This window comes from Chenopodium quinoa, unplaced genomic scaffold (genome assembly GCF_001683475.1).
Source record: "Chenopodium quinoa cultivar QQ74 unplaced genomic scaffold, ASM168347v1, whole genome shotgun sequence".
Classification (NCBI taxonomy): Eukaryota; Viridiplantae; Streptophyta; class Magnoliopsida; order Caryophyllales; family Amaranthaceae; genus Chenopodium; species Chenopodium quinoa.
Window position 1 is genome coordinate 2732863 of NW_018743066.1, and position 106355 is coordinate 2839217.

The window sequence follows — 106355 nt, forward strand, 5'->3', positions numbered from 1 at the left end:
GATCGGTTGCTGACTTTTGCTTTCTTCCTTCAGCAGTAATGCACTGATGGTGGCTGGGCTAACGGCCACATACAGGTACAAAGTTTCTCCTTCTGCTGGGCTAGCCAGCGTTGGGAGTTGAGCCAGATGCTCCCGAAGCTGTTTAAAGGCGTCTTTTTGCTCTTCCTCCCAAACGAGCTCTTTTGTTTTCGGGAGTTTCAGGGCTTTGAAGAAAGGTAACCCCTTATCCGAAGCTCTGGAAATGAACCTCGAGAGGGCTGCCATTCTTCCGGTGAGCCGCTGAACATCCCGCTTGTTTTCGGCTCAGGAAGGTCGAGCGCTGCTTTGACTTTGGAGGGATTGGCATCAATCCCCCTCTTGCTGACTATGAACCCAAGGAATTTCCCTGACTTCACGCCGAAGACACACTTCTTCGGATTCAGCTTCATTTGATGCTTTCTTAAGGTGGCGAAAGTTTCAGCCAGGTCCTTAACATGGTCCTCAGATTTTTTGCTTTTGACGATCGAATCGTCGACAAAGACTTCCATGTTTCGGCCATTTTGATCGGCGAAAACTTGATCCACCAGCCTTTGATAGGTTGCCCCCGCATTTTTCAATCCGAAGGGCATCGTTTTGTAATTGTACACCCCAGCGTTCGTGACGAATGCCGTCTTTGCTCGATCGTCGGGGTGCATGAAGATCTGATGATACCCCGAGAATGCGTCCATGAAACTAAGCAAGGCATGGCCACTTGTCGAATCGACTAGCTGATCGATCCTCGGCAAGGGATAGAAATCCTTCGGACAAGCCTTATTTAGGTCCGTGAAGTCAACGCACATCCTCCAGGTACCATTGGCCTTCTGAACCATCACCACATTTGCCAGCCATTCTGGATATTGGCAAGGCTCGATGAAGCCTGCCTCCAGCAATTTTTTGACCTCGGCTGCGATGTCTCGGTTCTTATTAGCGGAGTAATTCCGCTTCTTTTGCTTAATTGGTCGACACGTTGGGTCAACATTAAGCTTATGGGAGATGAGGTCTGGACTTATCCCGGGCATATCAGCTGCCGAGAAAGCAAACACATCTCTGTTGTCCCGAAGGAGCTGAATAAGTTCACAACGGGTGTTCGGATCAAGGTCCATCCCGATTGTTACACATTTCTCAACGTCTCCTTCGGCCAACTCAACTGTTTCAGTCTGTTGGTCAATGTCCATTGCTGATGGACTGGACTCTTCATAATCTGGCCTGCTGCCTATGTCAGCAGGTGTCCCAGTCTTTTTGTTCTTCGGCTGGCTCTCTAAGTCTTGCTGTTCAGCTGAAGAGCTAGCCTTTTCCCTTTCGGGCCCTTTATCTCTGGGTACAGATCCTTGGGCCGAAGCACTTAGGCCTTTCGGCTTTTTTGTGCTTGGCTCTCTTTCTTTTTCTTTATCCTCCTCATCCTTGTCGTCATCTGGGCGACTACTGGATGGCTTGAGGTAGTTGCACCTTCGGGCGTCCTTTTGGTTGCCCTGTATCCTTTCGGGGAAGCCAGCGTCTGAGACGTAAATCATCAGCTGATGATAAGTTGAGACGACCCCTTGGATCTCATGAATTATGGGTCTCCCCAAAATCACGTTGTACACTGAAGGAGCGTCAATGACCAAAAATTCAATCATGACGTTCCTGGATGCCTCATCGCAGCCGATGGTGATAGGAAGTGTCACCTTCCCATATGGATAAGTTGAAGCCCCGTTGAACCCGGATACCGGGTAGGGTACCGGCGTAAGGTGCTTGGGCTTCAGCTTGATTTGATTGTAGGCCTTTCGGAACAGAATGTTTGCTCCGCTGCCACCGTCAACAAGGACCTTACTGACGTCGTGGTTGGCCACCGTGGCGATGATCACCAACGGATCCTCGCGAGGGAACGTTACCCCCCGGCAGTCGGCGGCTGTGAACGTCATGTTCGGCACCGGCGATTGGGGAGACTGAATGTCAGCGTTGTTCACCTGGTGAGTCAAAGCCCTAAGGTGTCGCTTGTGCTCCCTCCGAGAGCATATTCCTCCCGAGATAACATTGATCGGAGAGAATTTCCCCTATGGCTTTTTACTGTTCTTCCGGGGGAAGTCGAGGTCTTGCCGAGAGTCCTTTGCTGACTTCTCGGACTCTTTTTTCTCGCGGTGATCCGCGATGTATTTTTTCAAGTATCCCTTCCGGACCATGTCCTCTATCTGGTCCTTCAGTTGGATACACTCCTCAGTGTTGTGTCCCGGAGATTCGTGGAACTCGCACCACTGATTTTTATTTTTTCGCTGATACCACTCTGGGAGTGGTCTCGGCTTTCGGTAACTCTGCTCCTCCTTCGTCACGCTGTAAATTTTGGCGCGTGGAAGAGAGAGCGGAGTGTAGGACTCGTATCTGCCTGTGTATGAGGCAGATTTTTCCTTCTTTGGGTCGCTGGCCGAAGATTGCTCCGAGGCCTTTGACTTTCCCTTTGCCTTATGGCCTTGGCCTTCAGACAAGGGTATTTGTTTTTGTTTCCCTTCCCCAAATTGAGGTTGGGTTTTCGCTTTGTTCCATTCTTCGGCTCGGATGAACTTATCCGAGGCATTCAGAGCTTCCTCCAAGGTCTGCGGGGTATGCATGACCATGAAGTCTAGGAACTTCCCGGGCTGAAGGCCATTCTGCATTGCAAAAACGGCTAGCCCCTGGTCCAGCTGAGAGACGCTGGATGACTCGTTACTGAAACGGGTCTGATAGTCTCGGAGGCTTTCGGTTTCCCCCTGTTGCAGACTCATGAATTCTGCAGTAGTCTTCTCTCGGCGGTTTGCCGTGGAAAACTTGCTTCTAAATTTGGAGGACAGATCATCCCACCCTGTTATGGAGCCTTGCTTTACTCCCTTGGAGATCCACGCTTGCGCGACCCCCTTGAGAGTGGTTGGGAAATATTTGCACCAAGTCGCTTCGGATCTGGGGCAAAGATGCATATAAGTCTCATACGAGGCCACGTGGTCCTTCGAATCCGAGGTCCCGTCATATGTGATGTGCGACGGTATTTTAACCGTGGGCACGTGCTCTTCCAGTATCCATTGCTCGAATGGCGAACTGGCGGGTAGCATAACGGCCTTGCCCTTGTTCCTGGCCGAAGGGACCGCGCTCCGCCCTTTTAGAGAGGTAGGAGTGGTTTTCGTCCCTGGCTGGGAAGTCTGGGCCTCGGCCGCAGGGAACGAGAGGCGACTGTGCACGCTCGGTTCCTTGCCGCCGAGTCGGCCGAGGACGCTTCAGCGAACAGTCTCAGGTTGTTCTCGGTGAGTAGATTCTGGCCGAGAAGCTGAGCTGCTGCTCTTATGCGTTTCTGGTCGGGAGGTTGAGGATCCTTTGAAAAATTGAGGGTTCTTTTTCCTCTCTTTTTCAGTTTTCCAGGTATCCTCTTCCCACTCTTCCAGTTCCCGGAAGGAAGGAAGCTTCCCACCATCATGGTCTAGCTTCCTCCGTTGATGCCGGGTATGCGGAGGAGTTCGATCACGAGGTGGTGGCATATTTTGTGCCCTCATTGCCTCCATGAGCACTGCCAGCGCTCTTGCCACCTCCTCCGAGCTGGGCCCCGTCAAAGGGGTCCTCGGCCGAGTATGGGAATGAGAGCGCACAGTCGATGGTTGGCTTTGGGGCACTGAATGTGTCCTATGATCGGACTCACCCCTGCTAGACCGAGAGTGACTCGGCCTATGATGAGAGTTATGAATTACGGGAGAAAGGGAATCCTCCCTGTATGATCCTCCCCCCGAGCTGGCACCCTTGGGAGAGTTCTGGTCCGGCGAGGGTGATGGTGTAGGGGTTTTAGGCTTTTCGCTTGCTCCTTGACGGAGGCCTTTGCTCTTGCGGTTCTTAGCCATTGCTACTAAGATAATTGCAAGATGATCTTGGTTAGAAATTTGGCTTAAAGATTTTTGAAAGTCTTCCCCACAGACGGCGCCAAATTGTTTCGGGTGAAAACAATGGGACCTTGTCGAAGGTCCGATGAAGTGGAGAAGACTGGATTCGGTCCAAGTGATGTTGGGCCGAAGGTTTCCTGCACAGTAAACACACGTAAACTAGCCTCGGGGGTGTTGCCGAGGAAGGCCCCTCCGATGCTAAAGTCAGTACAGTGTGTAGAAAGAGAACACTATGCAAGAGAATTAATTGCTTGAGGCTTTGCTTGAATGAATGTACAAATGTAATATTGATGGCTTTTATACCTTTGCATATATGGAGAAGTTGGGCCTTAGCCCAATTAGCTTGCCTTGAGGACTGATCTTTGACTTTAGCACAATTGGAGAGATGGACCTTGACCTTGGGCTTTTAATTGGATCATTTAATGCCTAGGCCCAATTGGACTAAATTGGACCCAAACACATTCTATTTGCAAAGAAAATAAGAAAATTGGAGATTTTTTTTTTTTTAAAAAAAAGTAGAATAAGTGAAACCGTGATAAAACCCAAGATATGCCTTAAAATATAAAGATTTCCAATTTTAAAATTTTAATAACTTGATATTCTAAAAGTATACATTGTACAAATCTAAAAGGATCTCACTTGTCTATAACAGTTTTTATAAATTAGGGAGCTCAATACAATGAATATATATGGTACCCAAAAAAAAAAAAAAAAAAAAAATATATATATATATATATATATATATATATATATATAATTACACAAAATTTAAACCAAAATTGTATATCAACAGTTATAATGATAAGTATCATAAATTGATAAACGGAAAATAAAATAAATTAAAAAGAAAAAAAATTAATCAATCTTTTTTTTTGGACATTTTGTGAGAAACTATCTTTTAAAGCAATTTTTTTTGCGAGAAACTACCTTATAAAAAAAATGTTGTAATAAACTAACTTATAAAAGCTAAATGTTGTAAGATTCTACCCCTTGGTCGGAAAGTGAGAGTTGACTAAATTTTTCCGGCGTTGACCTAGTCATGTGCCGGTCACATGACATTTAATTCATTTAATTAAACGTCACGTGACCGGCACATGACTAGGTCAACGGCGGAAAAATTAAGTCAACTCTCACTTTCCGACCAAGGGTAGTATCTTACAACATTTAGCTTTTATAAGGTAGTTTTTTACAACATTTTTTTTATAAGGTAGTTTCTCGCAAAAAAATGCTTTAAAGGGTAGTTTCTCACAAAATGTCCTTTTTTTTTTTTTTATCCAATTATAAATGTTAAAGTAATGGCACAAGTCATTTTCCGGTCCACAAACTTGTTAATCATGAATGATAGAAAAAACTAATAAGAAAATTGTGTATTTTGTGTGTGTAGGCGGGCATAATTTTTGGACCGTCAGTTTTAGGTCGCAATAATATCTTGGGGAAGAATTTATCTTCAAAGAGCTGGTACTTTGTAATAAAAAATATCGGGATCTTAGGGTTTTCTTTTTTTATGTTTGTGACGGGGGTGAAAATGGACCTTCGACGGTTAACAAGGCTGAAAAGAAGGATTGGGTGATTGCAATTGTTAGTGTAATAATCCCTCATACCATCATGTTTATAGTAGCATTAAGCATTAAACACTACATAGACAGTCCAATGTTCCAAAAAGAATCTACCATTGCAGCTGTTACTTCAACTATGATTGTCTCATCATTTTCAAATATTTATTGCATTCTAAGAGACATGCAACTTTTAAAATCAGAAATGGGGCGTATGGTATTATCAATGGCAACCTTAATTGAACTTATGGGTATATCACATCTTGTTTCCTTCGAAGCCTCGATGCAAGCCAACGCTAGGAGGATTTATGTGTTGTATTACATGGTCACAAGTTTTTTTGTTAGTGGCTTTTTACTCTATGCTATACCACAAGTGATGCAATGGATTAATAATCATACTCCTAGAGTAAAATCTGTGGAGCAAACATATATTATTGCTATTTTGTTAGGAGTTTTTGTGTTCGGATTTATCACTGATCTATTCGGATCTTCAATTGGAATCGGATGTTTTTTTCTTGGGCTAGTAATACCAGATGGCCCCCTGATAGGAGAAAGCATTACACATCATGCTGAGGCTGTTACGGATAACATTTTAATGCCATTTGCATATGCTACTATTGGCCTTACAATGGACGTCTCTGGAATGATTAAATGTTGGTCTTTCTTAGTTCCTTGCTTTACTATGGCTGTTCTACCCTTTTTTGTTAAGTTTGCTACCATTTTTGTGTCGGCTCGATTTATGAATATCCCGCATAGAGATTCTCTTATTTTGGGTTTCGTATTCAACCTTAAAGCTCAATCAAAATTTTTTCTCTTTCTTCATTACGTGGATTATAAGGTACGTACAATTCTAAGACATTATCTCATTTGAGTTTGATGCAAACTTATAATATTGCTATAGTGTATTGATTTTTTTTCTTTCTTATCACCAAGGTCATACTTATAATGATTTATTGGTATAATTATCTTTTAAATGAATTTGTAAACATGCATCAAATTTATCTTCAATGTTATGTGTATTTACAATACCACTCAAAAGTGCATTTTTACTTTTGAGTGGTATATAAAATACCCTTTTTCTTTCTTATCTCCAAGATCTACCAGACTACCACCACCATCGGCCACCATCGTTTTTTCATGTACCCTAACGGCCTAACTACTCACTCTCACTGAAACTATGAATACTTTCACCGACATTACCAAAACCCACGTGGGAACTGTCAACATCCTCATTACATGAAAATTGGGAATATACTTGACAATAGAGAAGGAGATAATGGTGTTGTAGTGTGAATTCTATGTCGATCGATCGATGGTGGTGGTAGATTTGTGGATAGGCTGGTGCAAATAGGGTTGTGGACTGGTCCAAAACCGGACCATATCGGAACCGGAATTGACTGGAACCCGGAATCCCCTATTTTTGAGGATCGGGGACCGGACCGTAATCAACCGGCCCAGGTTTCGGTCTAGACCTGTTAATTCTGGAGCGGTTTTGGAACGGAATGGACCCGTCATACTATTTTCTTTTCTTTTTTTTGCATTTAAATATCTTCATATGCACATCATTTTTTAACGTCTTGTTTTTGTTTACGTGCTTTCCTATTTTGCACCTAGAGTTTATAAATTTCATGTTTTGTACATAAACTTTTTGGAAAATTAAACATAAAATTTAAAAGCTTAACCGATAAAATAAAAAAAATAAAAACATTTTCCAGTCCATTCAGGTTTTTACCTGGACCGGACCGGAAACCCGGAACCATCAATTTGTGTGGATTGAAGACCAACTCAGAATTCAATGGTCCGATCCCGTTCCGGTTTCCGATATCGGTCCTTTTTTGCACACCCCTAGGTGCAATTGTGTTGTTTGACAAGGATGAGATGAATTAATTGATAGGGTGAATTAGTTATTAGATTGATTATTTAATTCTTAAAACCTCTTTCAATCCAATTCAATTTGAAAACGATCAGAAAAATATTTGACTCAGATTTGGACTCACATACGTTTCACACAATAATTTAGCAAAACTTAAGTTTAAAATAGACCTAGCCCAACTCGATCACACTAAACCCGATCCAGACCATACAAATTGACACCTCTAGAAAGGAGTATTACTTTGTTTAATTAGCTCATTTAACACTTAATAAGGTTAGTACTTGTACATTGAATGTATACTTTTTGAGAGATAATAATATTCAAACTCGTGGCATTATATGCCAATTGTGCTCATTACTGATCTAGCTCATTTCACATGACAACTGTGCTGCATAGTAGTATTCTTAATATATATACAATTTTTTTTTTTTTTTGAATAGCTTTACATACATACATAGATTTTTATAATTGATTTAATTTTATATGCATGCAGATCTTAAAGACGCCATCTTTCAAATTGTTGATGACTTTGTCAATCTTAGAAACAATGATATTCTGCCCTATAATCAACTATCTTTACGATCGGACAAAACCATATATGACCAACAAGAAAAGAACCATTCAACACACAACAGATGTGTCTAAACTTCGATTGATGGCCTGCATTTACGACCAAGAAAGCATGGCTAGCCTATTTAGCCTCTTGGACTTCGTAAATCCAACAACGAATAACCCATTTACAATTTTCGTAATCCACCTTATCGAACTCTTAGGGCGAGCTACCCCTATGTTCATCGACCACATGAAGGAGATTGGCGAGTACTGGGACAACAACAATGTCGCCATCCACAAGTCCATCAAGCTATACGAGAAGGATCGTATGAATTGCATTACTATGAATTTATTTACTAGTGTTACCCCTAATCGGACCATGTACCAAGACATTTGTGAGAGTGCCTTGTTGAACAAGGTAAGATTTATTATTTTACCCTTCCACAAGAAATGCATTAAAGATGGGAATGATTTTTCGAGTGCCATACTTAGGCCTGGTGTACAATCTACTAATGCTAATACACTAATTCATGCACCTTGCTCCGTGGGAATTTACGCATGTAAGAATGCTGCTACATGGGAGACATTCTCGTGTCGTTCGAATCAATGCACTCGTCGCCAATTTGTTCTATTGTTTCTTGGAGGGCCTGATGCTCGTGAGGCTCTTGCGTTAGCAAGCCACATGGTTGAACATCCAGATGTATCATTGATTGTGGTTCGATTCTTGGCAAATGAACAAAGAGGAGATATTAAGTCGGAAAGGAAAATGGATGATGGGGTGATAACTTGGTTTTGGGTAAAAAATGAGAGGAATGAAAAAGTTGTGTATAGGGAAGTAGTTGTGAACAATGGTTTTGAAACGGTTTCGGCTATACAATCATTGAACACAAGTGCTTCGATAGATCTTTGGATTGTGGGAAGGGAAAATGGAATTAATCTTACTTTATTAGAAGAATTATCAGAATGGAGTGAAAATTCCGAACTAGGACTAATTGGTGATTTTTTAGTATTAGCTGATTTTAATACATCAGGATCTGTATTGGTAGTTCAACAACAAGTGTTGAGAAATGAACGAGTTGTTCCTTTGGCTTGCTATTAAATTAGATTTGTGATGTATCTACATTTTTTTTTTAATATGTAGAAAGAAAACTCGTAGAGGAGTTGGTACAAATCATGAGTACATACATAATATTTTATTTCAAACTTTTGTTATAATATATTTGAGGAAAATGTTATACATATCCCTTAGGCCGGACTACATATAAGAAGTTAAAAGTGGAAAAAAAAAATGAAAAAATATAACTTAACAAATACATAAAATTAAATCAAATTAGGGTTTCCTTCATCAAAGCTACGATTGTTGAAAAGATCTTGCACATTGGTACGTCTCTCGCGCACATCGCTGGAATATACAACTTTTTCAGAGAAACTGCCTAACGATTTGTTATAGCCATAAGGATGATTCGCATCTAATACGCCAGAACGCATTTGAAAACTTGACAACCGTTGCGATCCCGAACAAATCTTTGCCAAAGAAAGAACTTACAACTGGGAAAAAGATGATTACGCTTTTGATAAACACTAACATACAAACAAACCCTAAACATAAACGGACATCTAAACTAACAAAAACTAAAATTCACCATAGGGAGACAGACGAATATCTAAACTACTTGTGTAGATTTATTTTAACCTAAATTGCAAAACTAAATAAAATTAAGAGAAAATGATCGGAAATAGTCTAATTTCTACTATTTCTGACCTAAATGGCCAAGATTGTGGATAAATCCTAGAAGAAAGGAGGAGAGGAGAGGAGAGGCGAGAGACTTTATATATTATGTTGCGCTGAATAAAGTTTTAATTAATTTTACCATCTTTATTGATATATATATTGGGTAAAAAAAATGTCTTGCGTTATTTTTGTAGATATCTCAATTAATATTTTCATAATATCACATTTTTGAAATTTTCACTTTTACTGGGGCACACAATGCGCGTGCCAGAGCAATCCACGTCTGAGAGTGCTTTCGATTTGGCATTATAAATATCACAATGAATGTTGTTGCTGATAGTATTAATGAGGGAATTGAGATAAATAAATATTTTTAGGGATATAAATGTTCGCACACCATTCTAAAAATTTAAAAAAAAAATGCAGTTAACATTAACGAGAGCAAATAAGTAAATAATTATTAATGAAGGCAAACAAGTAAATAAACATTATTAATGAAGATAAATGAGTAAATAAACATTAATAAAGACAAGTTAACTCAAACTTTTCCTTAAAAAAAATAAAAGTTAACTGAAACTTTAAAAACAATTGTAGAAATATAATTAGAGATATAAAGTGTAAACGAGTTGATTTTGGGTTGGGTAAGGGTGGGTCGGGTTAACTTTAGTCGGGTCAATTCAGATTAATTCCATAACCTATAGGGGTTGGGTTTGGGTTGGGTCATGCTTGAGTCAGGTCACGTCGGGTCACGTTGCATCATACTTCTTATCGGGTTTGGGTCGGGTTAATAGCAGGTCGAGTTTCATTCGAGTCGGGTGAACAATAGGTCAGGTTTAATTCGGATTTTCACGGGTTAAAAACGGGTTAGGGTAATTCTCGGGTTCAAGACGGGTTTGGTTTAAGTCAATAATTTGCGGGTTAGAATCAGGTCGGGTCATTCTCGGGTTTGAGTCGGGTTCGGTTCAAGTCAATAATTTGCGGATTATAATAAGGTCGGGTCATTTTCAAGTCGGGTCATTCTCGGGTTCAAGTCGAGTTCGGTTCAAGTCAATAATTTGCGGGTTAAAATCAGGTTGGGTCATTTCCAAGTCGGGTCATTCTCGGATTCAAGTCGAGTTATGTTCAAGTCAATAATTTGCAGGTTACAATCAAATCGGGTCATTTCCAAGTCAGGTCATATTCAGGTTCAACTAACTATAAATAGATAACTATCATTTTTATTTTCTTTGACTATAATATATATGGCAATATACTAGAGAACTATAGTTTAGATAAATATCTTCTTTAACCATACAACAAATATATACTATATTTAACTCTTAAATTTGAGGATGATGCTACTTTCTTTTGCTGGCCTTACACACAAGGATGTGTAAATTTCTTTCCAAAGTTGAATATTACACTAATAGTAGTGTGAGTTCGTTAAATAGCCTAATAGTTTACACATTATTTTGTGTAAGTTGTTAATAAAGTTGTTATCTTACACACTAGTTTGCGTGTGAATGAATAGATGAGGTAGAAAGAAAGTATCACAAAAGTACAGCAACTAAAAATATTAAGAAAAGTTTTCGAGATTTTAATTATTTATGTGCCTTTAAACGAGTTTTTAAAGTTTTCGTACCTAAGTTTCGAGGACGAAACTTCTTTTAAGGGGGGTAGAATGTAATACCCCGTATTTTTATTGTATTTTATAAATTATTTACATATTTATAAATTATATTTTGGGGTCACCTTGTTATAATTATGGGATTTAAATAAATTGGGTTTTTAATTTGATTAATACTCACTCTACCAAATTACAATTTTATATATATATATATATATATATATATATATATATATATATATATATATATATATATATATATATATATATATATATAACAAGCCCAATCATTATTTTATTTATTTGGGCCAATTGTTTCTCCCTCCTATCATCTTTTATGAAGCCCAAATATCTTAAATCTACCCTACTCTATATATACTCCTTCAATCCCCAAAAAAATTTTCCCACACAAGAGGTTAGTCTTACTTTTCTTTTCTCTTTATTTTCTTTATCTTATTTTCCTTAAATTTTCTTTTCTTTTATTTCTTTTTCTTTTCCTTCTTTCTTTTCTTTCCCCTTCATCCTTCCCGTAAAAAAAAAGCAGCCCCACCCCCTGCTGTCCGGCCAGCCTCGTCGCCGGCGACCTGCCGCTGGTCGCCCAAACTGCACCGCCGCACCACCTTTCTTCCTCCCTTCTCTCTCCTCTTGTTTTAATTATTGTTCCAATAATTTATAATTTGGGTTTTTGATTTTAATGGTTTAAATATGATTAGTATGTTTTATAATTATGTTTTGATAATTAAAGATTGTAAATTTTAGAGTGTGAAGTGTTTTAATTTCAGATTTTATAAAGCATTGAAAGTTAGGGTTTTTATTATTAAAGTATTGATTTTTAGGGCTCTAACTTGCAATTAATTTGGGGGTTTTATATACCCATTGATTGGAAGTATTAATCAAGCTTAAAGATTGAATCTTTATGGAGTTTTGATGAGTTTTTAATTAAACTATAATGCTGGAATTTTTGCCCAAAGTACTACTTTTGATGGTTTTATGAAAAGGGTTTAATTACCCAATAAAGAAGAGTTTAATTAGGGGTTTTAAAATAAATTTTCAGATTATTTTAAGTAGTCTAAAGTGATTTTAAGTTGATGGAAATTGTGTATACAAGGGTAATTAATTTAGTATTATTGTCCCTTTATGTAGGAGACTTGATTCGGGAATTGTTGTAGTGTTTTCGGCCACTTTAAGGGCTTTATTGAGGTACGTTCGCGTACTTAGCATAGTTATGTTGATGAAGTAGCATGCTAAATGTGTTTGATTAATTAAAAATAGTATCATGCTAGGTTTGGAATGGAAATTTATAGTTTGGAATATTATTTATGAACCACATGTTTATTTATGGCTTGATAGAGAGCATGTTTAATCAAACTAATTGTTTAATTATGTTTGGAATATTGAAAAGGAATTTTATTATGGTTCATATATTTTTTATTGATGCTTTAAGCATGAGGAAGGAGCTATATAAGTGTCTATGTACACGAGGAATAAATTGTATGTGTTGGTGCCTTTGTGCACTTAAGGTGTTTTTAACACCGAGGGATAGGATTTTTGGCGCTTTATGCGTTTTAACGTGTCTTTGACACTGAGGTAGAATTAAAAAGGGTTCAACATTAAATATTATGTGGTCACTAAATATTCAAGAATTAAGTTGGTATGTTTGTTGATTGAATAATTATTGATGATTGAATAGTTGTGCTTTGAGAGTCATCACCAAGTCTAATAATATGTAAATAACGTAAAGTGAAAGAGATTACGCACCAAAACTCTTGGAACGTATATACCTTGAGTATGAACATATGGGGGGAGTTATGTGACTTTATATTTGATCATAACTTCTAACAGAGTACAGGACGATGTATATTCCTTTTTATTATTATTATGCGCTAGAATTCTGCCACCTATGTGTGGCACAGGTTTGTCGCTAGCACGGTTAGCTCCCGTGTCAGTTAACCTCAATTTATTGGGGGAGGTATAGTTGAAATCCCATTCGATGCGTAATCAACGCTAAATGAACTACTTAGTGTCTAGTTAAAGTGTCTTGTTGATTGTTGTGTGTGCTTGTAAACAGGTGCATTGAGGTAAGTGTGTGTTGATAGGTGAAAGCATGTTAGTGTGTTTAATTACGCTTATGTACTCAGCTTTGCTGATTGTGTGTGTTTGTGTGTTTGGCCATGTCTTTATCTTGGCCCTATGATGACCCATTTTTAATGGAGAGTAGTGGAGACAAGTGGAGATAATCTTTTCAGGTGTTGAAGCATATTCATGATGGGGTGAGTGAAGAGCGAATCATGCTAGTTTCTATTAGTTGTGATGCGGTTTATTGCTTTCAAATATTATATTATGTTACGCTTATGAGACTAACGCAAAGGTTTTCGTAATTTAATTGGTCTTGATAAGGGCCTTCAGTGGTTCCAAGTTGTAGGTTGATTTTATTTGACTTCGTTTGACTTTGGTTTTAACTTTACTTTCGTTTGGTTGACTTTTAAGTTGACTCGTTTTGAATGGTTTTGATATAAGTCTTCCGCTGTGTGTCTTTGATAATTGCCTTAGCTATTCTCACGGTGGCGGTAATGTCTTAGATATTCCTAAATCGTATTTTAAAGAGTAAAATAGGTATTTTTAAAGGAAATGAATTTCTAGGGTGTTACATCAGGTTAGTAACAAGTCGGGTTAAATTCGGATTTTAACGGGTTAAAACGGATTTGGGTCAATTTCGGTTCAAGTCGGGTTCGGTACAAGTTAATTAAATTGGCTGTTATAAACCGGTAAATCGGTGCAAGTTGTAAATCGATAAATTGACCGTTTAAAATCAAATTGAATTGTTCCACACACACAATTGGACTCCCGGACGGTATTAGGGACCATGGTAAAAATTTCGACAATTTTTATTTCCGGGCAAAAAAAAGTCAAAAATTCCGAAATTGAAGGCTAATATCCACGCTTTTTGAGAAATTTTGGAGGTTTCAGGGCCCGGTGTCGAAGAGTCTTGAAATACTATGTGATACATCTCGGGGTCATATAATGTCGTTTGGAACCATATATAATCATAATTTTTTGTCATAAATGTTCGTGGTAGGCTTGAAATCGGTGCAGATTGTAAACTGATAAATTGGTCATTTAAAGACAAATTGGATGGTTCCAACCACCCAATTGGACTTTTGGAGGGTATTAGGGACCATTGTAAAAATTACGACAATTTTTATTTTCGGGCGGAAAAAAAAAATCAAAATTGAAGGTTAATATTCACGCTTTTTGAGAAATTTTGGAGGTTTCGGGGGACCCAGTGTAGAAAAGTGTTAATATTTTAGGTGATACATCTCGGGGTCATATAATACAGTTTGGAACAATATATGATCATTATATATTTTCATAAATGTTCGTAGTGGGCTTGAGTTAATGAAATTTTGTGCAAGGTGTAAACCGGTAATTACATTGGACGTTTAAAGGCAAATTGGATGGTTCCACCAACCCAATTGGACTCCCGGAAGGTATTAGGGACCATGGTAAACATTTCGGCAATTTTTATTTTCGGGCGAAAAAAAGTTAAAAAATTCCAAATTGAAGGCTAATATCCACGCTTTTTGAGAAATTTTGGAGGTTTTGGAGCCCGGTGTCAAAAAGTCTTGAAATTTAAGGGGATACATATCAGGGTCAGATAATTCTGTTTGGAACAATATATAATCATTATTTGTTGTCATAAATGTTCGTGGTAGGCTTGAGTTAATGAAATCGGTGCAAATTATAAACCGGTAAATAGGCCGTTTAAAGGCAAATTAGATGGTTCCACCCACACAATTGGACTCGTGAAGGTTATTAGGGACTATGGATAACATTTCGGCAATTATTATTTTCGGACGAATAAAAGTCTAAAAATTCAAAAATTCAAGGCATCCACGCTTTTTGAGAAATTTTTGAGGTTTCGGGGCCTGATATCGAAAGTTTTGATATTTTAGGGAATACATCTCGGGGTCAAATACTTTCGTTTGAAACCATATATGATCACTATTTGTTGTCATAAATGTTCGTGGTAGGCTTGAGTTAATAAAATCGGTTCAAGTTGTATACCGGTAAACTAGTCGTTTAAATGCAAATTGGATGGTTCCACCCACCCAATTGGACTACAGGGGGGTATTAGGGACCATGTAAAAATTTCGGCAATTTTTATTTTCTGGCGAAAAAAGTCTAAAATTTCAAAATTGAAGGCTAATGTCCACGTTTTTTGAGAAATTTTGGAGGTTTCGATGGCCCAATGTTGCAAAATCTTGAGAATTTAGGGAATACATCTTGGGATCATATAATGGCGTTTGGAACCATATATGATCATTATATGTTGTCAAAGATTTTATTGGTAGGCTTGAGTTAATGAAATCGGTGCAAGTTGTAAACCGGTAAATTGGCCATTTAAAGGGAAATTGGATGGTTCCACCTACTCAATTGGACTCCCGAAGAATATTAGGGACCATGGTAAACATTTTGGAAATTTTTATTTTTTGGCGAAAAAAAGTCAAAAATAAATTTCCAAAATTGAAGGCTAATGTCCATGTTTTTTTGAGAAATTTTGGAGGTTTCGGGGTTTGATGTTGCAAAATCTTGAGAATTAAGGGAATACATCTTGGGGTCATATAATGCCGTTTGGAACCATATATGATCATTATATGTTGTCAAAGATGTTATTGGTAGGCTTGAGTTAATAAAATCGGTGCAAGTTGTAAACAGGTAAATTGGCCGTTTAAAGGCAAATTGGATTGTTCCACCCAACCAATTAAACTCCCAGAGGGTATTAGGGACCATGGTAAACATTTCGGCAATTTTTATTTCCGGGCAAAAAAAAAGTCAAAAAATTCCAAAATTAAAAGCTAATATCCATGCTTTTTGAGAAATTTTGGAGGTTTCGGGCCCCGGTATCGAAAAGTCTTGAAATTCTAGGGTATATATTTTGGGGTCTATAATGTTGTTTGGAACCATATATGATCATTATTTTTTATTTTAAATGTTCGTGGTAGGCATGAGTTAATGAAATTAATGCAAGTTGTAAACCGGTAAATTGGTCGTTTAAAGGAAAATTGGTTGGTTCGTTCCACCCACCTAATTAAACTCTCGGCAGGTATTAGGGACCGTGGTAAACATTTCGGCAATTATTATTTTCGGGCAAAAAAAGTAAAAAAATTCCAAAATTGAAATTCACGCTTTTTGAGAAATTTGGGATGTTTCGAGGCCTGGTATCGAAAAGTTTTGAGATTTTAGGGGATACATCTCGGAGTCATATAATTCCGTTTGGAACCATATATGATCATTATATGTTGTCATAATTGTTTGTAGTAAGCTTAAGTTAATTAAATTAGTGCAAGTTGTAAACCAGTAAATTGGCCGTTTAAAGGCAAATAGGATGGTTCCACCCACCCAATTGGTCTCCCAGAGGGTGTTAGGGACCATGGTAAACATTTCGGCAATTTTTATTTTCGAGCGAAAAAAACTAAAAAAATTCCAAAATTTAAGGCTAATAAATTCATGCTTTTTGAGAAATTTCAAAGGTTTCGGGAATGGTGTCAAACAGAAATGAGATTTTAAGGGATATATTTCGGGGTCATATAATGCCGTTTGGAACCATAAATGATCATTATATGTTATCAAAAATGTTCGGGGTAGGCTTGAGTTTATGAAATCGACGCAAGTTGTAAACTGGTAAATTAGTCGTTTAAAGGAAAATTGGATGGTTCCACCCACCCAATTTGACTCCCGGATGGTATTAGGTACCATGGTAAACATTTCAGCAATTTTTATTTTCGGGCGAAAAAATGTCAAAAAATTCAAAAATTGAAGGCTGTATCCACGCTTTTTGAGAATTTTTGGAGTATTTGAGGCCCGGTGTCGAAAAGTCTTGAAATTCTAGGGAATACATCTCGCGATCATATAATGTTGTTTGGAACCATATTTGATCATTATTTGTCGTCATAAATGTTTGTGGTAGGCTTGAATTAATGAAATCGGTGTAAGTTGTAAACCGGTAAATTGGTCGTTTATAGGAAAATTGGATGGTTTCACCCACCCAATTGGACTCCCAAAGGGGATCATGGTAAAAATTTCGGCAATTTTTATTTTCGGATGAAAAAAGTCAAAAAATTCCAAAATTAAAGGCTAATATCCACGCTTTTTGAGAAATTTTAGAGGTTTCGGGGCCAGGTGTCGAAAAGGCTTGAGATTTAAGGAGATACATCTCAGGGTCATATAATGTCGTTTGGAACCATATATGATCATTATATGTTGTCATAAATGTTTGTGGTAGGCTTGAATTAATTAATTGAAATTGGTGCAAGTTGTAAATCGGTAAATTGGCCATAAATGTTTATGGTAGGCTTGAACCATATATGATCATTATATGTTGTCATATAATGCCGTTTAGGTCGGGTTAGTAACATATCGGGTTACATTCGGGTCGGGTGAACAATAGGCCGGGTTTAATACGGGTTTTCACGGGTTAAAACGGATTAGGGTAATTCTCGGGTTCGGTTCAAGTCAATAATTTGCGGGTTAAAATCAAGTCGGGTCATTCTCGGGTTTAAGTCAGGTTCGGTTCAAGTCAATAATTTTGGAATATAATCAGATCGGGTCATTATCAGGTTCAAGTCGGGTTCAGTTCAAGTCAATAATTTACGGGTTATAATCAGAATGGGTCATTTCCAAGTCGGGTCATTCTCGGAGTCAAGTCGAGTTATGTTCAAGTAACTAAGTTGCCGGTTACAATCAGGTTGGGTCATTTCCAAGTCAGGTCATATTCGGGTGCTCGACCGAAGGAAGAGACAGTTCAGAAATCCAGTACAGTTCCATACCAAAATTCAGTAATCTTCTGTTCAACTAATTATAAATAGATAATCATCATTTTTATCAAGCTAATTATTTCCTTTGACTATAATATATATGTCAATATACTAGAGAACTATAGTTTATAATTTAGGAAGATAATTATCTCCTTTGATCATACAACAAATATATACTATATTTAACTATTAAATTTGAGGATGATATTGCTCCTTTCTTTTGTTGGCCTGGACGGACTTGGTCTCCCTAGACAAAATACTTTGATCAGCAATAATATGGTGGTCTAAATTGCATTTAAGGTGATTTGAAATTGGATCAGGAATAATTTGGGTTGAATTTAGGTCGGGTTAATAACAAGTCGTGTTTATTTTGAGTCAGGTTAGTAACAGATCGGGTTGAATTTTTGAGTCATGTTAGTAATAGGCCTGGTAAATTTCGGGCCGGGTCAATAATATGCCGGGTTGAATTTTGGTCAGGTCAATGACAAGTCGGGTTGATTTCGGGTCGGGTTTGTAACAGGTTGGGTTAAATTCGGGTCGGGGTAGGAACGAGTCGGGTTGAATTCAGGTGAGGTTAGTAACAAGTCGGGTTAAATTTGTGTTTTGACGGGTTAAAACGAGTTTGGGTCAATTTTGTTTCAATTCGGGTTCGGTGTAGGTCAATAATTTACGGGTTACATTCGGGTCGGGTCATCTTCAGGTCAGTTCATATTCTGGTTCGGGTCTCACATACTCGGGTCAACAAGGGTCTAGGGTTGGGTCGGGTCGGGTATGGGTCACAATTTTTTCGGGTTCAGATGGGTAGATTAATAATCGGATTTGAGTCGGTATTTTGGACCGGGTCAACTTTTGACAGCTCTACTCGTACATTGACAAGCATGATGGTATTTTTTACAACAAGCATTTTACCTGTTAAAAAAAATATTTTAGAAAATAACGGTACAATGCATATTATCATGGGTATTTTTCATAGTTTCTACCCTAATTCAGGAAATAATCAAAACTAACCAAGTTAGTTTAGCTATACGCCTATACAAGGTATGGACAACAAGTTCATGACATGCAATCATGCATACTATATTTAATTATGTGATCGATGTGATTAAGGAATATGATAGTGATGAAATTATAATTCAAGAGCTACACTAAATTTCTTCCTTCCTTTTTTTTTTTTTTTTTAATAGCACAAAATTTCTTTCTAGTTTGATAAGAACCATTGAAAAGTAAAAATATGATATCTAAAATTCGTAATATGTTTATGTCGCTATTCTTACAGCAAAAAAAAAAAAAAATTAAATAAATAAATAAATAAAATAAAAAACATTAAAGGGGATTAATCTAATTTAGGATGAATTCAAAAATAATACTTCATAATTGATTTATAAAGAGTTTTGAACCGACCAAAAACCCATTTTTTATATTTCTTGGCCCACTAAGCAGACTAGTTTCTTTAATTTTCACCAAGTTTTGAAAACCCCTATTTTGTGCTACGCACTCACCAACCCTACATGTGGGTCTTTTGACCCGTACAACTGTCATCCTAGTCAATCTATTCCTGGTTTGCAAGCCCATCCATTATAAGTTCTCTTTGTATATACTTGCTCTAATTCTCCATACCCGGAGTTTTAGGAGAAATTGGAGAAAGTAGTAAAATATGAAGGTAGACATGTTGGTGAAAGAATAAAAAATTTTAAAAAGCAAAAGTAATGCAGAGAATTAAGGAGAGAGAATATAAAATTAATAAAATATGATTTATGTTGGGTCCACTAGTTAAGGAAAATGAATTAATTATAGTCCAAGCTTTCAAAATAAGGAGATGAGACAAGTATTTAAAAACGATCGTAAAAGAATAGTGAAACAAGTATTTAAAAACGGCCAGAAAAAAAAAGTAGCGCAAATATTTTAATCTGTAGGGAGTATTAAAATTTACTGTAAGAAGATATTTCTTTTGGGTCCCTTTTAGAAGTAAATCAAAACTATCCAAAGGTGGTAAAAACTACAAATTCAACTTTATAAAAAAATGGTGAAAAAAATTTATTAAAACAAAAGAAAAACGGCGAAAAGTCGGTATTAAAAATCCATTTAATTTTACATCTATTCAATCATCTAATCCTTGAGTGACTCAATTTCATTTCCATCTTCCTTCAAGTTCAACAAACAGGAAGAAAAAATGAGTGTAATACTATTTATTTCACTCTATTTTGTGTCGATAATACATGAAACAACTTCCATGCCGCATTATCTAGACAACAATTGCCCGAATTCTACCTTTGCTACAAACAGCAAATACAAATCCAACCTTAACACTCTCTTCAAATCTCTCTCAACAAAAGCCACCACTAATCCCTTCCCTCCCGGAGGTTTTTATAGCACCTCCACCGGCAACGGCACCAGCGATGCCGTCTACGGCCTCTTTCTCTGCCGTGGTGATCAGAACATCACGGGTTGTGGCGATTGTGTCAAAACCGCTACGACGACTGACTTACAAAGGTACTGCCCCAACTCAAGAGTCGCAATAATATGGTACGACGAGTGTATGGTACGATACTCCAACGAATCCCTTTACGCTAAAATGGCCGAAGACCCCTCATCTTCCTTTATGAACGCGAAACGGTACGAGGGGAACCAAACACAATTCTTTGAGATTATGTGGAATACCATGAACCGTTTGGCAGGTGAGACTGCTAATAATCGAACCGCTAAGAAATTCACCACAAAAATGGTGAATATAACTAGATCAGTCACTTTGTATACAATGGAGCAGTGTACACCGGATTTGACTCCTAATGATTGTAGCCGATGCTTGATGAAAGCCATCGGATTATTGGAAACTATGAGAGGTGCCCGAATTTTGATGCCTAGTTGTTATGTTCGGTATGAGACATATACGTTTTACATTGGTGCCGTTAATTACTCGTTGCCATTACCGACGACATCTAATATCACCATTCATGGTGATCGAGGTAAATTACACATTTTAATACCTTAATTTTTTTCATCAAAGTAATTTTTCAGTTTCAAATTAGATGATACGTTTTAACTTTTAATTCGTCTTGTGTGCGGCTGATGATAAAAATAAAAATAGCTCTTGTAACACTGATCAAGTAACACCTATAATATTGACGAAATAAGCTCTGTAACACTGACCGAGTAACCCTGAATTATAACACTTACGAAGTAACCCCAATTATAGGTGATCACACTGTATAAGTATTTGTATTTAACTTTCGATATTATTTATAGACTTTACTTTGATAAATTTTATGATTTACAATAGGAAAAAAATAAAATAACTATGTGAGATGGGGAGATCTTGTTAGAATTCATTTAATATGTATTTTTAAAATATTAAATATTTATAATTTTTTTATCAATAATTAGAGATATTCTTTGCTTTTATGTTCTTTATGATCTTCATTGTATAGTTTTTCATGATATCCTTATGTGTTATTAGAGGTAAAAAACAAGCTATTTGCCTTGAAGATTGTTTTTTTTTTTTTTTTATATTTTGTTTTTAGAGAATAATAAGGGCAGGTGATGAGAGTCGATCTCAGGCTCTCCTGTAATCGAGAAGGAAGCTCTAACAACTTGAGCTATCCTTCACTTTTTAGAGATTATTGGATGTTAATAATCAATGCTAGGTTGACATATCAGTTAATGGTCCGGTTCAGGTTGAATCAAAATTCAGGGAAGCTTAATTTCTATACTAATACAACGTTAAAAAGATTATTTTATAAAAATTATAAATACCCGAAGCTGAGCAAAATGAGGACATAAGGAGAGAACATAACCTATTTGCAAAGTGTCAAATGTGTAGCAATCATACTACGGTACCATAAGTCTAGATTTTTGGATTATTATTACTACTAGTTGTTGGCCCGCGCGCAACACGCGCGGTCCCCCAACGGTGATTTTGCTTTGGTGATTAGTGTCTAATTAGCTGCTGTTTATCCTTTAATGTAATTCGCCGTAATTTGATTGTTGGTGGTGCTGTTTTATTAGACTATTTAACACAGATTATCATCGTATAGATGGAGCAGAATAAACGTTTTGCTAATATTGTATTAGAGTTTCGTTTGTTATATTTGTTAATATTGTATTATTGGAGAGTTTATCTTGTTTAGGAGTTCTAGGCAAGTTAGGTTTTACAATATTCTTTAGTTTAAAACTTACCATGCATTTCTATTGGAAATAACAAGAGTTATACAAACTTTATACATATTTTGCACTTTCTTGATACTCTATTTTTCATGACTTTAAGTATGAGTACGGTTTTATGAAAGAGGTAGTGAGTATGACTACATCGATATTTACAAAGCTTCAAGTTGGTCTTATGTATAAATAATATAAGCATCCTTTTTTTAAATTTTTTACTTATATATATATAATAAATAAAAGCATCTCTTTTTATGAAATTGGATATAATTTAATACAGTGATGTCTATCATACTTTAGTTCCATATCATTAAATATTAGTTGTGCACAAATAAGCAAATCTCGAATTCCTTTGTCATGGAATAAAATGAGATGTGGTTTATAATGACTTGAGTCATAATAAAGCATCTTAAAGTTCGATGAGAATTATCTAATTTTATGCGTTTTCATGTTAATTTGATCCAACTGTTTAAATAGTTACAATATCATAAATAATACATTAATAATAATGGTCACTTGCTCATGCTTTAAGGAATAATTAAAAAGAAATCAAACTTAAACAAATACATACCTACTGATGTATGCAAAGCATTACTTTAACTTTATTACAATTAATTAATTAATTAATTAGTTAATTAATTAATATACTTTGCATTTGACAATACCTTAAAAAAGGACAATTTTTGGATTAAGGTTCAATCCTAATATAGGCTATACACAAGTGTCTAGTCTAAATGGGTTAGGTCTGGTATACTCTATGGGCCGTAGGCTCATGGGCTCATTGTATTGATCATCTATGAATTGCAAACTACTGATCGAAATTAAAACCAAAAATAAAAAATCAGAATCAATACTATCTTTACCTCATTTAGTTGTCACTTTAATGTACATATAGTAGTTGAAAAATGTATGATAATTTAATTTTATTGGTGAATGTATCTACCTTGGTTATTTTTTGTAATAGTAGATCCTTTCGAATTTTTCTAGTGAGTAATTGCTTCAAATATTTCGTTTATTGGTGGAATGATCCATAAAAATAGTTTCATATTTATTATGATTTTGAACAATATTAAAAAATAATTTAAAAGTATATTAAATTACATTTATTAAGTAATAGTAATTATATTACATGGTAATATCGTGACTTTACACTATATACTTTAAGATACAATTTTTTCTAATGATATGTAAAACTTTTTTCGCTATTAGCCATCTAACGTGTAAAATTCTCCAATATGAAGTTGGTCAGTTGGTGTTGATCTTCTATTATGGAGTTTTCTATATCTACGGTTGTAATATTTAGTTAATTTGTATTATATGTATTAATGGTTTTTTTAGAAAAGTCTTGTTTACGTGAATGTTAGCTAATTAATGTGATCTTTTGAAAGCTTACTGCTCTCAATATTGTGTTAGTTATTTGATCATAATTCAAGCAGCTTTAAACAAACATCATAGTAATAAATTTCACCAAAAGCAATGTAATAAATTTTACGAAAAGCAATATACATAAACTAATATATTTTTTATAGATATATTTTAACATGCACATTAATTTAGCAGTACATTAGAATATAGTCCTAGTATGGTGTTTTCCAGGAACATTAACTATTGCTATTGTTCCTGGAAAACTCCTCAAAAGATTTCTCTCCACAGCATCTAATTCCTATATACATGAAATTCTGGAGATAAAATGAAGTTTAGTACTACACGATGCTGGAGCTTTTATAAAATTTTTCGGCAACTATCTATTGTCCTTATCATAATATGCTGATATACTGTCCCAGCGAAAGCGAAGTTCTTATAGTTGCCCATATACTTAAAGTCTAGCAAAAGATTTAATATGCAAAAGATTTTCAAGTAGTGCACCTTAAGTAGATAATCTTCAATACTTCATTAGCAGCATATATAGTTTCTTAGTAGTTCAGGGACTACTTTTCCTTGGTGGCAGATTCAACAGATGGCTTGTTAACCTTTTCAGTCTTCACAATAATTGGTGTGGTTTGCCTGTGCTCAGATCACAGAGGCTCAGCTACATCTTCAACACGATCCTTTGCCAAAGGTATTGTAGGATTTTGACCTGCAGTGTCCTTCTTCGTAGTCATTCCACCAAAGCAAAGTTTCTTTTTCGCCCCGACTTGTGATAGTGGCACTTGGGATTCGCTTTCTTCACTTTCAAATTCCATAGGACTTTTTCCTAAGGATTTCTTGCGCTTAAGTGATTCAATACTTTGCTGAGGGGTGTAAAGTGTTTCAGTGTAAGGCTCTTCTTGTGTATGCTTGTCAGAATTTTTCTTCAAGTTTGGGGTAGGAATGAACGGTTCAGAATTACCTGACTCAATAGTGTTCTCTGGAACCTTTTCACTTGCATCTTTTTCTTGGCTGAAGTAACCAGCAGATAGTTGCTCAGCTTCTTGGGTGTGAGGATAACTCCAGAACATTGTTCTGACCCAAGTGCCAAGTAGGTCCAACTTTAATATAGAACGGTGTGCTGCTGAGTAAGTCTTGAATGGTCTTGAATGCGTTGTGATCATCCTGCGTTGATTTTGTTATAACAGCAAGCATTAGAATTAACTGAAAGAGCACGTGTAGAATCGTTACTCATATAAAATAAAAATGTAATCTGTATAAGCACTGATTTCATGTAAGTAGATTGCTTTATTGGTCTTACATAATGAATTATGTAGAGAAGATTTCAAGTGTTAAATTTAACTTGATTAATCCTAAGTCTAAGCATATTGTTGCCTATAACTTTAATTTTCTGAATGCAAAGTTTTTTTAGTATTCTTTGTAAGGTTAAACTGCACATATAGGCTGAAAATTTTTTGAATGCAAAGTTTTTTTAGCATTCTTTGTAAGGTTAAACTGCACATATAAGTTGGAAAGTAAATAGAAGGTAAGAATATCGTACATTAATTTACCGATTCTTTAATGGCATAAATTTCAGCTGCAGTTTTCCTGAATAATCTTTCTGTATCATCGTTGAAAGTGGTGAATGCCATAGTTCCTGTGGTGTCGCTAGCTTCAAATTTGAACGTAATTCTGGTACAAATGTAAAGTAAGCATTGTCATCTAGAATATTAATAAATAGTAATGGATATAAAAGGAAACTTGTTTTATACCTTTTAGTGCAGATGCATTCTTTGTTCAAACAAGAAGAGCAAGAATAGCGCTTCTGCAATGGAAGGTTGGTGCGCTTGCAGCAGTTTGAGCAGCCCGTATATGCATTCACTTTTTCTAATTCAGCATCCTGAATAGTCACTTCAATCCATAAAGTTTCTTCTTGCAAGGTGTTACTTGGCTACATGTACATTATATTTATGAATATCAGTTAGAATCTGTATACTTGATTATAGTTTAGCATGAATGTCTTTAAACAGGCAGTAATTCCTTAATGTTTACCTTTTTCTGCTTTAGTTCAGCAATGGAAACAATTTTTTTGTTTTCACTTGGGTACCTTACATCTAAGACTCTTGCTTGTCTATCTACTAACCTCTGGTGGAAGAGATTAGCCCTGACACAATGTTAGTTAAAGAGTAGATCAGCACACTGTAAAGGCTATTATTTTTGTTAGTTTAGGTTTCGGAAATTACCAATCAGACACCACACGAGCTTGTTCTCCCTCAGGTTCATATATTATTCGAGTGGACATAGCAGAATTCATCGAAAAACCTAATATAACCAAGATGGGATCATTGATTCATCGCAATTAACCATTTACGTAAGTTATAGTAATATCTGTCTTACCACGACGAGTGTATGGTCTAAGAGTCGTGAATCCTATACCTTGAACGCTTCTGCCCAAGTAGGTAATTTGTCGAAGTACTTTCCTGCCGTAAGGTCATTCCACATTGAGATGGTGAGCGATCAATCACATCTGTTACATGAAATGCATATTCTTAGTGATCTTAATTTGTAATTTGTACCAAATTATATATCTGGCATATCCGAACATTTAGTTCTTTGAAAATGAACCTTTGATCAATGATGACTATTTCTCGCACCCAGCTTTCTCTCTTTCCATCTCTGGCTTCAACTTTCCTCGGCTCCTCTTCTACAAATAACACTACACCTACGACATCTGTGAATTAAGACAACTTTGTTAGCCTTTTAATTATCTAACTTTGGTGCGAGATTGTTTAGTAAGTGCATTATACCGTATTTCTCATCAGGATCTACCGCACGAGGTATACTTGCTATTGGTCGATAGTTGGGCAGAATTGGTCCAAGCTCTGGATGTACTGGCTGAATTACAGTTCTACTACCAAAAGTCATTTGGTAAGGAAACTAATCAAGTTCAGTCCTCCATTTTTCGTCAATGAATTTAATTGGCGCAGCAGAAATGTCATACTCTCCGAGGTACTGTAATGCCTCATCAAAGGCTTCAATTTGATCGCCAAATAAAGTACCGCGCATTCTATTACCCTGTGAAGCAGACATCAGTAATTAAGTTCAATGACCATAACCATTATATTATAGTTATGCATCAAAATTGTTAACTATATATACCTTGTTGTTAGGTAGGGAGAATAAGGCGTCACTGCTCTTTGATTTAAATTGCATACAATATGTGCTTTGCTTAATATAATTGTTGCTCAGACAAAGTTACTTTATCACTGATGTAATTGACTATAAATGATAAGCAGCCATTCAAAACTTTTAACAACATTAAGCTCTGTAGAGTAGCGTTATTAGAAGGTGGTTTTATTCTTATTGTAAAATAAATCTAAAAAGCTAATATTTCACTTGAATTTTTATCATTTAGACATAAGTGGAATTGCATTATAGTGTAATTTATAGTATAATTCAGGTAACTAAATGTTAATCTGAGTATGATTATTGATTACAGCATAACTAAAATTATATTAAAAGCTAAATCACAATATAAAAATAGTAAAGTAATATAATCAGTCAAGCTGTTTTTTATTATTTGTTACTATAATTATTGTACAGCCTACCATATTGCCTGATATGAATTAAACTGCACTCAAACATGATCTAAAAATAGTAGTCTTGTTTATGTGAATGTTAGCTAATCAATGCGATCTTTTGAAGGTTTTCTATTCTCAATATTTTAGTATTTTAGTATGTGAAACCTTTTTACAGTGTAGTTTTTCAATTGCATCATAAATGTAGCAAATTTAGTATGATAGTCACATATAAAGTAATAAATGCATACCTTTTCATCCTTTAGAAGTAAAGTCTGGAATCTGACCGTTTTTTTGGAAGATAGTATGTCCCTTCCTTTTTCAGCAACAACCACCCTTACTATATAAGCCTTGCTTGCTGCATTTAATTGATTCAAGTACACATATTCTGGCTTCTGTCTTGTTGTTTGGTATTTCTGATCTGTGCATGCAAATGGTTCCAGTAATATTCTGGTTAGTAACAGCTTTTTATGAAATGCATAATTTTTCATCACTTATCTAGCTAATTCTAACTAATCAAGTAACTCACAAGAAATTTCTATAGGAATAAAAATATGCACAAGTAAAATTAAACTAAAATGCAAGGAATGTTGTAAAAGAGAGAACTATACCTTCCATGGTTAATTAAGTTTCTGGTAAGTTTGCTTTGTTGTGTGGAAAAACCGAAAGGCCAAGTAGCAAATCCCTTTATATTACCTAGGACAGAATATAAGAATAGAAAATAGAGCACATGTATTGTGCTTGGTTTGAGTAACAGTGTTCTGAATAGCCATTGGTTTTTTTAAATCCTTGTCACTGTTTATACTGTTGAGCCCATACTTCTGGAAAAGAAATTTGGGCTGCTCATTGTACTTTTTAATTAGTTTTCAAACATTGGAAAAGGTAAGTCCCTTTATAAACAATATAATAATGGTAGATTTTTTATGTGACAAATCTCAAATTATGACAGCCACAATTCAGTAAAATCTTTTGGAACAATCTTCCTATTTTTAGGGGAATTGCTTTTATACACTGTCATAAGCAAAGCATAACTTTAGGAATTCTGCTAAAAAAATGTACATAAAATTTAAAATACTGAATAGCTTTTAATATTAACTTATTTTCCATGCTTCAAAACATAAGTTATACAATTTACCTTAGTGGGCTAATGTGTAACCACATAGGTCTAAAAACCAAGCAGAAGAATAATTTTTGGCCCCAAAATGTAGAGTTTTTTAGCATCTTAACATCCTAAAGTTGAACAAATATCTCCTCATTTCCTAAATACAAGCTTCCTGCAATGTAAAATAAACCAAGCTTTAATTTAAGAATATTTCCAACTTGAATTGTATCCTATACATATAAAAGGCTTTGCAATTCACCCTAGTAAGTTTATCATTAGGCACATAGCTTTTACAGGCTTGGATCATCAATAAGTTGTTGGCCCATCCTTCTCTTGAAGAGCTTTTTCCTGCAATGTAAAAATGATAAGCTATTAATTTAAGCTGCTTTGGACTGTTAACCTGATTATTGGTGTCAAAAAAAGTGCTGCATAATGAAAAATAAACTCACTTTTCTTGGTTAATGCATAGTTGGTTAGATGACTCCTGCTAACTTTAGGACAGTATAAGATACCACATTTTTAACAGAGTTCTTTGAATGCTGTAAAGAAGGAGCTACTGATATAACCTTCACTTTATCGGCAGATCGTGCCCGTGAAAGAGCCACATACAATTGACCATGTGAAAAACATGAACGGGGAAGATAAACCAACACTTGATCTAAAGTCTGCCCTTGTGACTTGTTAATGGTCATTGCAAAGCTCAGTTTGATGGGAAATTGATTCCTCTGAAATTGGAAAGGATATTTCTGAGAACTTGATGGCCTGAGCTTGATTCTGGGTATAAAACATGTTCCCCTTGATACTGCCCGACAGAAATCACGCACTCGATTAAATTGGGCAAAAACCTTTTACATATAAGGCGTGTTCCATTACATAGACCCGAAGAGGGCAAAAGGTTTCTGAGCAATATTGATGGGCAGTTTTTTTTTAGCACAAGATTGTGAGGACCCATTCCTCCCGGACATAGTTTATTTAGAAATTCTGTAGGATATACGCTGCCACTATCATCTAGAATACTGTCATAGCTTGTATAAGTTATGGCTTCCCCGGAATCTTTCAATCATGAAAGAGTTTATATTATCGACATCCTCATTAATAGTGTCAGAACAGCCTTTTAGAAAAAATTGAGGATCTAAAGTGTCTGAACAAGTTCGGAAAAGAAGATTCAAGTAATCCAACTATTAGATCATCATCAGCTGGAAAGTCTGCACTATTTGCGAAGGCAACTCAACAAAATCACTTTCCAAAGTTTGCAATTCACCGTTTCCTAGTGCAAGCAAAAATTGACAAAATGAAGGATCTTCCTTGGCTCTTAGGTTCTCAGTTAACCTGAATCTTCTTAAATGCTGCCATATATAAGAACTCACTACACTTGCTTCAACAGCTTCTCTCTGAGTCTTATTAGGGACAACAGGCAACACTTGTCGGAAATCTCCACCGAAGACAATGACATTTCCACCAAATATTACATCATTATTGCATATGTCTTGTAACAGAAGGTCTAGAGTCTCTAGATTTTGTTTGTTTTCCATTGATGCTTCATCCCATATTATAAGAGCCGTTTCTTTTATTAATGCTGCTAAACTACTTTGCTTAGAAACGCTGCAGGCTAATGAAGCATCACTATCCATTGGAATCTTGAATCTTGAGTGTGCCGTTCTACCAGACGGGATATTTGCTGCGGCTATTCCTGATGTAGCTGTTAGCAAAACAATCTTATTCATAAGGCGGATCTCAGCATAAAGTGCATTGTATAAGAATGTTTTGCCAGTCCCACCAGGACCATCTACAAAAAATGCCCCTGGTTTTCCTTCCACTATATGCTGCATGATACATGTAAATATTTCCTTTTGTGCTGGATTTAGCAAGCTTCGGCTGTCTATACAAGCCTGAGGAATCGGAGCATCTAGTGCATCTTGAATGCCTTTTGTTCTATCAATTTCAGTATCATTGTTATCCATTAAAACAGCTAGACCACAGCCACATAATGACTTCCCCATAGCCTCTAAATGTTGTTCCACTGATCTTACAGTTAGTTTCTTAATTTTGCTTTCTGCACCAGAGTACTTTTGTGCAAAATCTTCTGACAATGCAGGATAATATTTGCGCCATAGTTCTGCCGGATCACTCGGCTGGCAAAATATAAGAACAGTTGCAAACAATCGGCGCAGAGCCCCGGGGAGCTGAATTTCAGTTGCTTCAGCCAAACAAATGCTTGCAGCATCATCTTCTTCCAAAATGCCAGCTTTAAGACATGCTTCCTTGAAAGTTGCACATACATAACCTTGAACTGTGCGTAAGTCTGTAAAAGATTTTGGACTTCTGACATTCAGTAATAGTAGTCGAAGGTAAAAGCGTTCACCTTCAGAAGGAGCCACAAAAGCTAAACGGCCAACCATCGAGTTTTTATTTTGTCGGTTGGACCATTTTTTGCTGAAGCATCCCACTTATAGTGTTCTGGAAATTCTCCATATAAGTAACCAAGACCATTATCATTAGCTGCATTCATACGAAAGAACTCTGTTAATTGAGTCTTTGCATAAACACCACTTGCAATACCTATATCAAGACGTTCATACGGGCGTACACAGACAATATTCATGTCTGGAATATGAACAGACAGAGGTAAGACTGGTGGATGCATCTCAAATAAATCAAACCCGAAAATTCTCCAAGCCGCTTCACACGGTGACACCCACCTTCCTGACTGAAACTGAGCAATTTCATCTCCAGAATTTCTATCTTCTGCCGAAATATTGAAGGCCACTCGATCATGTCCTTTGTAAACATATTTATATAAATATTTCACTGCTTTTATAGTCGAACAAACCTCTACATTTAAATGACAATCAAAGAGTGCTGCGAGATAAGGGTTATAAGGTACAACCCATCGATTATCTAACTCGGCATTTCTGACCTTCACTTGTTCTCCAGTATCACTTCTCTTATAACAAGGATAACCATCTTTATTTGTCGTTGTTTGTGCGGTGAATTGTTTTGGATATCCATTTTTACAAGAAAAGACATTATCCTTCTTTCTCATACAAGGGCACTCTGGATTTAATTGGCCACATGGTCCATGCATCATATGCCTTAATACAATCTTACGCAGTTCAGGCTGAGTAACAGGAGGTATCTCTGCACAAACATACCTATCATAATCAGCAGGAGATTTCATCTTATGCTGCTGTTCTAGAATCAACAAGAAATGAACATGCGGCAATCCTCTTTTCTGAAATTCTACAACATATATCATCGCTGCCACTTTTCCAAATACCATGTCTTTCTTGATTTTTTGTTTCAGAGCAATCAACTTCGCCCGAAATATACGAGCAACTAAATCAGGTCGGTCTTGGGCAGTCTCACCGGACTCTAGTTCGGCTTTTATCTCTGGCCAATTTGCATTGCATGTCATAGTGACGAAGAGATCTGGCTTCCCGTATTTCTGCACAAGAGCCATTGCATTCAGATATCTCCTTTTCATATCACGAGGGCCTCCTATAAATGATGGTGGTAAAATGAATTTATGACCAACATTAGCTGCACTTGTCTATCCACTCTCTACTGTGTCAAGAATACCCTTATAAAGATCTGCTCTTATTGTATCTTGATTTTGCCGGAAAAAATCTAACCTTGTATTTTCAACCTTGATATACATATCTGTGATGTATTGCAGAAATGCACGGCCTGCTCTTAAGAGCATGTTTCCTGGTCTAATTTGAAGCTTATAAGCATAGTACTCCCTTGCAGAGATATTCTTATCAGCTTTCGTATGTCTTCCGGAAGCTCCTATACACATTAAAATCCAAAAAAAAATTCAAACTAAGCATATTTTAAGGGAACATAGGCGAAGAAGCAATTAACCAAAAAATCCCATAGTTTTGATAGGAACTTACGAGCAGCTTCTGCATCCAGAAAATCTGCCGGAGTGTTCACTGTACATGATTGAATAGGATCAGGTTCTGCTGCCACTTGCCTATCTCCACCATAAGAATTTTTTTTTAGACCCTGATGCCAACCACATTCACCTCTTGGAAATAGCAGGGGATACTGTAAAGGGTCATAGCACCCATAAAAATGGGCAATCCGATGGGATTTAGCAGATTTTGCTGTCACAAGAACATGTGGCCATGAACTCTGACTTGATGAAACACTATCAGGCCAGATAACCGCAACTTCATCTGAAGTGGGAGCATTATACACCCTTTGATCTGGCACAGTGTTTGAATTTATTATAATGTTAGTACTTTCATCGACATTTACTTCTCTCAAAGATCTGAAAAATCTTGCATATGGATTATCTTTAGTTATTTGCATTAATTTGTCAATAACATCTTGTCTTAATTCAGGAAAGCAATTTGTTCTGTGTTTCAATTCATTTTGGCCATCATAGAAATAAAGCTGTAGATACTTTGGACCATTCTCATCTGGTATTAAGTCTGGTACAGAATGATATATTTGGCCATGTAATTTAAAGACATATATACCTTTGTATGTTTCTCTGTCAGTTTTACCTCCAATTGAACTAAAGGCAAATAGGTTATTGTATAATCGAGCATACTTTCTAAAATGCAATCATCTTCATCTCTTGAAGTAAAAAGTCTCACTAATTCAGGGGGATATTCATTCGCAACTATTTTAATATCACCATTGCCACAGCAGAAATGCAGGGTTTCAAACGCAAACTTTTTAGCCCCGCACTCAGCACAGTAGGTAGGCGGAGATAATTCTAAGGGTTGCGTAGGTAATGGTCTTCCTATAGTGGCCGCAGGGGCTTCTGTAATAGTATAAAAGGATATCTAAGATAATTGTATTGTGCAACAGCATATAAGTGTTAACTCTATTAACTGAAATCTTTACCAAGGCTTACTTTTAGCAGCATCCCTTAGCTGCTTTGAACTCTGTGCATTTGATGGTGGAACTCTAAGAGACACGGGTCTTTCTGTAGAGGTACGAAGAGAAAATTACACCAGGTCCAATTAAATAGCACTACATATATATTCACTTTATAAACCTAAACCAAGGAAAAATACCCACTTTCAAGTACAGTATATTTTGAAGGTCTTGATTTTGCCTTTTTGGACTTTGACTGTTCTGCTTGACTGTGCAAAGCATAAAGAGTTTATGAATTTGCTTCACAAAAAATAAAATCCATTATTATAAGTCATGTACTTTACCTAGAAGAATTATGATTTGATATCAAATCACTTATTCGCTTTGATTTCCGCCCTCTACTTGATGGTCTCTTAAAGTTAACAGGTGCATCAGCTATCATATACATATTAAAAGCAATAACTCAGCATTTTAAACATTAAACAAAAACATCGTAAATGAGTATAGCAATGAGCATATATAAAAAAATCCTTCCTAAACATCATGTCAATTTTCAGACATACCCATATTACTTTGGTGCAGATCAAGCTATCTCAACAATGCGCACAGGATATTGATGATTCCTGTTTATGTCATTTACTGTAAAAAGAAAACATATTAAATTCTCCGAAGCTGCAGTTCAGAAGATGTTTTTTGGTCTGTAAAATGAGAGGCTCTGCAAATTAAATCCACAAAAATTCTATCAACTTGATACATTAACCTGCACATTTCTCTCAATGATTCTAAGTAGATGTTTACCTGTTCAATATTTGTTCTGCTTAAAATTCTGTGAATTTGACACTGATCTCAGGTTCTAATTGCTGTACAGTAATTCCTGAATTTGACACTGATCTCAGGTTCTAATTGCAATACCCCCCTATTTTCAATGCCACAAAACAAAACAAAATGAATTCTACTAATCCACTACATTGCTTTGTATCTTATTAATGGTATCTGCATATCACTAACAATATTTGCATCAATTTCCTTTTAATTAATAAATTCTCTCTATCTCTCCTACATTACATGAGCCCTCTTTATTTTTTCTCTCTATCTCTCTGTACTCCAAAAATTGCCTAGTAGTCCTTCTTGGATTATTTATTTTTTTTAAAATTGAAAATTATCAAGTTCAATTATCAACTGCAAACGTACGAACGTTTTCATACCACAACTTCTTGGATTTTTCTAATACTCCATAAGTTGTTTTTTTGACTTTTCTCGATGGATATTTTTTCCACTAATTGGAATTTTCAAATGTAGATGTCTCATATCATATGACAAAAGTGTCCGTATATCTATCTAAAATCAGACGTCCATATTATTAATGTTTTACTATTCTAATTAGGAAAATTTGCAAATTGCAACCATATAAAGTTTTTATTTTGCAAATTGCAGCCATTTAAATTTTTTTTTTTGCAAATTGCGGCTCAAAAGTTTATTCAAATTGTGAATCGCAGCCCAATTCAACTTTTTAATCGGTTTACAAGTTGAAAAATCTTCGATTAAAGTTTTAGGAGTCATTTTAGGCCTTAGAGAATCGAATTGAGCTCGGAATTAGCAAAAAAATAACGCAAGTATCTCGTTTTGCGTAACAAAAGTGTATCGATTTGTGGGAAACTGTAAATATGAGACACTTAAGTTATTTTTTGGCTAATTCCGAGCTCAATTCGGGTCCCTAAGGGCTAAAACGACCCCTGAAACTTTAACCGAAGATGTTTCAACATGTAAACTGATGAAAAAATTGAATCGGGCTGCAATTTACAATTTATACGAACTTTTGGGCTGTAATTTGCAAAAAAAAAAATTAAATGGCTGCAATTTGCAAATTTTCCTTCTAATTAATGTTTTACTATGTTAAATATATTTGTTTTGAATATCTTATACTTCGTATATTACTATTACGTATACTAAAGAACTATTAGCAATATGTACAAAAATATGTATTATTTTTCGTGAATGTTTTTTAAAAAACTTTAATACATATGAGTATTATTTTTCGTGAATGTAATATGCAATACTACTAGAGAACAAATAGCAATCTGTACAAAAATTCCGATATTATCTTATGATAGATGGAATAACCTCTACGGGTTGCACTTGAACATTACATACATACATTTCTAAGGAACAAATATTGACTCTGATCATTAGTCATTTAGTGTCATAATAAGGTTTTAATTTATGCTTAATAGTTCAATATTCTTAAATTATTACTCTCACCAATTAATTTTATTAGTATGGAGTCTCATTTGAGTTTACAAGTGGACCGAATAATAAAAATATTTTGTATGCTCTTAAATTTAACAATATTGAATATAAACTTAAAATAATGCAGGAAAAGGCAAATCATCGACAAAGGTGGCCATCGCAATTGTTATCCCAGTGGTTGTTTTAATTGCTGCATTGGTTGCTTCTGGATTATGTTTTGCAAAGAAAAGAGCTAAAAGGTTTAATGATCTAGCTGTTGGAAGTGGTAAGAGGATATAACATAATTTGCAAAATTAATTAATATAATTCATCTTATAGCATAATTCATCTTGATTGTGGTTTCATTATTAGGTGAGGATTTTGCAACTCTTGAGTCCTTGCAACATGATTTGGTTACACTTCAATCAGCAACAAATAATTTTTCGGAGGAGAATAAATTAGGTGAAGGTGGATTTGGTGGTGTATATAAGGTAAGTCATCATTCATATTTTTTTCCCAACCTTTGAAATTTACATTCACTTATGCAATATATGACTTTAACTAATCCATTGCTTACCTTTTATTATATTTAAGTCAATTAAATTGTCTAAGTGATATGACCGTTAAAGTGTAACACTTTGAAAAATTGAGAGAGTAAAGAAAAAGTGAATATTTTGTTTATATTACTATACAGTATACATTAGTACATAATAGTACATATTGTAAAAGTTATTTTATTTATTGTTTACTTCGTATTTTCTTTAACATCTATATATATATATTTTGAATAAGCCTTTAACTAATCCATGACTTACCTTTTATTTTATTTAACTCAATTAAATTGTCTGAGTAATGCGTCGGTCAAAGTGTAATACTTTGAAAAATCGAGAGAGTATAGAAAAAGTGAATATTTTGTTTATATTACTACACAGTATACACTAGTACATAATATACAACCATGCAAGTACATATTGTAAAAGTTGCAACTTGGTCATTTTTCTCAGGGTATACTATCAAATGGACAAATTATAGCGGTAAAGAGATTGTCCAAAGGCTCTGGCCAAAGTGAACAAGAGTTCCAAAACGAGGCTTTATTCGTAGCTAAGCTTCAAAACAGAAATTTGGTGAGATTAATAGGTTTTTGCTTAGCCAGAGAAGAGAAGCTACTAGTGTACGAATATCTGCCCAATAAGAGTCTTGACCGTATTCTTTTTGGTATGATACTAGTTCGATCATTCAATGCACTTTGGCTTAATTTTGATGAGACATATGGATGATTCAGTCTTATAAATTTTATTTTATTTTTTCAATAATGTGGCAACTTGATTTATAGATCCTGAAAAACAAGAAAAATTAGATTGGGGAAGGCGCTTCAAAATTATAGGAGGGATTGCTCGAGGGATTCTTTATATCTCCACCAAGATTCTAGAGTCAAAGTTATACATCGAGATCTTAAAGCAAGTAATGTCTTGTTAGACGCGGATATGAATCCAAAGGTTTCTGACTTTGGCATGGCATGGACCAGAGCCAAGATAATACAAACAGGGTTGTTGGAACTTAGTGAGTACTCTCTTTTTTTTTTTTTTTTTTTTTTTTTTTTTGTCTCATTTGTTTTCAAGATCTTTAAAACGTGTCTTAAAACGAATATATTTATATTTCCATGCGTGTAATACCTATAGTAGGTAGTAATATTTGTATGCATGTATACCATACTATTGTGTTGCAGTGGCTATATGTCTCCGGAGTATGCAATGCATGGCCAATTCTCCGTTAAATCGGATGTGTATAGCTTCGGTGTAGTAATTTTAGAAATTATCAGCGGCAAGAAGAATACTAGTTTTCATGAATCAAGCTGTGACGGCAGTGATGACCTCTTAAGCTTTGTAAGACCCTTACTCTTGATCATTCTCTTAGCGCTTTAATTTGTTCTCTTTCACCTTAAAAAATATTGTAAATTAAAAAATCTTCAATAAAATAAAGTTTTTACCAATAAACAACATAACTTCAAATAACAAATATTATCGGGATAAATAACAATAAGTGTTAATTAGTAAAAAGAAAAAAAAAAATACTTTTTAGTTCAACAAAAATAAATTAAATTCAGTAAACATTTGGAGAACTGGTTTGAAACATGCAGGCGTGGAAGCTATGGAATGACGGTAAGCCATTGGAATTTGTCGATCCAATCATAAGAGACTCGTGCTCAAGTAACGAAGTGTTGAGATGCATTCACCTTGGTTTGTTATGCGTTCAAGACAATGCTGATGATAGACCCACAATCGCTACAGCACTGCTCATGCTGGACATTGACTCAGTTAATCCTCCGGTGCCAAAAGAACCAGCTTATTATATCAGAGCCACAACGTACAATTGTGCAAACGATTTTGGTTCAGATCAATTAAACAACAAGTCCATACCCTTTTCCTTGAATGAAATAACTGTGACTGAAATCGAACCTAGATAAGGCATACTCGGCTGGTCTAGATATCGATCTGAGGTGCACTTTTTACTTACAATAATATAGATGAAGCAAAGATTCATATACAATGTATATTGATGTGTGTTCTATTGTTGTGTACTACTCGTCATATTTGCCAACTATGTAACATATTTCAAGTACATCGTTAATTGAATTTCTACTATGACGTTTATAGCTTGTAGACTGCGAATTTTGGTTGTTAAAGTTTTACGGGTAAATTATTTGTTGTAGACTGCGATTTTATTTATTTATTTATTTTTTCGGGTAAGTTTTACTATTTATTCTCTCTTCCTCCATCGCAATTTCTATATTTGTTTTCCAATCGTCTTCATCGCTCAAATTATAATCCCCTCTCGCCCATTTTTTTCACTTCTCTACTCACTCTAGCTTCTCATACATCGTCGTTGTTTGAGGTATTGTGAGACAAAAAAGTTCATTATTGATTGTGCAAATGCTCAACAAGACAATCATTCTATGGATTGTCACCTTTTTTCGCACTCATTAAAACTTTAAAACCCTATCATCTAGCTAAGCACCTACACAGGAAGAGAGGATTAGCTAACCCTTGGGTGAATCCGGAGATAACCACTCCGATGGTAAAGTTAGAAAGTGTTTGAGAGAAAAGAGAAGACGACATGAAGAGAGAGAAATAAAGAGAGAGTAATAAATGCTACCTTTTAATTTGGAGAATCCTACCTATTTATAATGATTTCAACTGCCAGGTGGTTGCATGCCATGCAAACAACTTTATGCCAAGTGTCGATTAATCAACACCATATGCTCAGTTTTAAGAGGCGCCTTCATGTCGTTATGTGACGACGTCGATATGGGTTTCATCATTATAAATTAATCCTAACCCGTTTAGACGGTAAAAGATTAGTTGTCAGCACTGTACAGGATATCGGTATCTTCCCACACAAAACCTATTCACCTTTTTTTTTTTTAATATTTTCTTAAATTATAGGAAGTAAATCTATTGTAATTGTGTGCAAGTAGAGCATAAAGAACGGCAGACATGTCTTATGGACCCTGACAAGTAGCTGAATAGAACCGGTGATTTAGAGTTGAGAAATTTTGTTTTTCACCTACTATTGTGTGCCTATTGTCATCCCTCTTGGACAAATTAAATAAAAAAAAGGACTACCGGGGTAGAGGGGGGAGACTAGTAAACATATGGCAAAACAATAAAATCTTATCGCAAATTAATATCCTTTCAAAAAATATTCAATCAAAGTAGAAATTGCATGATGCGAACCAATGAACACATTAAAAGTACTTGTTTCTATCTTCATTGAACTATGAATACGAAGCTAAAAATAATCAATGCATGAAAAGAATTAAAGAATGAAGGTCCCACAAAAGACATCGACAGCAAGAAATATTAGCCACAGTAGTCAGTGCTTATTGCATAATAGACCAATAGGTGTTGAAGATAATGTTGTCAATTCGTAGTAGTTACCTTGAGGATAGATTCTATGTTTAATTGTAGGAGTAATTGTTGAATAATGTTATTCCTGTATTTATTAGGTTAATCCTATATAAGTTCATATATATGTTTCCTTCCTAATTCATCAATGTACTACTTTTGTGATTTTAAGTTAAATTTATAAACATAATATACTTCGGATAATAAAATGAATTACGGATCGGAGTATAAAAATATTTTAGACATACGATAACTGAAAAAATTAATTACTCCCTATTACAGTTATATTTTTCACATGTACATTTGGTCAAACTGTCGCAGGAAAAAAAATACAAAGGCAGTATAGACAAGTCAATTATCAATTGCCCAAGGTTGCTACCTTTATTTATTAACCAGCCACTACCACACTGCGTTGCATCCTAACCCAGAACGCCATAAAAACCCAAGAAAAAGAAAATAAAATTAAAGAAATCATGACACATTTAGTAAGATGTTTAAGAAATCTGTTATGCATTTTACTCTATCTTCTGTCAATAATAATAGAAACAACTTCGCGGCCGCTGTACGTGTACAACAGCCGCGAAAAGTACAATTTGAACCCGAAAAGCAAATACAGAAGTAACCTTAACACCCTTCTTCAATCTCTCTCCGCAAAAGCCAAAGACTATCCCCCGGGAGGCTTTTACAGCACTTCTTTTGGCAACGACACGAATGACGTCGTGTACGGCCTTTTCCTATGCCGTGGCGATCAAAACGCTACTGGGTGTGGTGACTGCGTCACCACAGCTGCCACTGCTGATCTACCAAATGTATACTGCCCCGGGGCGATGGGCGCAGTGATTTGGTACGAACAATGCTTGTTAAGGTACTCGAACGAGTCCCTTTCGAGAATTATGACCGACCAACCAATGGCTTATAATGGGCAGTGAGAGTGACGTTGGGCGAGAACGATCACGGTTCATTGATGCCATGTACAATACGCTAAATAGTATGGTGGCTGATACAGCAAGTAATACCTCAGGGAAGAAATTCACCACGAAAGCGGTGAATGTCACTAGTTCCATCACCTTATATGCGTTGGCGCAATGTACACCTGATTTATCGCCCAATGATTGTAAACGATGCTTGACGGAGTGCATCGGAAAGCTCGATATAATGACGAGTTCTCAGACTTTGATGCCTAGTTGCTTCGTTCGGTACGAGTCATTCCCCTTTTTTATTGGTGCCGTCAACTATTCGTCATCGACACCACAGGTCTTCGGTTCCAAAGGTATTGTTTCATTTTAAGCGAGCACTCCATTTTAGATGTCTTAATATGACTCAACCCATAGTTTTAAAATTGAAAACCTATTATTGAAGTGATGGATAAAATTGAGTTGCCCCAAATAAGATTATTAGAAAATTGTAATTGTAAAATTCAATTCCGGGACGGATGGAGTATGTAAATAAATAATATTTATTTATCTCAACTAGTAAGTCATTGTTCTCTTAACTCAATCATATTATCTTAATTTGTCCAACAAAAAAAAATATTATCTAAATTAAAATTTTTCTACTATAAGTATTGTATATATTTATTCTTGGAAATTATTGATTTAATACATTGATTGACCACTTTAATTTTTGCAATATTCACATAATGTCTTTGACTTATTTTCTTTATTTTTGTAAAATATATATATATTATTAAAAAAAATACTTGTATGGTATATCATTAGATTAATCACACTTTATATTTTCATAATATAATTTTGTTACAATTTTACTTTTTGAGAATTAGAGATATTAAAAGTTTAAGTTACATATCGGTAATGTGTCGATCAAAGTGATGTATTTTTTTTATATAAAAAATAGTTAAAGTATTAAGTTTCTTTATACAAATCACCACGTAAATTTTATGATATTAACATTGATGATTAATATCATAAAAATTTATTAGATTGTTTTCGGAAAAATGCAAGCCCCTAAAAAATGAGGTATAGATCAGGATTTAATTATCATTTCTTTTTTTGAACCACTTAGGGCCTATTCACATTTACTGAACTAAGCAATATTTTGCAATCATGAGCAATATATATACAAAAGCTCCAAATATAATTAAATAGAAATTACATATAAAAGTACATTTCATTCTTCTCCGGCCCCAATAATATCTTATTACATTACATTTTATTGACCAAGTGTCCCTCCAACAAGGTCACCCTGTAATAAGTATATCAATTAACACATATAACGCAGGGAGGAAGAAAGTGTCAGCTGGAGCAATCATCGGCATTGTTTTTTCTGTGGTTGCTTTATCGGCAGTAATACTTGCTCTAGGAATCTGTTTTGTAAAGAAGAGATATAAAAAGTTTGGTGCAATACCTATTCAAAATGGTAAGAGGACTATATCAGCTACTAATACTAAGAGTTGAGTTACTGATTGGTTGTATCTCTATTTCCCTGGTTATGATCCATCGCTATGCATGGTTGTAGGGGAGGATTTCACAACCCTCGACTCGTTGCAATATGACCTAGCAACACTTCAGTTGGCAACTAATAACTTTTCCGAGGAGAGTAAAATTGCTGAAGGTGGATTTGGTGGTGTCTATAAGGTAAGATGAAAATTGAGGCTTTTATTAGAGACAAATTTTAATAATTTTGAAATAAAATGGGAAATATGTAAAAGAACTGAAGGTTCAATGGGCACTCAAGAGGGGGGGGTGAATTGAGTGTTAAGTAATCGTTGGCTAATTTTGCTTCTTTTCGGATTATGTGTGAGGAACCAGTTGTGCTGGTTCCCGTACGCAGCGGAATATAAATAAACAATAAAGAAGACAACAAATTTAACGAGGTTCAGCCAACTCAGGCCTACGTCCTCCTATCCTAAGTTCTTTATTAATCTACTCCGAAAAACAAAGACAAAGAACACTCTGCTGTTTCCCTACTCCGGGAACCAGCAAACCCCACACTCTACTCCGAGTGTGCTCTCGACTTACACTCGTAAGCCCAATGTGTTTGAACTCACAAACACTCACCCAGCCTTTAACCCCTTTGTTAAAGACTCAATACAAGAATCAAGAACTCTCCTTTGATCTCACTTCTACGAAGCTAATTAAGAGAAAAAAGTTTAAGTACTAGAATGCTCTTGTATATAACTTGATGAATGGGATTAGTGCTTAAGTATATGCTCTCAAATAATTGCTCTTTTAATTTCTGGAGAGGCACCCGAAATATGTGAAATAAGATGAGTTTATATAAGCTTAGATTCCTAAAACCTAGTTTCCTTAAATCACACAATCTTAGAGAATAAGATATATTGTAATTTTAGGAAAGTATTTATCTTATTTGATTTAATCACAAAGATAGAATCAATTAAGATAAATACTCCTAGTTTTTAGGTAACCAAGAATATTTCATCTTATTTCCAGCTGCACAAAATATTTTCAAAATAATCTTTTCGAAAAAATCTTTTTGTAAAATCTTTTTCCAAAAACGGCAGCTCGAATATTTCGTACAGTGAACCTGGTTCCCCAACCTGGTTCCCTGTATTGAGACATGTTATGAAACCTGTTCCAACTTTGTACCAGATTTCATATCATACTTCAATATACTTTTAAGCACTTATATAACCCAAACATGCAAGCATACTACGGAGCATATTACATGAAAACCTAGATAACATATTAAAGCATAAATCGTCTTTTCTTCATGTAATCTTCAAGACTTGAATCTTCCTTGAATACTTCTATTATGAGCAAACAATCTTTCTTCGAAATATCTTCGAAAGGCTTCTATGCTCCAAGTCTTGGAATCAACTCAACTACTGCACATGTAACATGGTTAATGCACAATAAAGAGTATGTGACTGCTTTTCCGCATAGCAGTCAAGGAAACGGTTCATACTGGTTCCCCACCAGTACATAGCACATTTATCATCTAACTGTTTCCTGTATATAGATAAGTTAGTTCAATAGATAACTCATATCATCAATAACTTATCTAGGAAAACAGTGTTCTATTATAGCTGGTTCCAACCAACTGTTTTCAACACTTATTAAAACCTGTTTCCCATAGCTATTTGTCATCATTCAAAACCATCATTCAAAACCTAAGGGACTCAAAAAATTCCCCCTTTTTGATGATGACAAACTTTTGAAGTTCCTGAACCTGTGGACATGCTCAAAAGGAAAACCGTCAAAAACTTCAAGGACTCAAGACTCTTTGGAACAAGTCAGTTAGGCCAACTGGTTCCCTAAACAGAAAATAGAAAATACGAAATAAAAAGACTCAAACTGACTCATGACTCAATCTAAACTAGCTAAACCTCAAACTGACTCAATCTAAACTAGCTAAACCTTAGGCTTCAACTTCAAACTACTTCCCCCTTTTGGCATCATTAAAAAGTATCCACAAGTAAAAGCAATGTGCACAAGTTAATGTGCTTATCCATACAATGGCATCAACCACCATTCAAGCATTATGCTGCAAAAAGAGATTAGTCAAACAGTTCATACCATAGCAGAGTTAGTAGTTCATACAAGCCAACAAAGTTCAACCAAAGAAGCCCAAATCCATCCAAAAAGAAAGTTCATGGAATGGAGAGAAGTAGACAGACCAACAAAATCAGTTATTTTAGAATAAACATGAGGGTGAGGAAACAAGAACAGAAACAACATCACTCCTCATCATCATTCTCGTTCCCTTCCTCCTCCTCGAACTTTGCAACATTTTCTGTATTATCATCTGATTCCTCTTCATCCTTGTCACCATGCTCTGCTTAAACCAAAATCATTATATTACTAAGCATATTCTTGTGATTCCCCAATCTGTTTCAAAACCACTTCCTGACCTGCTGGTTCCTCTATTTTTTATTTTTATTTTTATTTTTTTATTATTTTTTTTTTTTTTTTTATAAATCATGAGAGATCCGCACTTATTCATAAAGTTCTCCTTGTTGCATAACGAGTACAAGACTAGCATCACATTAATCAAGCAAAGACCTCCACCCTTTTGTGGTGTGAAAGGTTCTTGCTGGTACCCTTTTTCTCTTGGTTTCCGGAAGAGAATTAATGGACTGTTCCTCCTACACCTTCTCAGTGAACTTCTTTAATGAAGATTGAGTTACTCTACTTCGTACCATGGTCTTAACAATGAGTGTCTCCTCATTGTAACCAACAATCTCTATTTCATCCTCTTCACTCTGACTTTTCCGAATTTCCTCCAACTTCGGGCTTAAGGACATTTGAGCTTCCTTCTGATGTTCCCCCTGAGACTGAGCTGGTTCCTTGAGTGAACAGTAACCGAATGAACAATGATGAATTTAAAGCATACGAGAGAGAGAAAAAGAATTTCGAGTGATGATGATTGATGATCTGCACAAAGGGTTAGTGTATATTTTTAACAATGAAGCACAAAGAGAGAAGAAGGAAAGAAAAGAGTTAGTTGAGCCAATAAAAAGCAACTGTAAAGGATATTTTTAAATTGAAATCAAAAATTTGGTAATTATCTTTTACCATAATTATCTCAACCAACTATAAATAAGGCATATGATATGTTTGCCTTTTATATGGGATTAAATAACTGAAATAAGATAAATTCCTTCCAAAAGGAAATATCTTATAGTAATCTTCCGAAAATAAAAGATATTATCGGATGACATATCAGAGCTGGTCTGCTGTTTCCCTTTGCTGGTACCTGTATAGAACCATGTCACGCTGTTTCTGGCAATTCAGCCTGATTTCACCTGTTTCTTACAACAATGATTCTCAATCCTTTTGAGATTTTGAACCATCTACACAACACTTGAAGGATATCAACATAAGTATGTACACACACTATACAAGAGAATACCATTCTAACCAATCATTGAAGGAAGTAATTGAAGCCAATACCTAAAATCTAACTAGACCTAAAAGGACTCTTAACCTACAAAAAGACTCTCTACACAAAGGCTTTGTGAAGATATCAGCAATTTGATCTTCACTTTTACAAAACAACATCTCCACCAATCCTTTTTCCACATTGTCTCTTAAAAAATGGTGTCTTATTTCAATGTGTTTTGTCTTGGAGTGTTGCACAGGATTCTTTGAAATATTGATTGCACTAGTGTTATCACAAAAAATAGGAACACTTTTATAAATAACACCAAAATCTTTCAGCTGGTTCCTTATCCACAGTAGCTGGGAACAGCATGAAGCTGCAGCTATATATTCAGACTCTGCTGTGGATAGGGCCACTGAATTTTGCTTTTTAGAACCCCATGAAATTAGACAAGAGCCAAGAAAGTGTGCCATACCTGATGTGCTCTTTCTATCAACTAAGAAACCAGCATAATCTGCATCTGTGTATCCAATAAGATCAATGGTACTGCCTTTGGGGTACCACAATCCCAGATTTGCTGTTCCTACAAGATACCTAAGTATCCTTCTAACAACCTTCAAGTAAGATTCCTTTGGATTGCTTTGAAACCTAGCACACAAACCAACAGAAAACACAATGTCAGGTCTACTAGCTGTTAGGTAAAGTAGAGAACCTATCATTCCTCTATAAAGAGAAGCTTCAACATCTTTTCCCTTAAGATCAGCATCTAATTTTGTAGATGGGGGAACAGGTGTATCATAAGCTTTGCTGTTCTCCATGCCGAATTTTTTCAGCAACTCTTTTAAGTACTTTTGTTGATGGATCATTATTCCATCATCCATTTGCTTAATCTGCAGCCCTAGGAAGAATCCTAGTTCTCCCATCATGCTCATTTCAAATTCACTCTGCATAAGATTAGCAAATTCATCACATAAAACCTGATTAGTAGCACCAAATAAAATATCATCAACATAAATTTGTACTACAATCAAGTGTTTCCCCTGGTTCTTATGAACAAGGTCTTGTCTACTGTTCCCCTCTTGTAATCATTTGCCATCAAAAAATTGGACAATCTTTCATACCAAGCCCTCGGAGCTTGTTTCAACCCATATAATGCTTTGTCCAACTTGTACACATGTTGGGGGAACAGTGCATCTTCAAAACCAGGTGGCTGCTCCACATATACTTCTTCCTTTAAATATCCATTGAGGAAGGCAGTCTTTACATCCATCTGAAACAGCTTAAAATTCATGTGAGCAGCATAAGCAATTAAAATCCTAATAGCCTCTAGCCTAGCTACTGGTGCAAACGTCTCATCATAGTCAATTCCTTCTTGTTGATTGTACCCTTGCACCACTAGCCTTGCTTTGTTTCTGACTATAGTACCAAGGTCATCTGACTTGTTTCTAAAGACCCATCTAGTGCCAATGACTGATCTTTCCTTGGGACGGGGAACCAGGTGCCAAACCTGGTTCCTCTGAAACTGATTTAACTCATCTTGCATAGCTAGTACCCAATCAGGATCAGTCAATGCCATTTTATAGTCAGTAGGCTCTACATTAGACAGGAAAGAATAGAAAGCACAAAAGTTTTGAAAAACATTTGTTCTCGTTTGAATCCCCTTATTTATATCACTAATTATTTGATCAGTGGGATGAGAAGATTGATATCTATAACTTTTAAAATTAAGACTGTTTTGTGCTTTCTCATTAAGTTGGGAACCAGCATGTTCATGGATCTCTCCTTCTTCTGAGGAGCCAGGAGGATTCACATTCATGATGTTTCCTCTATCATTACTTACCTCAGGTTCAGGGGTGGTACCTTCTTCTGTTCCCCCTGAACTCATTACCTGTCTATTATTTGAGGAACCATCAGGACTTGGTTCCCCTTCAGAGTCCTCATTATCTTCATTTTCTTCTCTAGGCACTTCATCATTATCATCTGGTGGAGTATTTGGTAGGCCTAGATCTGCTTGCACTTCATCCGTGGGACCAGTATACTGGTTCCCCGTGAAATCCATCAATCCAATCACTTCATCAGGTTGTACCTGCGCAATCTCAGAAGACATGTTAAATTCATCAAAAATGACATGGACACTCTCCTCAACACAAAGAGTCCTTTTATTGAAGACTCTATATGCTTTGCTGTGAGAAGAGTATCCAAGAAAGATTCCCTCATCACTTCTAGGATCAAACTTATCAAGTTGATTCTTCCCATTATTATGCACATAACATTTACACCCAAAGACACGAAAGTATGTGATGTTGGGCTTTCGACCTTTAAGAAGTTCATAGGGAGTCTTATTTAACTTTGGTCTAATGAGACCTCTATTCAATATATAGCAAGCAGTGTCAACGGCTTCTCCCCAAAAACTCTTTGGGAGACCACTCTCAATGAGCATCGTCCTCGCCATCTCCTCAAGAGTTCTATTCTTCCTTTCTACAACACCATTTTGTTGAGGTGTTCTAGGGGCTGAGAAGTTGTGATTAACTCCATGTTCCCTACAATAATCAATAAAGTTAGCATTATCAAATTCAGTACCATGGTCTGATCTTACCGAGACCAGCTTGTGGGTGAGCTGGTTCTCCACTTGTTTCACCAATGTTACCCATTCTTCAAACGTTTCATCCTTTGTGTGTAACATCATTACCCAAGTGTACCTAGAATAATCGTCAACCATAACACAGACATATCTATGACCTCTTCGACTTTGTACTCTCATGGGACCACACAAATCAATGTGTACAAGTTCGAAGGGTCTGCTGGTACTCAAAACAGTTTTAGACTTAAAAGAAATTTTGACCTGTTTCCCCCTTACACATTCAGAACAAACTTTATCAGCTTCATACTTAATGTTAGGAAGGCCTACAACTAAGTCACGTGTTTTAAGTTTGTTTAGAAGTGTTAGGCTAGCATGTCCAAACCTCTTATGCCAAATCCATTGATTATTGTCAGAAACAGCTCTCAAACAGATGGACTTGTCTTGAGGGATTTTATCTAAGAAGGTGATGTAAACATCATGCTTCCTGGTTCCCTCACATACAAGTTCTCCTGTTTGTGAGTTAACTATGTGACATAGGTTGGCTTGAAACTCAACTATATTACCTTTGTCACATAATTGAAAAATACTCAAGAGATTATGTTGCAAGCCTTCAACATAATAAACATCATCTATTGCGTTAGAAAGTGTCTTACCAACCTTACCTAAACCAGTGATGGTTCCCTTGCTGTTATCCCCAAAGGTGACACTTCCTCCATCAAAGGCCACTAGTGAAAGGAATTGATCTTTATCCCCGGACATGTGTCTTGAGCAACCACTGTCCAAATACCAATAGGTGTCTCCCTTCACTCTAGCCTGCAAGAGCAAATCAAACATTAGTTTTAGGAACCCAAACATACTTGGGTCCCTTTTCAACAACATTAACATCTTGTTGATCCTTTCTTCTCCACACATATTTTACACCCTTGCTGTTCTTATTAGCACTAATTTTCTTAGCTGGACATTCATGTATCTTATGTCCATTTTTACCACAATGAAAACACACATGCATCTCTTTAGTCATGACATACTTGCCTCGTTGATATTCTTTGATCCAGGTGGTTTCTCTGGGAGACCAGTTAGTCCTGGTTCTCTGTCTAGTATAACCAAGACCAACTTTTCCTCTGTTTCCTCTTGATGAAGTCAGGTAATTTAAGGATTCTTGAGCATTCAATAATTTGTCCACATGTCTATGACTATCATTAAGTTCTTTTTCTCTGGTTTCAAGTGTTTTAGTTAACAATTCGTTTTTCTCTTTAAGAAAATCAAAGTTACTTTTTAAAGCTTCGAATTGTAGATTAAGCTTTGAAACCATAGAGTCAATAGACATGTCAACAACCACTGGTTGCTTGTCCTTTTTCAGTTGATTGATTTCCGCATGCAAATCACAAATATTACTTTCATACTTATCAATCGTATTACTGACATCTACACTGGTACCTGTAGGGGAAACAGTGAACTGTGTAGCTTTAAGTGAAGCAATTTCCTTGTGAGAGTTTTCCAGTTTGTAAGCCAATGTTTCAAAGGCCTTCAACAAGGAAGTTCTAGTACACGAATTTGCTTTACTTATAGCTACTGAAAAATCAAGAGTATCACTAGTGGTTGATAAGTCTCTAGGGAACCAGGAGGTCAGATCCTCTTCACCATCAATTGGTTCAAACGATCTTTCCTTTTCTAGTTCCACTTTACACTTGTCCAATTCAACCTCTAGTTCTGCTACTTGATTTTTTAGTTCATAACAGACTCCTTCTAGATGATCACAACTAGAAATAGCAATATTACATTCACCACGTTTTTCTTTTAATTCTCTTTTGCAAGTTATGTATGTTTCACTTAGTTTATAGCATTCATCTAGTAAGGAATCAATACAAGCAAGCATATTTTCTCTATCATATTCATGCATATCTTCTCTAATTTGCTCTAAGCTTACCTTGCGTTCATGTAGTACATCCTTCTTTGCCATAAAGCATTTGTTGAATGTACTGGTTCCTGGACCAGTGCTGTTTTCCTTGATGTTTGTAAAGGCAGTTAGGCAAACATCTGAGTTGGGTGATCCTTCTTCTTCATCTGACCCTGAGTCAGAGTCTCCCCACATGGAAGCTATCATGGCATTCTTGTATGCTTGTTTATCTCCGGATTTAGACTGTTTGTCATTCCACTTAGGACAATCTCGAATAAGATGTCCTTTTTCTCCACACTTGAAACATCCTGTAGAAGAAGAATTAGAGTTAGATTTTTTATAGTTTTTAAAATGCTTACCTTTGAAATTCTTTCTTTGATCTCGAAGAGATCTCTCAAATCTTTTTGCAATCATGCTAATTTCATCTTCATCATCTTCTACTGTTCCCTTAAGCACCATGCCTCTTGCTGGTTCCTTCTCAGACTTAGAGTCAATCAGCATCTCATGAGTCATAAGGGAACCAATCAGCTGTTCCAGAGACAAGGTAGACAGATCCTTTGCTTCATATACTGCTGTTACCTTGGCTGTCCATGCATCTGTTAAACTACGCAATAATTTTCTCGCAAGATCCTCGTCAGATAAATTTTTACCAAGAGATCTAAGATCATTTACAATAGTCATAAACCTACGAAAGCAATCATTGATTTTTTCATTTTTATTCATGGCAAACAATTCATATTTAGACATGATTAAATCAATTTTAGACCGTTTTACCTCACTGGTTCCCTCAAACGCAAGTTCAAGGGTGTCCCATATCTCCTTAGCACTACTGCAGCCAGATATACGATTTGTTTCGGTCTCACCTATTGCTTGTTGTAGTATTGACATTGCCTTAGCATTCTTCTCCAGCAACTTGTAATCAGCAGTGACCAATTCGCTATCTTTCTTGGGAACCTGGTTCCCCTCAACATCTGTCTTGAGAATGATATTAGGACCATTTTTAACTACGAGCCAGCATTCATAATCAATACCCATGATAACATTCTGGATCCTGTTCTTCCACCAAGCATAATTATTTCCATTAAACTTGGGTGACTTGTTGTCATAACCGATTGCACTTAATTCTTGAGTACTCATTCTTAACTCCTCTAGATGTTACTCTTTCGAGAAGCTTAGGCTATGATACCAATTGAAGGTTCAATGGGCACTCAAGAGGGGGGGGGGGTGAATTGAGTGTTAAGTAATCGTTGGCTAATTTTGCTTCTTTTCGGATTATGTGTGAGGAACCAGTTGTGCTGGTTCCCGTACGCAGCGGAATATAAATAAGCAATAAAGAAGACAACAAATTTAACGAGGTTCAGCCAACTCAGGCCTACGTCCTCCTATCCTAAGTTCTTTATTAATCTACTCCGAAAAACAAAGACAAAGAACACTCTGCTGTTTCCCTACTCCGGGAACCAGCAAACCCCACACTCTACTCCGAGTGTGCTCTCGACTTACACTCGTAAGCCCAATGTGTTTGAACTCACAAACACTCACCCAGCCTTTAACCCCTTTGTTAAAGACTCAATACAAGAATCAAGAACTCTCCTTTGATCTCACTTCTACGAAGCTAATTAAGAGAAAAAAGTTTAAGTACTAGAATGCTCTTGTATATAACTTGATGAATGGGATTAGTGCTTAAGTATATGCTCTCAAATAATTGCTCTTTTAATTTCTGGAGAGGCACCCGAAATATGTGAAATAAGATGAGTTTATATAAGCTTAGATTCCTAAAACCTAGTTTCCTTAAATCACACAATCTTAGAGAATAAGATATATTGTAATTTTAGGAAAGTATTTATCTTATTTGATTTAATCACAAAGATAGAATCAATTAAGATAAATACTCCTAGTTTTTAGGTAACCAAGAATATTTCATCTTATTTCCAGCTGCACAAAATATTTTCAAAATAATCTTTTCGAAAAAATCTTTTTGTAAAATCTTTTTCCAAAAACGGCAGCTCGAATATTTCGTACAGTGAACCTGGTTCCCCAACCTGGTTCCCTGTATTGAGACATGTTATGAAACCTGTTCCAACTTTGTACCAGATTTCATATCATACTTCAATATACTTTTAAGCACTTATATAACCCAAACATGCAAGCATACTACGGAGCATATTACATGAAAACCTAGATAACATATTAAAGCATAAATCGTCTTTTCTTCATGTAATCTTCAAGACTTGAATCTTCCTTGAATACTTCTATTATGAGCAAACAATCTTTCTTCGAAATATCTTCGAAAGGCTTCTATGCTCCAAGTCTTGGAATCAACTCAACTACTGCACATGTAACATGGTTAATGCACAATAAAGAGTATGTGACTGCTTTTCCGCATAGCAGTCAAGGAAACGGTTCATACTGGTTCCCCACCAGTACATAGCACATTTATCATCTAACTGTTTCCTGTATATAGATAAGTTAGTTCAATAGATAACTCATATCATCAATAACTTATCTAGGAAAACAGTGTTCTATTATAGCTGGTTCCAACCAACTGTTTTCAACACTTATTAAAACCTGTTTCCCATAGCTGTTTGTCATCATTCAAAACCATCATTCAAAACCTAAGGGACTCAACAAGAACAGTTTTAGGAATATAAATGTTCATACAGTATTTATAAGAGTTTTCTCAAACCTGTTATAAGGCAGGGATTTATGAGCGGATAAAGTGTACTAACATACGAGTAATGTACAAGTATATTGTTTTTGTAAAAGTTGCTGGTGTATCAATAATTTTTACAGGGTACATTGTCAAATGGACAAGAAATAGCAGTTAAAAGATTGTCAAAAACTTCTGGCCAAGGTGTAGCAGAATTCAAGAACGAGGTCTTGTTCATTGCTAAGCTCCAGCACAGAAATTTAGTAAAACTATTGGGATTTTGCTTGGAGGGTGAGGAGAAGCTCCTAGTGTATGAATACGTGCTGAATAAGAGCCTTGACGATTACATTTTCGGTATGACAAATTTTCTAGCATAAGTCTCCTATCCTTTTCATTTCGTTACTATATTTTTAAACGTACCTATTAAGTAAAGATTATAAATTTTAATACATTGAAATTATGCATTCAAAATAATTATCCTAGTACATGTACAAATAACATATTCTTTTTTGTACATGTAATACGGCCGGTCAAAGCTAATGAATGAATAAATGTAAAAGTCAATGCAAGATGTTGCAACTTGCAATAATTATGAAAATACAAAAAGAATTTTATCAATGATTTGGTGTTTAACCTTTTGTTATACATTTGTTTGTGAGCTAGATCCGGCAAAACAAAGGCAATTAGATTGGGCAAAGCGCTACAAAATAATAGGAGGAATAGCTCGAGGGATGTTGTATCTCCATGAAGATTCTCGACTTAGAATTGTTCATCGTGATCTTAAAGCAAGTAACGTCTTGTTAGATGCCGATATGAACCCTAAAGTTTCAGACTTTGGCATGGCAAGAATTATCGTCATGGATCTGTTAAGAAAATAATGCAAATTTTCTATTTAATCAAATTTGAGGGAGAAATAAAATACATAAACAAAATGTCTATTTATACCAAAGTGCAAAAAACACAACCTCTCTTTTCTCTGAGTTATTTTTCTTCTCTCAGATTTTCTCTTAAAATTATTACATACAAATGAAGGAAATGCTCAATTTATAGTTTTCCTAAAACAACCTAAGCCATTTAAAATTTAGCGTGCAATATTTATTACCATTAGTTATTTTTCCCTATATTTGGAAACACCTTTAATTTTCAATGGTAATGCATGGTTATTTAATAACCATTTATTTTTTTTCTTTATGTTTCTTAATTATCTGCCAACAATCTCCCACTTGAAGACTGATTTCAATCTGTCTTCACACCAAGGAGTAGAACCTCAACTAGTCTTCTGTCATTTTAAGACCAATTGATGTTGAGCACAATTTCAACTTGTCAATCGTCACTGTTTTCGTTAACATGTCTGCTGGATTCTTACTGCCAAGAATCTTTTTAAGAGTTAACACTTCATCTTCTAGAAGAGACCTGATAAAGTGATAACGAATACCGATGTGCTTTGTTCTTGAGTGAAACGCCGAATTCTTTGCTAAATGTATAGCACTCTGACTATCGCTATACAAAATATTATTCACTTGTTTGAACCCCAGCTCATCTAACAAACCTTGAAGCCATATCATCTCTTTACTAGCTTCGGCCACTGCCACAAACTCAGCTTCTATAGTGGATAAAGCAACAATCTTTTGTAGTTGGGACATCCAACTTACGGCTGTATTTCCAACTGTAAATACATAACCCGTTGTGCTCTTTCTATTATCGACTTCACCGCCAAAGTCTACATCAACGTAACCTTGTATTTTCAATTCACCTTTACAAAAGTACAAACACTTATTAATTGTACCTCGTAAATACCTCAAAATCCATTTAACAGCTTCCCAATGGACTTATCCTGGATTGGACATAAACCTGCTTACAACTCCCACTGCATGTCCAATATCTGGTCTTGTACAAACCATTGCATACATCAAACTTCCAATAGCCGAGGCATAAGGAACCTTGGCCATATATTCTTTATCTTCATCTGTCTGAGGGGACTGATTCTTTGATAGACGAAAATGACTCGCCAACGGTGTACTAACAGGCTTAGCATCACCCATATTAAATCTCTGAAGAACACGTTTGATGTACTCTGATTGTGATAACTGCAAAGTGCCTCTCTGCTTATCTCTTGTGATTTGCATTCCTAAAATCTTCTTTGCTGGACCCAAGTCCTTCATGTCAAATTCCTTTGACAATTGATGATTCAACTTTATAATATCATTCATATCAGAACCTGCTATTAACATATCATCAACATAAAGTAATAGGATGATATAACTGGATTGATATCTCTTGAAGTAGCAACAGTGGTCAGCGTTGCACTTCTGGAAATCTTCCTTGTGCATGAAGTTATCAAACTCTTTGTACCATTGTCTTGGGGCTTGTTTTAGCCCGTATAAACTTTTCTTAAGTTTGCATACCATCTGCTCTTTCCTACTTTTTATAAAACCTTCTGGCTGGTGCATGTATATTTCTTCATCAAGATCTCCATGAAGAAATGCAGTCTTCACATCTAACTGCTCGAGATAAAGATCTTCAATTGCAACAATACTCAACATTGTTCTAATGGTATTGAGTTTCACAACAGGAGCGAATATCTCATTATAATCAACTCCTTATTTCTGTTGAAAACCTTTGACAACTAGTCGAGCCTTATACCTCTTGGAATCATCGTGCTCCTTTTTTGCTCGATATATCCATTTGTTATGAAGGGCCTTCTTACCTATGGGTAACTCAATTAGTTCCCATGTCTGGTTTGAAATCAGGGATTGCATTTCATCTTTCATTGCAAGCCCCCACTTGCTAGCATCTCTGGTCTGGGATGCTTCATAATAATCTTTTGGTTCCCCATCATCAGTTAATAACAAATAATTCATATATTTTCTATTAGGCACATGTGGTCGATTACTCCTTCTTAGGGTAGGAGTTGGACAAGAAGGTTGTTGTATGTCATTTGATTGCGATGTACTGCCCTGTACAGTCTGTTCTTCTTGTTGCGGAGTACTTATGATAGTGTACTCTTGCATCGTACTGTCTGGGACATAATCTTCATCAATGAATGTAGATTCTTTTTGATTTGTTTCATAACTCTCAATTTTATGCCTATCTTTGTACATGACTCTCTCATTGAAAATTACATCTCTTGAACGAATAATCTTTTTGCCTTCATCATCCCAAATGCGGTATCCGAACTCATCTTCGCCATAACCGATAAAAGTGCAAACTTTTGATTTAGGATCAAGCTTATTTCTACCTTGATCACTAATGTGCACATAAGCTACACAACCAAATACCTTTAAGTGCGACAATTTGATCTCTTTGCCGCTCCATACCTCCTCTGGTAATTTGTACTCCAATGGGGTTGATGGTCCTCGATTGATCAAGTAAGCCGCTGTATTGACTGCTTCTGCCCAGAATTGTTTTGGTAGACCTGACTGTATACGAATGCTTTTGGCTCTTTCTGTCAATGTTCGGTTCATCCGCTCAGCTATGCCATTATGCTGAGGCGTACTTGGCACAGTTCTTTCCATCTTAATAACATGCTCGTAGCAAAACTTCTTGAATTTGGTGTCCTCATATTCTCCGCCATTGTCGGACCTGAATCTTTTGATCTTCAGACCTGTTTCATTTTCAACCCTAGCTTTCCATATCCTGAAAACTTCAAACACTTCGGACTTGTATTTTAGAAAGTAAACCCATACTTTCCTAGAGTGATCATCAATAAAAGTCACAAAGTACTGTTTTCCACCTATAGACTGGGTGGTTGTTGGTCCCCACACATCAGAATGAACAAGCTCCAATTTTTCTTTCATTGGAGTTCTTCCATATGTCTGAAAGCTTACCCTCTTCTGCTTTCCAAGTATGCATTCTTCACACATGTCTAAATTCACAGATTTTAGACTAGGGAGTTTTCCAATTGAATGCATGATCTTCATTCCTTTCTCACTCATGTGACCAAGTCTTTGGTGCCATAACTTGGAATTTTCATTCTCTGTTGCAACTGCAATCGAATAACACGCTCCAGCTGTCAAATAGGGAGTACCATTCTTTTTACCATGAGCAACTATCATTGCTCCCTTTGAAATCTTCCAATTATCACCTTGAAAGATTATAGTGTAACCTTCACGAGCCAACTGCCCAACTGAGATCAAGTTCTTTCTTAGGTCGGGAACATGTTTGACATCCTTCAGCTCCCAAGCTGACCCATTTAACTTAATTTTGACATTACCTTGACCAACAATATCACAAGGTTGGTCATCACCAAGGTATACCTGTCCAAGGTTTCTATGAACATACTTCTCAAAAAAGTTTTTATTAGAAGTAGCATGGAACGATGCTCCAGAGTCTAATACCCAAGACTCTTCTTTGCTCTCCAATGAGCATATCAACGCATCATCACCTTCTCCGGTAGAAGTGACATTTGCCTCTGCCTTCACTTCTTTGCCTTTTGGTGTTCCCTTGCACTGATTTTTATAGTGCCCAATCTTTCCACAATTCCAACACTCCATAGTCTTTGAGTTTTGGAAATTATTTGGATTCCTGGATTTTGACCTCCTATCTCTGGATTGTCCTCGATAGTTTGATCTTCCGCGTTCATTCCTTCTGATTAAATTTCTTCCTCTTGACTCTGTATGCAATACTGAAGAGGATGAAGATTCACCTGATTCTCTTCGTCGAATCTCCTCACTAAGAACCAGATCACGAACGTCATCAAACTTCAACTTGTTATTTCCCGATGAGCTACTCACAGTTGTGACTGTAGCATTCCAACTATCTGGCAGGGAAGATAAAAGTATTAACGCTAATACTTCATCATCAAATTTGATTTCAACATAACTCAATTGGGTTGTGACAGAATTGAGTTCATTAAGGTGTTGAGCTACCGATCCACCTTCCGACATCCTCAAACTAAACAACCGCCTCATCAAATGAACTTTATTGGAGGCTGATGGCTTCTCATACATATTAGAGAGAGCTTTCATGAGACCTGCCGTTGTGGTTTCCTTTGCAATGTTAAACGCCACATTGCGTGATAACGTCAATCGAATAACTCCGAGTGCTTGTCTATCTAAAAGCTTCCATTCTGCTTCTTGCATGCCATCTGGCTTTTTCTCTTCCAGAGGTTGATAGAGTTTTTTCTGGTATAAATAATCTTCAATCTGCATTTTCCAAAATCCGAAATCTTTACCATCGAATTTTTCAAGTTTAACTTCTCCTTTGTCTGCAGCCATTTCTCCCACTCAAATTTGACTTTTTCTTTTAGGATCGTTTTTATTTTTATCGTAATGTGGACTAATTGTCAACCAAGCTCTGATACCAATTGTTAAGAAAATAATGCAAATTTTCTATTTAATCAAATTTGAGGGAGAAATAAATTACATAAACAAAATGTCTATTTATACCAAAGTGCAAAAAACACAACCCCTCTTTTCTCTGAGTTATTTTTCTTCTCTCAGATTTTCTCTTAAAGTTATTACATACAAATGAAGGAAATGCTCAATTTATAGTTTTCCTAAAACAACCTAAGCCATTTAAAATTTAGCCTGCAATATTTATTACCATTAGTTATTTTTCCCTATATTTGGAAACACCTTTAATTTTCAATGGTAATGCATGGTTATTTAATAACCATTTATTTTTTTTTCTTTATGTTTCTTAATTATCTGCCAACAGGATCAAAGCCAAGGAAACACTAGTAGAGTTGTTGGGACTTAGTGAGTGCAATTTTAAATTTTGTTCTCGTTAAAAATAGAAACAAAAACAACATTTTGTTCACATATTTATACAATATTTTCCTGCAGTGGCTACATGTCTCCAGAGTATGCAATGCATGGAAAATTCTCTGTTAAATCGGACGTGTATAGTTTTGGTGTGCTAGTCTTAGAAATCATAAGTGGCAAGAAGAACAGTAGCTTCTACCAACCAGGCTATGCTCAAGACCTTCTAAGCTACGTGAGTCCTCATTATATATGCTTCTTATTTTGACTTTAACAACCAACATTTCATGGGAAATTGAAGGATATGATTTGTTATGTAATGAGAGTGCAGGCTTGGAATCAATGGAGAGATGTCAAGCCCTTAGAATTCGTGGATCCAACGATAAGAAACTCGTGTTCATTTAACGAAGTCTTGAGATGCATGCACCTTGGTTTGTTATGCGTTCAAGAGGCTGTGGATGAAAGACCAACAATGGCAAGGGCAATGCTGTTGCTGGATGTTCACTCCACAGTTACTCCTCCTGTGCCGAAAGAGTCGGCCTTCTTTATTAGGAGCACAACTGGATCGAACAGTTTTAAAAAAAGGCGTTGATTCAGATCAATCAACCAGAAAATCTGTCCCTATATCTATGAATAATGATGACTCTGTCACTGAAGTTGAACCTAGATAGACATGAGTGATTAGAGATGACGAACATATATACTTGAGCATCGATCATTATTCTACGCTTACCAAGCATCAAGGTGAGGTGAAATCTACTTTTTATCTCATAAATATTGATGTTTGTACTGTACCATTATTATATATGTCTAATTGCTTATGTTGATGTTTTTATTGTATTGTTATTGTATACAAGCATAGCTTAAGTTACAATGTAACAAACTCCCTCCATTTCGTGATAATCATAACACTAGACATTGTACACAATTTTTGGATAAAATTAGGGTGAAAACCAAAGTGGAATGTAATAATTTCATTTGCATTTTAAAAGTAAACGAACTTAGTTTGTCACTATCCTATTAGTACTCTTACACGAAGTATATGTTGTAGTAGTTGGACCATCTTAATAATTGCCAACTGAGGGTAAGATCAATGCGCATATTGTGCTTCGTATGTTATTAAGCTTTCATTCGATAATCGATAATACACCAGGCCAGGACCACCGCATCGTACATGATTATTCTTATTATAAAAAACTCCTTTATAAAATGTTAGATTTTTTTGTCAACAATTACCTTTTAAGTTACCACTTTAGCAAGCAATTACATTTTACGAACAACTACCTATTAAATTACCACTTTTACATTATATTTAAGTGAAATTTGAAATGCTCTCTGAAATGCTCTCTGCGAAACCCATCCTTGTGAGGGAAACCCCTTCTCAAGGTTCCTCCCAAAAGGAAAACGACCAAGGTTCCTCCCAAGAGGAAAATGACCAATTTGCTCGCTCCACTAAAAAATACAAACGCAAGATCACCCATCTCATATTCAATAGAGATTCACCTCAACCTCAACAGCCTGTTCATCCAATCAATCAGTCTAAGCAGCCTAATTCAATGTCATATAGGGATATGGTGAGACAAGACCAGATGCAGGGGAACCTTCTCCATCAATCTGATACCCTTAATGATGATGATGATGATTATTCTGATGATGATGAAGCACCTGAGGGGGTGATAGACGATCCTCGATGCCCGGTCATTCTACTCACTAAGGAGGAGAAAATGAGAATTAGGAAGCCCTGGAAACACACACTCATCATCAAGATGTTTAATAGAAAAATTGGCTATATGGCTTTGATGAAGAGATTGAAGAAAAAATGGGAACTCAAAGGTGGTTTGATACTAACGGATATTGGATATGATTATTTTATAGCCAGATTTTCTATTGTAGATGATTATAATCATGTGTTAACACAAGGGCCTTGGATGCTTGATGATAACTATCTCACTATTAGGAAATGGGTTCCAAATTTCATTCCTGATGATGCGCCTTTAAGGTTTCTGACTGCTTGGGTGCGTATCCCCAACCTCTCTGTGGAATACTTTGACAAAGAATTTCTTCTCAAGGTTGGTAATAAAATTGGGAAGGTTGTTAGGATTGACAACAACACAGCTATGGCTCAAAGAAGTCAATTCACAAGGCTAAGTATAGAATTGGATCTCTCTAAACCGCTTCTTTCTAAATTCTGGCTTAAAGGAAAGGTATTGAGAGTGCAATATGAAGGTCTGAGATTGATATGCTTCAACTGTGGCAAAATTGGTCACCAATCTGATAAGTGTCCTGCTGTCTGTGACAAAGAGTTAAATGGTGAAGCTGAGATGGATTTTAATCCTACTAATATCCCACTTGCTCCAAGAATTGAAGAAGAATATTATGGTTCCTGGATGATAGTGAAAAAACCACCACCAAGGAAGCGGAATCTGAGGCCGGAAAAAACAGCAGGACGGGCTCAAGCAACCCCAGCAGCCCGTCAAATTAAACCCAGGCCCAGCTAAGCCCATGGAGAGTCATAAGGCAAGTCAACAGGGATCAAGATTTGCAGCATTAGGGGAGATTAATCAGGAATAGAACAAGGAAATAGTTGATCTTGATGGATTTTTGGAGACTAATAATTCAATTCCGAGTATTTTTGAAACAGTTAACTTGGCAAAATCTTCGCAAGAAAAGATTGTTATGGGAAATTTGGAGAATAATATCCCTTTCAAGTTGGGATCCCATTCCGATAATCATGGCCAAAAGATTGATTCAACAAAAAAAGGAAAAGATACAAAAAAACAGAATATTCAAAATAAATTTATCCTAAATGATATAACTAATATTTCCTCAAAAGATTCTACCCCACCTCATATTGAAGCTATTAAAACTCCCACCCCTATGATTACTATCCAAGCAAACACAGTAGCCACCCCTAAGCCAACCCAAGCTAGCCTCGAAGACCCTCTGACTAAGTCACACAACACTCCCTCTGTAAGCCATGTCTCTGCTACACCCCTTTCCAATAATCCTACAGATCCCTCCAGACAAGATCATTCCTGTGACAGACTTGATGGAGGACCCATACTTGGTAATTGCAGACCCCCTGACTCACCAACTAGAGGTGGAGATACATTAATGATCTGTGACGAACCAAATGATGCCAGAGTTGTTGGTGACACTCAAGTTGCCAATTGACATTAAACGAACGTTGCAACTGCTTTTTGATGCACATAATGCCAGTTTCCCTAACTCAATTATGTCTATGAATAATCACAACCTTAACACTACCTCTCTCCCTATCACTTGTATGATATGGAACACACAAGGTACTGGAAGTCGAGAATTCATCAATGTATTGAAAGAAATTGTTAGAGTGAATAAACCATGTGTCCTTGCTCTTGTTGAGACACATATGGGAGGCGATCATGCTCAAAAAATAGCTTCTATTCTCAATTACAATGGCCACACGAGAGTGGATGCTCAAGGATATAGCGGAGGCATTTGGATTTACTGGAAGCCGGAATTGGTGAAAGTGGATCCAATTACCAAACATAATCAGTATATCACAATGATGATCACTAGAGTAGGTGAAATTCCGTGGTACTTCACTGCTATCTACGCTAGTCCTGACCCTTCAAAGAGGAGTGAATTATGGTATGAATTTAGGAAATTTGCTGATAATAACAACCAGCCTTGGCTACTTGCTGGTGATTTTAATGAGACAAGATACTCTTGGGAAAGAAATTCAAGCTGCCCTGAAACCTCCAGAAGGAGTGAAAGATTTAATGCGTGGGTTGATGACACCCAACTCCTCGAACTAGAATTCTCGGGCCCTTCTCACACTTGGGCTAGGGGAAATTCATATGATACATATCAAAGTGCAAGGCTTGACAGGGCTTTGTGTAACTCAGAATGGGGTTTACGGTTTGATCTGGCAAGAGTAAAACATTTTGCCAGCGCTGCAATCAGACCATACCCCTCTATTCATATCTCCCAATGGTTTCTCCCCTCTCTCGAATATTAGCAAGCCCTTTCGCTTTCAAGCAGCATGGCTGACACATGAAAAGTTCGAAGAATTTATCAAAGAAAAGTGGAGCCCCAATGATCCTTTAGTGCCTCTGCTCAAATCTTTTGCTGAAAACCTTCAAGAGTGGAATAAAAATGTTTTTCATAACATTTTCAGAGAAAAAAGATCTCTCATGGCCCGTATCAAAGGCATCCAGACTTCTCTGTCTAGACAACTCCAGCTTGATTAAAATGGAAGCAAGACTAAGACGTGACCTTGATCAAGTGCTTCAGCAAGAGGAGTTGCTTTGGTACCAGAAAGCTCGCGTGGATTGGTTAGCTGACGGGGACCGCAACACCACCTTCTTTCATTTAAGTACAGTGGTGAAAAGATGGAGGAACAAGATTGTCGCAGTTAAGGATGAAAACAACCAATGGATACATGATAAGGAAGAGGTGAAGAACCTAATTGTGAATTATTTTCGAAATCTCTTCACTGATGATGGTGTCCATGGGGAGTATAACATCCCTACAGGAATGTGTTCACCATTTTCAAGCTCGGATTTAGACAAATTGAGCAGACCTTACTCTAAATGTGATATTGATTATGTGATCCAGAATATGGGTTCCCTTAAAGCGCCGGGTTCGGATGGATTCCAAGCTTTATTTTATCAGAAAAATTGGGAATTAGTAGCCCCGAATGTCTATTCAATGGTGTTCTCTGTTCTTGAGGGTAAAGGTCTTCTAGATTCTGCAAATGACACCTTCCTAGTCTTAATTCCTAAGTCAGACAACCCTGAACTTCCCTCTCAATTTCGGCCTATAGGCCTTTGTAATGTCACATACAAGATCATTACAAAGGCTATAGTTAACCGAGTAAAAAGTCTGCTCCCTAAGGTTATCTCTTGTTCCCAAACAAGTTTTGTTCCCGGAAGGCAAATTACAGACAACATCGTGATAGTGCAGGAAGTAATCCACACCATGAAGAGAAAGCAAGGTGGGAAAGGTTACATGGCTCTGAAAATCGACTTTGAAAAAGCCTACGATAGACTCAAGTGGAGTTTCATTCGAGATACTCTGATTGTAATGAATTTCCCCCGGCTCATGACTGAAGTTATTATGGAGTGTGTGACATCACCTTCTATGAGAGTGCTTTGGAATGGCGAAAAAACCAAAGCCTTTAAACCTATAAGGGGCATACGTCAAGGAGATCCGCTCTCACCCTATCTATTTGTGCTTTGTATGGAGAGATTAAATCAAACCATTGAAGAGGCAGTTCTTTGTGATAGGTGGAAACCAATTTTCGCAAGCAGAGGAGGTCCCAGCCTTTCCAATTTATTCTTTGCGGACGACATAATGTTATTTGCGGAGGCTTCAATTGAGCAGGCAATAGTTATTCGTGACTGCCTAGATCGATTTTGTGCAGCCTCGGGAGAAAAGGTCAGTCTTCAAAAGTCTCGAGTGTATTATTCCAAGAATGTATCACAAGAAAATATTGAAGCAATTAGTGAAGCTTTGGGAATGAAGGCTACTGAAGATCTTGGCACGTATCTTGGAATGCCAACCTTTACTTCTAGAGTCACCAAGGAGACATTTGCGCACTTATGCGAGAAAATAGATAGAAGGCTCTCAGGGTGGAAGGCGAAATATCTGTCTATGGCTGGGAGAATTACATTGACAAAATCTACTGTCATAACTCTTGCAAATTATTCGATTCAAACCGCGAAAATCCCGATATCAATCTGTGACACAATTGATAAAAAAGCTCGTAGATTTTTATGGGGAGGCAACGAAGACAAAGCAAAAATTCACCTTATAGCCTGGGATACTGTTCAACTGCCAAGATGCAAGGGTGGCTTGGGAATCAGGTCTGCAAGTCAATCTAATTCAGCCTTTCTCACAAAGCTTGGTTAGAGAGTGATCGCGGAGCCAACTGCTTTATGGTCTCGTGTAATTCGTGCAAAATACTGCAAAGGTCGGTGTGATATTGATATGTTCACACCAACCTCTAGCATGTCCAACGTGTGGCGTGGTATAGTTGACAACGCGCACTTGATCAAGAAAGGATCGATGGTGGCTATTGGGAATGGTTGTCGAACATTATTTTGGGATCTCTGCTGGGTGACTGACTCACCTTTAAGGGAATTGGTAATCCTACCCATCCCAAGCTTAATTGAAGGAGCTACTGTCAGTGAGCTGTGGGACAAAAATACAGGGTGGTTGTGGGATGAATTTGCTCATTTATTATCTTCCGAGGTCCTAAAATTAATAGCTTCGCACAAGATAGCTGATAGTCCAGATGTTGAAGATGTTCGCTTCTAGAAAGGCTCAAGTTCGAGGAAGTTCTCAATCAAGCAAGCTATGGTATTATTGAAAGATGAGGATATGATTCCAAAGCACCATAAATGGGATCTAGCGTGGACTGTGAAAGCTCAGCAAAGAGTAAGGGTATTTATTTGGTTAACTCTTCACAATCGTGTTCTTTGCAACGCCAACAGACTTAGGCGTGGTCTCACTAATGATCCAAGATGTACCAGATGTGATGGGAACTTAGATGAAACCTTGTTGCACACTCTGAGAGATTGCCCTGCAGCTGCTGCTATATGGAGAAGCGTGGGAAGTTCTGCAAATCACCCTTCCTTTTGGGCTGGAAACCTTGAACAGTGGCTGATTCGTAATCTGGATGCTAGTAATATAATTTTTGATGATAAATGGTCCTCGTGTTTTGCAATAACTCTATGGTGGCAATGGAGGTGGAGAAACTCCTTGGTTTTTGGCAGAGGAACTGATATCCCACATCATACAGGGGAGTTCATTCTAGGCCAAGTAGAGGATGTTTGGAATGCATTTCATGATCCCAATCGCATTATCTCTTTGAGTTCAGGTGTGCAGCAACCTAGGAAGGAAATTTTGGTGAGATGGAAAGCTCCTAATGCTGGCTGGACAGTGTTGAACACTGATGGTGCTTCTAAGGGCACCCCTGGACTAGCAGGGGGTGGTGGCATTTTGAGAGATGATAACGGGGCAGTCGTGGGGGTTTCACAGCTAGCTTTGGTATTTGCTCTGCATACAGAGCAGAGTTACTTGTAGTTGAACTAGGACTGGAATTAGCTATGAGGAAAAGGATCAGCAAACTTGAGCTTCAAATGGACAATCAAGCCTGTATAGAAGCATTGAAGAATCCAGACATCCAAGGTGGAGAGTGTGTCCATGTTCTTAATAAATGTCGTTTCCTGTTAAATTGTTCTAGTTGGTCAGTTCGAGTCGTACATTGTTATAGGGAGGGGAATAAAGTAGCGGATAAGCTAGCTAATTTAGGGGTTATCCAAAGTGAGAAAGTGGCCTTCTTTGATGTTGCACCATCGGAGATTTGTGCTCTTCTAAATGAGGATATCATAGGAGTGGCTTTGCCACGTTTAATTTCTTAGTTTTCGTTTTTGTTTGTACGGGTTTATTACCTCTTTTGCACCAAAAAAAAAATTAAAAAAAAAAATAAAAAAAATTACCACTTTTACGGGTAGCACTAACAGTTGAGAGATTTTAAAACTAGTGTTAACTTTTTTTTTTTTTTTTTTTTGGGTGAAGTTAACTATTTGTTTATAGAATCTCTCTCTCTTTTTCCCTATGAATAATTATTTTTATATTTTTTTAACTCTCGTATTATGTGGCTTAATTAATCATTAAATAAGTCAATAATCACTTAAAAACTCAGGGAAAAAAAACGTTCTTTGTATAATCAGTTTTAATTTGAAGTCATTTTTGTTCGATCTTATTTATTTAATCACTTGCAAGTTACAAGTCATGGACTATATAAATTTCATTATATGATTTATATCTGACCAATTCTTTGATTCAAGACTATTCAACTACGAATAAGTTAACATTAAATTTGTTATATATTTTGTACAAACGTACGGTCTTCATGTCTTTTGCATCATTCTAACTGAATAACTATTTTTGTAATCACTTTGGATTCCTTACCTGCAAGTAATTGACTATCTTATTTATATAACCAGTTTTAATTTTAAGTCATTTGTTCATTCTATTCTGATCAAGTCATTTGTTCAATGTAATCTGATTTTTTTAATTAAATTACTTGCAAACTACGAGTACAAGTTATGGACTATATATAATTTATATACAGATAATGATCAATTATAAACTCTGTTTTCAAATGAAATGTCATCAGTTAACAAAAATATATGTCGATATCAATAATTAATACATGGCGTGCACAATACATTGGTTATCTTACACTACATTGCGCGTCAAAGATCATTTTCAATGATGTATCGATATGCTTGGTTGAATTCCTATCAATTCAACTATAAAGTAATTTGATCGTTTGCATCTGCTTTAGCTTGAAACCGTGCAAATCAGGAGCACAACAATGGCAACTTCTTACAATACAATACGAGTACTCGAAACCTTTATATTGTTCTGCTGTTTTTGTAGTCTTGTAAGCAGCGACAGCAGAGATTCATTCATTGCTAGACAAATCAGCAACAGTGTGGGTTGTTCGAGTACTGGAAATGCTAGCGATGCCTTCAGAAACAATGTAAATCTTCTTCTATCTGATTTCATCGAACATTCCTCTGCTAACAACTACTACAACACTAGCATCGGCGACAGCTCTGATCGAGTTTATGGCTACTACATGTGTCGAGCTGATGTTGACCTCAAAACTTGTAGCAGTTGCATACTTAACGGTACACAATCTGTTATGGAATCAACCTGTATAGAGCATGAAGACGTGATTCTCTTCTCGCAGTTGTGCATCTTTCGATACACAAACTACAGTACATATGGCATGTTCGAGGGTGCACTATCAGGGTCCGATCATATTGACGCAAATGTATCGAACTACCAGCAGTTTAATCGAACATTGTCATCGACGTTGAAAAATCTTATCAACGAGACTGCTTTTGGAAGCGAAAACAATGGATCTAGATTGCGTTTCGCTACCATAGAAGCCCGTGTAACAGAAGATGAGACAATCTATAGCTTGGCTCAATGCACACCTGATATAGCCGGCGTAAATTGTAGTCGATGTTTACAAATTGGAGTCTCTGACTTCAGCCGCTCTGCTAATCTATCTCCAGCTGCTTATACTTTAAAGAACAAATGTTACATCAGATATGATAATGTCTCTTTCTATGATTTCGGAGACTCGAATGTCAATGCAGGTGTTGTTTTAAGACCATCAAATTCTCTATTCGTCTACTCTGCTGTATTCCTGTTTGTATTGATGAACTTTCTTGTGCTTTGCTAGGCCTTGGACCGATTTATTTTTGTTGAAGTATCATGTACTATATTATTAATTTATGATACATAATTTTGTAATGTGGCTGTGTGTCTAATTTGCTATTATTTTGATACTTCAATTAAATTCTTATGGTTTGATGATAAGCTAGATTAATTTTTGCATCAAGAAAAGTTGTCAGCTGATTCAGTTCTTATACGATACAGTTTTCGATTTTAAGGTAGAGGCTTTTAGTCCTCCACTCCCTCCATATGTTACATTCAAACTCTTGTAATAGTTCATCCTATAATCACGAAAAGCAATGAGAACATTTCTTATACCGACTCATTAACCATATCAGCCTATTTCACCAGCCACGTGGAGACCTACTTCCGGCCATGTGAACATCCACCGGCCATTTGACAAGATAGCTACGTCGGCTGACACATGGCACTAGGTTGGGGGTTTATATAAATAGCCAAGCATAATGGAATATTATCAAGTATCAAGCTTGCTAAAGTCAATGATCTAGCATGTATCCTAGAACTTTCCTTTCTTGAAATATTACTTTGTTCTTCGAGTTGACTTTCTGCTTTTATAAGAATTAAAACTATTTTGATCTTAGTGCATCCATGGGATACACAATAACACTCTTTTGCATCACAATTTTATGCTTAGTTGACAAATTGGCACTGTGTTTCGATGATGAATTGAGTAATTAATTCTAGCTTTTGCTACAACTATGATACCGATCCTACCAATAAGCTCAATAATCCCACCATTTTAAACTACCAAAATAATGTTCAATCACTTCATTCTATCTGCCTTTGTAGCTAAGTCCTCCTTGTCGCACCCACCCGAGAGTTTCTTCAAGACCAATGTAGGTGAAGTTTCCGAAAGGGCTTATGGTTCGTATCTTTGTCGAGGTGATCTTAGTGCTAAAACATGTAGCAATTGCTTAGAGAAGGTAAGACAAGCTGTCTCGGATTATCGCATTGATTATGTCGCTTATGAACATTATTACTACCCATAGTGTATTGTGTACAACGTGGATTTGAAGTGCATAGTACACTATGCAAATAGCTCGAAACCGTCCATCAACACAACTATCGTCAGTGAAGAATCCTCGGATTACTTGAATAATCACCCACTTTACAACATGACATTGTCAAATAACATACAAGAACTCATCAGAGAAGCTGCCTATGGCAACTGGACCAAGTTTAATTTCGAGACCAAGACCATCGATGTAACGGGATCCGATGAGAAAATTAACATACTTGTTCAATGCACGCCTGATATATCTGCTATGAACTGCAGCAGCTGCTTAAGTGATTTGTACTATAGTCTTCGGCCTGACGGTGTAGGTGGAGGAATTTTCAGTTCTCATTGTTTGCTCAAGGACAATAATCAGCCTTTTTTTCGAACCAAAAAATAGTAATGAGACTAATAATAACGCTATCTTAAGTAATGCTTACCGTAGTTTTATGTCTAGTTATTTTCATTTGTACCTAATGTTGGTCTTGTTATTGACTATGTAAATATAACATTGTTTTCCACATTTATATATAAATCTCAATCATATTAACTTTTTTTGGCTCCACAATACCAATTGTAACGTCTTTGTTTATGAAAACAAGTTCATTATAAAAAGTGGAATCGCGTACTTAAACAATAATGAAATCAATTTTCCTTTGCTTTCTTATCTAATTTTTACGTCTTCTAATATTTTGAATAGCATTGTATCATTAGTCAGAAGATTTGGCATTAATCAATTAGTACTCTTATAATAGTTGGAGTAGTTGGACCATCTTAATCATTGCCGGCAATGGACTTGACTAACGATAAGATCAATGCCAAATTGCTAATAATAAATCTTAATTTAATCAATTTGCTATTAAGCTTTCAATAATACACCAGGACCACCGCGTTTTATATATAATAAGTTCTTTCTTTCTTAAGTACTCACATAAAAAATTGAGCATGTAAAGCAACTAGGCCAAGCAACACTATGAAACCGATAAACTCTTCCCTCGTTTTGATCTTCATCATAATGTTTTCATTCTACAATCGCGATACTAGTGCTGAAGATTTACACAGCTTTAATAGAGTATGTTACGGAATTTCCACAACCAGTAATAGTTCCACATACAACAACTTCAAAACAAATGTCTACTCACTTATCTCCATGCTTGCATCTAAGTCATCTTCATCGCCGAGCATTTTCTACAACACGTCTTCTGCTGCTGAAATTTATCCAAGGGCTTATGGATCTTACTTATGCCGTGGTGATCTAAAAGAACAAGTTTGTCAAAAATGCGTTTCTGATGTAACCGGATTCCTCTCACGAGCAGACATCACCAACTCAGATTGTTATGGCACCGGAGTCTACTATAACGATCCACAATGTATTGTACACTACGCAAACAGATCCACATTCGATGTGTACGAAAAGGGTAGATCACTTGATAGTGATTCGATAGGTGAGAAGGTTACTGACTACAATAACTACAACGAGAAATTATCGAGCACAATTCAAGGACTCATTAGAGAAGCCGAGTTGGGCAATTGGACACAACCTAATTTCGAGACAAGGGTAGTAGACGTAAAAGGATCTAATGATGAGAAAATTTATGTACTTGTTCAATGCACGCCTGATATAACCGCGTCGAATTGTAGTAATTGTTTAGGGGAATTATACTCGAGACTTCCTCATTGTTGCAATGGCACTCAAGGTGGATACGTTGCGTATGGTAATTGTTTGATCAAGTATAATAATCAATCTTTCTTTGGGAGAGCCTACCATAGTTTTTTGCCTAAATTGTGGCATGTTACATTGGTCTTGATAGTGACTTTGTACATTGTATTTATGGAATGTTAGTTCTTCAAGATTCAAATAGATAAATAAATAATTGGTCAATGTATGTTCGTTACTTATAGATGACAAATTTTTTTATTTTTTTTTAATGGTAGTTAAACTATAGTACTTTGTAGTTTGTACTGTATATTTATAAATTGGACTGACATTAATCAATACTTTTTTAATACGGCTCCCTTAATTTCTTGGTTAGCACAACTAAGCAAGCAGGATATCCACATGTACGTATATAAACCACATACTTCGTATTTCTTGATTCTGCGTTTAGTATATCCTGTTAAAATAAATTATACATACGATGACGATATAGAGGTGATCATGGGTTAGATGGGAGTATATCGAAGAAAGATAAGCCAAGTCAATATTTAAAAATGGATGGAAAAAGCATTATGGGCCGTAAATAACACTTATTAAAACATGTACTAGTACAAAGTTCTCAAATTTTGAACTCGGACTAGCTAGAAAACCTGATCCAACAATCCTATCCAAAACCCGAAGTTTATAAAGTTGTAAAACAATTTTTATGCTCGTATTGTTCAAAATCAGTGTTCGGCTGTATCTAGCTAGGACTACTACATTACGGGGTTTTTTTTTTTTTTTACCATGCATCAATCATGTCCCTTCATGGTAAAAATTAGTAATTAAAAAAAAAGAATTATAAATCTTTATTTCAGCAATATGGGTCAATGATATTGGAGTATTTGATAAAAATAAAAATAAGTTAAGGTGAATATGAGTCAATGCAACAATTAAAAAACTACTCCTTCCGTCCCAAAAAGAACGACCCGTTTGGGCTGATTACGCCGGTATTAAGGAAGTTAAGTAAAAAGAAGTAAAGTATATTGGAAAGATAAATTTACATGGGGTTTGTAAAAAAATAGAGAGCGAAAGTAATAAAATAACATGAAAAATCAAATTTTTATATGGAAAGCGAATTTTGCACAAATATTGTTGCAAATTAGTGGTGTTTTAATGCAAATGGGTCATTCTTTTTGGGACAAAGTTTTGGCCAAATGGGTCGTTCTTTTTGGGACGGAGGGAGTAATATAATTTAGACCAAATCAAGCTAAACAAAATTGTGATCAACAAACCAATTAAAAAAAATAATAATAATAAAGTGAAGTTAAAAAAAAAAATGGTCTTTTTTATCACTTCCCAAATTCATTCCTTCTTTTTTATTTCCAACTTTCCATTTTAAGGAAGACCCAAAAAATATTGAACATGCTACGTAATCATTGACTAAATTAGCATTAAATTTCACATTAATTAATTATAATTTACGATCCGATCTAATAAATACAAGAGTACTATAAAATAAGCATAACTTAAATTACAGGAAACTAGCAACTTGTGATTTAAAAGATTTGTACACCGTATATCACATGCAAAAATCTTCTTATGTCCAATACTATGAACCTTCCATTCAATCTCTACAAAATCCTCTGTTTTTTTCTAGTTGACTTTCCTCCTTAAACAACCAAAACCCAAGTTCAAATTGAACAACCATGGCATGTTCAATAAACTCTCTTCTCTTCCTTGTAACAATTATTGTTACATGCTCATGTATCAATATGACCTTTGGTGTCGAGGAAGTCGATTTCGATGGTGTTGGTAGAGTTTGCTATGGAAACTCAACGACTAACGATTCCACAAGTCAAGAATATCAAAACAATGTTAAATTACTTCTATCGGTGCTTGTTTCGGAGTCTTCTTCATTGCATCCACCAATGACTTTTATTAGTACGTCGGTAGGCAGGGTTGCGGAGAGGGCTTACGGTTCCTACCTTTGTCGAGGGGATCTAAGCGTAAGGCAATGTCACAATTGTTTAGTAAACTTGACAAATTTTATGTCGGATTTAAAGACTGACAATTCGGATTGTATTGGATTTGGCAGTTTTCTTTGGTGCATGGTACATTACTCAAATAGCTCAAAATTTTCGGCATATCAAGAGGGGCTTGTGTTTAGCTATAATTCAATTGGAAAAAATGTGTCCAACTATGAGCAATACAATGAGACGTTGTCTAACACGATGCAAGGACTCGTTACAGAAGCTAGTTATGGTAATTGGACCAAGGCTAATTTCGCGACTAGGTCTGTTGAGGTAACGGGGTCTCATGAGAAAATCTTTGCACTGGTTCAATGCGCGGCTGATTTATCTCCCTTGAATTGCAGTAAATGCTTAGGAGAATTGTATTCTTATATTCCAGATTGTTGCAATGGTTCTCAAGGTGGAATTCTTGTTCATGCTAATTGTTTGATGAAGTACAATAATCAGTCTTTCTTCGGTTTAGCTAGTCATAGTTTTATGCCAAGTTATATTCATGTGATATTTCTCTTGTTATTTACTATGCACTTCACAATTATGTGAACTTGCATATTTTTGTTCTCAAATTCATTATTCATAGCAGAATATACTTGTATGATTTCATTCTTTGTCTATGCTATTGATGAATCCTCTGTTTATCTAATATTAGAATGCTTGCGATTTGCATAACATGTACGATTAGAGTAAACGCAAAGTGGGTTGTCAACCCATGTGATACTCCATAATACAAAAAGTAAGAAGTAATACAAACTACGTAGAACGGTAGATGTATGTTTCAAGGAAATTAAAGAGGAATAGGAGAAAAAAAAATATGGGTCAAGCAGTAATTAAGAAACTAATGGAAAAGTTATGTGCTGTAATCATAGTTAAAAGCCTAATTAGAATAAGATAGTTAAAAGGTAAGTTTTTCAAATATTTAAGATTTGAATATTTTTCAAAGAGGAGACCCCCATTTATCTCCTAGATAAACAAAATTGGTAAATAAATGCATATGGAATTGTGTAAGTTATATAAAATAATATTAAATCTGAAAATAAAAAGGAAAAAGTTAAAAAAATGAAAGACCCACTAACTTAACAGTGTAAACTTTTTGAAGGCATGCCGTTATTAGTGTGAAGCCATGGAAGAGCTCAAAGAGGAAGAAGATGACGCCATTCCCCCCGACCTTCACCTTTCCTCTCCAAAATCCATCACAGCCACCACCGTCAAAGAGTCTCGTGTTCCACCGCCAACAATTCCTCCACAAACTAACTCCGTGACGCCGCTTCGCGGCTGTAGCCCGACCGGCCGAACAAATAAAAACCCTAATAGCAAAGTGTGTAAAGTAGGGCCATACAAACCCTTTAGGGAAAGCATCACCTAACTGCCGCTTTGCGGCTAAATCGGGCAGCCATTCCGCCATAAAAACATAAGAAAATGTAGATGAGGAGAGAGAAGAAAAACAAACCCCATAACCACCATATCTACCATCACCACCGTGCATCACCAATGATTGTTGACAGAATTTGCTGACGAAAATTACATTTTGATGATTTTTCCAGAAACAATTGTTTACCAAAGTGACAAAGAGTATTTGACGGAGTTGAATTTTCAGTTAATGTCAAATTTACATAAATAACCCCACTTTTACTGCATTTTTACGAAAGTACCCTGGGATATACTTGAATTGAGATAAACTTGAATTTTCTCCTTTTCAAAGCTCAAAGAAGACAACAAGTTACAAGACTCAACACACGTTTATTTGCGCCAAAAGGTATCATAGAAGGGCTGTTTATTAACAAAACAGGGGGTGATGTTGATGGGCCTTAGGTCCAGTTCCTAAAAAAGAAGCCCAAGAAATATGATACAATTATATATCTCAAAGTTTAATCTATCAATAGTTGACTGAGTGTGGTCTAAGCAAATTAGAATACCAAAAAAGTCAACTTCACCTTTTCATATACTCCCTCCGCTTTTTTTATTTAGTGATGCACGAAATTTTAGAAGAGTAATATATAATATTATGAGTTGATGAATAATTTATTATAGTAAAAGTTAGATGGGACCATGAAAGATAAAGAATGTAATGGAGAGTAAATATTTATAGGAAAATGTTATACATAGCTCTTAGGGCTACATATAAGAATTAAATTTACACTTAAAAATCATAAAAAGTTAAGAAATCATTAAAATATAAATACTAATAACACTGATTTACGCGTGTTTTTGTCATGAATTCCTAATTTTATACAATTTCCAAGAGCATATTTAATGCTTATATATAGCCCTTAGAGTTACATATAACATTACCCATATTTTTATTATATAAGTAGGGACCATGGAGGAGAGAGAAATGATAAAAATAATTTAAGTGAGTTTTAAAGTAAGAGAGAGAAATTATAAAGTTTAATATAAAGTTACCAAATAAGGAAGTGATACATTTATAAAAAAAAAAAACACCCATAAAAGGAAAGGGATGTATTTAAAAAAAATAGAGGGAGTATCTTTTTTTATCTTCTTTTTTTAATAAGAATAACATCAATGTTTAGTAGGTTGGAAAGTGTATGCATTGGTTCTTCCCTCAACTCCTCAAGGTATTCTGGCGGAAATTGACTTATTATAATGCATTTATATAAAAAAATAAATAAATAAACACCCATAAAAGGAAATAGATGCATTTTTTTAAAAAAACGGAGGGAGTATATTTTTTATCTTCTTTTTTAATAAGAATAACATCAATGTTTAGTAGTTTGGAAAGTGTATGTATTGGTTCTTTCCCTCAACTCCTCAAGGTATTCTAGCCTAGGCGGAAATTGACTTATTATGATAAAATGCCCGCTCTACCTCTTCTTCAACAAAAAAAATAATAAAAAACAATTATTTATTTATGATCTCCAAACAAAATAAATAACGTAGATGAACCCGAATTGATAGCTCTAGCTATCCGAAACCTCTAAAAATTCTCACAAAGCGTGGATATAGCCTTAAGTTGTTGAATTATTTGACTTTTTTTCGTCTGGAAATAAAAATTGCCGAAATGTTTACCATGGTATCTAATATCCTCCAGGAGTCCAATTGGGTGGGTGGAACCATCCAATTTGCCTTTAAATGACAAATTTACCAGTTTACAAATTGCGCCGATTTCATTAACTCAAGCCTACCACAAACATTTATGACAACATTTAATGATCATATACGGTTTCAAACGGCATTATATGACCCGAGATGTATCCCCTAAATTCTAAAGGCTTTTCGACACTGGGCCTCGATTACCGTTTTACAACTTGCGCCGATTTCATTAACTCAAGCCTACCACAAACATTTATGACAACATATAATGATCGTATACGGTTTCAAACAGCATTGTATGACCCCGAGATGTATCCCCTAAAATCTAAAGGCTTTTCGACACTGAGTCTCGAAATCTCCAAAATTTCTCAAAATGCATGGATATTAGCCTTCAATTTTGGAATTTTTTTTACTTTTCTTCGCGAAGAAATAAAAATTGCCGAAAATGTTTACCATGGTCCCTAATACCCTATGGGAGTCCAATTGGGTGGGTGGAACCATCAAATTTGCCTTTAAACAACCAATTTACCGTATACAACTTGCACTGATTTCAATAACTCAAGCCTACCACGAACATTTATGACAACATATAATGATCATTTATGGTTCCAAACGGCATTATATGACCCGAGATGTATCCCCTATAATCTCATTTCTATTCGACACCGGGCCACGAAACCTTGGATTTCTAAAAAAAACATGAATATTAGCTAGCCTTTAATTTTTGAATTTTTTAACTTTTTTCGCCTGAAAATAAAAATTGCCGAAATGTTTAACATGGTCCACAATACCCTCCTAGATTTCAATTGGGTAGGTGGAACCATCTAATTTGTCTTTAAACGACAAATTTACCGATTTACAACTTGCACTGATTTCATTAATTCAGGCCTACCACGAACATTTATAATAACAAATAATGATCATATATGGTTCCAAACGGCATTATATGAGCCCAAGATATATCCCTTAGAATTTCAATACTTTTCGACACCGGGCCCCGAAACCTCCAAAATTTCTCAAAAAGCGTGAATATAGCCTTCAATTTTGAATTTTTTTTTACTTTTTTCGCCCGGAAATAAAAAATGGCGAAACATTTACCATGGTTCCTAATACCCTCCGGGGGTCCAATTGGGTGGGTGGAACCTTCCAATTTTCCTTTAAACGACTAATTTACCGGTTTACAACTTGCACCTATTTCATTAATTCAAGCCTACCACGAACATTTATGACAACAAATAATGATCATATATGGTTCCAAACGACATTATATGACCCCAAGATGTATCTCATAGAATTTCAAGACTTTTCATCACCGGGCCCCGAAACCTCCAAAATTTCTCAAAAAGCGTGGATATTAGCCTTCAATTTTGGATTTTTTAAAACTTTTTTCACCCGGAAATAAAAATAGCCGAAATTTTTACCATGGTCCCTATTACCCTCCAGGAGTCCAATTGGGTGTGTGGAACCATTCAATTTGCTTTTAAACGGCTAATTTACCAGTTTACAACTTGCGCTGATTTATCAGTTTACAACAACCAATTTAATTAACTTGCACCGAACCCGACTCGACCTGAAATCTACCCGACTTGTTATTGACCTGACCCAAATTCAACCCGACTTGTTATTGACCCGACCCGAATTTTACCATACCTATTACTAACCCGACCCAAAAATTCAACCCGATCTGTTACTAACCCGACTCGAAATCAATACGACTTGTTATTGACCCGACCTAAATTCAACCCAAATTGTTCCTGACCCAATTTCAAATCACCTTAAATACAATCTAGACCACCTTATTATTGTTGATCAAAGCATTTGTCTTGGGAGACTAAGTCGGTCCAGGCCAGCAAAAGAAAGGAGCATCATCCTCAAATTTAAGAGTTAAATATATTATATATTTGTTGTATTATTGACTTGAATTGAACCCGACTTGAAACCGAGAATGATGCGACTTGAAAATGACCCGACCTGATTCTAACCCGCAAATTATTGGTTTGAATAGAACCCGACTCCAACCCGAGAATTACCCTAACCCGTTTTAACCCGTTTTAACCCGAATTAAACCCGACCTAGTGTTCACCCGACCCGAATGTAACCCGACCCAAACCTGATAAGAAGTATTACCCAACGTGATCCGTCTCAAGCATAACCCAACCCAAACCCAACCCGCATAGGTTATATGGAATTAATCTGAATTGACCCGACCCGACCCGACCCACTCTTAGCCGACCCAAACCTAATCCCGTTTACCCAAATTGGCCGCTCTACATACTTCAACCGCCACTACTAAAAATTGGCCAAATTGCGACCGGCGCAAACGGTCGCAAAAAATAGTAAAAACGATCGCAAAACATAATTGCGACCGTCAACGGTCGCAACATGGCGGTTGTTATTATCTTGGTCTCATACGACCGTTTGACGGTCGTAGATTTTTTACGGCCGTTTTCCCTATTTTCAACGACCGTTTCAAAAATGGTCGCAAATATTAGAAATTGCGATCGCCTTATGAAACGGTCGCAAATATTGAATTTAGTGACCGTCATAAGCCGTCGCTAAAAGTTATAAAAAAAAAAAAAAGAAAAGAAAAAACCCACCCACCCACACCCTTAACCCAGATCCCACCCACACCCTTAACCCAGATCCCACCCAAACCACCACCACTGCCCACCCTAAACAACCAGTAGCCGCCTCTGCCGCCCTCTACCCACCATTACCTTCGCCCACCAATACCCACCACCACTCACCCTTAACACAGAAAAACAGTAAAAAAAAAATCACCTACAAAAATCAAACAATTTCTAAAAAAAATCCAAATTTATCAAAACAATTAACCCACAAATAAAATGCTTAGAAATTAAACCAAAAAACGAACAAAAATTAAATAAAAAAAAATCGGCCAAAAATTCAACCCAAAAAAATAAACACAGAACAATTAAACCCACATAATTGAACAAAAAATTCGACAAAAAATCAAACAAAAAACGAAATAAAACCCTCATAAATCGAACCAAAATTCAACAATTAAACCCACCAATTCGAACCTTAATTCGACAAGTTCGACTTCAAAATCAAACCAAAAATCTATGAAATTCGAACAAATTCGAACAGAATTAACAAAAACTCAAAATAAAACCAAAATCAAAGGAATTGGAACAGAAACACAAACAAAAATCGATAAAAAAATCAAACAAACATGGAAATTCGAAGGGAAAACGAAATTCAACCACAAAATTTGAAAATAAACAAAATTTCGAAAAATAAACATACCTTTCATAATCTATCTTCCTCTTTAGGTTAATATGGTCAAATTCGACCAAGAATACTCCAGATCTGGAATTTTTAAGGTCGAATTTGACCATAAACACCAAACTAGCGTGTTGCTTTTAACGGTTGGCTTTGCTTGTGATGGTGGTTGCTCTATTTCATTCGGGTTGGTGAAGAGAAGAGATGCGAGAGAAGGAGAAAAAGATGAGGAGAAGAGGATTCATGAGATGAGGGTTGTTCACAAGGAGGTGGAAAGAGGAAAGAGAAGAGAGAGAAAGAAGAAGGGTGTGAGAAAAAGAGAGAGGAGAAGAGGATGCGTGAGGAGAGAGAGAGGATAGAGGATGCGTGTGACGGCTGTAGTTCTAATAGGGTTTGGGTGATCTCCTTATATACCCTTTTTTTAAAAAAATTAATAAAACACTTTTGCGACCGGTATGGCGGTCGTAATTTTGCGACCGTTTACCAAACGGTCGTAATTTACCCATTTTGCAACCGGTATGCCGGTCGTAATTTTGCGACCGTTTCTCAAACGGTCGTAAGTAACACATATTGCGACCGCTAATAACGGTCGTAACAGAATTAATTTAATTTTGAATAAATTTTCACATGAATTTTATTTTTTAAATTTATTTAATTACCTTTGCGACCGTTTTATAGCCCATAAACGGTCGTAATTTTGCGACCGCTTACAAAACGGTCGCAAATATCAATTTTTGCGACCGTTTTCATGACGGTCGTAGAAAAAACGGTCGCAATTCGACCGAATTTTAGTAGTGCGCTACTTGAGGTAGCGGTTTTACTCAAAAAAAAAACAAAAAAAAACTTATTCGAGCCTACGTGGACAGTAATTTCGTAAATAAGTTTCATTTCGACACAAAAGTGTAAATAAGTTTTAAAGTAATCATGTATTTGTAAATCATTGGTTGTTAGACTCTAAACTTATGTTGAGACCATGAAAATTTAGACAACCATAACACCACGTGAAAGAGTAGATCCTTGGCTAATTGGCAACTTAAGTCAACAAAATACAACTCAAGACTTTGCACCTTGGTTTGACTATTCTTTCTTTATAAAAAATGAAAGAGATCAGAGGCGACTTCTAATGGTCCATATAATATATCACTTACAACTCATAACACACATTCTATAATAGTTCTCCACGGCACTACCTTTGAAATTCCATCATCCAACGATTTATCCTTCATCCAAAATCAAAGACTTCCATTATTCCTTATATTATAAATTCACCCATACTTTTTCAAAAAATAAATTCTCCCATACTAAAAATATTGATACATGATATGATCAAGCATAGAACTATGGCACTAGCAAACTATTTTCTTTTCCTTGCATTTTTTTGCCAAATTAGTATTCTTTCCCTTGGTGCAAAAGAGAGCTCCGGGTCCGACGATGTTTACCAAATTGGCATAGGCGGCCCTGATTCTGAACTTAAAAACCCAAACTTTCTCAACAATGTAGATTCCCTCCTCTCCAACCTTATATCCGAGTCTTCACTCGGCTTCTTTAATACCTCTACGGGTGATGATGATTCCGATAGGGCTTATGGTTTTTACCTTTGTCGAGGAGATATTAGTGCTAACAAATGCAACAATTGCTTAAAGGACGTAAGACAATATCTCTTAAATCGACGCCCATTTGAATCATACTCCAACATCATTGCATATAACACGGATCTCCAATGTGTTGTACACTATGCAAACGACTCTAGACCATTCGTGTATAGAGAAAATAATACTTTCACCGGTGCTGGATTTGGAGACGACTTGGCACAAAACCAGCAGTACAACACGACGTTGATGAGTACGTTGCAAGAACTCGCTAGAGAAGCCAGCTACGGGAATTGGACAAAGGCTAATTTCGCGACAAAGGTGGTAGATGTAACGGGATCTCAGGAGAAAATTTATGTACTAGTTCAATGTACACCTGATATATCTGCTATGAACTGCAGCAATTGCATTAGTAATTTATATTCTACATTTCGGCCAGTTGCTATTGGTGGACGAGTTTTGGGTTTTAATTGTTTGATGAAATTCAATAACGAGCCTTTCTTTAGCAATGGCTACCGCAATTTCATGGCAAGCTATTTCCTTATGATCTTAGTTTTATTATCGACTACATACATTACTTTAATGTAAACTACAATGTATATATATATATGTAATTCTAGTTTCTAGCTTGTTTGTTTCATATACGCAACGGTTTCTGATATCTTATTGAAAAAAAATTCACATACTATACACATGAGTATCTATAACCAAACTCCTCATCTTGGTGTTGTTAAGATAAATTTTGATGGCTCTGTACATGGTGGCTCAGCCCTCAGGCGCTGCAAATGTAGTTATCAGAGAACACTTGGGTAATCATATTTGTAGTCGGTCTTATAATATTGGCACAAGTAAGCCAATTATTGTTGAGGCTACTGCCCTTCGTAATGACCTTCTTCTTGCACAGTCCCACATTTTTTCCCATATTTTTTTTATTAAAGGGGATAACTTACTTATAATTAATATTTTGCAAGGTAAAGCTCAGTACCGTTGGAAGATATTAGGAAAGTCCTTCGTCTTCTCTTTCGTCGAGTCCAAGCACATCTATAAAGAGGGCAATAGAGCAGCAGATTATGTTGTTTCTTTAGGTCATTTCATGCAAAAAAACACACCAAGATATTGATTAGTTTTTAGACAATAATTTTTTTTTTAAATTGCTTTAGATTGGTTACAGTCTTGAGAGAAGACTAGCCCAACTTCTTGTATATTTCCTTTAATATATAAAATATATACATATATCTAACCGAAGATATGGACAAAGTGAGGAAGGACGTCTACCATTAATACATTTACAAAAAATACTATAGATAAATGCTATACATAGCCCTTAGGGCTACATATAAGCATTAAATTTACACTTGAAAATCATAAAAATATAAAACACTAATTATACTAATTTACGCGTGTTTTTATTACGAATTTCTAATTTTATATAATTTTCAAGAGTGTATTTAATGTTATTATTATCAAATTTTTAAGGACATAAAAGTAATATTACAGATAAATTTAATTTTTTATAACAAGGGTAAAAACGTAATATCTTATTATAAATATGGGCGGTAACTGGAATTTTGAGGGCGACATTTAACGTTTCAACAAATTAAAGTACGAGTAATTTTTTTATTTTTTATTTACGGCTAATTTACAATGCTTCTGCTTGTCTTGTCAAAAAAAATACAATGCTTGTCGTGAAAAACAACATACTCCATTATCACTCCACCGCCCCACCGGGCACCGACATTCTGGCCAACTTATGTCTTCTGGTCAAACAGTAGCGCCGGTGATCGGTGGACTAATTCCGGCGAAATGTGAGTACCTCACATTTTCATTTGGGTAATGTTAAATGTTTATTCATTCTCTTTTATTCATAATCGTGGTTGAAATTCTTGTGTTTTTCCAATTAGTGTGATTCTCAGCCAATTAAACGTGTTAATTCTTTAGATTTTTGTTCATTGGTGGAATTTGCGGGGTTTTTGGGTACAATTATTGAACATTAATTGCAATGTAATTTTCAATTTTCTTACTTAGTTGTCATTTGAAATTATTGGAAAATTAATCTTCCGTTTGGTTGAATAATTTGTTTGCTATAATTATGTGACTACGTTTGATCGTGGTTGTGAAATTATTGATGTTTCTGAAAGAAGGGTTTTAGACTTTTAGCTAATAAAGAAGTTGAATAATGTAATTGAAGGTTAGAAAATCAAAGGGAATTGATTTAGGTGTATTATGCTGAAATATTAAATTATTGTGGGAAGAAAATTTTCAAAGAAGTTTCGTGTTTGATACGGAGGTTGAAGAGATTTATTTTAAAAATACCTCTAAGACCATCGTCACTCATGGTATAAAAATTGCATTGTTTTTGACGAGTTTTTACACCTGTGGTATAAAAATTATACCACGAGTGTTGATGCTCTAAGATGAGGCAAATTTGGTTTAAAACTTGTAATTGAGGCGAATGAGGTGGGATTCCGCAATGCTACCACTGTATGTTTGCTGATATGTCTCGGTGTTAAGATGAGTAGTGACAAGCTGTCTATAGAATTCATGATATATATTAGTGGAGAGGAACTTTGAATTTTGTAAGGCTTTTGCAATATCAAGGATGAAACTTTTGCGAGTTGTCCTATGAAGTAGTACTTCTATATGATAATCTGTGTCTCTTGCTTAATGGACTTAGAAATTTATGTGGAGTTGCAGCATCAGTTGAAGTGTGTGGTTTTACGGTTGTTGTGGCTGTTAGTATCCCCAATTACTGAAGGATCTCTCTAGTGTTGTTTGTGGGATTCCTATCTCCTTTGTCCATAATTCTGTCGTCTAGAGATTGATTGAGTTCATACATCTAATTATTGCTCCAAACCTTTCTGGTGTACATGTCTTCTTCTGAACCGTGTCTTGAGTTTGATTGACTTCTTTCAAGTGGAAATATAATCCTTATGATTTCCTCTGTTTTTCTCTGGTTTCATAATATATCAATGTCTTCCTATTCTTTTCCAACTTATTTGATGTTTTTAGGCAAAACTTTCAGAAATGACTTCATAATCATTTATTTATTTTCTACATATAATTGTATAATTTAACACCTGGTAGTTGGTATCAACTCCATGTATTTACTACTTGCAATTTATGCAGAGTTTGACCTGCATACGACAGCTTCAAGAACTTTCTACAGTCTGCTGCCGAATATATAGGTTTGACCTGCATACAACAGCTTCAAGAACTTTCTACAGTCTGCTGCCGAATATATAGGTTTGACCTGCATACAACAGCTTCAAGAACTGTCTACAACTGTTCTAAACTGTCATGTTATATTATTAGCAAACTACTTTGCATAAGACTTTCTAAAATCTTCTTTTTAATATATGTTCTATTATTTTGCCAGGTTTGTATGATGAGAATACTTGGTTTCACACATGTGTAGGTAGAGAGTCTAAGTGACAGCTGCACCGGATGATTACAAGACCATTTAAAATCAGATAAGTACTCCGTATTATTTTAATTTTTTTTTTTTTGGTATTTTGGAAAGCATGACTTTGGATGATTATAATAGCTCTTAGATATTAAAGGGCTCCAAATTGCAATAGTAAACAAAATACCAGTAGCACAAAATCTCAGACAGCACTGATGGAAATCCTGTTTGAGTTTTTTGCATTTTGAGTTTGGACTGGTGGACTTGGTGGTAATGCATGTTTTTATCAGTAGGTTATGCTCTTGTATGATGTCAGTCATCATCTGTATTTTAATAAATTTATAATCTTCTTAATTCTCTTTCAAGTAGTATTTTGCTCTCATATCCTTATCCGTCTTTCGGCCGACCCCACTTATGGGATTAAGGCTTTGATTAATTGATTGATCCTTATCCCTCTTTCTCATACCACCCTCATGTATGAAGCCTTGTTTTGTCGACCTTAGTTTCACTTATTTCAAATTTTTGATAAGGCTTATGAGGTTTACATAAGTTCAATTTGCAACTAAAATAGGTTCTCAATTAGAGGTTAGATAAGTTCACATAACGGTGTGTTTGGATTGAAAGAAATGAAGAAAAAGGAAGGGAAGGGAAATAGAGAGATAGAGTATCTTTCATTTGGATAACAAATGAAGAAGGAAGGGAATTGGAGGGGAGAAAAAAAAGGAGGAATTAAATTGTGGGAAATTGATCCCTCCAAAGAAATTTGGAAGGAAAACATACCATTTTTCCCTCTCCTCTTCTCTTGCCTCCCCTTCTTTTCCTTCCCCTTTCTTTATCCAAACACACTGTAAGTTTAAATAAGTTCAAGTGAATAGAATGTAACCTTGTTCTTCTTTTTCAATAGGGGAAGGAAAATGAATTCTTCCAATTCCTTCCCCTTCCCTTCTTGCATTGGATATACAAACAAAAGATGATGCATCCTTCCTTTTCTCTTCTCTTCCTTTCCTTTCATTTCTCTCTTTCCAAACTTTGTGTAAATTAGGCTAATGAAGTTGCTAGCCAATTCACAACTAGTTAGAGCTTTCTACCTTTTTTAATTTTAATTTATATTTTATACATGTATAATAGATATTAGTTTTCTCAAGACAATAAAAGCACAAGAAAATGTCCAATGCCAATTATTATTAGAGGGAATTGAAAATTTCTAATAAAAGTTTAGCACCTAGTCAATAAATCACTTGATTAATTATTCTAGCTCAGAACAGTCGCTTTTAAGGAAATTTAAACCCGTTGTCCTGTACTCTTTAATGTACTGTAACTCAGAACATACAAACAACAGAAAATAAATCAACATCAGCTACATCTTGATTACATTCAAGAAAACACATAACAAATGAAGCTATTATTTTTCAACTACGGAAGTACTTTTGTGTTGTAAGGTTGTGTATCTGTCCAATTTCTCTCAAATGGCTGTTGAAGAATCATATAATGATCATCTAAGGACCAAGAGTAAACAAAAGAAGTGTCTCAACTTGCAGACATAGATACTATTACAATTTAACATCAAGGCCAGGCTTGTTCTATAGCATATAAAAATATTTTAGTAGACTAAATCAAAAGGCGAGTGTTTCTTCATAGCACCTAGTCAGAGATATTAAACTATACATGTAACTGCATGATCTTCTCTAGATGTGGCTTAATGTGATGACCGTCACATTATTATTCCCTCAGTTCAGATTATTCTTTGGAAGACTAGATAATTAGTGGGTGTTTATTAGGCTTTCTTATACATTATAAAATTTTAGTCAAGTTGATGTTAAATTTTTTGAAATACTCTATTTTTGTAAATTAATAGTATTACAAATGTACTTCTATGAGTTCTATTCAAATTGAAACTAATATAAGGTTGAACTGTTCTACATTAACCATTGGTACTATCTTGCAGGCTATATATGTTAAAATACGTATTATGTTAGTAAATGAATAAAGTACTAATTGTTTGGTCTTTGCAAGCTAGCCTTCATGTTATTGATCACTTTCCTACTGTAGATTTTAGGCTGTCTAGCCCTTTTCTTCGTCTTCATGGGAAGGTTTATGTTTACTTTCACCTTACTAATATTGATTTGCTTTGGCCTACTCTATGGAGGTGACGCCGAGGTAACCTACGTTAACATTACTGGCTGTGCACCTGCAAAAGGTAATTATACCGATGGCAGCTTCTACCAACAAAATCTCAATCGTCTTTTCACCGATCTCTCATCTCATACCTCCTCCCAGAAGTTCTATGATTCAACTGTTGGCAGTATCCCCAACAAAGTTTACGGCTTGTACCAATGTCGTGAGGATGTTAGCTTCAATATCTGCAGTGAATGCATCCAAGCAGCAACCCAAAAGATAGTGGAAGTCTGCCCTTTGATGGTAGAGGCAACGGTTTGGTATTATGAATGTATGTTGAGATATGCAAACAGGTCTATTTTCTCCTCATATGAAACATATCCAGCGGCTTACCTTTGGAGCTTTAAATTCAATGTTTCAAACTATGGTGCATTTGCTCCAGTGCTTGCAAGAGAATTTAACAGCTTAATAAGACAAGCAGTAATCGGTACATCATCCGGACGTTTTGCTACCGGAGATGCCAAATGGGCAACTTTTGAACGAGTTTACTGCCTCGTTCAATGCACCCCTGATATAGATGACTTTGGGTGTAACAGCTGCTTGACAAGTGCTTTAAGCGACATGGCAGGCTGTTGTAATGCAAGTGCGAGGGTGTTTATCTTCAAGCCAAGCTGCCACTTGAGATATGATACCACAGAAAAATTCTATTTTGACATAAACCATGAATTACCAGCTCCTCCACCATCAAATGTGACTACAGGTTAGTCCTTATTCGATCTATTTTGTTTTTAAATGGAGTTGACATTGTTATTATGTTCTTATGATCATTTTTTCTATTTTATAAATTTTGGTAAAAGGAGAAACCTCTAATGAACCTCCTGAAGCAACCACTGGATTGAAGCGGCCAATAATTGTCGCGATAGCTGTTGGGGCATCCGTTGGATTTTTGCTGCTTCTTGTTGGTCTATGGTTGTGTATGCGGCCAAGTATGAGAAGAAAAGAATCTACGCCAACTCTTACACAAGCTCCACCACCTCAACAACTAGATAATGGTAACCCATTTAACATATTCTCCCTAGAACCTCATCCAATATGCTCCATTTGACTTTTAAGGCAAGACTCGTCATACTTTTTTTTTTTTTGAAATAAACTCTCCCTTGAATTTTTTTCTAAAAAATAAATTAGCTGAATTTCAACATCTAAAATACACTGGGGTACTTTTATTAGTAAAAAATTGCTCGTTGACTTTTCATATATTTTACTAACTATATATTTTTATATGGAGTACAGTTATTATATGCATTACTTGAGTTTGGACATTTAGGAGACACATCTTTTTATGATCAATATCGAAAATTTAATTATAAGAAGTAAATAATTAAAGTAGACATTGCGACCAATCTAACATTTTACACGAGCAACATTTATCCTAAAATTGATTGGTGATGAAGGTGATAGTCTGGGTGATATTGGAATAGTCCTAACTCAGATTTAAATTATTTTAATAGCTAATACAAAAAATCTGGATCAATCTTTTTTAATTTTTATTTTATTGTTATTCCCAATACAGTTAGAGGCGAAGAAGGTGATAGTCTGGGTGATACAGAGTTTGTGCAATATGATTTTGCTACTTTGAAGGATGCAACAAGTAACTTCTCAAGTGATAACAAGCTAGGAGAAGGCGGCTTTGGTGCTGTTTATATGGTAATACATCCTTTGTATAATACCATTGATCTAAATTGTACTCCTAGACTATATATTATCTTTAGTATTCTTTGTGGAAATTGATAGGGGACCCTGAATAGTGGACAAGTATTAGCTATAAAGAGGCTCTCTGGCAACTCGGGACAAGGTGCTAAGGAGTTCATGACCGAGGCTCGTCTTGTGGCCAAGCTTCAGCACAGGAATCTCGTCAAGCTGTTGGGATTCTGTTCTCAAGGAGATGAAAAACTACTTGTTTATGAGTTCTTGCCTAATTCAAGTGTTGATCGGTTCTTATTTGGTACTCTCTTTAAACTCCTTATTGTTTTGACTTTTCTCTTCTAAAAAAGCAATAGATAAAAGTCTACAGCATATATACTTCGTATATCTCTGTTGAAGGAAGTAGTTTTATTTATTTATTTATTGTTATTATTATTTTATGAATAATTGTTAAAGAAAGTAATTAAGCTGACATTTTTTTTAGTAAGTTTTTGAAGAAGAATAAAATACTACTCCGTACTTCATAATATGGATTATGTAATTTAAAACCATTAAACAAAAATATTGTTCAATTCTCAAATTGTGTAGCCCAATTTTCATTTTTTGTAAAAAACAAATAGTCAATTTTAAAATATAAGTTCAATCTTAAACTTCCCATATTACAGTTGATGGAAAGCTGTAATAGAAAATTTCAAAGGAAATATTCGAAGTACATGATTTGGTCAACAACGAAATATGGAGTATTATTTTGTTTTAAAAAGTCAATTCTTTTGTATTTGTTTGTTTGACAGAGCACTATATACTGTATATAGATGATTGAAAACTATTTGATTAACAAAAAACACAAAGTACAACATTTAGGCAAGATTTACATATCACAAAATGAAAGAAGCTAGATATTGATAAGTGTGGTTTCTTAATTAAGCTACATGAAGTATTAAAACATCTAAATGTTCACTAAATATTTTGAAAATAAACATGATTATTCTTGTAGATATTACTCTTCACTTGCTTAGATTTGTAGCCATGAGTCCGGTGAAAATGATAATCATGACATAGATACTCCAAATGACTTATTTGCATTGTGTTTGTGTGTATTCATGTGACTATAGATCCAAGAAAACGAGGAACACTAGATTGGGAAACACGGTACAAAATCATAATGGGGGTAGCAAGAGGACTTCAGTATCTTCATGAAGACTCCCGCCTTACAATTATACATCGTGATCTTAAACCCAACAACATTTTATTAGATAAGGACATGAATCCCAAAATAGGTGATTTTGGCATGGCAAAGCTTTTTGGAAGGGAACAAAAGTTTGGAAATACCAGCCAAATTGTCGGAACACAGTATGCTTTTATTGCCCTCTTGCTTCATTCAAAACTTGCCTAAAATCTTTGTTATTAATTGCTCAACTTCGCATTTGCCATGATATTTATTTCTAAATTATCTTATATGTAAACATCTTATACTGTTGTGGTGCATGCAGTGGATACATGGCACCAGAGTACATGTTAACAGGGGAGTATTCTGATAAATCTGATGTTTATAGTTTCGGCATCATAATTCTAGAGCTCATCAGCGGTCTGAAGAACAGATTACATTACCAGTCTTCACACATGGAAGATATTCCAGTTCTTGTATGTCTAGCTCACTCGCATGAAACTCTTAATTTCTAGTCCTTAATTCTGTATCATCTATAAAGTATGGTTAACATGTGTTTTTCTACTCTTTCTTTCGAAGGCATGGAGACTGTGGAATGCAGGGCGATCTTTGGAACTATTAGATTCAACATTATTGCATGACAATTATACAAGAAATGAAGTATTGAAGTGCATCCAAATTGGGTTGTTATGTGTTCAAGGAAGTGCGGTACGACGACCTACAATGGCAGCAGTAGTTTTAATGCTTAATGGTTCTGTCACCCTACCATTACCCTCAACACCTATAATCTCTCCCCATCAGTTTAATGATGGACAGCAAACTGATTCAACTGCGGCTGATCAATCCATGTCCAAGTCTGTAACCTGGGATGCAGAAGTCGAGCGGGATTTATACCCGAGATAGACATGGGGGTTGCACCATTTGAATACTTTAGTTTGAAGACACAAAAGGTATCATACTTTGATGAATGCTGTAGTACATGTGATATAATTTGATTTGGCTCTCTCACTATCTGTTGTATGATATCTTGAGTTGTGTTTATGATCAAAAAATTTTCTGAACATTCCTTGAATTCTAATTGAACAAAAGCGTGGCAGTGTGAGTTATTGTTTTGTGTTACTACTACTAAAATTGTATACACATGTACGTAAATTTAAACTGTCGTCGCTTTTTACGGTGTTGTAGTATGGAGTATATAATTAAAGGTATTAATGGTTAAAACATATATTGAAACTGTATAGAGCAAATGTTAAGGTTATTGTAAAATAGAGCAAATGTTAAGTTCACTACTCAACTTCGCGTATTTTGCCTTGTATTATACTCTCTATTTTTCCATCTACTATGATGTAAATTTTAGGCATGGAGTTTATGGAAGAGCAACTCAACATTCGACTTGGTAGATCCTAGACTTAATGCAATGGGACCAATGAGTTGTTAAAGTTATCCTTACATCGACCGTCTTACAATAAAACTAGAGTAAATACGCCTTATACAAGAGTTATTAATTGTATTTTAAATACTAATCACACAAAAATAAATAAATAAATAAAGAAAGATTCTTTGATTGTGAAAGAGCCCATGTACAACAATACAAGACTTCATAATTAAACCCAAACCAAACAACTCATTGGTCCCATTGCATTAATATTAATCCTTGGTTACCAATAAGTGAACGCCGGAACATTAGTAACAATCAAGAACAAGTAGCTCATTTCACAGTGAGTCTGCGAAAGAGCATGAACGATTTAGCGATTTTGACAGCTAATGACTCGTCTCCTAGAGGAAAGTTTCAAATGAGAGTGGCTAATATAACAGGATTTGGGAAATTGTACGAAATGTCACAATGTGTACCAGATTTAACCGCAAAGGATTGCCACGTTTGCTTAATGACCGCGATTGAGAGGGTTGCAGTAAGCGTGAGTGCGCGTGCCTTGTTGCCTAGTTGTGTTAGTTGTATGGTATCAAACAACTCCCTTCTACAACTCTTCAGCAATAACATATCCGTTCTTCAACTCAACCTCGGCGACACGTCAACCCACAACTAATTTGGGTAAGAGCAAACACTCCGGCTGGTAATTATTGGTTAAATTTTTATTATGAATTATTTGGTTATGATTGATTTATTATTGATAAGTTTTGATTGTTTTGTTTATAGTGGTGGTCATACATATTTTTGTTTAACTTGGGTGTTGTTCAAAGGAAATAAAGTGGTTGTAAAAGACTTCAAATGAAGGATGATGTAGGAGGCTAACTAAGGGATTGATGGCGAAAACTTTTATAAAAGGAAATGATAAAACATTATATATCGAGTACTACATTTATTTATTTATTTTATATCGAGTAATTATGAATTTAGGAAGTGTATCTTATACTTTACTCAAAAAAAAAAAAAAAGTGTTTCTTAATAACTTATACTTAAAAAAAAATGAAGAAAGTCCTTTAGATAATTTTGAATTTAGGAAGGAAATCCACTTCACTTATATAAACAAGCTCAGAGAAGCACACAATATGTGCGTCCGCAATATAAATAATCTATCAAGCTCAATTCTTTGTTTTGTTCTACGATATTATCTCCTTCATTCTAATTAAAAAAAATTAGTGGATAGATATTATTAGTGGGTTTGAAAATTCTTGATAATATATATTTTTTTTTAAAATATGTTGATGATGTCATGTAGGATAAATAATATATTTTGACTTCCCTCAAAAAATATAATTAAAATAGAAAATATGGATTTTATTTATTTATTTATTTTTATCTAAGATGGTAGATTTTCTTTAAAGGATATGTTTTTTTTATAAGTTTTTTTTTATTTTTTTATTTTTTTTATTAAAGAAAAAACATGAGAAGGTTGGGGTATTTTGGGAAAGTAAAATTTATCAGCCAAAACCCTTTTCGCTTTATATATAGGTAATTATTTTTTTATAGGATTACTAATTAGTTAATTACCCTCCAGAACCTCTACCATAATTTTTGAAAATGAACAGTTAACTTTTATTTATTTATTTTGGAATTAACTTCAAATGTTAATATTTATTAAAATTAATTCAATTAATTCCTGAAAAAATTATTTAATTTTATAATTTTAAATATATTAATAACAAAAACTAATTTTCATTAATTAATTAGATAAAAAAAATCAAAAATCAAAATAAATTTTTTCCAAAAAATGTAAAATGAATTTCTAAAATAAGGAAAATCAATTTTAATTAATTTAAGTATTTAAAAATCTGTAAATTAAACCATTTGTGCAGAAAAATGAGGCTTTTCTTTTAGAGATTAAAGGATATTTATTTATTTATTTTATTATTTTTGTTTTTTCAAACAAAGTTGTTTGGAGACTTGGAGTTGACAACAGTAAAGAATTGGAAATCAAATCCAAGCGGCAACATATTTGACCCATTGATTTATGGACATGTTATGTAGGGGCTATATATAAGAAGCTAATAATGGAAAACAAATGAAAATATAATATGTATTATACTGATTTGCGCGTAATTTTATCATGCATTTTTCCAACCAAATAAGGAAAGTTATTAAATAATTATTCATAACCCTTAGGGCTACATATAGTATTACCCTATATTTATTTTCATTCTTTCCAACCATTTTCTAGCACTATATTTCAAAGGATTATTTAAGATAAACATATTGATTCTTGACAATGATTGTCACCCAAAACAAGAATCTCTTAAATCCTCAAAATAAAGCATATAATAAAACAGAAATCAGTCCAAAATCACATGCAGACTACGTCAAAGGTTTTAATATTTATTACTTTATTAGATACTTTTTTTTATATATTTGGATGTATAATAGTTATGAGCATCGAAGCGGTCAAGATCGGCATTAAATGCTTGTTTTCTTATTTATCCTTAGAAACTATCCAAACGAAAGATGTACGGTGTACGTAGGTTCTAGAGATCGGCCATCTCAAGGCGGCAAAGTTAATCGATCGAATACAACAACGAGGAGGTTAGCGAGTGACGCGTCGCTTATATTTATCACAAGATTTCTTTTGAATTGACAACGAGACTACTAAGAATAATGAAGACGACAACAATGTAAGCTAAGATTTGGTGTCGTCTTCATTTTTTTTACACTTGCAATTTTTAATATTCATAGCCACATTTTGTAGTACACATAAAAAAATGTCGAGACTGTATATATTATTGTTTACCATCCTACCCTTTCCAATTGTTATTGCTACAACACACAATGCGCTCTATATTGGCTACAATTGCACAGGCAGTGCAAATTCGTCACTTGATAGTAATCGAGCCTCATCTTTGTACCTGTACAACCTATATAATTTGCTAGGAAATTTTGCTTCCCATGCCTCAAGCGCGGCTTATTATAACTCTTTACTAGGCCAAACCCCCAATCGAGTTTATGCTATATACATTTGTCGGTTTGACCAAACTGCTCGAGGTTGTAATGCTTGTATCAATCAAGCCAAAGATCGGATCCTCAAGGCGTGCCCCTACCAAACGGAGGCTATTATTTGGTACGAAAATTGTATGATCCGTTATTCCAAGTACTCTTTTTTTGGCAGAATGGATGTATCGCCCTGGATAGCAATATCAACGCCGCAAAACAATACTAGAGATAAAGTAGTCCACTTCGAGAAATATATGCGGAGAAGCATGTATGATTTGGCTCTATCGACAGTTGATAACTCGTCTCCAAAGACGAGGTTTAAAATGAGAGTGGTTAATATAACAGGATTTGGGAGCTTGTATGAGATGGCACAGTGTGTGCCTGAAATTACTACCAAGGATTGTCATCTCTGCCTAACGATTGCTATTGGGAGGCTCGCAAATATAAGCACCAGTGCTCGCGTCTTGTTGCCTAGTTGTATTGTTTGGTATCACACGGCTCCCTTATATAACTCTTCAGCAATAACTTACCCGTTTTTCAACTCATCCTCGGCGACACACCCACCAAACACAAAGATTAAGGCTCCAACCGGTAAAAGTTGATTAAATTTATGTAAGAGTACAACATAGTATAGAGATAACATGTACAATAGTATCATAACAAGTATACTCGCTCGATCTAATTTAATATGTTTGATTTTGCTTCACCAAATTGAAATTTCATATAATTCGACTATACAGGAAGGAAGAAAAGATCTTCACATATTGTCGAAGCAATTTGTGTACCAATAGTTGTAGCAATCTTGCTTTTCTCCGGTGCTTGGTTTTGTATCTATCGTCGTAAGCACTCAAAACCATCTTCAGGTAATTTAATTCAACTTCCAGATTTATTATGTGTAAGAGTATAATCTTAAGTTAAATTACCACCATTACTAAACAATTTTATATTTTGAACCAAATTTTAAGCTTATTATACCATGTATGTCTTTCTACTTATTATTACAGATATGGAAGATATTGCTGGACTAGAGTCATTACAATTTGAGTTCAAGGTGATTAAAGCCGCGACAAATAACTTTTCCCCAAGTAATAAACTTGGACAAGGCGGATTTGGTGTGGTTTATAAGGTACAACTTTACATTTCCGTTTTTTGGGTGTACGTGTTTGCTAACCTATAACTTTAACCATCAACATACTTCGTATATGATTATTCATAAGCAAACCTTTATTTTTGGTTCAATCATATTTTTTATATTTATATCTTTCATTAAGAGTGAACCATGTTTCTTGTAACCATGTTTAATATCGCCGCCTTGGTAGGGAAAACTTCAAGATGAGCAAGAAATAGCAGTAAAAAGGTTGTCAATATATTCCGGGCAAGGCATATCAGAGTTCAAGACAGAGATTCTTGTAGCAGCAAAGCTTCAGCATAATAATCTGGCTAAACTATTAGGATTTAGCTTACATGGAGAAGAGAAGTTACTTATCTATGAATTACTGCCTAATGCAAGTCTCGACAAGGTCTTATCTGGTATAATTATCTCATGAGTTAAACTATCAACTCTTTTTTTTTATCCTAGACAGCTAATTTGTATATTAAAAATCTTGTATTTCATATTTTCATAACATGTTCTATATCAATTGTAGGCCAAAATAGTGTATCACTAGATTGGGAAACCCGGTACAAGATCTTACTTGGGACGGCCAGGGGACTATTATACCTCCATGAAGATTCGAGGCTAAAGATTATTCATCGAGATCTAAAATCTAGCAATATTCTTTTAGATGAAACTATGAACCCAAAGATTACAGATTTTGGATTAGCAAGACTTGTTGGAAGGGATCAAATTCACGCTGACACGAGTAAAATCGCTGGAACATAGTAAGTATATTATTACATGATGAATTTCTTAATTGATGGTACAAGTTTTATTTCAAACCATCAAACTTTGTTACATTCTATGACTACAGTGGATACATGGCTCCGGAGTATGCATTAACGGGGCGTTTCTCGGTCATGTCAGACGCCTATAGCTTCGGAATAATAGCTCTGGAGATAATAAGTGGTCATATGTGTAGCTCAGTTGCCTTCCCTTATCATGAAGAAAGTCTACCTCTACGAGTAAGTTCACTACTCAACTTCGCGTATTTTGCCTTATTATATATAATGGACATATATTTTCAATCTAAACTTCAAATTATTATGTTTGATTTTAGGCATGGAATTTATGGAAGAGCAACTCAACAATGGACTTGGTAGATCCTAGACTTCAAGGAAAATTTCCGGGCCACGAAATGGAACGATGCATCCATATTAGCTTGCTTTGTATACAAGAAGATTCAAACAAGAGGCTAACAATGGCAACGATAGTGTCGGCACTCAATGGCCACCAAGTAGCTCTTTCGGAACCGGAACCGCCTTTGATTGGTCCATCAACCAACATTACATTTGGCTTACACCAAAATATGGGTGTATCATCTTCTGGTGAATTTCTTTCTAATAGTGATAACATAACAGAAGTTTATCCTCGGTAGAGTAAGGGATTTGTAGAATACTGTATATTTTCTTCCCTATCAAAAATGTTTCTCTTAAATCACAAATGATAGAGCCAAAATTGTATAAAAATTATACTACCTTCGATTTTTTTTTTTTTTAATTGCAACTTTAGAATATTTTATATCTAAAAAAGTTGCAACTAAAAAAAAAAAAAATCAAAGATAGTATATATATCATTATTGTCTTACTCACATATTGTTTATCCTATTGTGAATTAATAATATTCAAAAGAACTAAGAAAGGTGGAACATTGCATGCATGCTTGGTTAATATGTACATCCATGATAGGATGGTCGAAGGAGTATTGGAGTTGTCACAATTTATAATCATATCAACTATCATTTTACATTGCTCGTATTAACTTGTTACTTTTATATTCACATAATTATATATATATATATATATATATATATATATATATATATATATATATATATATATATATATATATATATATATATATATATATATATATATATATATATATAATTGTAAGACTCAATGTGGACAAAAAATTAATTATGTGACTTTATTTTGGAACTCCCCAGTCTAGGCTAAGTAATACTAATGAGGTCGAAAACTATTAACCATAAATCCATGATCGAATTAAATGGATCATGTTTAGCCTTTTTCTTCAGTTTGTTATCGTCATATTTATATCACATTCCACAATTTTGTCATATGCTAATCCGAATGGGAAAACAAAAAAAGTCAATAGGTGTAGTTAGTGGACTGATAGACATTACTTTTTTTTATAATTTATTTTGGCAAAGACTGATATAGACGTTAAAACAATTGAACTATCTTAGTCCATATGTTTTCCCTAAATCATCAGTTTACACAATATTTTCCCAATTTCCCTATATTTAATACCATACTCTGTACTTGTTACTCCCTTTGTTTTCAAATACTTGCTCCACTTTTCATTTTCTGTCGTTTTTAAAATACTTGCTATATTTCCTTATTTGAAAAGATTTTACAATATTTAATTCAATTCTATCAACTAGTGGACCAAACCTAAATCTTTTATATTAATTTCATATTTTCTCTTCTCCAATTCTCCTAACTACTTTTACTTTTTACATTTTTTAATTCTTCCACCTACCCCACTACCTCCATATTTTAGTACTTTCATCAACTTCTCCTAAATCTCCACGTATAGAGAAATATAACAAGTATTTAAAAATGGATGGAGTATCAATTATGCCTTATAAATCTGTGTATTTATATTTTATACTCATATGCTTTTATGGAAACACTCAATGAACAATCTGTGTGAAAAGGATAATAAAGGTTATGATGCTTTAAAATTTATAAAAATAATTGACGAGCCCCACCTAAAATAAAGTTTTATCTAGAAATAGAGGGAGTATATCGTCACAAACTTTAATTATTCCGTGTATATTATCAATATTCTATTACCTCGAAAATTTTCAAATTAATGGTCACACTGAAGGAAAATTTTAATCCTAAGAGGACCATATAATATTACAATCATTATCACTATCAACTTTAAGGCTATGACGTATAACACCTAACCCAACCTTATATGAGTTATTGTATCATTTCAACTTGCAACTGTACATACTATATTTATTCGAATACACAATTTTGTTCATATTTTCCCACTATTATCTTATTCATTCTAATATGTATATGAAGAGGCAACTTTTTGTTTCGACCTTAATATTGGGTGTTCTATACCAACTTTTAAGTAGTGTTTATGCGGTGGTTGTCTTTGAGTATAATTGGTGTTCTCCCAATTATGGTAATTACACCCAAGGAAGTGTCTACCATCAAAACCTTAATCATCTTTTTTCAAACCTCTCATCTCAAACTTTGTCTCGTCGATTTTATAACACCACTAGTGGCGATTATCCTAACAAAGTGTATGGAATCTATCAATGTCGAGAAGATTTTACCCTAGAGGTATGCAACCAGTGTATCGATGATGCAACACAAAAAATTACAGAAATGTGCCCTTTATATGTCGAAAGTATAGTGTGGTACGATGAATGTATGTTACGGTATGCAAACCGTTCCATATTCTCTTTGAGCGAGACATCTCCATCTTCTGATGCATGGTATACGGATACTGTCCCTAACTACGAGGAATTTGTCCCGGTGATAGAGAAGACGACGAAGGCCATTATTAGTCAAGCTGCTCGTACTACTGCTCGAGGACATTTTGCTAGCACATATGCCAATTATACGTCGATCCATAGAGTGTACAACTTTGCTATGTGCACCCCCGATATAGATGAGGTCGAATGTAAGAATTGCTTATTGATTGCTTCGAAAAAGTTATCTACATATTATAACGAAAGTAAGGGGGTGACGAGCTTCTTACCTAGCTGCCAATTAGGCTATGATACCGCGATTAATCAGATGACGCATGTACCACTGACTCCAGACCAAGCTCAAGCTCCCGGTCAACCTCCAAGTCCGGCTCCAAGTAAGGCTCTATAAGATTGATCTATGTTTTTTTTTTCAAGTTTTTTGAGAACTGTATTGTAAGAGTTGGTAAATATTTTTTTTTACGTCTTTTTGCAACCATGTGGGGTAGGAAACTAAAGTAGAGAGGTAGTGTTTGGGTAGTTTTTTTTATGAAAATGAAATTATACAGCTTTTTATGGACCCATTGGAGAAAAAATTAGTTAGGTAATCTTTTAGACAAGAAGGGAATATCAACAATAATGAGGCGTGATGGGTCGCTATCAATATGGTCAATACCAAGAGATGAAAATAATATAAAAATCAATAATAACAGAATAAAAATTAATAATAACATTATAATTAAAAAAAATACGCTCTTTTCTCTTTCCCTCTTTCTTAATCGAAAATCTTGCTAAAATATAATAATAACAATATAGAATAAGAATAATAGTATAAAATAAAAAATGACAGTATATTTATTAATGATAACCGTATAAATAAAAATAAAAATAAAGTACAGTACTTATTATGGAGGGTCTATACTTACTCAACAATAGTTGATAAAGAGAGGGGGCCGGGGGGTTATGACTATGGGGCGATATACATATAGTTGTAAATAGAAAATATTTAAGAGGCGTAAATGCAATGGTCCCTCTAAAAATAAGTTTGAACGAGTCCAACTACTTGTTATTGACCCACATATCTTATATTTTGAATAGTCCACAGTAAGAAGTGATGGGGTAGGTAGAGAAATAACTTTATAGGAGATAAAGATTATCCCATCTGAACCCGACTTGTTAAGATCTTGAACAAAATTATGCTGACCCGACTTTACCGGACTAACCAAACTCAAACCTAGATGAGACATGACGACAATCATAGCACCAGGTAACATACTTAGGTTGACAATTTTAATTTGGCTATGTTTGTTTGACAATGAACAACTTTGATATTTTTAACACAAAATTACTAATATTATTAAAAGTTGATATTTTGAACTTATTAAATCAAACAAATTTAATAAGATTATTTTTTTTTATTCGGTAAATAATTAATTATTGATTTTCAATATGATGTATGTACATGGTGTGTCAAAAGTCAATATTGCTTCACATACCTCAAAATGCACCACAAGTCTATCTACTAATAGCATACTAGCTAGTACGTCAACACGGCTGAAAATAAATAGATCCTGTCAAGAATGACATCATGGTTGGCGAGAATTAGCCAAAAATCTTGTTTGTTTACACTTTGCTTTTGCAACTTTTTGGTGTCGATGCAGCGGTTACCTTCGAAGTTTACGAGTGTTCTTCAACAAATGGTAATTACACCAACGGAAGTGCCTACCAACATAATCTCAATCGCCTTTTTTCGAGTCTATCCACCAAGACATCTACTCGGAGGTTTTACAACACCACTACCGGCAATTTTCCAAGCAAAGTGTATGCAATCTATCAATGTCGAGAGGATCTAGGCTTAGACATTTGTAGTGAGTGTACCAAAGAAGCAACAAAAAAAATTACGCAATTATGTCCATTTTATAGTGAAGCTATTGTATGGTACGACGAATGTATGTTAAGGTATGCAAACCGTTCTATTTTCTCCTTGAGCGAGACAAATCCATCAAGGGCGTCATGGTACGATGGTATAGTCTCGAACTATGACAAGTTTGGTCCATTAGTGGAAAAAACAATGAATAACATGGTAACTGAAGCTTCTAGTGTCACTTCTCGAGGACATTTTGCTAACACATACGCCGATTGGACATTGATCGATAGGATGTACTGCTTCGCTATGTGCACTCGCGATATAGATGAGTTTGGTTGTAAGAACTGCTTGAGTACTGGTATATCAGAAATATCTGGATATTATAACATAAGTAAAGGGGTGACAGTGTTCTATCCAAGCTGTCAATTAGGTTATGATACGAAACTCGATCAAATGAAACATGTACCACTTGTACTAGCTCCAGCTCCAGCTCCTGCTCAAGCTCAAGACCAAATTCAAGGTTAGACCTTTAACGAATATATATTGCAAGTAGATTTTGCTTAAATTGACTTGAGGAAAATTTTCTTATGATGCAATATTTTTTGTATAGAAAGGCGGAAAAGATCATCATCTCATATTGTTGTAGCAATTAGTGTTCCATTAATTCTAGTAGTCTTGCTTCTCTCAAGTGCCGGTTTTTGTGTCTACCGTCACAAACGCAAAAATCCTTCTCCAGGTAATTGTAAGTCTTTGTCGACGATCTTCTATAGTCATCACCGAAACAAATCCAACAAGATCTCAAGTACGTGTCTTTAATTTGCCACAGATGAAGAGATTGTTGGTGTAGAGTCATTGCAATTCAATTTCAAGACAATAAGAGATGCAACAGATAACTTTTCCGAGCATAATAAACTTGGCCAAGGTGGATTTGGTAGCGTTTACAAGGTACATTCTTCTTCACAACTAGTCCCTTCGATCAATATATATCCCTCCTCAAAGTTTTGATTTACCGAAAATAGTGTAACGAAGGTAAATTATCATACTTGTACTTTATAATATACTTTTTATCTCAAGTTGGTAACTAATATACTATAATTTATTATTTGTTCATAAATTTTTTTGATTAAAGTGATAAATTCATGTTTATTTTTATGTATCTACTTTCATAGGGAAAGCTTCGAGATGGACAAGAAATCGCTGTGAAAAGGTTGTCAACATGCTCAGGGCAAGGCAGTACAGAGTTTAAAACGGAGATTCTTTTAGCAGCAAAACTCCAACATAATAATTTAGTTAAACTCTTGGGGTTTTGTTTACATGGAGAAGAAAAGTTACTTGTGTATGAATTACTGCCTAATGCAAGTCTCGACAAAGTACTATTCGGTATATGATCTCATAAATATTCATCATCCCTTCTTTTTAATCTAATTTTCTAGTAAAATAAACATTGAATTATCATTAATGCACCATCGAAAATTTTGCAGGCCAAAACGAGCATCCATCACTAGATTGGGAAATCCGCTTCAAGATCTTACTTGGGACTGCTCGGGGACTCTTATACCTTCATGAAGATTCGAGGTTGAAGATTATACATCGTGACCTAAAACCAAGCAATATTCTCTTAGACGAATATATGAACCCAAAGATATCAGATTTTGGATTGGCAAGACTTGTTGGAAGGGAACAAATGCATGTTGATACGAGTAAAGTTGCTGGAACATAGTAAGTACTTGACACATTCAATTCAATTATTTTTGTCCCTTCAAATTTTCGGCTTCAATTTTATAAGCGTAACACATATACTTGTAACAAATTGTCTCTTGTAACTCGATCTAATTGAAGTTTCTTATTGGCCTGGTGACTCTCTATACGACTACAGTGGATATATGGCTCCGGAGTATGCCTTGACAGGGCGTTTCTCACTTATGTCAGATGTCTATAGTTTTTGGAGTAATAGCTTTGGAGGTAGTAAGTGGTCACATGTGTAGTTCAACCGTCTTCCCTTATCATGAAGACAGTCTATTAATACGAGTAAGTTATTACAAGACAAAAGTGTTAGTCTATTTCTAATTTAATTTGGATATATTTTTGCCTCTTAATATTCAAATTTATACCAATTCTGTGATTTGTTGTAGGCTTGGAAACTATGGAAAGAAAACGCAATTTTAGACTTGGTGGATCCTAGACTTAATACCAACTATCCAACCGATGAAATGACTAGATGCATTCACCTTGGTTTACTTTGTATACAAGAAGATGCAAACAAGAGACCGACAATGGCTACGATTGTCTCGGTTCTCAAGGGCCACAAAGTGGCTCTTTCTGAACCCGAACCACCCTTGATCGGTCTATCAACAAACGTTACATTTGGGTTGAAAAAAAAATTTGGGTACATCATCTTCCAACGAGTTTCATTCAAATATCGACGACATAACAGAAGTTTATCCTCGATAGCGCAAGGTACACCACCAAAAAAAGGCTAGAATCATAATTATCATATTTATATTCAGGTTGTTACATGATGATATTAAACATCACACACATCAACTTATAAAAATCTTCATCTTGCTCGAATACTTTTTTTTTTTCTTTGAAGAAATCTTCTTTCTCGAAACCTTATCAAAGCTTAAATTTAGTCTAGCAAATCATTGAAACAATAACTTAGACATCTCATCTATATGCATTCATCTTGGGTCAACCCCAGACATAGTTACATTATTTACAGACCCGCTAGACTTGCTGTCTACAACGTTTATTTCTCTTATGTTTCTAAAAACGAAAAACCGGCTCTTGTGGCATTGGAAGTGTGTATGCATTACTATGTAACACGAGAACTGGTAATTCCATTGTAGGTCTAACATCCATCGACTCTTGAACGCAAAGCAAGCCAACGTGCATGCATCTCAAAACTTCGTCACTTGAGCATGAGTCTCTTATTATTGGATCCACAAATTCCAAAGGATTTCCTTCCCTCCATTTTATCCATGCCTACATATATATTTTAATACTTGTTTATATCCTTTCATATTAATTTTTGGTATGGAAAATGGAGAATAAATAACATGTTATTTTAAAGGAGAACTTACATGGCTTATAAGGTCATCAGCGTCACCCAAATCATCGAAGCAACTATTTCTTCTTTTTCCAGTGATGATTTCTAAAAACAAGTACGCCAAAGCTATAGACATCTGATTTGTCGGAGAATTGGCCTTGCATTGCATACTCTGGAGACATGTAACCGCTGCAAGAAAATGTTGTACACATAAATATATGTATATTCATCAATAATATATGAATATGTACATCTTTTGGTCCTATTTCTATTCAATTACAAATGATTTTGAAATTTGAAAATTCTACTTACTAAGTTCCGACAATCCTATTTGTATTCCCTTGGCTTTGATCCACATCGAAAATCCTTGCCAAGCCAAAGTCTGAAATTTTGGGGTTCAGTTCTTCATCAAGCAAAACGTTGCTTGCTTTGAGATCACGATGGATTATTTTAAGCCGAGAATCTTGGTGGAGATAAAGCATCCCTCGAGCAATCCCCCCATATAATATTGTATCGCGTTCCCCAATCTAACAACCCTTGTCTTTCCGTATCTGCGGATCATAATAAGTTACAATTATAAGGTTAAAATAGCTTTAATATCTTAGAAAGAGACTTAAAAAGATTCTATCATGAGAAATCTATCATACCAAATAAAAAATAGTCTAGGCTTTTATTGGCAACGTATTCGTACACTAGAATCATCTCCTCTCCAGTTTAAACAAAACCCTAATAGTCTAACCAAGTTTCTATGCTGAAGTTTTGCTACCAACAACACCTCATTCTTGAACTCTTCTTCCCCTTGGTAAGAACCTTTGGACAACCTCTTCACTGCTATTTCTTGTCCATCTGGCATTATACCCTAAGATAAAAATTAAAAATATATTAAAATAAAAATTAAATCAACTAACAAATTTTACAGTTTTACAAGTCTATTGTGTAACCCCAAAAAAAGAAAAAAAAACACGTTATTTTATGTTCTACTTGATTGCTAAACATTTTTTGAAATTTTTTTATAATTGTAAGAGGATGTAAGATATTAATCAGAAAAATGATAAAGTAAGAGCGAGAGGGTTTAAAAAGATGGAATGAATATGCAAGTAATTTTTGTGTCCTTTAGGTCTGTACTGTTTGTTTTGTGTTGCTGAGCTATTAATATATTTTTTTACCTTTTCCAAAAAAAAGAATATGCAAGTAATGTAAGCAAAAGGTGTAACTAACTAATTATAAATTTATAATGGAGTAATAAGGGTGCAATGGTATAGAGTTTACACAAAATAGAAAAAAGTTAAATGTATATATATAGAAGATCAAAGAACAAAAAATCTAAGAATGGATGGAGTACCACTCAATATTGCCTCAAAATGACTCTTTAACTCAATTAAAATTGAGTTCAAATTATATTGTAATACCTTATAGACGCCTCCAAATCCACCTTCGCCGACTTTATTCTCATCTGAAAAATTATTAGTTGCCAATTGAAGTGTAGCCACATCATATTGCAAGGACTCAATCATTGCAAAATCCTGACTTGCTGTATCATATCATTAAAGTGATCACCATAAGATTTATGAGTTATGTAACAATATAATTTAAAGAACTGATCTTAGAGAGTATGCAACAATATAATGCGCGATCTTCTTACCACTTCTAGCGTGCAATGTGTTATACTTCTTAGATTTCTTAATCTTATAACATATTCCTAGGGCAAGAATTACAGCTGATATAACAACCACTGGAATCACAATGGCAATGATCACCTTTGCTGTGTTTTTTCTTTTTCCTGCATTTTTTGTAGTTGTTCTTTTGTTAACATCATAATAATCTCATTGGGACTTATCTCATGAAAGAATGGGAAGAAAAGACAATTTATACTCAATGTACCATATTAGGATACTCTAGATAAATTACAAGAAAAAAAATTCATAATTCTATAATTTCATAATAGAAACAGATCAATAAGAAATTAAGAATGTTACTAATACGCACTTGAAAACTATTCTACAAAGAAAAAAAAGGCCATATATTCCAACAAAAAAAAAAAGTTGATATAAATACAGTAGTATAATAATGCAAGTACAGCCCGTTTTGTGTGTGACCACTTATAAAAGAACAAAGTAACCCTTATAATACTGACCAATTAATCATTGTAATACTAACCGAGTAATCCCTATTATATTAACGAAAGTAACCCTTATAATTAATGACTGGTCACACCCGCATATAAGAATTTGTGATGAAAGTATTGAGAATCAAACGAGATTAAGTGACAACTAAGACTATCATTGTAAATTAATATTAGGATTGATCATCTTACAGTAAGATGAGATACGGTCAATGATTTTTTTTTAAGGAACTACCTTATAATATACATATATAACATGTACATAATAATGTTATTCTTGTTTAACCTATTTTTTATTTTTAGTACGATGTTTGTAAAGACTTATACTTGCTTTGACAGAACTTAATTTATATTAACATGGTCCTCACGTCAAAGAAAATAAAACTTGTATGTTTAAACGCAAAACATGAAGTAAATATATAATTTCTGCAAGAAATATAAATTACTTGTACATACATAAGATCTGTTCCATAAGACATACCTTCATGAATTGTTGTTGCTGTTTCATTCATAACAGTAAGATCAAATCGAACATTACAACTAGGTAGCAACACCCATGTACCGATCCTCGTCTGGAGCTGACTAATTCCGTTACTCAAGCACTGGTTACAATCATCGGAAGTCAAGTCCGGTGTACACTGAGCCATCGCGTAATACTTTAAGGAACTTGTAACATCACCGGTCTTATTACCATACTTCATGGAGCTATTCGAGACTAGGGGTGCTAAATCATTCATGGTTTTATTCCGTTCATCTAAAAATGCTTGGATTCCATTACTAGGAATCGTTGGAACATCGTTATATCCCACAATTCTATTGAGTAACATCGAGTTTCTGATAGATTGACACGTTAGAAAAACGAATTGTACAATTTTCACTCCATAGAACGGCCCAATTTTGGGTTGGACACTCTTTGAGGATATTCAAATGTGATTCATTAACACATCGGCTACAATATTGACTATCAGTGTTACCTCGACATAGGTAGAGGCCATAGACTCGATTGGGAGCTTGGCCAAACGTCGAGTAGTAGAATCGTGATTCGGACTGCGCTGCTTGGGAGGTTAAGTTGTTTAAGAGATTGTTGAGGTTTGTTTGATAAGGGCTATTTATGATGTAATTTGAACTTCCCGTGCAATTTGTTATAGTAGTAAAAATAAGCTTGTTGTACTTGGAATAACAAAATGAATAGCTAATAACAATGTAAAGGATATTATTATCGAGGCCATAGTATTTGCGCAAAAAGGCAAGACAAAATAGATGATGATAATTGATTGGACTATTTTGTAAAATATACGAAATATTGTAAGTAATGGAAGAAAACAAAAAATGTACTACGTATATATATTATAGAAAAATTCCATTGCATTATTAGGGTTGCCAAGGTTGACTTTTTCCACAATAACGACTTACTCTCCATAATAGGGTATAAGTATAGCACTATATATAGTTGACATTTTTAATTTGCTAACCAACTTTTATTGTTAATGTTATGTATAAGTTAAATGAATCTTAGGAACTAATTTTTAAGCTTGCTAGATATTATTAATTTATACTCTCTATGTCCCCATATAATTTGAAAAGTCTCATTTCATCCGTTTACATTTCCTTATTAGTTATAGATAGAATATTACTTAACAATAATTTGTTTCTATAATTGAATATCCCTATTTTTCATCTATTATTTTTTTTTTTTGATGTTTAGGGAGCCAGATAGACAAATAATATTTAAAAATTATTTATCGTCAAAACTAGATGAACCTCTCTCTTCATAGTGGACTTAATCTAAATTTTAATTTGGACAAAGTCATCTGTTGTTTAATAATTCGATTTCCTCTTTCCTTCTTAATCTTCTCATCAATAATGTAGGGCATTGTCTACCTTGTTCCATTGATCTTTAGCAACAATATAAGAACTAAACTAATAGAATAATATCAATAATTCTACTTTTAAATATCATTTTAAATTAGTTAACTACACTGTCCTAATTTTAACGTATAACCAATTATTACTGGTCCCACCAAAACATGATTCTAGTATAATCTTACACCGAGTACACCCCATTGTGCCAACTGGCCTAGTAGATCATATAAATCCATTTTTATAACATTAAAATAGTCTTTCAGGTATGTAGAATGTAAAAGCATATTCTCTCTCCATTAAATATATTAGTCTCATTTAGTTAGTGGACAATTTTATAAGTTGATTAAAATTGGGTTTAGCATCGTATTGATGCCATAATGGGCTTCCATAGTTAGTAATATTGTCTTTTAGGAGAAAGATTTGTAAAGTAAAATCCCTAAAAGGAATGAAAATGGAAAATAAGTAGTAAA

At 35.3% G+C, this 106355-nt stretch overlaps 12 protein-coding genes, 1 long non-coding RNA gene and 3 pseudogenes across 24 annotated transcripts; 11 read left to right on the forward strand and 5 right to left on the reverse strand.

Annotated features, from left to right (window-relative positions):
• The first annotated feature begins 5492 nt into the window (after positions 1-5492).
• On the forward strand, positions 5493-9473 carry LOC110731180 (cation/H(+) antiporter 24-like). The gene is made up of 2 exons (XM_021911011.1): positions 5493-6278; positions 7807-9473. Exons 1-2 carry the CDS (start codon positions 5493-5495, stop codon positions 8962-8964), a joined length of 1944 nt encoding a protein of 647 aa, XP_021766703.1. The 3' UTR covers positions 8965-9473.
• Positions 9474-23676: 14203 nt separating this feature from the next.
• On the reverse strand, positions 23677-25965 carry LOC110731408 (replication protein A 70 kDa DNA-binding subunit B-like). Its single transcript, XM_021911283.1, has 7 exons — positions 25918-25965; positions 25764-25842; positions 25573-25684; positions 25293-25471; positions 25092-25212; positions 24503-24705; positions 23677-24404 (listed from the first exon to the last, which is right to left on the reverse strand). The coding sequence occupies exons 2-6, from the start codon at positions 25832-25834 to the stop codon at positions 24577-24579; spliced, it is 612 nt and encodes a 203-aa protein (XP_021766975.1). The 5' UTR covers positions 25835-25842; positions 25918-25965; the 3' UTR covers positions 23677-24404; positions 24503-24576.
• A 1600-nt stretch (positions 25966-27565) lies between these two features.
• LOC110731409 lies at positions 27566-29293 on the reverse strand. Of its 2 annotated transcripts, XR_002513300.1 has the most exons (3): positions 28650-29293; positions 28234-28548; positions 27566-27794 (listed from the first exon to the last, which is right to left on the reverse strand). It is a non-coding gene; the product is annotated as an uncharacterized LOC110731409 (long non-coding RNA). The 2 variants fall into 2 exon arrangements; XR_002513298.1 differs by lacking the exon at positions 27566-27794 and having other exon boundaries at positions 28159-28548.
• Positions 29294-29381: 88 nt separating this feature from the next.
• On the reverse strand, positions 29382-31480 carry LOC110731181. The gene is made up of 2 exons (XM_021911012.1): positions 30625-31480; positions 29382-30502 (listed from the first exon to the last, which is right to left on the reverse strand). The coding sequence occupies exons 1-2, from the start codon at positions 31478-31480 to the stop codon at positions 29382-29384; spliced, it is 1977 nt and encodes a 658-aa protein (XP_021766704.1).
• LOC110731407 lies at positions 31155-34152 on the reverse strand. 6 transcript variants are annotated; one of them, XM_021911279.1, is made up of 8 exons: positions 33832-34152; positions 33597-33748; positions 33378-33468; positions 33238-33302; positions 33071-33142; positions 32097-32411; positions 31833-31989; positions 31155-31645 (listed from the first exon to the last, which is right to left on the reverse strand). In XM_021911279.1, exons 2-8 carry the CDS (start codon positions 33598-33600, stop codon positions 31612-31614), a joined length of 738 nt encoding a protein of 245 aa, XP_021766971.1. In that variant the 5' UTR covers positions 33601-33748; positions 33832-34152; the 3' UTR covers positions 31155-31611. The 6 variants fall into 6 exon arrangements, with proteins under 6 accessions (XP_021766971.1, XP_021766972.1, XP_021766970.1 ...); XM_021911280.1 differs by having other exon boundaries at positions 31155-31698; XM_021911278.1 differs by having other exon boundaries at positions 31155-31989; positions 33597-33672.
• Positions 34153-36676: 2524 nt separating this feature from the next.
• LOC110731182 lies at positions 36677-58812 on the forward strand (annotated as a pseudogene).
• A 309-nt stretch (positions 58813-59121) lies between these two features.
• LOC110731183 lies at positions 59122-60291 on the forward strand. Its single transcript, XM_021911013.1, has one exon. The coding sequence runs from the start codon at positions 59122-59124 to the stop codon at positions 60289-60291; it is 1170 nt and encodes a 389-aa protein (XP_021766705.1).
• Positions 60292-60929: 638 nt separating this feature from the next.
• Positions 60930-61796, forward strand: LOC110731184. The gene has a single exon (XM_021911014.1). The coding sequence runs from the start codon at positions 60930-60932 to the stop codon at positions 61794-61796; it is 867 nt and encodes a 288-aa protein (XP_021766706.1).
• Positions 61797-66167: 4371 nt separating this feature from the next.
• Positions 66168-68457, forward strand: LOC110731186 (probable cysteine-rich repeat secretory protein 6). Its single transcript, XM_021911015.1, has 3 exons — positions 66168-66963; positions 67853-67986; positions 68053-68457. The coding sequence occupies exons 1-3, from the start codon at positions 66168-66170 to the stop codon at positions 68455-68457; spliced, it is 1335 nt and encodes a 444-aa protein (XP_021766707.1).
• Positions 68458-69072: 615 nt separating this feature from the next.
• LOC110731187 (cysteine-rich repeat secretory protein 38-like) lies at positions 69073-69900 on the forward strand. Its single transcript, XM_021911017.1, has one exon. It carries the CDS (start codon positions 69073-69075, stop codon positions 69898-69900), a length of 828 nt encoding a protein of 275 aa, XP_021766709.1.
• A 1568-nt stretch (positions 69901-71468) lies between these two features.
• On the forward strand, positions 71469-72266 carry LOC110731188 (putative cysteine-rich repeat secretory protein 7). The gene has a single exon (XM_021911018.1). It carries the CDS (start codon positions 71469-71471, stop codon positions 72264-72266), a length of 798 nt encoding a protein of 265 aa, XP_021766710.1.
• A 7091-nt stretch (positions 72267-79357) lies between these two features.
• LOC110731189 (cysteine-rich receptor-like protein kinase 25) lies at positions 79358-80194 on the forward strand. Its single transcript, XM_021911019.1, has one exon. It carries the CDS (start codon positions 79358-79360, stop codon positions 80192-80194), a length of 837 nt encoding a protein of 278 aa, XP_021766711.1.
• Positions 80195-81242: 1048 nt separating this feature from the next.
• Positions 81243-89228, forward strand: LOC110731402 (putative receptor-like protein kinase At4g00960). 6 transcript variants are annotated; one of them, XM_021911270.1, is made up of 9 exons: positions 81243-81436; positions 82733-82849; positions 82983-85884; positions 85985-86176; positions 86695-86828; positions 86916-87126; positions 87938-88175; positions 88316-88466; positions 88570-89228. In XM_021911270.1, the coding sequence occupies exons 3-9, from the start codon at positions 85092-85094 to the stop codon at positions 88891-88893; spliced, it is 2043 nt and encodes a 680-aa protein (XP_021766962.1). In that variant the 5' UTR covers positions 81243-81436; positions 82733-82849; positions 82983-85091; the 3' UTR covers positions 88894-89228. The 6 variants fall into 6 exon arrangements, with proteins under 6 accessions (XP_021766962.1, XP_021766958.1, XP_021766960.1 ...); XM_021911266.1 differs by having other exon boundaries at positions 81244-81436; positions 85982-86176; XM_021911268.1 differs by having other exon boundaries at positions 81244-81436; positions 83022-85884; positions 85982-86176.
• A 3319-nt stretch (positions 89229-92547) lies between these two features.
• Positions 92548-95023, forward strand: LOC110731190 (putative receptor-like protein kinase At4g00960). The gene is made up of 7 exons (XM_021911020.1): positions 92548-92858; positions 93104-93234; positions 93376-93497; positions 93691-93901; positions 94018-94252; positions 94342-94492; positions 94588-95023. The coding sequence occupies exons 1-7, from the start codon at positions 92548-92550 to the stop codon at positions 94903-94905; spliced, it is 1479 nt and encodes a 492-aa protein (XP_021766712.1). The 3' UTR covers positions 94906-95023.
• Positions 95024-96336: 1313 nt separating this feature from the next.
• On the forward strand, positions 96337-101791 carry LOC110731411 (annotated as a pseudogene).
• On the reverse strand, positions 101334-104821 carry LOC110731412 (annotated as a pseudogene).
• Positions 104822-106355: the final 1534 nt, after the last annotated feature.

Bases quoted from the DNA above. Each gene is read 5' to 3' on its own strand.
- LOC110731186 (XM_021911015.1), top strand. From the start codon at position 66,168: ATGGCAACTTCTTACAATACAATACGAGTACTCGAAACCTTTATATTG. The intron at 66,964-67,852 runs GTGTTGTTTTAA...CTGCCTTTGTAG, and splicing joins AGACTCGAATGTCAATGCAG to CTAAGTCCTCCTTGTCGCAC. The intron at 67,987-68,052 runs GTAAGACAAGCT...TACTACCCATAG, and splicing joins GTAGCAATTGCTTAGAGAAG to TGTATTGTGTACAACGTGGA.
- LOC110731180 (XM_021911011.1), top strand. From the start codon at position 5,493: ATGTTTATAGTAGCATTAAGCATTAAACACTACATAGACAGTCCAATG. The intron at 6,279-7,806 runs GTACGTACAATT...ATATGCATGCAG, and splicing joins TTCATTACGTGGATTATAAG to ATCTTAAAGACGCCATCTTT.
- LOC110731190 (XM_021911020.1), top strand. From the start codon at position 92,548: ATGGATGTATCGCCCTGGATAGCAATATCAACGCCGCAAAACAATACT. The intron at 93,235-93,375 runs GTAATTTAATTC...TTATTATTACAG, and splicing joins GCACTCAAAACCATCTTCAG to ATATGGAAGATATTGCTGGA. The intron at 94,493-94,587 runs GTAAGTTCACTA...GTTTGATTTTAG, and splicing joins AAGAAAGTCTACCTCTACGA to GCATGGAATTTATGGAAGAG.
- LOC110731408 (XM_021911283.1), bottom strand. From the start codon at position 25,834: ATGAATTCTGCTATGTCCACTCGAATAATATATGAACCTGAGGGAGAA. The intron at 25,472-25,572 runs GTAAACATTAAG...ATGTACATGTAG, and splicing joins CTGAACTAAAGCAGAAAAAG to CCAAGTAACACCTTGCAAGA. The intron at 24,706-25,091 runs GTAAATTAATGT...AAATCAACGCAG, and splicing joins TTTATGCCATTAAAGAATCG to GATGATCACAACGCATTCAA.
- LOC110731407 (XM_021911278.1), bottom strand. The intron at 32,412-33,070 runs GTAAGCCTTGGT...ACACTGTGCCAG, and splicing joins GCTAAGGGATGCTGCTAAAA to ATCAAAGGGTGTATAATGCT. The intron at 31,990-32,096 runs GTAAGTTCCTAT...TAATGTGTATAG, and splicing joins TCTGGATGCAGAAGCTGCTC to GAGCTTCCGGAAGACATACG.
- LOC110731184 (XM_021911014.1), top strand. From the start codon at position 60,930: ATGCCAGAGTTGTTGGTGACACTCAAGTTGCCAATTGACATTAAACGA.
- LOC110731189 (XM_021911019.1), top strand. From the start codon at position 79,358: ATGGCACTAGCAAACTATTTTCTTTTCCTTGCATTTTTTTGCCAAATT.
- LOC110731187 (XM_021911017.1), top strand. From the start codon at position 69,073: ATGTTTTCATTCTACAATCGCGATACTAGTGCTGAAGATTTACACAGC.
- LOC110731183 (XM_021911013.1), top strand. From the start codon at position 59,122: ATGCTCTCTGAAATGCTCTCTGCGAAACCCATCCTTGTGAGGGAAACC.
- LOC110731402 (XM_021911266.1), top strand. From the start codon at position 85,092: ATGGGAAGGTTTATGTTTACTTTCACCTTACTAATATTGATTTGCTTT. The intron at 87,127-87,937 runs GTACTCTCTTTA...ATGTGACTATAG, and splicing joins TGTTGATCGGTTCTTATTTG to ATCCAAGAAAACGAGGAACA. The intron at 88,176-88,315 runs GTATGCTTTTAT...TGGTGCATGCAG, and splicing joins AGCCAAATTGTCGGAACACA to TGGATACATGGCACCAGAGT.
- LOC110731181 (XM_021911012.1), bottom strand. From the start codon at position 31,480: ATGGTATTTGGAAAAGTGGCAGCGATGATATATGTTGTAGAATTTCAG. The intron at 30,503-30,624 runs GTCCAACCGACA...AATCTTTTACAG, and splicing joins GGATGCTTCAGCAAAAAATG to ACTTACGCACAGTTCAAGGT.
- LOC110731188 (XM_021911018.1), top strand. From the start codon at position 71,469: ATGACCTTTGGTGTCGAGGAAGTCGATTTCGATGGTGTTGGTAGAGTT.